Here is a 114,598-nt window from a genome sequence, read left to right as displayed (position 1 = left end):
ACAAAGACATTCGCGACAGACAAAATTACCGAAAACCACTGGTAAACATGTTTGTGACTTGGGTTAGGCACATAGAAACTCGCAAGATTCTATAACTAGAGGCTCTAAATCGCTCAACTTGGTCTATGTGCATATTAAACGAAGGACACATATAGATTCATGGCAAAGTTGTGTTTTGGTGATGGTGATGTGTTTGTAGATCTTATTTTACTGAACATTCTTGCTGCATACAATTATCTCTATCTATAATGAACTTGGCCCAGTAGTTACAGTGGAAAATATTTTGTAAAAGTTTACAAAATGTATGAAAATTGTTAAAAATTGACTATAAAAGGCAATAGCTATTTAAGGATTCAGCTGACCATTTTGGTTATGTTGACTTATTTGTAGATCTTACTTTGCTGAACATTATTACTGTTTACAGTTTATCTTCATCTATAATAATATTCAAGATAATAACCAAAAACGGCAAAATTTCCATAAATTTACCAATTCAGGGGCAGCAACCTAACAACGGGTTGTTCGATTCATCTGAAAATTTCAGAGCAGATAGATCTTGACCTGACAATCAAGTTTACACCTGTCAGATTTGCTCTAAATGCTTTGGTTTCAAAGATATAAGTCAAAATCTACATTTTACCCCTATGTTCTATTTTAAGATATGGCGGCCATCTTGGTTGGTTGGCCGGGTCATCGAACACATTTTTTAAACTAGATACCCCAATAATGATTGTGGCCAAGTTTGGTTAAATTTGGCCCAGTAGTTCCAGAGGAGTAGATTTTTGTAAAAGTTAACGAGGGACAACGGACGCCAAGTGATGAGAAAAGCTCACTTGGCCTTTTGGGCCAGGTGAGCTAAAATTGAAGAGATGTGGTACATGAATGTATGATTGCCGATAGGATTTCTATCCACTAAAATCAACATAACGTTGATGTAAGCAACCGTAGAGTTTCGATCCGTTCTGACCTCTACACTGTCACAGTTTAGAACAGTTCCTACTATACATTTCTTCTGACAACAGTTTCTGGCGGATTCTTTCCTTGACAGTTTTTTTTTACTGTTCTTACCGAGAGTTTTTGACAGTACTACCTTAAAACCGATTCCGACTTTGGTACACTTTACGCGGACAGCTCTGTCTATTCATAAAATTATGGTTTGGATAATTATTTCATCTTTACTGTCTCGAATAAAATATTCCAGAATATAGGTGTAATTTATTAAGTTTTCATTCATTGAATTCATATTTTGTTTTTACTTATTTGTTTCTTGGTTTTATCAGAGACATATCCTTATACATGTGCAGTATTGTTTATATGTCTCTGGTTTTATGTACATTGTACGTTTGTTGTGAGCTTATTATATCTTTATAACTATTTAACCACATATGAATTATTATACACAAGTTAAATTATATATTTTCACTATAGTGTTTAATAAGGTCAGTATAACTAGGGCATAGAAATAGAAAGTGACATTCACGGTCACTGTGCAATACAAATATTTAACCTATAATAACACCTCAAATTGCTCTTCTTAAGGCTGTTTAATTGTCATTCCGAATGAACTATTTTATTTTTGATCATAGATTCTGTAAAACTTCAAGCTTATTTTCTTTAATGACTTTTCATAATATATAAGAGATATTTGTAATAAAAATTATATTTTAACATGGATGAATAACAGAACTAACATACACACAAGACAGCATTTTTTTTCTCTATCTAATGTTTTTATTTAAATCATGCGGCAAAATGCAATTTTCAGTAGTAATATACAAATTATAATCCAAACTGTGAATACCGAATTAACTGTTAATCTATTACCTGATCGATGTTTCATTGTTTACAATTTTGCATTGCTTACTTAAAGTTAGTCACGGGGATTCTTCCATATCATATGGTTTTAATGATTTTTCAGGATCCCTTGGTCAGCGAATTTGAAAACTGAATGGGTCTATGAATACACATGCTATATCAATCTTTGATCTGTACCAAATAAGGAATATAGTAGTTGTTATCTAATAGTTCGTTTCTGTGTATTTTGCACTGTCGTTTGTTTTTGTTGCACTTCATAAAGTTGATAGATGCTGATAGATAGTTTGTGACCCGGATTTGTTTTCTCTCAATCGATTTGTGACTTTTGAGCAGCGGTTTACTACTGTTGTCTTTATTTATAGACTTTTTGCACTGACAATACAGTTTGAGACCCAACGACACTCACCAAGGAAGTTATTTTGAATAACCATAGGTGTGTTCTATGTTCCTTTGGAATTTTAAACAAGGATGAAGAAATGGAACTTTCTTCACTGTATACGATACATACATCACATACATGTCATTACAAAGAACGTTATATTGGCCTTCCAAGTTCTCGACGTAACCTTTTCTAAATTATTAATATCAATGTTATCAGCAATCAAAGCTGGATTTCAAGACGCGAAATTTGCATACTCTAGGATCAGAGTGAATCAGATGTGGATACTAAACAATTCAAACGATCTGTTAGAGTAAATACAATCTAAATCTCTTTCGGGATTATTTCCTCTAGAAATAGTACTAGTATTAAAAGTTTAGTGTCCTTCCCTTCACACAAGTTTTCTACAAAATAAAAGACAATTTGAAGAAAAAAAAATGATGGGGAACGTAGATACAAATTTGTTGTCCATGGGTGGGATAAATCGTACTTAGTCAAAATCACTTTGATTCATACAACAATTCTCTTTAACAAGCATTAACAAAATGCTTGTTTTCTTGATAGACAACATAATTCTTACCTTATAAGGACGTGTTTTGCAACAAACTATTGGCATTACCAAATAAGTTTGGTAACTATGTTGAACTCTTATATCTCTGTGCTATCTAAACATAAAACATACAATGCGGTCATTTTGTTTTTAATCACAGGGTAAATTTAAAGTAGATATTTTTTGTCAAGACTTTAGAGCCAAGTTCGAAGTACAGAATGCAATTTCTGTAAGGTATATGGTTTGCTGCTGAACCCCTGCAGATCTGTAGAGGGTTAGTAAAATCCAAAGGGGGTGAATCCGAAGTTTGAATCCTCTATGAATTTTACTAACCTTCTATGGATCAGTAGGGGGCAGTAGTGAACCGTAAAACGATTTTATCGCACACAGGACTTTTCCTGTAAAGTTTTGTATAAAAATTCACCACTGCCCCCATATGTATCAATAGGGGGCAGATCGTGCTGTTGATAAAACAATCATAACGTACTTATTTAACCGAGGTGCGATAAAAGCGTATATATATGCCAACATTAATTTTTTGTTTTTCTCCCTTCCAGATCATATATAACACTCCAAGTTAAGGTTGATCACTCCCTGCATTAATGAATGTTGGTATCTACAAAGTTTATTATCTTGTAACCTGCCTGTTGTTTATATGTATAGTTGTACTTTTTTTTAAGTGGGATTGATCTGACAGCACTTTGGCATATTTATCGGGATATTGATATGTCACTGCGTCAATTGGAAAACTATAAAAGCCATGGACATGCAGTACATTGTTGACTGATACAAGCTTTAAAACTGTGGAACAAACAAAAAATAATACCTATGGTTTATTATAAGTATTAGTTCTAATGTTTATTTTACCAGAAACAAAATCTTTCGGTTTATTTTTGTCGAAGGCTCATGAAAAATATTCGCGGCGAATGACGAAATAATCAAGTTCTGAAATCGAGTAAATTTTGTTTTACACTGTATTTACAACCAACATTAATTTTGCTGACAATGTTAGACTGATTAAGCCTTTTCTACAGTAATGTTCTATTTATTGTAAATCGTTCAATAGCCTCAGTCTAATATTGTCCATTGTGTCCCAAGCAAACAACAATTAAAGTATCAAATATGAAAATAAACATTAGTTGGATACATGCATCAAAGTTCTTTTACGATACATTGTATTCCAAATATAGATTGCTGATTTTAATCGCAATACCTCGTTATATAAATGTCTTTAAACAATTGAAATGACCGTATCTGCCTATCAATAAAATCAATGAGGAACGTACTGATAATTAACCTTAATTATAGACAATAAGTCAGTCTGTACCATGCCTTGGTTAACCTATGTCATAAAGTGCTTCTTTATAATTTGTGTAAAAGGTTCACTGTACTTAGAACATGCCTTCCTGATTGATGGATCATGTAGATATCTCAGAAATAGTAATCTACATTCATAAAATATATCTTCAAACAGCATTTCACAATTTTTGAACCGCCTTGGATATAAAAGGTTTGGGTGTCATATGGGTTCCTGAACTTAATAACGCTAAAGTATGAATACTCATATTAGAGCTTTCTTACAAATTGACGAAAGGTACGTATGCTTGACGAATCATACGTAAGACTCGTTTAAGGGATCCTTTCTTTTGACATATTTAAATAATTATAGTCGTGGAACTTCGAACAATTATCCTACATGCAACGACACTTATTAAATTGGATTTTTCTTGGGATATATTTAGGATTTCGGGACGTGCGATAGGTTAAAATATGATACCACCAGGTCGGAGGAGATAACACTTCAAAATATCCTAAATATAGAGTAGTCAGACGAAAACATTTTCCCTAATAGACTAAAAACCGGCCCTCTTCAATATTACAATGTTTCACTGTTTAACCTAAAAAAAAAGTCAAAGCAAATACATTGTCTTCTTCCCTTACAGAAAAATGAAAAAAATCAAAGCACAAATACTTCCTTGATTCAAAATTTACAACGCTCAAATAAATAAAATGAAAATGAAGAAAACAAGAGGATCTTCAAACTATGCCATATGCTGGTGCTCGTTTAATAACTTTTGAATCATCGCCTCTCCCCTGGTAATATTCATTGCTCCCCCCTTAATGTGTATATATGATACACCGGAGCAATTGAAGGGTTATAATTACGTTTTGCCTATTGTCCTAAACCTTCATGAAATATTAGCCACTGGACGATAAGTGACAACTTTGCGTCTATCTCCCAAACATGTGTACTGTTAAATCGTCATCATAAAATCCACAAAATTGTAGATTTATTTTCTTGATATACAAAATCTGTTTTTCTAGATTTATTTTACATTTCTTTTTAAAAACATTGTAGCATATTTTTTTAGCAAATCTCGATATTCCACTTTTACAATTTGCTGAAAGTTTACTATAAAAAATAAAAATAAATGTGAATCTTGTCGTTAAATTTAGACTAACGTACTTCAATAATGCCATTGAAATGTTAATCGTGAAACTCGTGCTTAAAAAATCCCGCGGAAATGTGTGTATTCGTGGTTTACGTCAGTAACGTATCGGACGTAAGTGTATTTGACACTATTTTTCTCTGTTTGATTATATAAAAATGGTGTATTATTTACGATATCATTATTTTTGAAAAATAAACTTGATTTAGAAAAGAATGCTGTTTTACTGGATAAAACAAAGACTCTTTTAACTCTTATTGTGGAAATGAAATACGTGCTCCCTTTACGTTCGTTCGTACCTTTCGTTAATTTGTAAGAAAGCTCTATTGTACGTAGAGTATCTCAGGTGGTATATTTATGATATGTATAGTGTTTTGAAAAACAACCTAACAAAGAAAATAAGTATGCTTGCTCCAATACCAAAACTCGAACCTGTGTCTTTCACTTATCACTCCTTGACAATTCGCTTAGCATTGCACAGTTGCTGTACCCCTTCTCTATCCGATTAAAATTAGCTTTCGTTTCGGCCGGGAGTTGTTACTTTCTATATATATATATTCTTTCTTTATTTCTTATGTATTTACACACAATTCAATAAGCATGTTTCTACTCTTATATAATTTAACGTTATTTGATACCAAGTGATTTATATGTATTTATACAGCTCGGTAGCTATCGGTGTGGTTTAAATATAATGCAGTCAAATTTTGAATCATACATCAAACGTATTTTGTACGTACATTTACTGTTAATTTGTATTGCAACATCATTCAAAATATATTTAATATCTTATACATGTGTACAATAAAACAAGTGGCAGTAGATACCAGGGAGAGAATCAAACAACATAAGAAAAACAGATAATTATACCATGGTGACTAATGACAATGACAAAAAGAAAAACAACAAAACACTTTACAGAAAGACTGCGCAACACGAACCCCTAAAAAAACAGAGCGATCTCAGGATCTCCGGAGGAGTGAGCAGACCCTGTTCCACGTGTTACTTGTAGCAATATACAACAAGTACAAAATTGTTGATTCGTCGCATTCAGCGATGTCGGAACCAAAGAAAAGAGGACAGAATTTTGACTAACGTCACAAGTGTCTACGCAGAAAGTTGATGTTGGCAGCTTTACCCCAATTTTTGCTTTTACATTTTTGCTTATTAAACATGTTTGTTTTACTCACACATTGTTGTTAATACAATGGAATTTTACGCGACTGTCATGCAAGTGAAACGTTTAGCTAGCTATATATAAATCAATCAACAATTATCATAGGCTTTTTTTTCCAAAAAGGCCTTCCTGGGTTGCTGTTTCCTTTGTTTCATATATTGGATTTCACTATCACATGAGCTAAAGCGGGCATGAATAAGATTATTATTTAACACTGGCCGAAAAAGATTAAGCACAAGCAACTTTTCTCAAAAATTACAAACTGTATGTGATCGTTTAAAGACGGTACTGACAAAATAACTAATGATATAAAAATAAAATAGACGACTATTCGGCCTTCAGCAATGACACAAAATCATACCGCATAGTAAGCTATAAAAGTCCCAGATATATCAAATGTAACACAATTCAAACTAGAAAATAAACGACATGACAATGCACAAAGCAAAAATTAAATATAAAATACAGCAACATACGGCAACAACTGAATTACCATCTCCTTGTGACAGTACACACATAATGAGACAAGGTTAACGTTAAATATATGTTTGTTAGTGCCCATCTAAACCAGCATCGGACTGTGGATTAATACCACAACATAAGATCAGAAAATAAAAATCAGCTGAGCAGGTTTGCCTTATCAGATCGAAACAAAGCTCACTCTCAAAACTCACAAAAGACTTCAGAAAACAAAATTATGATCAGAGAATAATTGCAGTTACTGCATGAAAGCTAGTTGAAATCCAATATAAAACTATTTAAAAAATCATGAATCAAAGACAAAAATACCAATCAGTACACATTTAATAAGTTTAGTGTCCAAATGTAATTGTCAGAAAAAAAAACAGAATCTCTTTTTTTAATTTTACTTCAATTATGTCAAAAATACGTGCATTATAAAAAGTACTAGGTGCACAAGGCCGTAACTACCCTTGAGGCAAGTGAGGCAATTGCCTCACTAAAATTTCGACACTAATTTTTTTTTTAAACATATATATAAATATAATAATCGTTTGTTGTTCTGTCTCAACCTTAATTTCTATAACTTGTCATCACTCCTTTTAAACTATTCTTCCTGGATATAACTCAGCATCTCAACGGGTGATGTTTCTCGATTACATTAACCTAGTAACGATTATCATCATGGATCTCTAGTTAAAAACAGGCTCTTGCAGAAAAAAAGGAAAAGTGACACTGAAGGTAAAGAAGGAATAATTCTAGTAAACTAGTTTTTTTTTGTGAACAGAATCTGAGTATTGCATATAACTTCATTAGAACAATCCAAAAACGATAAGTAGACTGACAAATCAAGTACTTGTCTTCGGAAAGGGGCAGTCCTGTCTGCGTATTCATTTCTCCGTTTCACCAACTTTTGACAAATCAAGTACTGGGCATCGCAAGGGGACAGTCCTGTCTGCGTATTGATTTCATGAACTTTAATCTTTCTCTTTACAGATAAATAAAATATAAATAATATGAAACATGCATGGATTAGTTTTCATCCATGTTTCTTTAACCTTAAAAATTGAAAGAATATCCCATATTCCAGTTTGATATTATTGAGGAATGGTAGAACCTTTAACACAGGATTTTGTCTTTACTTATTCGGGACTACGGAATTTCGTTTCTTTATATTCGGGGTTTCGGAATCGAACACCCCAACCCCCAACCCTAAATTTATAGATTCTGGAACTAAAATACCACCAACTATTTCCAGAAATAATTTGAAATTACGGACCTACATGTAAACGTCAAAAACTCCATTCCAATTCCCCTGTACCCATATCATATATACTTACTCTAGATAGAATCATATACATATATCTTATCTCATTATATCCCTAGTTTGTCTACTCTTTGTCAGCGTAAAAGCGAGTTTAATATGTTGTAACTGCGACTGTATGGTGGTGCTTACAGGAAAGCTTAATTTCCTTTTGCAAACAAAACTGTTACTACCGATGCTGCTACCGAATTGTTGATGGAGAAGGAATTGGAAGAAGACATTGATCATTGTGTTGATGATGGTGATGATAATGTGCTACCTTTAGAAACACTGACTACCCTGAAACGACTGAAAACTTGGAAAAGAGCATGCATGAGTGGCGAGAGATTGTGCGGTCTTGCCATGCTCCCTTCATCGCGATAAGGATATCAGCAGACCAAATTATGATTCTGAAACGATTTGACTGAACCGGCCATAGCAAACTCTGACTGAATCGATGTTTGTTCTATGTTCTGGCAGCAGACTCAAATCAGTGATATTTGGATGATTATCTAACACATTAATTATAAAATAAAGTTGTTAAAAATTTGGTGTAAGTAAAAGTCTTAAAATATGAAAAATTTATATAAAAAGTGTCCAAATTCAAATCATTATGAAACTCTCTAAAAATGCCTAGAATGCAGGATTTTGCACCATTCATTTCATACCCTCCAAAAAAAATTTTCGCCTCGCTTCGCTCGGCTCAATTATTTTGCCTCACTAAAATAAGATGCCTAGTTACGGCCTTGGTGCAGTTGATCATGTTGATAGTCAGAAGAAGAAAATGCAGTGAAATGTTTCTGATGAACTATGTTGTTAGAATGGTTTGATTTGTTAATCAGGATTTTCATGTCAGTAAATAAAAGAATCTGTTTGTTTGGTTAAATTTTAAACAGACATGATAACACGCGGAGTATTACTAAAGAAACGAAGAGATAAAAGTCTTACACCCCACTCCGTCAGACATATGTTTTAAATGAACCCTCACCTGAGTGATATTACATAAAATTGTTTACAAAGGTAGAAACGTGTGAATATTCATTTTAAATCATGTGTACCAGCTACACAAAATAACGGAAGTTAGCACTAATAAATACTATCATGTGTAAACATGGGCAAAGTTTGGAAGACAATATATTAAGTAAGGTACGTACTTTTAGTTTTGTGGTTACGAAGCACACATGTTATTAAATTGTTTAAATGTCTATGTTTTCAAGTTAAATTTAATATTTAATTACAAAATTTAAACCCAGATTCCGGTCACGCTTCTGTTAAGTTTGATATTTATGCTTTTGATGAACAGAAATTTGATGTACAAAACACACGAGACTGATTTGTAATAATAAAACCGAAGTGTGAATATTACAATTGAAAATGGTAACTGATTGCTACAGTTTCTTCAACCCCTTTACCATCCACAAATTATGATAAAATAAACAAATACAATTGTAGTACTTGTTACGTAGTATGAATCATATCAGTAATGAATTGGAAATTTCATTTTAGAATTCCCCAATTTTGTATTGTTATTGCTCCTTTGATGAACAGTTGTCAACATGACGTATTGGCTAGTTTAGTATTATAATAAAGTTTTATTGCAATTAATCATGTAGTAGGTATTGTAACTTATATCAACTCCTTCCATATGAAATATACATAGATATAATAAGACGTGGTATGAGTGCCAATGAGACAACTCTCCATCCAAGTCACAATTTGATAAAGAAAACCATTGTAGTTCAAATTACTGTCTTCAACACGGAGCCTTGGCTTACATCGAACAGCTAGCTATAAAGCCCCCCCCCCCCCCCCCCAAAAAAAAATGACTAGTGTAAAACCATTCAAACGAGAAAACCATCCATCTAATCAATATAAAAAACGTGAAACACTCATGAACCACAACAAACAAACGACAACAACTGAACATCAGGTTCGTGACTCAAGATAGGGGCAAACAAATGCAGCGATTTTAAACGTTTTAATAGTTACCAACCTTCACCCTTACTTGAAACAAAAGTGTAACATCACAACATAAAAAGACACACTATAAAATATCAATTGAAATGGCTTAAGTCAATCAAAAGACATTAACACAAACCAATGCTTATATTGGTTTATTGTCAGTAAAACACATACAAGTAAACATTAGAATTTATATAAGCAAGGAATATGGGTACAAATAGCAAACACCATAAAGACTAGCTTTTAACCAACTAGAAACATACAATTTTAGAATAACTTTTCATATAAAAAATAAGGAGATGGGATATCATTACCAATGAGTCAACTATCAACCATAGTTCAAATGAAGTGCTTGGATATAGCAATCATAGGCAATCGTGTTGCCTTTTTATTGAGACGATAAATTTTACCATACATTCTTAAGTTCGTCCTTGAGATTGCACATGTATGCTTGATTTTTAACATTAAATTTTCAGTATCAAACTCATCGTTCATGTCAATAAAAATGTCTTCAATTGTCATAGTGTCGACAACGTGAAAACCGCAGGTACATTAAGGATTAGCAGTAACTGATGAAACTGCATATTTAGACCTATACCTCGAATTTGACATACACGGTCATCTTATTTCTAGAATATATGACAAACGAGACGATTTTATTTTGAAATTATCAATTTCCCCCACCTTAGTAGCAATATACCAACTGCACCTGCATATGTGATGCTAGTATACATTTCCCAACTTATTCGGTATTCAAGAGCTTGCAGCTCCTAATCAGACTTTGTTAAACATCACCAGTGTCTGAGCAGAAAGTTGATGAACCACAGATATGTCAAAAAACGTCTCGTCATTTTTGTCGAGCCTGCAACTTTTGTTGCAGAAAGCTCGACATAGGGATAGTGATTCGGCGGCCACGGCTACGGCGGCGGCGTTAGCTAACTTATTAAAAGCCTTATATTTTAGAAGGTAGAAGACCTGGATGCTTCATACTTTGTATATAGATGCCTCATGTTACGAACTTTCCGTCAGTCACATGTCCAATGTCCTTGACCTCATTTTCATGGTTCAGTGACTACTTGAAAAAAAAGTTAAGATTTTTTGTAATGTTAAATTCTCTCTTATTATAAGTAATTGGATAACTATATTTGGTATGTGCGTACCTTGCAAGGTCCTCATGCCCGTCAGACAGTTTTCACTTGACCTCGACCTCATTTCATGGATCAGTGAACAAGGTTAAGTTTTGGTGGTCAAGTCAATATATCAGATACTATAAGCAATAGGTTTAGTATATTGAGTGTATGGAAGGACTGTAAGGTGTACATGTCCAACGGGCAGGTGTCATCTGACCTTGACCTCATTTTCATGGTTCAGTGGTTATAGTTAAGTTTTTGTGTTTTGGTCTGTTTTTCTTATACTATATGCAATAGGTCTACTATATTTGGTGTATGGAATGATTGTAAGGTGTACATGTCTAGCTGACAGGTGTCATCTGACCTTGACCTCATTTTCATGGTTCAGTGGTCAAAGTTAAGTTTTTGAGTTTTGGTCTATTTTTCTAATACTTTATGCATTAGTCAACTATATTTGGTGTATGGAAATATTTTATGATTTATATGTCTGTTACGCAGGTTTTATTTGACCTTGACCTCATTTTCACGGTCCATTGCTAAGTGTTAAGTGTTTGTGTTTTGGTCTGTTTTTCTTAATTTATAAGCAATAAGTCAACTGTATTTGTTGTATTGAAGAATTGTTAGCTGTACATGTCTGCCTGGCATGGTTCATCTGACCTTGACCTCATTTCATGGTTCATTGATCAATGTTTCGTTTTCTTTGGTTAATGTTGAGTTTATGTGACAATTGTAATAAAGCTTTATATTTAGGTCTATCAACATAATATCAATGATTAGTAAAGAAGGCGAGACATTTCAGCGTGTGCACTCTTGTTTTTTTTAAAAGTTCATCGGAAGGTACATGTACCAATACCTTGTTGATATTCCATATCAACTTCACGAATAATACACGATGCTCTTGAAGTATAGATTCAGGGTACTTTGTTTATCATCTTATTAACGTTTTACATATTACTATTTTGATCTGAGCGTCACTGATGAGTTTTATGTAGACGAAACGCGAGTCTGGCGTATTAAATTATAATCCTGGTATATACTTTTGATAACTATTTACACCACTGAGTCGATGCCACTGTTGGTGGACATTTCGTCCCCGAGGGTATCTCCAGCCCAGTAGTCAGCACTTCGGTGTTGACATGAATATCAATTATACGGTCATTTTAATAAATTTCCAGTTGACAAACTTTAATTTTTTCGAAAAACTAATGATTTTTTTATCCCAGGAATAGATTACCTTAGCCGTATTTGGGCACAACTTTTTGGAATTTTGTGTCCTTAATGCTCTTCAATTTTGTACTTGTTTGTTTATAACTATTTTGATCTGAGCGTCACTGGTGAGTCTTATGTAGACGAAACGTGTCTGGCATATTACATTATAATCTTGGTACCTTTGATATTCTTTTATTTGTCTTTATGAATATATTACTAGTCTGTTTTGTTGATATTAAATTGACGTGGCTCGGTACTTGTACATCCCGTCATTGTTCTATGATCATTCTCGTATTCTTGTCTTTCATTTTTGCTTTGTCTATATGCTTTTTTGTGTTTCTTTTATACAATTGACGTGGCTCCGTACTTATACATCCCGTTATTGTGCTATTGTAAAACATTTTTGTATTCATGTCTTTCATTTTTGCGTATGTGCTTTGTCTTACTGCCTTTTTATGTTTCTTTGATACATATATATGACGTGGCTCTGTATACTTATACAACCCGTCAATGTGTTATTGTACTATGGTAAATATGTGTGTTGTAGTCTTTAATTTTTGCTAATATGTGCTTGGTCTATATGCCATTTTGTGCTACTAATATTTGTGATTTTACTTTTTATACTTTGGTATCTGAATATTCTTTGCAATATTTTTAATATTTTCGAATAACCGTAACATTTCTGAATTAAAATGGCTTATATAATTTTTAGTTTGCATTAAGAAATCAAGTGTGTATTTTTTTTTTTCGTTTTAAGTTATTAAATCCTGGTACTAGATGAACAATTTATCAATTATATACATCTAGGGAGTCTCAGAGCATAAGTTAACATTACTTTTAATGCTATATCGTCTATTAACATCTGATTATACACTTATGTAATTTAGGACAATAATGTCAGTGTCCGGGGAAAAGGGGTATGTTGTATCAATTTATGACAAAAAGAAATCCACCTGTAGCAAGGCAAATGCGCTTCTATTACTGTTCTTAGTAAAGTTCCGGTGATGACACGGCGCGAAACTCTTACCTCACTGCAAGTTTGATAGGTCCCTATAGCATATATAGGTTTGAGCGGATGTTTTTTTTGCAAGAGAAAAGCTCACACCTTACCCAAACTTTGACCTAAATGTTACGGTTCGTTGCCTTAAATTAGGGTTTTACGATAAAGGTCAGATATTGAGTTGTAAATCAATTATATAACTTTATTCAAGGATGACGTATATCAGCTTCCTATATATAAAAAAAAGTAGATAACTGTGTGACGTTTATTTACACCTCATTGATGTGAAGTAAGTTTGTGACGTTTATTTACACCTCATTGATGTGAAGTAAGTTTGTGACCTACATTTTTTGTTGTTTGCTCACTTTAATGACACACGCAACTAATATAACCCTTCCTAATATCACCTATAAAATAAAAACCTGGGTTTTTTGTTTTTACCCTTGCACTAGCAAATGAATCTATAAAACGGTTACCTTTTTCGAAAAATACTTTATTTATCAATCTTGATAAATGATAAAATAAATCAGGTTTATTCTCCAAAGTAAACACATTTCTGTTTACTGTCTAAAACTGTTATTTATGATGGACAATATAGGCGAAAATAAACAAATCATATAGACGAGAATTCAATCGGGTAATTTTCTGTATGCTTTAGAAATGGTTCCGTGTTGATCAAATGAAATAAAGCACCTGCTACTGTTATAGTCAAGTTCTTTACATCCGAATACAGTTCAGATTCATAATGAGGTTGTTGTTCAAGAGCAAATCATCAGTCGCTACTTTAATATATTTCCATACTATGAATTGCTGATTCCAACATTATATGGAGGTCACAAATATAAGCCGCAATACTCAGCTACCTGACTACACCATATTTTTTATAAACATATTATCACCTGAATAAAGAAGGAAAAGGGAAACATCAATTAAGACGTCCACGTTTACCAATATAATGTCTTGATGGCCAACTCTACATCGTCTCGAGTTAAAATAAATACTAGTTTTGGATGAAACCAAACCGACAAATGAATAAACCTACGCTATTTGAACGGCCTTTTTCGATTGGTCCAACTCGGGTTGACTCAGTTAAAAGATCGGTGCTTATGCGCATGTGTACAACCTTTCCGAATCGAAGTAAAAACTCTACCATCGAGTTGACTATCATAAGGGAAGTGAACAAAATTATATTTACTTAGCAATAATTACATTAGATGTATGTTTCATTATAATATTTTATTCTGATTGGCTAACTGCACATCACGTGTTATTCCGTAAGCAGTTGCATTGCTCAATACAACTTTTCACTCGTGATAACACGTGCTCCAACAATAAAGTGCACAGGTGAATTAAATAATAAAATATATAAAATTCGTGTTTTCATGATCATAGCTAAAAAATGTAATTAAAAGTATTGAATGCTTCTTTTTGTAACTTTATAGGGTTGTAAAAGCGTTGACCGTGCGCACATTTTTAGAATGAAGCGCTTCCGCGCTTCATACAAAATGTACTTCGATCAACGCTTTTACACCCCAATAAATTTACAAAAAGAAGCATTCAATTCTTAATTATTAGCATTAAAATTAACAAAAAAAGCATTATGTTTCAGAATGGAAAGTCCTTATCCTATATGCTTTTGAAAAAATAGTTTTTAAGTGAAAAAACCGAGAGAAAAAAATTCGTCCGGATAGAAAAAAATTATTTCTGTTTTATTTATAAACGTCACCGACAGTTGATACACACATGAACAATATTTGTTGATTCCGAAATACAATAAAAAATAAATTCCCCTTGTCAGCCACTTTCTTCGGCTGTATTTTGTCAAATACCAGACATTTTGTATTAATTTTTGTTGTTGCATTTATTTGACGCCATCTTGAAACTCGACTATATATAAACATGCCTTGACCCAGGGTTGATGTCGAGTTAACTCTGGTAGGTTCAAAAGGTCAAACTCGGGGGGAAAAGGGGGGTCGGTTGTCAGTCGAGTAAACTCGGCAGACTCTACTAACCCGAGTTGAACGAATCGAAGTAGGACATGTATACTGGTTATATACGAAAATCTCCTCAATTTTTGATATCAAAAGGACCTCTTTCTGACGCTACATGTAGAATGATTAAGTGATTGTTGATATTCATACTTTTGTTCCATGACGTCACTGATTCAAGTATCCATTTCTAACTAGCAATGTATAAGAAAATATACGAAGAGCTCCCATACATATCTTTCGTTGTACCATCATAAAAACCTCCCCTGCATGCTTGTGCATCTTTGTTGATAATTCAATTGTCTTAGAAGGCATTTGAAAAATTAAGATGCTAATGGGAGTGGTATTGAAAAACTGTTGTAATCATATCATGGTGACTTCTTTCACGACCCATTCTGTCGGACAGGTAGCATGTTTCAGAATCGGTCAGGTAGCATGTTTCAATGTAAAATTTCTGTCACCAATCAAACCACAAATGGAAGTTTTTAACGACCTTGACTGGCTATATACAGCCATTGCACGGTCGGTACATCAAACATGCCCTCATTTCCAGTTTAAGTAAGAATTTCCCGCTCTTATTCACGGTCGACGAACCATTTAGTAATTATATGATCTATTGCTTTATTTTAAAATGTTTATCGTCCTGAATATGAATGAAATATTTGCCACAGGACGTTAGTCAATAATCCGACTGGACGATGCTGAGTATTTGTACATTCCACTCAGTCGAAGTTAGACGGAGAAACTGGGACCAACTTGCATATCTCGGGGCACATCAGGGTCTGCATTAAAAAAATAACCATTCCCACGAAAATAATAGGCCTATATAATCCCGAATGAAGAATAAGGTTTGTTAGAAAACTTGTATTAGAGAGATGTAACTTATATTTGAATATCTCTTGTATTTAAAGAATTATACTCTGATAAATTAGGTTTGTGTTCATATCCAATGAATATAAAGTATGTAACTGCATTGTTCAATGTTGAGTTTTATCATCAGTCGAAAGTTATCCACATGGTAAACAATCTCCATTCCTTTGTGTAATACGAGATAATCAAACGATTTACAATGTTATTATACATACATAGCAAACATGCAATACGTTTAAATTTTCCTTGAAATTTGTATTTTTTAAGAGACTGTGGTTGTCTTACGTTAATCAAAATATTTAGAATATGATTTAAAGAATGTTAACATTATGTTAGGCAACAGTGAAAAAAAATGTATAACCCATTTGTATTATTTGTGTTGGCAAACACAGATGGTTTATTGTATTTCTTAAGAACATAACGTCTTTTATTCAAGCTGAAGATTTCTGAAAATTTTAAAAGCTATCATGTCATGCATGATATAGATGTGGTACATGGCCTGACGTTTCAATCTTGTCTCTTTCAGTTATAAGGAGCTGTGTCTGTTATGTCGCTTTACATGTGAGTTAATCAATCAGTTGCCTTTCTCACATCAAATTTGATATCATTTGTTCAGGTCAAAGCAATCGTTGTTTGTAGAATGTGCGATCTTTATTTGTAATTACGACAATACAGTATTATTTTGTGAAGTGAGATGAGGTTTTTTAATTCAAAATCTTAAAAAAAGAAATAAATGTGACAGTTGCACAAAGTAAACTTTTTCTTGGAAAATGAAATATGATTTCAGATTAAACATCAAATCGAGAAATAAACGAAATAAACGAAATAAGACATACATGCACTGAGTGCAACACAAATTCCAAATCAATGTTTCCGCCTCTTTGGTCTCGTGTTATCGTCTTGAGTGCAAGAGTTCATGGATTCGTAGCACGACTAAATCAAAGACTTTAAAATTGGTATTTGCTGCTTCTACTCTATGCGCGCTGCTAGAGCAAAGAATGGTTGCCTCGGAGTCGTCAGAATAATGTATCCGGGTAGAATGAAACATCGTCTAGCGGACTAGCATATTAAACTCCGGCTCAGCGTGTCGGTATAGTCCAAAACAGGGAAACCGCTGGACGTTACGTTACATACCCATTCACCTATTACAATTTCTTCGTCGATTTGATTTGTCGCAATAGTTCGTTAGTTAACTAAATTTTTTTTTTCGATATTTGTTTCCCTCTTTGGTGCCGTATGTTCGGTATTTGTTCTTCAAATCAAAGTATTCGTACACATAACATGCAAGTGTTTGGCACGTTAGCACCTTCCAAATGAATGATGATTTTGATCATAGAAGATATGTTTTCTTGTTCAAACATTGTGTAAATAAGTTGAAAACATGTCTTTCTTCTAACAATGTTTATATTGTCTGCTATAAACCTGCAGATGGCCTCACAGATTTCACGCTGTCTCATTTCTCACTGCAGATGTTAGAACAGTTTATGTAATTGTTTATCATATAATAGTAAATGAGGCAGGAACCGAGATGCTGTGTAAATCATATTTAAAATTTCATCTCAGTATTTATTTATATTCACGCCAATTAAATACAAAATCCTATAAATTCCCCAAGGATATGTTTCAGTTTGTTATATAGAACAAGTTGTTATCTTTAGAAATTCTTGCCAAAAAACTTTCTTTCTTGAGATTTTCACATTGAGGCTTTGAAGGTTAATTTCTGAAATATTTTGTTACAGGTGCAAGGCCTGTGTTCTACGGCTGCATAACTATTTGGAATTTAGGAGTAAAAGGAAAAGGTAAGAGATGTTTTCTATACTTAGAATTAAATCTTTGTTGGGATGTCCTGTATTGAATTCCAAGGGTATATTGACGTGACCAAACGTCTGAATTAACTTTAAACACGTCACACGAACAGTACATATATTTTAAGAGTATTTAAAACGCTAATAGCAAGTTCATTTAATTTTAAAGATCGATAAAATCATATAAAAACGCAAAAAAAAACCGATGAAATTTGGTCAACTAATAACAAAGAGGCTATTCACACCAACCTCTAAACACAACTTCATGGAAATATGAGAAAAATGAATTTGAGAGAAAACAAAGAGATGCATAGGGCAAACAGTGGGTTGAACCATAAATGCGTGGTCATGGACGACCCTTATTGTGATCTGTATTTTCAATAATTTAGGAGGGGTTCTTTCACCGATTTGACCAATGTTATTGAAAACCATGATAAATGTAGGGTATGGGGGCTATCTAATAATCTAAAATGACTATCGCGCTATTATAACATAGATATAAAAAAATAAGATGTCGCAGGATTGCCAATGAGACAACTTTCCACCACAGACCAAAATGACACATACATTAACAACTAAAGGCCACCGTACGGCCTTTATATACCGTATATATATAGTCAGCTATATGAGGCCACGAAATGACAATGCATAACAATTCAAACGAGAAAAACTTACGGCCTAATTTATGTACAATAAATGAACGAAAAACAAATATGTAACAGATAAACAAACGACAACCACTGAATTCCCCCTAACCTGGGAGTGTAATGTAATGTAATGAAAACCAAAGGATATGGGATATCTATGATTCCATGACACAAAATCAGTACATGCACAACAACAACAAAAATAAACACACATACGGAAAGCAAAAGAACAGCGCTTATATTGCTATTCTTCATCTCAAAGTGACAGTGAGGCCTTCAACACGGAGTATATAAAACTCTGTTAAATTCTATTAGAACTGTATATATGCTGTATTCTGATAACCGTTCTTGAAACAATGTATTTCAGACAGACAAAAACATAATAAATACAATAAGACAAAGGTGCACGCGATATTGAATGTAAACAAACAATTATAGTAAAAGAAGGAGGTAGTATACAATACAAATCCCAACTAACATTACACTAATCTATAAACAATACCATAAAAAAATATGTCTAATATACAGCATTCTAATATACAACAACAAACGACATCCACTCAAATACAGGCTTCAACTTTGGTTGGGTACATACAAAAGGGGCGGGATAAAACATGTCAGTGGTCACTCAACCCTCCCCTTACCTGGGACAGTGGTGCAACATCACAACACAAGAACGAATTATACAAAACAATAATCAGAAAACAAATATGGTAAACGAATACCAGTAAATAACAGGGACAGGCACTTATAGAATGAGGTGGTGTTAAGCATGTTAGCCGGAACCAATCCTCATACCTTTGACAGGGGCATAACATAAGAACAAATTAAATATAAAATTAATTTATACAAAGCACAAAAAAAAACTACTAACAAGGCACAAACTACAGATCGCGGCTGCTCAAAGTTAATAAAAGCCTTTACAACTAATAAAAATCATGTATTTATAGAACTGCTTTCTTCTGGAATGTAGAAGACAATCTTCAAAGTTCAATTGGAAGCTTATGATTGACCATTCCAAACTTACAGACGGTGAACATATCTGTGTCTTCCATACTATTGAAATATTTTTCAAAGTAAACATTTTCTTTATAAATTCTATAATTTAATGTTTCAAACCAGTTCTTTACATAGCGATTGACCATGATATGATATGCAACACGGCATGTTGCAGAAGTTGGTGATGCCAACGATATACCGTTATGTCTTAAGCCTAGTGACTTACCTGAAAACTCTCGCTTTTACTCCGCTGATAGAATAAGACGCGAGCCATTTGCAGTAATATGATTTCAGGATATAATACATGTAATTTTATATATTGGCAGCTTTTGTCAGTACGGCTGCCTGACTTTCAATGAAATAAGCACTTCAAAAAGCATGATAATTTAGAACTTCAAAAGAACATATTAATTTAAATTTTGGCTAAGTTACAATCTCATAAGAGAACGAGGCCATCGAATGACAATTAGATATTACAATTACACTTAAAGTATTAAAAAAAGAAGACAACACAAATACGTCGCTTGAGTTTCAGGCTGAAGAAGCGCTTATTGAATTGACTATATGAACAATTATTCTTTACGTAAGGACACATTAGAAATATGTTAAGCTGTGACTTTATCTATTATTCATCAAAAGAACTATCTTATAGCAAATTTTCTTATTTGTAAAAATATACTGACACTCACTTGTTACTTATTACATCATTAAAAGCTTTATAAAGAAAAATGTTAATAAAATTACTTTGACGTACAAATTTTGCAAATCAAATGATGTCGATAGTTTGGATCAGGATGCCAGGCTAGCTTAGCACGACAACGCCCGGAATTTCTCGTTGTTAAGGTCAAGGTCAGGTCAAAGATTTCGATGAAAATCCCCTGTCAACCCAATTGAACTTTTAGTGCTACCGTCTGGCCTAATGTAACAGCAAATATAAAAATATATATATATATAATTTACCACTATCTACAAGTCAAAAAATGGCCCATCAAGATTGTCTAAGTAAGAGGTCAGTCATCATGTGGATATTTACCATTGTGAAGTTCTCGACTTCGCAAAATAACTCCTCTTTCCTCGGTGTCTTCCCGATTGTCCCACTTTTTGAAATAACAGGTAAAAAAATAATGAAATTGTGTGAGACAATCGGGAAAATGTTTGTGGGACAATTGGGAAGTTTAAATGTGGGACAGTCGGGAATTGTTTTGATAGTAATTAATTTGTTTTTATAGTTTGTAGCAATTAATTATAGGCTACCTATCAATGTAACTTAAAAATATGAAATATACATAAGCAAATGATAATATTTACATATTTTATTTTGCAAATTGTCATAGTAAGTACAATTGGAGTATCATCAAACAGAATATAATATGAAGTCTTAAAATAGCCCATAGGCAGTGAGACAAAAGCACGATCAAATAATTAATATTGATATTTTTTTTATGAATAAATGTAACGGTTATAAATATATTTCGGTAAGCAGAAATATTAAATTGTTTAATAACAAGTGCAACCTGTCCCAGGTTTAAAAGGAGAGTTAAGCGTTCTCAAACTTGTTTGCATTTTTGCTAGCTAGCACTTGCTTAATGTGGATGATTGGTTGAAAATCATAGAAGAATAATGTTTTTAAATACTTTCTTAAGCATCTAGTATTCCATGTTATTAATCAGATTGCGTGTATAAAAGGAAACCAATAATTCATTGACATACGTTGAATAAAATAGTCATGATAGCATAATTTGGCTCATATATTGAACATATAACTCAATTCAGTATCAAACACAATGGAAAACATAACCAGAAATCAATGTGTTTTTGAAAGACCAATAAATGCATTAAAACAAACAATCACAGGAAATGACTCGTGTGTCTTGGGAAACTGTTTTCATTATTTTCAGAAAATAATTATAATGAACAATAAAGCGGAAATATCGGCCGTAAATGACTTATAACAGTGCTGTCACAAAGTTGCTCTATAAAAGACATTTGTAAAGCAATAACGTTAAAAGTAAAAACACAAAAATACTGAACTCCGAGGAAAATTCAAAAAGGAAAGTCCAAAATCAAAAGGCAAAATCAAATGTCCAAACACATCAAACGAATGGATAACAACTGTCATATTCCTGACTTGGTACAGGCATTTTCTAATGTAGAAAATGGTGGATTGAACCTGGTTAACATGCTGGTTTTTGAATTATTGTCTCATTAACTTGTAAAACAAGTCCATTATCACTGAACTAGTATACAGATTTTTAAGGGGCCAGCTGAAGGACGCCTCCGGGTGCGGGATTTTCTCGCTACATTGAAGACCCATTGGTGGCCTTCGGTTGTTGTCTGCTCTATGGTCGGGTTGTTGTCGCTTTAACACATTCCCCATTTCCTTTCTCAATTTTAATAGTTACCTTGTTTATTTAAGAACATTTTACTTCATAAATAATGTGGGACAATCATAACTTTCAGTCATGTGGGACAATCAGAACTCTTAAATTTTAAAAAGTGGGACAATCGGGAATAAACCCTTAATTCATATATAGCGTATATCACTGTGAGGAAAAAAGAATAATAATTTACAGTTATTTATGACTTCAATTATCAAGGCCCCTGATGAATTCAACAGGACTTATAATATGGACATCACGAGCCTTTTAATATACATACTTTCAATATTGAAGTATATTGTCGGGTAAAAAAATGACAATGTTCAACGCAGGAAAACACAATTTAAACTATGAGAGCTTGCAAGGGCATGCGGTGCTCTTTGTGACGGAGTATTTGTATTGTTATCAATCAATTGAAACAGTCTATCCGTTTACATTTTTGCTTTTATAGTACAGATTATTCAAGTGGACACTTAAGTTATTAAGGAAATTCATTGATTACTAATATATACAATCATTTGTTTCAATATATCAAAAATACATTTACATCCGATTTTTGGAAATTAGGATTAACTTTTGTATAGATAAGCTGTGTCAGTAAAGATGGCCAAGCAGTGAATGGAATGAATGGTCACCATACCTCATGTTGATTTCATGTGTGTTAAATAAACGTTAAGTACAAAGGAAAACACTTTGTAAATATTTATCTATTATTTACAATACTAATATACTTAAGTTACCTGGATAGGATATGTTGTCACCTTACATGTACATGTATTCAGGTAAGATTTTAAATGTTTTCCAACTCGTTTCAGACGAGCAAAATTTTCAAATAGCACTGCAAAATAAAATAAAACATGAGACAATAGTAACTACCATTCTTTTTTATTTTATAAGACTTAAGGAATTTTACATGCGAGCTATCTATGATCGTTCGGTGTTTAAAAGAAGTACATTATTCTTGTAAACCCTTCATAATCAATAAAAATATATTCATGCATTTAGACGTGAATCGGTGCGTGTCTATGCTGTTCTTTCGCCTTCCTTCTCTACGAGAACGGCATTTTCAAACTCCAGTTAATCGGTTTGTTCTTAAACCAGAGTTTTTGTACGGTTTTACGCTTTACTTCCATGCTAGCTTATCCGACCAAAGACAGGCCTTGGCGAGTTATTGTCATCCCTCTGTGTTTGTCGTTGTCAGCCTTTTTGTTATGCAACCTATAAACTCCAACCACTTAGCAATTCCGACTAGCCTGAATGATCCTCAAGATATCAAGTACATGTATCAGGTGGTGATCTTAGTATCTGTCAACAAGCTTCAGCTGCCGCTATCTTTAAAAATGGGTAACATGTAAATAAGTGACCAACATAGACAGAGAATATCGTTCAGCGTATACATGCTTCAACGACTAGTTCTACCAATCTGTGACATTGCTAGAACTTACAGACGAAACATTTACGAAGCTTATACCCTCAAACGACTATTTCTGGATAATGATAGCAATTTTGTTCATAACCTTACTAATAACGTGGTCACATATCAAAATCTATCAATTGACTACCACCTCAAGGGACAATGTTAAATTTGCAAATTTTGTTACACGCAAAATATAATTATGTACTTTCTGAAACTATCTTCCAATGTTTACTAAAATGGGGACAATGTTAAATTTGCAAATTTTGTTACACGCAAAATATAATTATGTACTTTCTGAAACTATCTTCCAATGTTTACTAAAATGGGCACAAGGGTCTTTAATTTTGACCGTTTAATTTTGTGATTCTATTCCGGTGGTTTGAAATCCAACATGACCGCCATCACTGAAACAAATGCCGGTAATTGTTTCACATCCTGAAAACTCAGTGCATGTAAAGTGCGGATCCTAAAATACCATTTTCACTGTATATGCCACGCATTTCTGATGTAGAATGGTAAATAAACAGACGAAAAAATTATGATATTTGAAGAAAATGAAGAAATAGTTCACATGTAAATGTTTAGTAATAAATGATACAAGTTAGACAAAATAAGAGATGGGAACGGGTTTTTATCGCGACGAGAGCCATCTATACGTGAAATATATACCGAAATAGGTGAATATTTAGGACGTTTTACGAACAAATCGTGCAGGTGATTAAAAACTAGCAGGAAAGATGTAGTTGAAGAAAAATATTCATTTCAACACAATTATTAATGTTGTATAACGTAGAATAAAAATAAAATTGAGAATGGAAATGGGGAATGTGTCAAAGAGACAACAACCCGACCAAATAAAAAACAGCAGCAGAGGGTCACCAACAGGTCTTCAATGTAGCGAGAAATTCCCGCACCCGGAGGCGTCCTTCAGCTGGCCCCTAAACAAATATATACTAGTCCAGTGATAATGAACGCCATACTAATATTCTGTTGTTATTCGGTTTGTCCATATTGTATTAAATTCCACCATAATGCTATCTTTATGCGAGTCATGTTTACTGTTGAATAATGATACTTTACTTTCATTTTCACTGTAGAGCGATTCATTAGTATTGTATAAGCGGTGCATTTTCACTGTATGAGTTTTATTCATTTAATGCAATAAATTCCTAATTCAGCCGACTTGCTCAAACAATGATTAAAGTAAGAAAAGGGTTTGATAGTACTGACTTTGAGATGGAAAGTTTGATTGAACAATCCATTTAATTCAATAGAATTATTAAATATGAATATTGAAGCATTTGGGGTTCTACAATACGGGAAGCAAGTGAAGATGAACCACAGAACTAAAGTTAAGAAGGAGGGGTCTTCATACCAATTTTATTGGTAGATAGTTTTCACAAGCATAAGAAGATCCACACTAATGAGTTACACAAATGTGACCAGTGTGAATTAAAATGTTTAGACTTCTCCATGAGCATGAAAACTGATAGCATGGAGAAGGCCTGATGTGTACTCATTGTTCCAAACACTTCAAAAGCAGAACTGGGCAGTTGCGGATCCAGAACTTTTTGTAAGGCGGACCCGATGGATGACCTAAAAAAGGGGGCCGGGGGGAGGGGGGGGGGGGGCTCAAGATACGCTTCAGTGATTCCCTATATATATAATCAATTTTTGCAGGCACCCCTTCATACGCCTATGCTGGCCTGGCTCATCATATGAAAGCAACAGGAACTTTTAATCACATCAGCTCGTTTTGTAGTAAGACATTTAAAATGCTTCGCTGACCGCAGAGGTTGAACCCTGGACAGTTGGAGCAAATTTGGACACAATATTAAGGGCATACGATACAGTTACAAGGGAGGTAATGACATATCGGGAAAAGATGCATTTTTCGACTGATTTTTATATATATTTATTTTATATATAATACATTGTAGTCATGATATAATAACATGTGGATCATTTAAGAGTTGAAAGTGTAACTGTTTTAGATAAAAGAAATATATTTTAAAATGCATAAAATTGAGAATGGAAATTAGTCCAGTCGAAATGTGAAACAATTGCTCAGATTGTGGTAAAAGCATCAAACTTTGCAAAGTGTTAGTTGAGGTCATAACTTAATTTTATAGCTATGGACCCAATTCAGAAAATCAAAATGGCGGCTCTGGGCGGCCATTTTGAAATCATGTCCGAAAAGTCAATGAAAATTATTAGAAAAAATATGAAAAATATGTTACTTAACTAATTTTGATAAACTTTCGTATTTCTTATGACAAAGATTATAAACTGAGGACTATTGACGTATTCAGTGGCCATCTTGAATGGTGGACATTTTGGAAACGTAAATTTGCAATATATTATTATTCGCAATCCTAAATTGTTTTTTGAATTAATGCTAAGTTTTAAATGCATTTACAACTAGTTTTGCTAATCATTTATTTATGAATGTTGCTTTTAATATAAGATATATTCACCAAGTGCTCAAATAAGATATGCATATGTTAACAAATAAATGTATTTAAAGAAATACGTTAATTCTTTTAAGGCAGTGGCTATTTGACCGGCACCGGCTAAATAGCAAATTTGCTATTTGACCGGCACCGGCAAAATAGCAAATTTGCTATTTAGCCGGCACTGAATAAAACTGTTCATTGATGTGATTAATAGAGAATAAAAAAGATTAATAATAATTTAAAATCATTTTATCATAATATCAAGCATTAAAAATATAGTACAATAAAAAAAATTATTGAAGATGTTCATAAATAAATAATTTATAACTTTATAATATTAATTAAAAGCATGAAAACACATTTGTATATGTAACATTACTAAATATATTTTTTACTAAAAAATATTTATAAAAAATCTGTACTACATCACTACTCCACATTACCAGATTTTGCTGAACACTTTCTGATCGCCTTAAATTCTTTACGAACAGAACGAGACCTCAAGACAAGTGGTATATTTCAAAAGAGGACTGTTTCAGCATTCTCCGGAATGATTCACCTGAATATAGATATCAAGAGTTGGTGACACCATATGCTTGGGCATATATCCTGAAACAGTTTTCACTCAGGTCTGAAGTAAAACTGGAGCAGAAAGAGAGATTATATGGACAGCTACAACAAGCCAAGGCCAAATGAGGGTCAATTCAAAAAGTTACTCTTGTATCTTTCCAATCTAATTGAAATTAAATCTCTCACTCGCTATTTTTTTTATTCTTGGTCGCTGCGTGGGAGATCTAACAACATCCCATTTGACAGGGCGTCAGAGCTCAAAATTTGAATAAATTTGCCACGCAGCGACCAAGAATAAAAAAAATAGCGAGTGAGAGATTTAATTTCAATTAGATTGGTATCTTTCATCAAAGTGTGCTTCTCCCGTGTAGGCATATACTCAAACTAAGAGAAGTTAATTACGAAAATTTGTTTGTTGAAGCAGTGTCAGATCGTTGGAAGATTAACACAGTCAGGACATCACATAGATTATTTGATGATACCAGTCAGAGGCAGATTTAGGGGGGGGGGGGGGCATAAGAAAAGTTCCAAAGAAATCAGGGCATTTTATGAAAAAATGGTGGGTTGAACCTGGTTTTGTGGCATGCCAAACCTCCCGCTTTAATGGCAGTGTTAATTACGTGGTTAATTATAACATTAATATGACAACATTACACGACAGGGTTACAATAAATAAACAGATAAATAGGAGAAAATATAGGACAGAGAAACAAACAAACAAAAGTCTTAAAAAGTGTGTCATAATAGAATCAAATCGGTAATTGGCAAATGGGCTATTGTAAACATTGATTTAATTATTGTCGAAAAGATGCATGAGAAGCTATTAAGAGCGTTTATAAAGAGAAGAAAAAGAACCCTACCTACATATGCAACATATGCACACATGATGCAGATTCAAAGGAAGCCAGTGTAATGTGAAGTTCCTGTTTGGAGTGGCAACATTTATCTTGTGCTAGATTAAAACAACTTCCAAAGGCAAAGAATTGGTTTTGTAACAATTGCAAATGTTAAATCATGTGTCCTTTTGAAATTCGTAGCAAACAACTTTTAATATTGTCTTTTTTAAGATGTACGGTGTAGTTTTACATAACACTATTTTTATAGCATGGCAGGATATTTAAACCATAGATTTTACACATCTTCAATATTATTATTTTTTATTGTACTGTATTTTTAATGCTTGATATTGTGATAAAATGATTTTAAATTATTATTAAGCTTTTTTATTTTCTACTTATTACATCAATGAAGTTTTATTCAGTGCCGGCTAAATAGCAAATTTGCTATTTTGCCGGTGCCGGTCAAATAGCAAATTTGCTATTTAGCCGGTGCCGGTCAAATAGCCACTGCCTTCTTTTAATTGCAGTTTAGCATGTAGGGATTAGGTACCATACAAAAAACCGCGTATGTACAATATGATCACTGTATTTTGAACAGGAAAAATACGTAGGTACCAAAATCACAAGAGCTGAAAAAATCTAATAAATAAATATACTGGAAAGATTTCCGTAACGGGAAGAGAGGACACGTGATGATTTACAATGCCAAGCACATACAAAAAGAGCAGACATAGACATTTGAGCTGGTAATAAGTCGTTTTTTGAAGCATACAAATGTTCCACGTTGATGAAGGCTATGTAATGGGAGAATCACAAGACAAAAGGTACTAATCCTGTCAAAGCAAATCTGAATATATATATAGTCAGGAAAAACAAAATGAGTCACGGATTGAAAAAAAAACCCAGAAGAATAACCAGTCACAGTTTGTGAACGATGATTGCAGATATGTCTTTCTTTCTTTGTGATGAGGTATCTGACTATCATTATAAAGCATCAACAATTGTGATCGACAAAAGAGTATGTGACTGTCACTTGAACTACTAACCATGGTTCTTTTAGCTAGACTCAGTGCTGAAGATTAATATTTGAGGAGCCGATCTCATGCTAAATGTTTGTTAAAACTGTACGACAAGGCAATTAGACAGAATTCGAGGCACAGAAAGAAAGTCAAGAATCTGTTATCCATTGCAATGGGGCTTGCCAAAATAATAGAAAACAGTGACGGTTCACAGTCTGGAACAGATATTGTTTTAATATTTGAAATTGATGATATGGAAAAATGGAACAGTAAACGTCCTTAGTAAATATTAGTTGTCATGGAAGGAATGATTAATACATAGTTTTGAAAAATTGCATACTAGCTACCATAGATGATATGCAAGCACACATGAAAGGTTGCGTCTTTCTCTGGATTCTCAATGAATATGTTGGGGAAGTTCTGAAACAGGCCATGTCTTTTACAAAATGTTTAAGTCGTGATGGGGAAGGCCTCTTCATAGTCATAGCTACTAGAATAGTTTGAAGAGTTAGGCTTGCTACTATAGAAAAGTTTACAGGGATATTCGTTGTAGGCTTTCAAAATGAATCCGTTCCACAATCTTTAAAACATCTTACTCTCTCTATCGGAGATATATAAGTTATCTGATAAGTTGCAGTTGTATCCTTCCGATGACGAGTTGCACAATTGAACTATTATAGCTGAGAAATGGTGTTGTCTTCCACCTATCGATATTACTGGATTGTGTTTCGATGTTTGGCCATCCTGTACCATTCATACTAAGGAAACTTATGAACTGATTCGTGTTAAAAGCTGTTGTTGAGTATCCCTGCAGTAAAGCTTTTCTAAGTATCAAGCATATATAGTTTGCCTGCTATTGCTATGGTGATACCCTTTAATTATGAGGTCTGTTTCAGAGCTTATAGAATACCTTTGTTGAAAATCAAAAGAACTAATTTATCTTGCTTGTATGCTTGCAGATATCCTTTGTTAGCTACATTCCTATTTACTAGTAGTTAGATGCGTTGTATCAGTCCGTCCTTCCATGATAACTACAAGTTGTTCCAGGCGTTTATTGTACAATTTAGCGTGATCTGCAAGCTTGGAGATTGGTACAATACCTCTGCCAGACCGTGTGCCGTCAATCTATTTTATTATTTTGGAAAGATCAACTCCAAGGATAAAAGATTCTTGGCTTTCTTCAGTCTGTGTCTTTTATTCTGCCTATTTGCTATGTTGTCAAGTTTTATCAATCATCAAGCAGGATACTGGTGATTTGACATCTCCAGCTCTTACTTTGGCTAAGGAAATATGTCTTGTAGTACAGGTGCACAGTCATGTCCCATTTTTGTCCATTTTTAAATTTCGAAGTATCATAGTGATCTTCAGGTACATCACAATAGAAAAAATACATTGCAGTCATTGTTTGTGTTGATTCAATATCACTTAATAGTGTCTATTTACTTCTTGTTTTCTTTCAACTGGCAATTTATCTTCAACATCTGAAGTATGTTTTCTCTTTTACTGATGAAATATTTTGAGGTCTGCAAATTTGTTTGACAAGATTTGCGCCGTCTGGAGTGCTTCTGCAGTTCCCTCATTCAACTGTTTCCAATTGAGCGAAAGGAAAACCAATTCAAGACCCAACATCGTTGTATGCCTGCATCAAAAAGAGTGATTGCCAGCTCAAATGTCTATGTCTGTTCTGTTTGGATCTGCTTGACATTGAATGCAATCCCTCACATGTCCTCTCTTGCCGTTTCACACATTCCTTCTAGTCTAAACGCCCATTTTGTTCTTCTGATATCTAGCTCCAGTGTTTTAGAAATCTACAATTTTGATCTTTTCCAACAACAACGTTCGGTCATAAATTGTATCATATATACGTAATTTCTGTTTTAAAAAGTTACTTAGGCAAACGTGTAAGTAACAGTTAGAAATTTTTATACTGATATCTTTATTTTGTAAACATGCGCATGCCTTATCTGACCATTTTATAAATATCCAATGCATATTAGTAAAAAAGAGTGTGAATGCAAACAGTGAATAAATAAGATAAGCGAAATAATGTTATATTGGAAATTCATGTTTTCAAAATGGCCATCATTCAAAATGGCTACCAAAAAATCAATACATAAGAAGTTCTTGTCATCTGTGATGATTATACTATATGACTTTATAATAACTTCCTGCAGCAAGCGCTTAACTGATAAGTAAAAGTGAACACGGTTACTAAGGAAATGCAAATGTGTAAAGGCAGTATTAAGTTGTACTACTCTATGTAAATATGGAAGACAATGTGATAAAACATGGTAGACAGAGTGAGTTTTGACAAATCATGTACATTTCATTTTTGTTAGTAGATGTTTTTTACGTCAATTGAGAACATTTGAGCATTTGATGTTCCTATAACATTAATTACTTGTATAATATGAAATTCATTAGTCTGCAATCAAGGTTTTTGAAAGTTGTTTGAAATGAACAATATCAACAAATCGAATTATCCTGTAATCAGCCAACTATTATAAATGATAGGTATACAATTATTTTCTTGCTTTATTCATACTTGTAAAATAAAATTCTCCTGTTATTCTATGTTGAACAAGCGGCGGCACGAATATTGCTTTTAGAGTAATAGTTCATTTTTATGATCTTCTTCGTGGTCGCGTTGTAACTATGTCGATTACTTTTGAACGTAAGAGACATTTGCATTGTCGGAAAATATAAAGTAATTTGTACCCTCTACAAATCAGAAGAATAACTCAGGGGGGGGGGGGGGGGGGGGTTCATATGCCCGCTTTTCGTCCTGTTTACATAGCTCAAACAAATACATTTGTATATCTTCGACATTGGTTTTTTTCTAAATTTTCATCGAATAATGACTACCATTTTTGGCTTAAACAACCAAAGATTTTTCAAGATGGCCGCCATGAAATATTCAATATGGGTATCATTTCCAAAAACTTTGTTCAACAAGACAATTGGAATCAGCACTGTTATTTTATTACCCAGGTTTCATGTCAATATCTTCTCGAATATTTTTTTCATAATTTTTTTTATTAATCTATAGAGATCAAACGGCCTCCATTTTAAAATGGCCGCCACTTCCGCAAATTTCGACTTTCAGAGTGGGTCCATAGCTTAAAATGTTGTCTATGACATATACTACCACTAGTCCAAATTTCATGCTTTTACCACATTCTGAGCAATTTTGTCAAAAATCTGCACAAATCGACTGGACTAAATGGGGAATGTGCCAAAGAGACAACAACCCGACCATAGAGCAGACAACGGCATAAGGTCACCAACAGGTCTTCAATGCAACGAGAAATTCTCGCACCCGGAGGCGTCCTTCAGTTGGCTCCTAAACAAATATATACTGGTTCAGTGATAATGAACACCATACTAAACTCCAAATTGTACACAAGAAACTAAAAGTTAAAATGATACAAGACTAACAAAGGCCAGAGGCTCCTGACTTGGGACAGGCGCAAAAATGCGGCGGGGTTAAACATGTTTGTGAGATCTTAACCCTCCTCCTGTACCTCTAGCCAATGCAGAAAAGTAAACGCATAACAATACGCACATTAAAATTCAGTTCAAGTTAAGTCCGAGTCTGATGTCAGAAGATGTAACCAAAGAAAATAAACAAAATGACAATAATACATAAATAACATCAGACTACTAGCAGTTAACTGACATGCCAGCTCCAGACTTCAATTATAAACTGATTGAAAAGTTATGTCTTCATCATATGAATATCAGGCACAATCCTCCCCGTGAGGGGTTTAGTATCATACCATCATAACATATATGAGAAGAACATAACCCGTGTCATGCCAACAACTGGTTTATTAAGAATAAATGTGTTTAGTTCCGATGCAAAGACCCTATAAGTGAATCAATATTAACGCCAAAATATGCAATCTTTAATGACCTGACAACAGTATCGTAACTATATCCCTTCTTAATAAGTCTATTTAAAGGTTGTGTTAGCTTCTAAGGTGAATACTGACATTTTTGTGCTTTATAAAGAATATTTCCATAAAATATTGGATGTGAAATACCTGAACGTATAAGAAGTCTGCATGTTGAGCTATATTTACGAATGATGTCCTTATACCGATGATAAAATTTAGTAAATGTTTTGACTAGTTTGTGATATCGAAAACCCTGGTGTAATAATTTTTTCAGTAATACATAAATTTCTCTCGTTAAAATCTAAAACATTGGTACATACACGAGCGAATCGTACAAGTTGAGATATATAAACTCCGTAAGATGGTGACAAGAGAACGTCACCATTTAAAAATGGATAATTATCGATAGGAAATGAGAAATCATCTCTTTTATCATAAATTTTAGTATTAAGCTTTCCGTTTATGATATAGATATCAAGATCGAGGAAAAAATTTGAAATTTAAAAAAAAAAAAGCGATATGAACCCCTTTAAAAAATTAGAACCCAACCACATACACATACACGAGCGAATCGTACAAGTTGAGATATATAAACTCCGTAAGATGGTGACAAGAGAACGTCACCATTTAAAAATGGATAATTATCGATAGGAAATGAGAAATCATCTCTTTTATCATAAATTTTAGTATTAAGCTTTCCGTTTATGATATAGATATCAAGATCGAGGAAAAAATTTGAAATTTAAAAAAAAAAAAGCGATATGAACCCCTTTAAAAAATTAGAACCCAACCATTACATTTTGTTTTCCGTCTAGGACCAATAACCATCAAACCCAATACCAGTCTTTCCTTTGTGGTAATGAACCTTGTAGTACAATTTTAGAGAGATCCATACACTTAAACACAAGATATTGTCTGGAAATTAGAAAAAAAATTGCCATTTCTTTTGCCCCTTATTTCTGCATGTTTGGGACAATTATCCCCGAACCTAACCCCAGTCTTCCCTTTATTTGTGATATTGTTCCTTGTGGCACAATGCCAGAAAGATCCAAAAACTTACACACAAGTAATTGTCCGGAAACTACAAAGTTAACAGGATTGTTTTTCGTCCCTTTTTTTGTTCCTTCATTCCTAAACTATTAGTACCATAACCCCCAAAATGAATCATAGCCTTCTACTTGTGGTATTGAACGCTGGATTACAATTTCAGAGCAATCGAAATTCTTATACACAAGAAATTATCCTGAAACTAAAAAGAATGCTTCTTTTATGCCCCTTTTTCGTAAAAAGTTGGAACCATCATCCCCAAAATAATCCCAACTTTCATTTTTATGGTATTGAACCTTCTTTAAAATTTATATAGATCCATTCACTTAAATTGTAGTTGCCTGGAAACCAAATGGGTCTTCGGACGACGCAGACGATGACGACATCATAGCAAATACGAGCCGAAAAAAAAATTGCCCTCGTATAAAAACAACTCTTTGATGGCCAAGTCAACAAGCACCTAAACAACAAGCCCTATAAATTTAAGAAAGTATTTTCTTTTTTACAAACATAATTTGAAACAACATGCACCAAGAAAACAACAAAAAGTATCAGTGTGATTTGTGTAATCAGGAATTTGCAACTTCTAAAGACCTAACGAATCACAAAGCAGGGAAACATGACAATACAGTTCACACATGTCAATACTGTGGGAAAAGATATAAATGGCCATCCAGTTTTTATAGACATAAACAAGTTATAAATAGATATAAATATTAAAGCAATCTAATAAGTTTTTTATTTGTTGCAAGTCTAATTATCACATTAATCTACAATAAAAATTTATCGCATCTTCGAAAATTCTACATCAAAAATGAATGCCATACAGTGATAATTCATCGCATTTATAGTGAAAATGGATCGCCTTTAATAATTGATATTCTATATTATGTTGCTTTTATAACACATATTTGAACTTTAATACATTTATTTTACATTAAAAAGACACATCATAATGAAAATATGTTAAAATTTAGTTTCAAATCAATTATTTTGGTAATTTCTAAACGTAAACAAATAATGTTTTCCCATGATCCTTTATTCTACAATGAACATACTCGCATACAACAGTGAAAATCAACTGACTGGATTCGCACTTTATATACACTGAAAACTGTAGTAGATACATATGTACAAAGAAATATGACTGGTTAAACGCTTGGATCTTAAGAAGCTAACGAAATACCTATCATGTATCCACAAATCGGCATACGATTTATTGTCATTTTATTTGGAATTTTTATATCTTCTTGTGAATAATAATTGATATATATTCTTAAAATCTAAACATTAAAATTTAGATCTACATATCATTTCATTGGTTGTTGATATTTTAATGGATATCTTTTCTAATACAGCAATATTTGTGATATTAATTTTGATTTGATAACGCAAAAAGAAAACCATGGCGAGCCATGATTGATTATCCGAAATTGCTTTCATGTAACTGATTTTAAATTATGATTTTGCGGTGTATTTGTTCAGTTGCAATATGATGAAGATAACAGTATTGTATTTTTACATAAACAAATAATGTGACCCTTGCACTGAAGAAAAAAATAAAGTTTATTGGTCTTTCCTCATATTTCGCTTTAATGGATTAGAAACTCCGGCTGTAAATAAACTAAATTAATTAATTTCCAGTAAACAATAATGTTATTTTCATAGGTTACCTGTCCTGGTTCATGGGAGCTTCTTGTTTCATTTACTTTCTACATGAATGCAATTCTCGTCAATTCAGTCATACAATATGACATGATATATGTCAATGCGTCCGAAGCAGTTTTCTTGGTTAATCTTTACAAAACCGGATATTTAAAAGCCAAGGATTAAAAGAAAACCCTAACAAGTTGAAGGGTTTTATGACAAAAATGACCTAAAATAATGGCTTTAACCATTCAAGGTCAACTTCGCCATAGGGAGTTGAAACATTAGTCTCTTAGTAGTTTTTTAACTTTATAAAGTTAACAGGCAGTTTATGAAAGGTTTGTCATAAATCTTGTCAGTATCGAAGTATTGACTAGCTACTGCGGTGATGATACCCTTGGGGACCTATAAAGGAATATCAGAGCTTAAACCTTTACAGTCAGAGTGTACATGCTGTAATGGATAGTTAATCGTACATCGATGTTACATGTATGTTAGGAAGGACCCTTATATCTATGATCAATTACCAAATAAACCATATGCCGATTAATACACAGGTCTTTGTTTTCAGCAAACAATTTAACCCTAATGGCAATCGATTAATTCCCCTTTAATTGCAGAACCATATATTGATATAGTAAATACAACACTGATATGGATGCCAAGAGAATATGTATTTAATTGGGAGTCTCCGGAGATCATATTCGGTTTAATCAAAATTATGAAAATATCTCATCGATAAAAGATACACTGAATCTAGCTAGTAATAGTTATTTGTGAACTTTCGTTTAGAACTAGAACTGTAAAGTTTCATTGAAATGATACCACTTTTACGTCTGTTGTTTATTTGCTTTTTCTTTTATGTAATTATAAAGTTAATGAATATATCTAATAGAAAAGTTCAGGGTTATTTGCTTGTTCAGGTTTATAAATATTATTTTTTCTCTTTCAGCAACTACACAAAGAACGGCATAATTAAAACACGCAGTTAATACAGTTCGTTCAGTCAGTATAGGTCGGTATAGCAAACACGATGAAGCTATCACCGTTTCTATAAAATATGAGAAATCATTAATGAGTGTAAATCCTATCATAGATTCGATTATTTTAAGCATAAGTTTACAAACACAGAATGTTGGAAATATAGATACAAGTGTAAACGTGGAGCCAATATACTTCATCATGACGGAGTGATTAGCAGCGAATGGTTGAGTGGGAAAATAATTACTGAAAGAAGTAAGACATTTTATTAGAATTTTACAAATTTTAAAAGAATAATGCACTAGTGTTTTTAAAAATCAAACAGTTTTAAATTTTTAAGTCGACGGCATATACACACTTTTAGCATTATCGATGGCAAATATGTGGAATAAAACAACCGCAAGTAAAATTCTTGCACCGATTTTTCCATACGAAGACGACGGAAATTCAACAGCATTAGGGAATGTATCACGGGAGCATTTTTCCCTTGTGGAAACAGCAATTTTCGGAACATGGATATCCATTTCAATGGTGTTTGCTATTTTTGGCAATTTGATGGTCATAGCAGTTGTTATACGACATAGAGGCATGCGGACTAGAACTAATATGTTTTTAGTGAATTTAGCAATTGCAGATTTTTTAGTTGGAGTTTTATTAGCACCGTTTTCTTTGACAACATTAATTGCGAAGGATTGGATTTTTGGTGATATTCTATGCTTTATAAATAGTTTTTGCAACGCAGCATTTCTTATAACATCCATACAGACTTTAATGTATATAAGTATACACAAGTATTTATCTATCACTCGCCCGCTTACTCAAATAACAAAATGTAAAATCTTAATTATGATTGGTGCTGCATGGGGATGGGCTATTGTATGTGCATCCCTCACAACATTCATTCTGAGTACATCAAAATATAAAGAAGGAACGATGCAATGTGGACCTAAATACCCTACATATTCTACAAAATCGCTTACTTTCCATTTCATAATCCAAGCATCTAACATATTTCTTCCGCTTTTTCTGATGATTGGGTGCTATGTCCGCATGTTTGCAGAGATAAAGCAGCACATGCAGAGATTAGATGAGAATACAGCACTAGACCGCAATATGATTTTTAGTCAACAGAGGAGAGTAACTATCACATTATTAATTGTCCTATCTTGCTTTGTATTATGTTGGATACCGTACTGTGTTTACTCTAACTACGCAGCATTTGTACGAGACAAGTCAACAATACCAAGATATGCCAATGCTATTGTAAGTAAAGTTATTCTATATTCATAGCTATAAATGAAACTCTCTAATTCTTGTGAAATGGAAGTATCTGTATTTATTCTTTATTACTTTATGTATGTATTGTTTTAACATGCATTATCTATAGAAAACAATAAGTTACATTTGTTTGTAATGTTGTTCCCTTTTATTTTCATTCATTGTCTTGTCAGTACACCAACTAGCTGTCATTTTATTTTTCTTGCACCGTAATTTTTTTTAGTGTTTTGGTGTGTGTTTTTAGGACATTTGTATTTCTGATTGAATGGGATATTTTTAGGACATTTGTATTTCTGATTGAATGGAATGTGCACCGTATCTTTCCATATATAATGTCATTTCTAGAACCGAACTGTCCTTTGTGATTGACTGAAATATGGCAACAGCCTTGCTTGCGAAATCACAGACAGATACATAATCAACCACAAAGGCAATCAAATTCTTCTTAATTTTCGAACACAGCCAGCAAAAAAAAATATATTGGAAAAGTGCCACGTTTTAAGATTTTTTACATTAAAAAAATATATATCGTCAGCAGTTTAAGAATATAACAATGTACAATTCAAAACCAGCAATACATGAATCATTTCTAAAGACACAGAACTCAGTTGATTGATAACTTTTTTCGTCAAAATGTCTGTATTCAACTGATAATAAACTGGCTCGTTTTCAATTATTTGTTGTTTGAAATTTATTTTTTACAACACACATTATGTCATGATATTACATTTGAATCATATTTGCGTCAGTCACTGGTGAAACAGCAAGAAAAACAAAACAACACAAAACCGGAATTTATGTCTATCAGCAGAAAAAAAGTCGAAGTTCGGCATCAAGTAATTATAAAAAAAACATGAAAAATAGATATTACTACTGCATCACACAAAAAAGACGAATAGGCCTGGAGGTCACCATACATTCTTCAACAATAGTCTGTTTACTCACCAATATATCAAGAGTTGTAAAAAATAACAAATATCTGCAATTAACACGAAGAACCGATGGTTCATACAAGAACTAACTAGAAAAATCAGTACAAAAAAAATAGTTAACGATATAACAGATAACAAAATCACAGGCGTTTTGTTACATCTCAACAGAACACTACACTGGCTGTACAATTCTAAACATACTACAGTTAAAAGGTTTCCCTTAGTAAATTTTCAACATGCATAGGATGTATATTTCTCCACGTTAATACGATAATCCAGTGCAACGAGTTGTGCCCTTCCAGTAATATCAAACAAATGTGAATACTTATGAATTTAAAAAGTTTTTGTTACTAAAATTAATATATTAATTCATTTTTTCTATATGCTCCACTGCTTGTCGCTATTCAAAATTGGAAGGACATTACAATGGTGCTGTCTGTGTTTTTTCTTCACTTGTTGCAAAGTATTTAAGCAATGGTGTTGTATGTGTTTCTTCTACACTTGTTGTTATTGATTTTAGCAATGGTGTTGTAAGTGTTTTTTCTTCACTTGTTGTTACTGATTTTAGCAATGGTGTTGTATGTGTTTCTTCTTCATTTGTTGTTATTGATTTAAGCAATGGTGTTGTATGTGTTTCTTCTTCACTTGTTGTTATTGATTTTAGCAATGGTGTTGTATGTGTTTCTTCTTCACTTGTTGTTACTGATTTTAGCAATGGTATTGTATGTGTTTCTTCTTCTCTTGTTGTTATTGATTTAAGCAATGGTGTTGTATGTGTTTCTTCTTCACTTGTTGTTATTGATATAAGCCATGGTGTTGTATGTGTTTCTTCTTCACTTGTTGTTACTGATTTAAGCAATGGTGTTGTATGTGTTTCTTCTTCATTTGTTGTTACTGATTTTAGCAATGGTGTTGTATATGTTTCTTCTTCACTTGTTGTTATTGATTTAAGCAATGGTGTTGTATGTGTTTTTTCTTCACTTGTTGTTACTGATTTTAGCAATGGTGTTGTATGTGTTTCTTCTTCATTTGTTGTTATTGATTTAAGCAATGGTGTTGTATGTGTTTTTTCTTCACTTGTTGTTATTGATTTAAGCAATGGTGTTGTATGTGTTTTTTCTTCACTTGTTGTTACTGATTTTAGCAATGGTATTGTATGTGTTTTTTCTTCACTTGTTGTTACTGATTTTAGCAATGGTGTTGTATGTGTTTTTTCTTCACTTGTTGTTACTGATTTTAGCAATGGTGTTGTATGTGTTTCTTCTTCATTTGTTGTTATTGATTTAAGCAATGGTGTTGTATGTGTTTTTTCTTCACTTGTTGTTATTGATTTAAGCAATGGTGTTGTATGTGTTTTTTCTTCACTTGTTGTTATTGATTTAAGCAATGGTGTTGTATGTGTTTTTTCTTCACTTGTTGTTATTGATTTAAGCAATGGTGTTGTATGTGTTTTTTCTTCACTTGTTGTTACTGATTTTAGCAATGGTGTTGTATGTGTTTTTTCTTCACTTGTTGTTACTGATTTTAGCAATGGTGTTGTATGTGTTTCTTCTTCATTTGTTGTTATTGATTTAAGCAATGGTGTTGTATGTGTTTTTTCTTCACTTGTTGTTACTGATTTTAGCAATGGTGTTGTATGTGTTTCTTCTTCACTTGTTGTTACTGATTTAAGCAATGGTGTTGTATGTGTTTCTTCTTCATTTGTTGTTATTGATTTAAGCAATGGTGTTGTATGTGTTTTTTCTTCACTTGTTGTTACTGATTTTAGCAATGGTGTTGTATGTGTTTCTTCCTCATTTGTTGTTATTGATTTTAGCAATGGTGTTGTATGTGTTTTTTCTTCACTTGTTGTTACTGATTTTAGCAATGGTGTTGTATGTGTTTCTTCTACACTTGTTGTTATTGATTTAAGCAATGGTGTTGTATGTGTTTCTTCTTCACTTGTTGTTACTGATTTAAGCAATGGTGTTGTATGTGTTTCTTCTTCATTTGTTGTTATTGATTTAAGCAATGGTGTTGTATGTGTTTCTTCTTCACTTGTTGTTATTGATTTTAGCAATGGTGTTGTATGTGTTTCGTCTTCACTTGTTGTTATTGATTTTAGCAATGGAATTGTATGTGTTTCTTCTTCATTTGTTGTTATTGATTTTAGCAATGGTGTTGTATGTGTTTCTTCTTCATTTGCTGTTATTGATTTTACCAATGGTGTTGTATGTGTTTCTTCTTCATTTGCTGTTATTGATTTTACCAATGGTGTTGTATGTGTTTCTTCTTCACTTGTTGTTATTGATTTTAGCAATGGTGTTGTATGTGTTTCTTCTTCGTTTGCTGTTATTGATTTTAGCAATGGTGTTGTATATGTTTTTTCTTCACTTGTTGTTATTGATTTTAGCAATGGTGTTGTATGTGTTTCTTCTTCACTTGTTGTTATTGATTTTAGCAATGGTGTTGTATGTGTTTTTTCTTCACTTGTTGTTATTGATTTTAGCAATGGTGTTGTATGTGTTTCTTCTTCACTTGTTGTTATTGATTTTAGCAATGTTGTTGTATGTGTTTCTTTTTCATTTACTGTTATTGATTTTAGCAATGGTGTTGTATGTGTTACTTCTTCACTTGCTGTTAATGATTTTTTGCAATGTAGGTGTATGTGTTTCTTCTTCACTTGTTGTTATTGATTTTAGCAACGGTGTTGTATGTGTTTCTTCTTCACTTGTTGTTATTGATTTAAGCAATGGTGTTGTATGTGTTTCGTCTTCACTTGTTGTTATTGATTATACCAATGGTGTTGTATGTGTTTCTTCTTCACTTGTTGTTTTTGATTTTAGCAATGGTGTTGTATGTGATTTTTCTTCACTTGTTGTTACTGATTTTAGCAATGGTGTTGTATGTGTTTCTTCTTCACTTGTTGTTATTGATTTTAGCAATGGTGTTGTATGTGTTTCTTCTTCACTTGTTGTTATTGATTTAAGCAATGGTGTTGTATGTGTTTTTTCTTCACTTGTTGTTACTGATTTTAGCAATGGTGTTGTATGTGTTTCTTCTTCACTTGTTGTTATTGATTTTAGCAATGGTGTTGTATGTGTTTTTTCTTCACTTGTTGTTATTGATTTAAGCAATGGTGTTGTATGTGTTTTTTCTTCACTTGTTGTTACTGATTTTAGCAATGGTGTTGTATGTGTTTCTTCTTCATTTGTTGTTATTGATTTTAGCAATGGTGTTGCATGTGTTTCTTCTTCACTTGTTGTTATTGATTTTAGCAATGGGGTTGCATGTGTTTCTTCTTCACTTGTTGTTATTGATTTTAGCAATGGTGTTGTATGTGTTTTTTCTTCACTTGTTGTTATTGATTTTAGCAATGGTGTTGTGTGTGTTTCTTCTTCTCTTGTTGTTATTAATTTAAGCAATGGTGTTGTATGTGTTTTTTCTTCACTTGTTGTTATTGATTTAAGCAATGGTGTTGTATGTGTTTTTTCTTCACTTGTTGTTATTGATTTTAGCAATGGTGTTGTATGTGTTTCTTCTTCACTTGTTGTTATTGATTTAAGCAATGGTGTTGTATGTGTTTTTTCTTCACTTGTTATTATTGATTTTAGCAATGGTGTTGTATGTGTTTCTTCTTCACTTGTTGTTATTGATTTTAGCAATGGTGTTGTATGTGTTTCTTCTTCACTTGTTGTTATTGATTTTAGCAATGGTGTTGTATGTGTTTTTTCTTCACTTGTTATTATTGATTTTAGCAATGGTGTTGTATGTGTTTCTTCTTCACTTGTTGTTATTGATTTTAGCAATGGTGTTGTATGTGTTTTTTCTTCACTTGTTGTTACTGATTTTAGCCATGGTGTTGTCTGTGTTTCTACACTTGTTGGTTTTGATTTCAGCAATGTTGTTGTCTGTGTTTCTTCACTTGTTGTTTTTGATTTTAGCAATGGTTTTGTATGTGTTTCTACACTTTTTGTTTTTGATTTTAGCAAAGGTGTTGTCTGTGTTTCTTCACTTGTTTTTTTTTATTTATGCAATGGTGTTGACTGCGTTTCTTCACTTGTTGTTTTTAATTTTAGCAATGGTGTTGTCTGCGTGTTTTCACTTGTTGTTGTTTTATTTTAGCAATAGTGTTGATGTGTGCCTTCACTTGTTGTTTTTGATTTTAGCAATGGTGTTTGTGTTTCTTCACTTTTTGTTATTGATTGTACTGTTAGTGTCTTCAAAATTATGTCTTATTACACGCTGTAGAAACAAAATGTTTGCTAAACAATGAAAAAAAAACCTCCCAAATGGATACATAATATAATTCTAGTTTTGTACTTGTTCCAAATAAAATTTACTAACAGTAATTTGTGAAAGGATAATTTCAAGTCTATTAAACATAACTCAGATGCTAGTTCACTTTAATTGGTTTCATGTTCTAGTGTTTGTAAAGTATTATATGTAATTTCATTTATAAATATTACATTGTAAAATAATTTAAATGTTCCAGACAACACTAAATATCGACGTAGCATTTAATGGTTTGCATAATAGATTGGTTTAAAATCAACTAAGGGCTGTGGTACACAATTATTGGAATTATTTATTTATGTGTTCGTTCTTTTCTAAAAGCATCTCTATTTGTGTGGTTATGTTTTTTGTTTTTATATTGTTTTTTTTTGTTTTGGGTTTCAAAATTTTGGGAGGGGAGAGGGGGGTTATTTTGTGCTCTTACTGTCGCATGTTCTTGTGCGATCCAAAAAGTCCAAAATATGATTCTTGTGTCAAGTATTTTAAAGTCGGAATTTTGAAATATTATTTCGTTAAAAGAAGTCAGTTTGGCTTGAATTTGTTGAAATAAGCTATTTTTAAACATGATAGTTTTTGGGGCCTTTTAAAAAAGATTACCAAACAGTATGGATTTTGCTCATTGTTGAAGGCCATATACAACGACCTATTATTATATTTGTTAAAATCATAGTCCTTTGGTTTTGAAAGTTTTTCATTACATATAATTATGTATATAAATGCTATATATTGTAATAAATAATTTGTTTTCTTATCTTTTTCAACAGGCCTACTGTTTTGGTTATATGAATTCCGCCTGTAATCCTATTATATATGCTTGGCGTAGTCCGTCCTTTCGAGAGGGTTACAAAGAGATATTGTGTCAGGAACCATCCTATGTCGTATCTGATGGTAAGTCACTTATATATTGTTGATCACTTTACATTTGTTAAGTATCTCAATTTAAAAAAAACACGGGAATGCACTTACAGCGATCTTGAGTTAATTGTTTATTTGTTACAGATGTATTGCAATTCATCAATAAATTTTCCTGTATTAAATTAAGAAGCTAACAATTTTCAAATTGTAAAGATTAATTTAGACAAATGTAAATAAACTTTATTAGAAAAAACCCTTTGATTTCGTCTACTTAGTTCATATAGCTTCCAGTTATCTGTTGCTTATACCATGTATATATTCATCTCTTAAACTTTCTTTTTATTTAGTGGCTTTAAGTATTAACTTTTATACAAATCAAGAACATGTATTTTAAATTATAAAAACACAAAGACATCTATTACAGGGTGCATCAGTGAGTTTTTGGCACCACTTTGGTCGTCTGTTATTGACTTTGTAAAATATATATTCTCAGTAATTATTATTCTGCAAATTGGTTCAAAATCCGAAAAGATGGTAGTGGCAATAAAAATCCAATGTAGGAGTCGAACTTTGTTATTTTTACGTTTCTAAACCAGAGCACTGAAAATTTGAAATACGTATAGTAAACTTGTATTGCTATTCTTTTAACATTTGAAAGTCCTGCCAACGGTATTTAGGGGACTTTATTTTTTTTGTGGTTTAGGTGTCATATCATGAAGTAAGGGATCACATCCAATTGAAAGATTTCGCTGGTTCTGAACGTAGAAATGGGAAAAGCTCTAGTGCGAGTGGCGTCTGATCTTATAAGGACACACATTTATATATATATGTATATTTTTTATAAATCTCATTTATTTTTATTAGTTTCATTTGAATCGACCTTCTTGACGCCTTTTTAATTTTTGAATTATTTTCATTTTGCTTTGCAGAAAATGCCGTTAATATATCTTTTAGGAGGTTTTAATGTTTCACTGTATAATTAGATGAGGGTTTCCATACAAGTACTAGTCTGGTAAGGCTGAGTACGTTAAAATTATTCTGTATGGATTCTAAAAGTTATAGCATTATATATATATTGCAAAGTTTGCATTCAAATGTTTGGGCATACATATATTATATAATTGTAACAGGAAAACAGTTATGCTTTATAATTAAAAAAAATGTAATGATGTTTTGTGGTTCATAGAGCATATGTGTAAGAAGCTTCCTAATCTTAGCAGGTCAATTTTAAAATACTCTTAAAAGGGGTATAATGAATTGTTGAGACTCAAATTATTGCAAGGGAAATACTGATGCGTATACATTAGGTTCCTTTTTAGCTCACCTGGCCCGAAGGGCCAAGTGAGCTATTCCCATCACTTTGCGTCCGGCGTCCGTCGTCGTCCGTCGTCGTCCGTCGTCCGTCGTCGTCCGTCGTCCGTCGTCGTTAACTTTTACAAAAATCTTCTCCTCTGAAACTACTGGGCCAAATCAAACCAAACTTGGCCACAATCATCATTGGGGTATCTAGTTTAAAAAATGTGTGGCGTGACCCGGTCAACCAACCAAGATGGCCGCCACAGCTAAAAATAGAACATAGGGGTAAAATGCAGTTTTGGGCTTATAACTCAAAAACCAAAGCATTTAGAGCAAATCTGACAGGGGTAAAAATGTTTATCAGGTCAAGATCTATCTGCCCTGAAATTTTCAGATGAATCGGTCAATCGGTTGTTGGGTTGCTGCCCCTGAATTGGTAATTTTGAGGAAATTTTGCTGTTTTTGGTTATTATCTTGAATATTATTATAGATAGAGGTAAACTGTAAACAGCAATAATGTTCAGCAAAGTAAGATCTACAAATAAGTCAACATGACCAAAATGGTCAGTTGACCCGTTTAGGAGTTATTGCCCTTTATAGTCAATTTTTAACCATTTTTCGTTAATTAAAGTAATCTTTTACAAAAATCTTCTCCTCTGAAACTACTGGGCCAAATTAATCCAAACTTGGCCACAATCATCTTTGGGGTATCTAGTTTAAAAAATGTGTGGCATGAATTGGTCAACCAACCAAGATGGCCGCCACGGCTAAAAGTAGAACAAAGGGGTAAAATGCAGTTTTTGGCTTATAACTCAAAAACCAAAGCATTTTGAGGAAATCTGACATGGAATAAAAATGTTTATCAGGTCAAGATCTATCTGCCCTGAAATTTTCAGATCAATCGGTCAATCGGTTGTTGGGTTGCTGCCCCTGAGTTGGTAATTTTGAGGAAATTTTGCTGTTTTTGGTTATTATCTTGAATATTATTATAGATAGAGATAAATTGTAAACAGCAATAATGTTCAGCAAAGTAAGATCTACAAATAAGTCAACATGACCAAAATGGTCAGTTGACCCCTTAAGGAGTTATTGCCCTTTATAGTCAATTTTTAACAATTTTCATTAATTTGGTAAATTTATGTAAATTTTTACCAAATATAGTTCTCTGTTACTAATGGGCAAAGTTCATTATAGATATAATTGTAAGAAGCAAAATCGTTCAGTAAAGAAAGAACTTCAAACACATCACCATCACCAAAATACAATTTTGTCATGAATCCATTTGTGTCCTTTGTTTAATATGCACATAGACCAAGGTGAGCGACACAGGCTCTTTAGAGCCTCTAGTTATAGTTGTTTTATATGCTTTAATTTTTATTTATAAAAGATAAGATCTGCTGTTTATTGACATACTTCATCAATTTAGAAGGTTATCATTGTGTAAGCAGTCATTTCCCGAGTAGTCCTTATTCTAAGTAGTTTTAAGCAAATTATTAGGTTCTTTTCAACACCTACTTTATACGATAATAGATTTGATTCATTAAATGAAGTATCTTGCTTGGTCATATCTCACCTGAACCTCATGCATTCATTGTTTCGTAGAACGTTCCTATTCTTAATATATAAAATAATACAAAGATTAGCCTGAAGCCAAATGTCAATAGCCTATTTTCATATTTTGAAAGCATTCGCTTGCATTAATTGATTGTGACCATTGCTTGTGTATTATTATATATTAGGTCATGAAAGAAGTTTGGGTCATGAAAGAAGTTTGCATGTTACACGAAAAGAAAGATAGTAAATAAAACACACAATAGAATTAAGAGATATATAAGTTCTTAAAGTTCTAATAAAGAATTATTAATGAAAATTAATTGTCAGATAAAAAAAACTGCGTCACGTCCACGTTGCCCTGTTACTGCTTTACCGCCTTTGTTTTCACTACTCCATGTTTGAATGATAAATATAAGGACCAGGTCATTCATTAATATTTGCACTTTCTGCTACATTCTTGTTCAAATATTTGACGTTTTTTGAAAATTAATAGAAAATTAAATTGACTATGCAGAGAACAAACACACGCAGCTTTCAAAAACTATAATATGGTTTGCAGGCATAAAAAAGTGTACGTTCAATTGTCTGTGTGAAAAAATAGAAAATTATCATGTTCGAAGGTAATGGTTTTCCTGCTTTTATTTTAATAGTACATGCCAATTAAGCAAGACTGAAACAAATGAAAATTCGAATGTACATTGTACTCTTGTTTTATGCGTATGGTCTGTTTTTCTTGTTTTATCCTCATCATATTTAGAAGTGCTTTGAATTCATTACTTTTGGAAATACTAAACTGGGGTCATTATGTTATATGGTTTTGAGAAAATAATGCACATAGTCATGATTATTTACAACGACCCCTCTTCAAAATACAAACAGGACCATTTATAATTTGTCAAATTGACAGAAAAGAACAATTGGTTTAGATAATCGGATATTCGAAAAAAATAAAATGCGATAATGATAAATAAATGCGAACAATAGGTTATTTAGTATATATTTTCTATGATCTGATCAGTAAAAAGCAAATAAGTTCATATTAGGGTAAATATATACTCAACTTCTTAGTACATGTGTAGGTTACCCATGGCACAGCATGTACTGAAAATGTCTATGTTTGTTTACTTACAATTGCTTTCTGTTCAGCCAATCTATCTCAAGCCCCTGTTACAAGACATTACATCAGAAGACCAGATAAATCTCATATTAATGGAGAGTATGAGGTATTTACGTTGTATGTTCAGAGTATGTGCTCATAGTCTTGTTACCATTTTAGTTTGCCGGAATTGTGATAGAATTGGTTTAAGTTATGCTTTAATAGATATGTGTGTAGTATTATTATGATTTTATTGAGTGTAAAAATGTTTTGTGGCCTTCCCTATGCATATTGATGTTATTTCTGTTCTTGTCTTGAATTTTGTTGATATATGCAGAAAGAAAGAAAAACATGTATTTTATGTAAAATAATTTTGAAATAGTGAATAATTTTCAAAACGCTATGTATTCCAGAGAAAGCCCGCTTCAAGTTTGTATGATTAAGAAGAGATATGGGTATACATTAATGCGACAGCAATCGAAATACATACAAAAAGCAACCGAAAACACACGAATGAGTCAACTTACAGACTTTAACAATAGAAAGTGTTCATACAGGAAGTAGGTGGTGCCCCCCTGTCGCTTAAAGTTAACATTAAAAAAAATCCCCTTTGAAGGTTTGTTTGTCTCTTAAATTTAACTCTTTTTCATCACGGGGGTGTTTACTCTGTCTAAAATTTACAACTCGGGGGGGGGACCTTTTTATGCCTTATAAAGGGTCATTATGTCTTTTTGGTCTGTGCATCTGTGCGTCTGTTCGTCCGTCTATACCGCTTTAGGTTAAAGATTTTTGTCAAGGTAGATTTTTATGAAGTTTAAGTCTAATCAACTAAAAACAGTACACATATTTTCCAATCTGAATGCCAATTTAGAGTTTTTATCCCAATTTCACGGTCCGCTTAACCTAGAAAATGATAGTACGAATGGGGCATTCTGTGTACTATGGACAAATTCTGGTTTTAATTTTATTACTGGTTAGGTCTATTACATTCAACTTTTCTAATTTGATCACTTATTGTGTTTCAGTAGTAGGCTCTAATATAACCTCCTTGGTTCTGGGCTTATTTGGAATGATGTTTATGAAAATAGTAAAACAGATATAATCAGACGAGTTTTAGTGAAATACAAAACATTATCATGATTAAACTTACATGTCTGTAGCTTTGCAAAACTTTTGCAAGCTACAGACATTTTAGTTTTTTTTAACATGTATGTAACTTACATTGTAGCTAAACATGTATAGTTTTCAATTAAGTTTAACTTCGTAGAAAGACGAGATGCTGATCTATAGCCCTTTTCACAAAAAATCTTAAGTGTAAAATTTATCGTAAGTCTAAAATATTCCATGACAGTTCAACTAAATATTTTCATCGTAAGATTAATTTTACACTTAATTTTTTTTTAAGGGCTCCTGAATAGATATGACCGAGTAGTCCTTAAGTAGTTCATATACATTTGTCATTAGCCTGTCAACGCTGAGGTTGTGAGATCGAGTCCGATATTTATGTACTACATTTGCCAGTTTTAACGTAGTAGGTAGGTTGTTCTTCTCGGATACTCTGGTTTTCTCCACCAATTAAATCTGACCGTTATGGTATAGCTAAGTATGCTGAAGGTGGCGTTAAACACCAATAGTCAATCAGTAAAATTTGAATAGATATGTGTGCTATCTGTTCCAAGTAAATGCTATATACAATTACTGGTCAGTAGTTCGAAAATAAATCAAGGATAATTTCTTTAAGTTATTCATAGGGAAATACAGATCAAGATATCATTTGGCTGTAATTAGGAAATTTCTTCGTCTAATTTGTATAACATTATTCCGTTCACGTTGATGAAGCTTGGAATGAAGAAATCGTGCTTTGAATCACGAAAATCCTTTATGGAATAGATAATGAACGGTGGTGGTCTGGATGGTAATATTCCATTTCATAATCAACCCATTGCTAACCATATCGGAAATCTGACAACAATTACTATGGACTGATGAATTTGCAATCAATTTTCTGATATAATGGAAATTATATTTAGAGACATGGCCTCAACGATTAATGCAATAAATCACAACAGGAAAGGAACGATGAAATAATTAAGATAAAGCCCTAACAAAGAACTATAACTGTTAGATAATAACATTGATTGATTGATTGTTACTTGCTTTACGCCCAGTGGCAATTATTTCATTCATATTCAGGAACAGTACTAATAAATGATTAATACAATAGAAGGGTCTGCACGGTAGGTCGACTGGGACGAAGGGCGGGCGGGAAGCTTAATTTTAACAATTATTTTATTGCCAAATATTTTCAAAAGGGCGGGAAATGTGGACTGCATTTTGAAAATAAGGCTATGTTGGATATGACAGAAGCACTCCACCTACACACGTATATGGACGGTTCTCATCTATTTGGACTTTAATTTTTTTACTGTCGGGCGGGAGGTCAATACTTGGAAGACTTTACAATAAGATGTAGTTTATATTTGTATGCCAAGTCAGTGTAACTAGGTATTTTATGGGATTTATTACAAACTCCATATGTCACTTCAAAGATAATTTTTTACTTTTCATTGTCAAACATCAACTGTATGCATGAACTTTCAAATTATCACAGTTAAAACATGAGTATTAATAATGGTTCAAATTAAGTAAATTTAGCGTTTTCGTAATTGTCAAAGCTATGGCCTGTCATTGTATCTTCTCTCCTACAAATACTAAACGCAACATTAGCAATACATGCCTTGGTACTGTGTTGTTCTTCGGTAATATGGCATAAAACAGTTTGTTTAATATTTTAAGATTTAGAAATTCAAACTTGGGTTTATTTCTGGAATATTAATGCAATGCGTCCCAAAACAAAACATGCTATGAGATGTATATGGTTATAAAAATACCTGCGAGAAAAGTGACCGATTTTCTGTGCTTGAAGTTATCATTACGGGTGGTGTTTTTTCTTTATCATTGATATGTTTCATGCTTATTTCCAGAAAGGTTAACGTTTGCGCTTCATTTAATGTTAAACATGTATTATGGGTAGTAACAAGTACAAGTAAATGTACATCACTGACAAGAATAACCGAAGATTTATTAAATTATACGTCAATGAGACGATATCAGAAGACATCCAAAAAGACTTTTGGCATAGTAGAATTAAACTTCAATTTTGTCTTTTTATACAAAAAATCTTCATTTTTTATCGCAAGGAGAATTTATTCAAAATGCATGCGTTGCCTTCAATTAGTATTAAACGAATGTTCTCTAATTGCGAACTATGAGTCGGCTAAAGAGATACGAAATGACAACCAACATAAAACAGGGGTTCCATCGTTTATGCAACACATTCAGACTGATAAAGATGGTTTGTAATTTTATCTCAGTAGAATATCTGCTTTGGAAAAAGACTTATAAATTATGTAGTTTCTTATAAATTGTCTGGTAGATTAAATTATCTCCAACATCATTCTTCGAAAGTTCTATGTAGCTATGCTACAGGGAATTCTATTTTATACATGTTTTGTTATCCATCGTGCGACTTTGCAGTTTTTAATTAGTTTTCAACAAAGCCATGCTCGTATATTGGAAATTTTCCGTTGATGAATAGAAAGAAGTACATAATAGTCCCAATTGTCCGTATTCTAGTTATATTATATGTACATTGAAGTTTTGCCATTTGAACAATACAAGTATAAAACCTCCAGAAAGATGTTCTAGATGGGTTTGTTATTGATTAAAATAGTCACTGAGCATACATGCTGATGACAAATGCATTTTTATTACACAACAGCTCTGAATATTGGACTTCGCAATAAATAAGCTAGCGATATTTCACATTATGGCTGAATGGGGTGTCATTAATAGGTTGAACAATAAAGTTGTGTATCTTTTGAAGGTCCATTAGGTACAATTAATATCAGAACAAGAAGACCAACACCAGAGATAAGTAAAGAAATACGGAATCGAAAAAATTCTGGACCTTGACTAGGGTAAATACTGGCATGACAATCTTTGGATCTTTTGACTTGTCCTTGGATAGTATTTAACAATCATAGCTAAGTAGAAGCATGTTTAAATCAAATGGTTACCCAGTGAACGTGTGGAAACCATCAGTGTTAATAATCGGTAAGATGTGTTTGAGTAGAAATCTAGTGGTACGGGAAAATGAATAGGAAGCATGTATAGCATCAAAAATAGATTCTACACGATACATTGTGTGTAATTAAAATAGTCAAAAAGTTGTAAGACTATTCAATGTTTTGCAAGATAGTTGTAGTAAATAAAATTAGGAATGCATAAAACCTAAATACAGCTATCTTTTAGATTCGAGTGTGGTGAACACGTTATCTTTTACATATAAATCACTGAATTGATATAAGAAATATAACTTGACAATCCATTGATCTTGAATATATTATTTGTTTTCATAGTGGTATATAGTTAGTATATTATTTAAATGTTACACGTTGCTCCTTTGAGAGTCATTTTGGTTTGTTCTGTGACGATTTCTTCTCTGTATACAACATTACAAAATAACGGCATGCTCATATAGAAAATGTCTTACTCAATAAGATAGTCTATTGTCTCATCTGAGAGTAGCAATATTTCTTATAGTCATTGAATTCCATTTGGTAACAGAACTTGCAAAAATACAGTATTTGGACAAAACTACCAGACACCAGTTGTGACTTTATATTGAACTCTAGATGTCCTTTGTTTTTTTGTTTGTTTTATAGGATTGCTGTCACATTGACGTAAATGTAAATGCCAATTATTTATATCATATATCTGGTCATGAAATATTTTGCATTTTGAAGATCATTAGAGAAATGTTCATTACAGTTGGAATAAGAATCGTGACTAATAAGTTCATTCTACTTTGATAAGTTTTCTACAAAATCAAACTAAATTGACTTATTTTATGCATGCTATATACCTGTTGTAGGAAACACACATTAATTAGAGAATTAAAGTCAATAATTCAGGATAATTGGTATTGCAGATCTGTCATTATTTACTTTGATGTCAATTAAATAAAACAATTTACGTAATTGTAGATTTGCGTGGAATTGCAATTGAATATGGTTAATTTCATTAATCCATCAGTATTGTAAATAAATGGCGGAAAGAGGAAAGAACGAAAATTGATTTCCGTTAGCATTAACTACATTTCCACCATCGTAGCATATATCTAAATACCAAGCATAATGATAGAAACAAGCCAGTTCAATTTGGGACAACAGAAGTGTGGTTGTGTCCTCAGTAAAAGAAAAAACTAATTTGTCCCTGCATTTATTTTAGGTTCGAAAGTCCATCATTTTCATTTTCTTTCTGGTCATTATTATTCTAAAAGTATGCATATATATAGATAGATATGCATGCAAAGTAAAAGCAAGTAAGTCTTTCTGGCTTGCTTATTCTTACGTTTTATTTAGCGATGAAGTATACAGTCAGTTTACAAGTATTATAACTTAAAACAAACAGGGTATTTCATATGATGGCAATATTCCGTTTCTATCGATCATGCATTAGTTAGTTCCCCATCCACTAAAATTAGAAGAGTAGACAGTCGCTGCAGTTTTATGTCGATCCATTTGTCGGTCTACCTGGTGATGCCAATGTAACATAAGCTTATGTCGATTATATATATCTTTGTTATTTTGGAAAACCTCAATTTACCTTAAAATGCAGGTCAAGTTCGATTGTAACACATATGTATTATCTATTAAAATACACATTGATTGATTGGATATTGTTTGCTTAACGTATCTATGGTTTGTCAGAATATGACAAACACGTTGGTTTAGCTTAAAGTATCATACATAGGTAATATGTCTTTGAAAATTCCATATAATGATAAAAGGACAAGACATGGCAAAATGCAAAACAATTCAATCAAAAATAGCAACGGCATTATTTATGTTAAATCAATAAACGACAGAGAGCAAATACCGACAACTACTGAACTACAGGCTCCTTACTTAATAGTACGCCGTATATGGCACGTATAAAAAGGGGGGAGGTTGAAAATGTTTTTAGTACTCAATTTAACCCTAACCTAGTACAGTGGTGTAACAGCACAACATATATACAATGTATAAAAATCCGTTGGAAAAAGCTTGACTGATCTTAGAGTTCTACTACTCGCAGTTACTAGAAGTTATTTCAAAGCCAACAACATCAAGCAATAAATCAAATTCTCTAAGACTAACTTATGACTTAAATTTATTTTTTTAAGCAAAAGAATTCTTATAATTTTGAGTTTTTTTCTAAGCACAATCATCCTTATTGAGATCATCTCCGTTAGTTAAGTGATTTTCAGTAGTTAAAAACCTTAGCCATGATGTATTCTATGTCATGTATTTTAGGGTATGTGATATTTACTTTGCCAAATCTTAACTGGTAAATTGTTTTATCAGTTGATCACACGTTATCATTATAATGAAGTTATTTTATATAATCTTTCAACAATATTGCATAACTTTGCGATTATCAGACATAATAAGCAAACTAAAAAGTGGAGATATATACTTTATTGAAATTTTCTGATAGTGATAGGGCCAATTATATCAAGTGCTTTATAATGAATGGGAATTAGCTGTGTGAATCATTAATGTATCTAATTTTAGATAAAGCTAACTATATATTAATAGTCAAGTTAGTATTGGAAGTTTTTTTTATGACCATTCCGATTAAACTTGAAAACGCACCATTTACGCGAGGGATGTTAAGTTTATTAAAATCTAAATAAAATTTGATTTCTGAATCTATTTTTAGTGTTGATATAACATGCAATACATGTATAAATATTATTTTTGGAAGTTGGACTAAAGCTAAAAACAAATAATTTCTGAATTATTTTTTAATGAATGATATTAAATGAATTATAAATGTGTGATTGCAAAAGAGACAAATATGCACGAAATATAAACTTTACACAGTGATAAATAATGTAGGATATATGGGTGTGTTGTGTGTCGGAATGTCAGATTCATGTTCATATTTGAATACAGGGGTACAGAAATAACATTATACTGAAATCGGCACTCTTATAATTTTACACTGGCTTTGATGATTATGTAACAAAAAGCAATGTTTCTTGCAGATGCTTTCTGAAGTTGCGAAAGCTGTAATTCTGAGCTGTAATTAATCTTTCGTTGCTTTTCTAAAAGCAATAAACACAGTTTTTCTTGTACTAACTTAAAGGATATATATTTGTACTGATAATAAATATACACCTTTTCTGCCGATGTATCATTACCAAGCTTGCCTTACTGTATTAAAATAGAAGTATAACATACGTTTGAGCTGACGTTGTATTTATTGTCATTGGGGATGTTTTTAAAGATCAAAACACAGTCGCAGGGGTTGGGTCAATTTCTGTAACTCACAAGGTCATAAGACGAAAATTGTCAAAACCTTCAGGAATTTGAATATTAACGTACATAAAGTTAACATTTTTCCTCCCTTAAATTGAAATGTTACTCCAATACACCTTGGTGCTTCTATAAATGGTTTGTAAAGTTTTCGTCAAAGAACACCAATACGAATCTAGGTATGTGTGTTTGAAAAAAACAACACATAGCTTCAAATTACTGATTATTGTTTTGCTTTTCGTTTAGAAAGTCTTTCGCATTCATTTTTGGGATAATTATTCAGAATAAGTCAAGTTTTATCTTCAGTAACTAATGAAAAATACGCCACGATGTTTTGAGGACCCCAATGTCCACACATAAAGTAGTTATACTGTGAATATCGAGCTTTTTTATATGACGCTTGTATGAAATAAATTCAGGATAAATTAAGAAAAATTGAGAAAAAGGAAATGGGGAATGTGTCAAAGCTACAACAACCCGACCATAGAGCAGACAACAGCCGAAGGCCACTTATGGGTCTTAAATGTAGCGAGAAACTCCCGCATCCGGAGGCGTCCTTCAGCTGGTCCCTTAAAAAATGTATACTAGTACAATGACAATGGACGTCATACTAAACTCCGAATTATACACAAGAAACTAAAATTAAAAATCATACAAGACTAACAAAGGCCAGAGGCTCCTGACTTGGGACAGGCGCAAAATTGCGGCGGGGTTAAACATGTTTATGAGATCTCAACCCTCCCCCTATACCTCTAGCCAATGTAGAAAAGTAAACGCATAACAACACGCACATTAAAATTCAGTTAAAGATAAGTCCGAGTCTGATGTCAGAAGATGTAACAAAAGAAAATAAATAAAATTACCCTTTACCTCTTTGAAGGATAAACTGAAAGTATTAATATTAAACAGATTGAAAGTAAGTGAAAACAAATAAGAATAATTTACAATATAAATAATGGAACTAAAATATGCTGCTCACTTATCAAAATAACTCAAGAAAACCAAAACGTGTAATGTCATTTTGTCATATCGGTGCCTTTTATAATATATAATATATATAAGGTTTGGGTTTGGCTAGTGTAAGGCCATACGATGACATAACGGTGCCAAAATCTACTCTGTTGGTTTGTGGTCTCATTAGCAATCATACCATATCTCCTTATTTCATATTGTAAAACAATTTGACACTTATAATATAATATAATAATAAAAAAAAAAATAGATTGAATACCTATCAGTTTCAAAATAAAAACCATTGTCGGTTGTATTTCTTTTTATTGTCGTTTTCTTTCATCATTCTGTATTTGATTGCTTTCATTGACTTTTTCATATGATTGAAAATGCAATTGTTTTGTTTAAATTGAAATCACTGCGAAACACTGCGAAATCGAAAGATATGATTGCTACAGCAGAATAATACCACCTTGGGAAATACGCCTCGTTTGTTAACTTGAGATATATTTTATCATTTCCACGAGAACTAAGTATAAAATTCAAGACATAAGTATTCGAAAATGGCCTAACACATTTGTTTGTTTACGTAAACTTTACATAAATTTATCTATGAAATATTCAAACATTGTCCCTCATTAAATTATATAAAATTTAATCGATTATAAGTCCTGCACAATTTTCATTTGGTTTATTGTGTTTCCTGGATTAGACATTTACAAGAATATTGAAAGCGCAAAACTACTTGAAGATCACAAGGTGTAACACATATACGGGACAGATGACAAAATATGATATTCATTCAAAACATACATGTATGTTCTTTATAACATCAATAATTTTGTACATATATTATAGAGAGTTGTATATATTTGTACATGCAATCTTTTCGTCATGTTCCAAAAATTGAAGCCAACAATTTTTGTGTGTCGTGTCGATCATTTAAATAAACTTTTTGCAACTGATTTTTCAGTTTGTTCTTTTGTTAATTTAAACATATTTTATTGTTCAAAATGACAAATGGACGAGACAGAAGTTTTACTACTTAGTAACGTTTTGTTGTGCTGTTAGACCACTGTCTCGGTTTATGGGAGGGTTGTGCCATTATAAAACTGTCTAACCCCCACATATTGTATGTGCCTGTTCCAAGTCAAGAGCCTAGTATTCAGTGATTCTCTGTCAAATTGTTTTTTCGTAAGTTGCGTTGTTGTCGAGCCTGCAACTTTTGTTGCAGAAAGCTCGACATAGGGATAGTGATCCGGCGGCGGCTACGGCGGCGGCGGCGGTGTTAGCTCACTTCTTAAAAGCTATATATTTTAGAAGGTGGAAGACCTGGATGCTTTATATTTTGTATATAGATGCCTCATGTTACGAAGTTTCCGTCAGTCACATGTCCATTGTCCTTGACCTCATTTTCATGGTTCAGTGACCACTTGAAAAAAAAGTTCAGATTTTTTGTAATGTTAAATTCTCTCTTACTGTAAGTAATAGGATAACTATATTTAGTATGTGCGTACCTTGCAAGGTCCTCATGCCCGTCAGACAGTTTTCAGTTGACCTCGACCTCATTTCATGGATCAGTGAACAAGGTTAAGTTTTTGGTGGTCAAGTCCATATCTCAGATACTATAAGCAATAGGTCTAGTATATTCCGTGTATGGAAGGACTGTAAGGTGTACATGTCCAACTGGCAGGTGTCATCTGACCTTGACCTCATTTTCATGGTTCAGTGGTTATAGTTAAGTTTTTGTGTTTTGGTCTGTTTTTCTTATACTTTATGCAATAGGTTTACTATATTTGTTGTATAGAATGATTGTAAGGTGTACATGTCTAGCGGGCAGATGTCATCTGACCTTGACCTCATTTTCATGGTTCAGTGGTTATAGTTAAGTTTTTGTGTTTTGGTCTGTTTTTCTCATACTTTATGCAATAGGTTTACTATATTTGTTGTATGGAATGATTGTAAGGTGTACATGTCTAGCGGGCAGATGTCATCTGACCTTGACCTCATTTTCATGGTTCAGTGGTCAAAGTTAAGTTTTTGAGTTTTGGTCTTTTTATCTAATACTATATGTCATAGGTCAACTATATTTGGTGTAGGGAAATATTTAATGATCTATATGTCAGTCATGCAGGTTTTTTTTACCTTGACCTGGTTTTCAAGGTTCATTGCTCAGTGTTAAGTTTTTGTGTTTTGGTCTATTTTCTTAAACTATAAGCAATAGATCAACTATATTTGTTGTATGGAAGCATTGTTAGCTGTACATGTCTGCCTGGCATATTGTTCAACTGACTTTGACCTCATTTTCATGGTTCATGTTAAGTTTATGTGCCAGTCGTAATAAAGCTGTATATTTAGGAGTATCAACATAATATCAATGACTTGTAAAGAAGGCGAGACATTTCAGTGTCTGCACTCTTGTTTTGAATTAAGCCGTTAGTTTCGTGGTTTAAAATTGTTCCTATTATTCAAGTAGTTAACTGTACGGTATGAGTGAATTCACACTGCCACCTAAAAATTTTGTTGTTGGAGGTGGCGCTGTTGTCAGATTGTGCCGAAATTCTCGCATTCAAAAGGTCATATGCTACCTTATTTGTGAACAAAATAATGCATCAAATTTTAAACAAGAAAACTTATGATTCAATATTGAAAACTATAACCAAGAAAATGTTAGTATGATGACAAATATTAGTTCTAAAAAGTAATATATAAAATGTTATCAAATAACGGGACCTTCCTCTAACTTTCTCTTTAGAAGATGCTCCTGTAATGTTATTGATCATTCGCAACAGTAATAAAACACAGATTTATACGTTGTATAATATATTTAGTGTGCTGTGGACTGTAATGAACATGTTTTATTGGAATATGCCAGTTTGTCTTATATTGTCTAAAGTTATCGCTGTCTGATTTATCACTCCATTAAGGGTTTTTCCGACGTAGTCGGTATAGTTTCGGTTTGTGCCCTTTGAACTTAAGGACGCTTAACTATGACAACAGAATACGCATGCTCGAAAATCCTTTCTGTGATTGGACAAAATGCTGTCATGGTGGGTGATTTGGTTGTGTTTGAAAAAACGTCTCGTTAATTATATCGCGATGGAAAGCAAGTGAAAAACTATAAATATTTGAACTAGATCTTACAAAGATTTATATTTTTATTAAAACAATTGTTTCTCCAATAGCTCTTTGCATTCGTGACAGCTGTTTATTTGGGACAATTATATAATTTTTAATGTAAACTTTCTTGTACGAACATACATGACTTTTAGAACGCACCTACTCATGTGAGATTTCCACGGGGTTTTGGTGAATGTAAACAGAAAGATACGAGGACCGAGAATACTGAACACAAAAAGAGAACACGTTATTTAAATGGCATCTTTGTGCTTCTGAAGGTTATCGAAATGATAGTTTTAAACATATACTCAAATTTAAATACGTCGGATATCTTTTTTAAAGATAGTTCTTGTTTTCAATACAACCAACACAACAAGTAATTATACACAAATACGTCATTGACATCCGACGGATTCTTTAGCTTGTATTGTACTTCCGTTTTCAAAGCCCTGAAAGCTTTTTAAGGGAAACCAAAAGTTTAGTCTATAGTTAAGCTCTTAGTTATGAATATTTTCAAAATACTATTTAATTTAAGAGTTTACATAAGGCCATTTTGGTGTGAAATAGTACATCTGCCTTCAAACCTTCCCTTAGAAGGCTTTGATATGTTATCATTTTCAAAATCCTAGCAGCCCTATATCCTATACACAGGGAAATGATTATTACATTGGACAATGTAATTCAATCTTCATGTATCTTCATCAACCTAAACGGTTGCGTGTTTAATTATTTCTAAATTGTGTCAATATAGGACAATATAAAGAGGACATGCAGCACTATAATATAAATAGTTGTAAATAAATTAATACGACACATGGAATTATATACATTTATTGTTTATAATAAATCCTAATAATGATAAAATTATGGCTAAAGTGCTCTATTCACCAATTACGCATAATACATCTAGGCATATTTCGTTCATGTTGATGGGCGACTTGTTTTTCATAAGTTTGGAATGCACTTGAACATTTATCCTGCATCCGTTCGACAACAATTTATAATGGAATCTAACTATTTAATGCAAGTGAACTGCACTCCTCAATACATGTACTGCTTAAACACAGGCGCATTACTAACTTATTTATATCTAGCCTACATTATATCATTACTGTAACACGGGACTTGATATAGAAATGATTAAAGAAGAAAGTAGATCAAAGCTTTTCTCCATCTTGAAAAGATTTTGCTGGCAACAGTTTACAATAAAAACAACTATTGCACAAACTGAAGGCGTAAATGACAGTAAAATGATTTTCACCGACTAGAAGTACAACGTTGTGACATATAAGACGATAGATGATTATTTCAAAGGATTGCATGCAAAACTTTACCAGAATCGAATTTCATAATTTATCATAATTGATTAGGAACTGTATCTTTCATCGAGCTTCTATGTAGGACATTTATTCATATCTCTACGCTCATTTTGTTAAACAATGTTATGTAGCGGAAAAACGATCATCGTCTATAATAAGAAACAAGACACCCTTGAGAAGTTTTTAGAAGAAGAAAATAGCTTAATTTATAACCCATTAGCCCCTATGTAAAGACTGTTCCACAGTCTGCTCACATAAGATGTAAGTTTGAAAATCAATTATCCAAGAAATATGCTTGCCAAGTCACTAAAATGATTCAATCAAATCAACATTTTTACGAAATGTCTAGCAACTTCCATTTATTTTATGTATTTTAAAAATAATTTTGAAACAATTTCAATCTCTATAACCTATATAAATGCAGATACAAATGTCAAACATGTTTTCTATCTATAGTAACACCTCAAGGGAGTAAATTTACTTTTTTATGTCTGACAGTAAACATTTGCTGAGAGCCGGATATGGCTTTGAAAATATTCTTTTTAAAATGCCAATCATGCATGTCCGATTGAGAATACTAGTATATCATTTTACATGTGTATGCTTTTTGTACCTATCTTGAAGCGTGTCACGTATTAGAGAACCTTAGCAAGAAATTCTTTGCATATTTCTCCGTTATAGAGCTAAATAGACGACTCTTCCCAAACTTTCTTCGTTTTACCAGTGACAGTAAAAATGTACTCACTACTCTCCATATATTTATCCTTCTGAACCTTTCTCGTTGTTTTATTTTATGAATGTTTAATGCTACGAGATCACCAAACATACATACACACGTCATTGCTCATCGACTCGGCGATACCACTGTAACGCTGACAGCATTCACACTGCTATTTTGTACATAATTACACCTTATGTAAGAATGCTGCATTTTGATTGGTTAAGAACCAGTGTATTTTTTGCATATTCTAAACTTTTTTCTTCATTTCAAAAGAATTTGTCTTTTTTTTACCACTGCCGGTGAATTTGACGCAAATACCATGGTATTTGCCATTTTGGATATTCCTTTTTTACCCTCGCGAGCCTCTTCCCGCCAAATTATTCGGAACGTTTCTCTTCTTATCCCAATTATTAAGGCAACGTGATTAATCAATATTGATTGATAGAGATATTCCGAATACTGTAAACAAAAATGTCAGCTCACACGGCTGCAGGCGGTCGTGGATTAGATAGATTTGGTACTGCTGAAGATGAAGATATCGATGATTTGATGAATGATGTGTTGGCAAATAACACTAAAAAGTCAACCAAGTTTGCAATAAAACTAGTTTATGACTATTGTGTGTCTAAAGGAATAGATGCAAATATAGAGGACAGAAGCCCAGCCAGTTTAAATAATTTGTTAAAAGAATTTTATGTTAACATTCGCCAAGCAAATGGAGATTACTATTCTAGAAGCAGCTTTTGTGTAATTCGTCAATCTATTAATAGGCACCTAAAGCAGCCGCCGCACAACAAGCCCTTTGATGTAATAACTGATACTGCATTTACTACTGCAAACAACATCTTCAAAGCAATGTGCAAGAAACTTAGAAAGGAAGGAAAGGGACAAATTAAACATAAAAAATCTGTTGACAAAGGTGATATTAAGAAACTGTATGAACATCCACGTACATTCAATGTTAATTCTCCTTCTGGACTATTGAACAAAGTGTGGTTCGAGGTTTTATTATATTTTTGCCGCCGGGGGCAAGAAAATCTCCGTGAAATGAAGCCACAAGACTTTAAAATTTCTAAAGATGATGAAGGGAAAGAATATGTACACAAAATTTCATCTGAAATGACAAAGAACCACCAGGGAGTGGATGAAGAAGACTTTGAGCCGGAAGGGGGCAGAATGTATGCCACCGGAACCCCAATGTGTCCAGTTTTGTCTTTCAAAAAGTATCTAGATAAACTAAACCCAAACCAAACTGCGTTTTGGCAGAGACCAAGAGATTCTTTTGATGAAGAGGATGAAATATGGTATGAAAATAAACCCCTTGGGAAGAACACTTTGGGAAGTATGATGAAAAACATTTCAGAATCTGCAAATTTATGCAAATCATACACTAATCACTGTGTGCGAGCAACGTGTATAACTGTTCTTAGTGATTCTGGATTTGAAGCCAGACATATTGTCACTATTTCAGGCCATAGGAATGAACAGAGTGTACAGAACTATGTTCGTGACACATGCACAGCGCAGAAGCGTGACATGTCTGCTTCAATTTCGTCGTATACCACTGCGAATTCAACTGCAAATTTAGATCAAAACAATAACAATGAAAATATAAATAATTCTGTTTTTGATGTCAATGAATCAGATTTAACTGAAGATCAGTGTGATGACATTTTTGAAAGTATTCAACAGGGAGAAGCTGAATTGCACCCTCTTTCGGACTTAACAAACATAAATCCACCAGCACAAACTACAAAATGTACTGGGATGAATAAGCACCCTATCGTGTTTAATAACTGTAATGTTACCATTCACAATATTTCATAAAATTCATGTTTTGAACATTTATAGTTGACACTGTTATTTTTCATGTTTCTGTTTGTATTACACATGGTATATTTATTTTATAAATATTTTACATAGTGTTTTAGTGAACAAAATTAAAAGTTTATCAATCTTGCACACTCAATTTATTCACATAAAATAGTTGTGGTATAATTCATGTAATTATTCCAAATGCAAATTATGCATAAACTTGTTTACAGATTACAGCTTACTACTAGTGGTAACAAAAGATTTCCTTTGACCTGTACAAACAGTTATAATCAAAATAGATTCGGTGTAATTAAACAGATATATCATGTTATGGAGGGGTATTTGCGAAAAATACCAGTCTTGGGACCAAATTTCCCTCGCCTAGCGGCTCGGGAAATTTTACAGTCCCTTGACTGGTATTTTTCGCAAATACCCCTCCATAACATGATATATCTGTTCAATATATATGTTACAGTGAATTTGTATAATCAGTTATTATGTAGAATCCCTGGAATTTTCAGGGATTATGTAGAATCACTGGCTAGTTTAGGGATTATATATAATCACTAAAATTTTCAGGGATTATGTATAATCACTAGGAAAAACGTCAGGGATTCTACATAATAACTGAAATGAAGAAATAGTTTTATTTATAAAGAAAATGAATAAAATTGAAATTATTTATTCTATAAAATCACATAAAAACATCATCATAAAGTAACATAAATTGTAAAATGTTAAGGAGGCTCGAGGGTATAAAAATTTCAGAAAAAAATCAAACATTTGTTTTTCATTACAAATTTTATTTATTTCCTTTTGTAGTTGTTACTTTATCATATGGTACAAAAATCATTCAAAACAATTAATTCGTGTTGGCCCTTGATGACTTTCAAAATGTATACATCATTGAAAAAGTTCCAAATTATCTCCCTTTGGTGGAAAAATGCCATTTTTTGGCTCTAAAATTGAAATATCTTTTTCAACTCATCGGTGACCTATCTTTTTTAATATAATTTCCATATAAGCTGTACTTGAACTAAATCATTGTAAAATTTTAGCGATTTCTGTAATAAATTTCTTTTTTTTATTTCGATATTACCTTTATTTCTCCTATTACTTCAACAGAAAAAAAAAACACCTTTACAAAAATGTATGCTTCTTTCGAAGGCAGATTGTGAGCGCAAATGAACGGTGACCCCACTTTTTTATTTTATTTTTCTATTAACTATAAGATAAAGTTCATTTATAAAAAAATATAGAGAAATCCTATATAAATGATTTAGACCCGCGAACCCCCTTAAGCACAATATATCAAAATGATAACCCAATTTTTTTTTAAATGTTAGGCACACTACATGAAAATGTGAAAAACAATATATCAAAAGAATATGCTTCACATCTGTTATTACCACAATATCCACATTTTAGAAAACCTTTTCCTGCACATATCGAATCAGATTTTAACGACACGCTTAAGTGAAATAAAGTGTTCAGTAAAACATCTGACAAAAGATGGGAATTTGCAACCTTGAACCGGTTCGAGCAAGAAAGATACCATGTTTTGTAGTCAGGTGATATCGTTTTTAAGACTTTTTTTAAACAATTGTCATTATGTTTTTCGGGTTTCCTTTTCCTTTTTTGCCATGTGGAATTGCTATGAGAATATTACACCAAATGCAAGCTTCCTATAAAATTTGTTTCTATGTGTCAATCCTAAGTTCTGCCTGTTTTTCCTACATTTAGATGCCTAAGTTCTCACAGTTTGAATGTCTTGTTTATTGAAACAAACAAAAACCCCACACAAACAGATGTCCCATAATCTTCTTTACCATTTGCTTTACATGTATCACAAATAACATGCTTTGTGGTTTAAAAATAGAGCATAAATAAGGCCGTTAGTTTTCTCGTTTGAATTGTTTTACATTGTCATTTCGGGGCCTTTTATAGCTGACTATGCGGTATGGGCTTTGCTCATTGTAGAATCCGTACGGTGACCTATAGATGTTAATTTCTGTGTCATGTTGGTCTCTTGTTGACAGTTGTCTCATTGTCAATAACACCAGGTAAACGGGCAGAAAGTCACAGGACAAAAAGTCACAGGACATAAAGTCAAAAATTTGGTAGGACAAAAAGTCACAAATAATCTGTTGACAATTATTTGAATATATAAGAAAAAAATCTTGAAATATTTACTTTTTAATACATATATTCAAGTGAAGGAAATGTGTCATTATACTTGAAAAATGAAGATTTGTTTAATTTTAACCATGCAAAGGGTATATTTCTTGGCACCATGAAGCCATTTAAGTGCAAAGCCACGTTGTCATTTTGGTTTTTTTTAACAATTAATTGATCATCTTTGATTTTTTTTTTTGGATACATTTTGTTTACAATGTTGGTTTATATACAATAGTTAAAAAAAACACAAAAATATTCTTGTAGAAATAAGTGTTTTTTATTCAAAGAAAATATTCAGAAATTTTTTTGTCTGTGACGTTTTGTCCTGTGACTTTCTGTCCTACATTCTAACACCACATCTTCTTTTTTTACCTGAATATTCATTTGACGCTGGCTTTTAATAAACAGACAATACATGTAAAGCTATTGCCATAAAGGGAATAATGATATTATTAATTTTGAAGTCTTCAACTTTATCTCGAAACCCTGTGTTGGTTATATCTTTTAGATCATCCTCTGTGCTTAAAAGCAAAATTATTTCATCTGGCAAGGTCTATATTATTTTTTTATCAAACAAAGGATCATTAAATTATTCATAATCCCTGAAATCATATTAGGGAATTTGTAGAATAATTATTAAAAAGTTCAGTGATTATGTAAAATCACTGGTCATTTTCCGGGATTATATATAATTACTAATGGTTTTAGTGATTCTACATATTCCCTGAAAAAACAGGGATTCTACATAATCCCTGATTATACAAATTCACTGTAACATATATACTAGCAAGGAAGCAAATACACTGTTTTGTGTTATATATGTTAGTTTTTATTGAGTTTGAATAATTGACTTTGAACTTGATGTTTTTCCTTCAGATGACCCACAAGAGAAATTACCTAAAATGCTTGTGTGTATGTATAAGTCGCATGAGTTTTTTCTCCAAAATTGACGGTGTACAAAGAATGTGTTCGCTATATGAATCTGTAAGCTTTAAAATTGTTCGTCAGTCTATGTCGTGAAGTACAAATTGTATTATCAGACGTTTCTATGCGTCCCGTCGACTATTCTATTTACAATACACGAGCAGGTAAATCGTACCATAACTCCTTGGTGTATTTATTTTAGAAGAAGATTGTATAGTGAACACAACATATAACTTTAACCTCCCCAAACCTAAACGTACATGTATATGACTAAAATCTGAAATCTAATGTGATCTGTTGGCTACTATACATTCAAACCTTTTTTTTAAACTTGCATGATATAGTTTCCCTCATACCTTTCGATCACCATGGTTGTATGTAAATAACTTGTGCAATGGATCCCGTGTGATAATTGCTTCATTGCAATTAGAATTTCAAAAAACCCAATTCAAATCAAATTGGTGTCCTTACCAGTTACTGTAGCTCACACAAATATGTTATTTATATTAACTTATATATTGTCAATAACCAAAGTATATCATTTATAATCACTTTTAGATCGTGTCTTTTGGGATAGTAAGTTTTTGTTTTAAATAAAAGTGGGTAGGAAAGTTTCCAGTAATATTTGTTTGCATGCTATAATAGTTAACAGTGTGTTCCTGGTGCAATTAAATTTCATAATATCATGGCGTTTACACATGGTGGTTGCTGTTAGCTACACGGTGCCAATTCAGTACCAATCATTTGATAAGAACATATGAACTCTTAAAATTAAGACACCGTTTAGATTGGTAAAAAGAAATATTATGCACTGTATCAACATTGTGCGAGTTCATATGTTACTTGGAACATTTTAACATGATAAAATGCATACCAGTAATACACCTGACGGGTTGTTTTTATTTAATGAATAGTTTATGATGCATTAGAGTTCTGCGTACACATTTCATTTGATGTATTAAACCGAAATATATGCCTTTAATAGCGATCGCGATGTCTGATATGTTTTGATGTGTATTGACTTGTGTTCAATGAAACTAAAATTATACTCAAATCATTCTGCCATGATGCTCCATGTACATACATGCATTTAAATGGGTATAGTCCAGTGATAATTTATTTCATGCTTATACACCAATGCAGGTACATTAAAATTGGACAGCTGTATTTTTTTTTTCTACTTTAGCAGTAAATGCCACTTGGGGGTCAGAAAACTATTTACTTGCTGGGGTGCATACTAGGTTCACACAGTTTTTGTGTTTGGTATATGTTTGCTTCATTCTTGAGAATCTTATTTATTGAATATTTGGTGACTATTTGTTTGTTTTTTCGTCATTTGCTGTTTTGCAGTAGTGTCCAAAATACTTAACATATTTATTATTGTCGATCCCAAACTCCCTGAAAATATTTTTATATCGTCAAAATTTTGTATAAATTTTGTTTATATCTTTAATTATGTTGTATACTTACTTAACACTATTTCTAAATTAAATTATTTCCAATGCAGATAACATTGAAGTATTATATGACGAAATAAACGGATACCGTTTTATGTTCAAAGGTATACCAGTAACATCCTCAACCTCCTCCTTTTTCTCCTCGATACAATTGTTAGGCTAGCTATATATATATATATATATATTAAATATTAATATAATGCTCAAACTATAGAAACTTATTCTTAAACTGATTCAATTTCTGTCAGTGAATTGTTTGACTACAGTATAGGCAGTTGCATGCATGTTAGGTAGTCTCTTCTTCTAGAATTATCAGCATCCAATTTCACATATTATATTGTATTGTCTGGAACATACCGATTCTCACAATGACAGTTGTTTTGCTTCTTATTATTCTTAGATAAATCTTGTATCTATATATATATATATATTATATATAAAATGTCTAGATATTAGTCAAATATTAGATATTTAATAAATGTATTGAATGAGAAGTTGTAATAAAATGAATTCTAAAATGTTATTTTGAAAACTATTGCATCTTGTCCATGTTTAACTAATACCTTTTTATTTCTGAATTATTGCTTTGTTGTTTTGTAATGCATTAATGTTCAAACTGATTAATTCAATTAACCAGCCATTCTATGCATGTCTTTGTTGTTATGATTATTGTATTATGATTTTTCTGTTTCTGATTGTAGTTAAATCTTGGTAGATTTTAATAACTAACTTTTCCTACATGTTGAACTTTCTGAATTTCTAAAATATTCAATATTTTTATTTTACGATTTTGCTTGAAAGTTAAACTGTACTCTATATATATATATATATGCTTTATCGTTAATACTGCATATGTTTTTCAATTTTAAAAGGTGGTAGCAATTTCAATTGCTTGAACAATAAAACACTGTCTATATTGTATTCAATTTGTGTGTCTGTTCTACATTTATCGTATTTTTTTCTCACAACTTGCCACTTCTATTTCAGATACACTTCATGACAGCTCCCCGGGGCCCCTCAGAAGACTGTCTACGATGATCCATGCCTCATTCCGGGGGTCGCGTCATGGTTCCAGACGAAACTCAGACGAATCTATTCATTCGTTACGGTTAGGCAGAAATAGTGTAGCATCACCAACAACTCTTTCTTCTCATAAATTAATTCGTCAACTTACTTCAAAAACAGCAAAAGGTAGTTCTCTCATTAGGAGAGACGGTTCTATCATCATGATTAAAAATGGAAAAATTATATCAATGAGACGAGATCCCTCTTTTTCTAGAATGTCAGACGATGTATTTCTTCCTTCGCCTTCTGAAACGACTCTTCATTCAATGGAAATGTCTCATTCTAATCATTCTGCTCTGAACAAAGTTAAAGAGGAGAGCTTTGAAACTGAACCTCTATTAAACGACGATAAATCTAGTCAACAAATTACAACTGGAAATGGACATGTCAGTCTTATTGAAACATCACCTGACAAAAATCATAACTTGAAAAACAATTCGAGTATTCCTGAATCTAACAAAGCTAATTCTCCACGGAAGCGATTGACAAGAATGGCGCGAGTGACATCTAGTTCAGACGATAACATTGCTGTAAACACATCAGATTGTGGTATTCAAATTTCTATTTTTGATCATGATTCCAGTCCGGAAAATACAAATAGCTTCAAATTTCCTTCTAGTCATCAAGACTATATAAATAAAATCCATGACAGAATTTATACAAATAACATGAAAAGGGCAAGCAGTGAAACAAATATGAAACTACACAATGCAGCAGCGACATCAACTTTTAACACTACGTCTAAAAGCTCAAATATTATATATAATGTTCCATATTTAGAATCATCTCTTAGAAGCTCTAGTGACCTTAATGAACAATCAAGTTCTAGTGACCCAAATATGACAAAACAGGCGATACCCCAGTATCGCCATAGGTATACTGTAAGTAAAGAAAATATCAGATGTAGTCCAAAGAAATAATAACAGGATTTTATAGTATTATATGTGAATTTTTATAATTAAATGGCATAAAATGTATAAAAGGACATCTGTCTTAAGTTTCAGTTTAGAAATACAGGTTAAATAGTAAATGACATTTACACAAATTTCACGCATAAGGAAACCTGAGCCATTAAAGCACTTAGTGATTTTGTTTATAGAAGTAAATAATATTTAAGGATACAACGATACATAAGACAGTCATGACCACAGAGTCATTGCAATGACAGTCAGTTGATTCAATTCAATTAAAAAGTTATTGATACATTGAACATATACCAGTAAAAAAAATGCTGAAATAAAGACAATATAGAAAAAAACAATAGACGTGTTAAATATAACTAGATATTGTATAGCACATACCCTTCAACCAAGGAAACAATTGAGATGCTACGAAAGGTAAGCCGTTTCATCATTTTATCAATGCGTCACTCTAAAAAAAGTATCGAAGATAAAAAGTAACGTGTGTCTTTTAGGAAAATGGAAGGTTTTCGAAACAATATCTTTAGTTTTATTACTGGCAGTAAAATCAAGCAATGAATATGCAAGTCAGTTAAATTAGCAACACGGAAGACGATATTCATGTTTTTTTTCCATAAACAACAACCGTTTATAAAGACAACAACTAATTGTCCACTCTCTGAACTCTTGACATACTATTCAATGTAAAGAATGGAATAACAAAAGTAGAAATATCTTGTTTTAGAAAGGGACAAATTATTCTTAAAAAAAAACCATAATTTATCGCAAATGTTTATCGCAAAATTTGATCTAAGCGTCACTGATGAGTCTTGTGTAGACGAAACGCGCGTTTGGCGTATTAAATTATAATTATGGTACCTTTGATAACTATCTATACTAGTAGTAGTATCATTTTTTCTCCACCCGCAACGCAAATGCCAAACAGAATATAAAAACAAAATTTGCCAAAATTCAACTTTCATATAAGTTCATGAAAGAGAGGCGAAAAAAAATATCAAAGGAACAGAAAAACTTATCAGTAAAAAATAAACTAACTGCGACATGGTTACAACAGAAAAGACCAACAGACATATATCAATGCATAACACACAACATGGCAAACCAAAGACTCAGCAACACAATCCCCTCTAATACTTGGGGTGCCTGAAGGTTACGTAATCCTGTTCTGCATGTGGCACTCGCCGTGATGTGGGAAAGTAGAAGGGGATAGTAGTTACGACAATTGGAACATATCCGTTGTCATCGGTGAAACGGATTCCATAACAGTCAACAAACTTATGATGGAGTCCTAAAAATATAAGCAAGGGTAATTTCAAATTCGCCACCCGGAACTCTTGTGCGAAATTGTTATGTTATAAGAATGAGCTACAATGCTTTTGGTATTTCTCTATTTTTTTTAAATCGCTGTACACACGTCTAAGATCAATTTAAAGAATCAGAATATTGTCAGTACAACTACTAATGGGACATTAAGAACTCTTAGTCGAGAGAAAAAAACAACGCGATTACAAAACACGGAAGACGATGAAAGACACAGAAGTTCATTAAACACTAACTAGAAATGACTGAGCAGGACTTGCCCCATACAAAACTTAGGGTTATCTCATGTGATTCTTAAGGGTAAGCAGATCCTGCTCCCAAACTGGTATGGCATCTGTCATGTTGCATGGTAAGTTTATTTGGCAACTAGTCTCTTTCGGTGAAATCAACATTGAGGGTAAAAAGGACTACCTTGAGGTTACAAATTAAACACAGTATCCTTAAACGGTCAACCAAATCGTGATTGCGTCAATCAGAATTTCGAAGGGTTGACTACTTCTACACACGGAACCGTTGGTTCCAAAGCTTTCTTATTAACATTAACCTTCTATCAAGTAAGTAATGATAGAAGGTCTAAAATATCGTTTAACTGAAAGATAAATATCCATATACAGACGCTGATGCAATGTTGCAATATAGAAATAAATGGGGAATTCACTATATGAAAGCTGAAACCCATTTTTTGTGGTAATTAAAAGATAGCATTCTTGTGAAAATATAAAATGTCGTATTATCTCTTAAACTGGTGTAATAAAAGTTCAACATTTTTCATGCTCCATTTTGACTTTATAGGAAACTAATACAGGCCATTTTTGATATTTGATTGTATGATTTACGCCTAAATATACTTTTTTATTGACATTAATGTGTCGTTAGATACCAGTGTTATTTATCCTCTGTTAAATGTATAACTACAAGACTATGATAAAGCACATCTTTATTGAATGTCAAACTCATAATCAATGAATAAAGTCCGAAATGTTTCAGGAAAACTATTGGATGCCAATAAAAAGTAAAATCACAAAAAAACTGAACTCAGAGGAAAATCCAATCGGAAAGTCCATAATCACATGGCAAAATCAAATGACAAAACACATAAAAAAACGAATGGACAATAACAGGATGGATATAGTCAAGGTTGCAAAGATTTACTCTACTATAAATATTGTTACAGACATCACTGTTTTATATCATAAACATGACTAATGGTTCTATCTATCATTTTTTTTAGATACAATATCTTTGACATTTCCCCATTTTTCATATTTTTTGCATTTAAGCATTACACGTGTAGTTTATCAATACAAATAGATTATACGTTACATTTTTGTATACAATTTCTGAAAACATCCACGTTGAAGTTTAATTGAAAATAATATACATACTAGAACACACCCGCGAAATCGCAGGCAAAAACAGCTTGTAAACTGTTGTAGGATGAGTTTTTGTAAAAGACTGGAGAATTTCATATAAGGTATCAAAAGCCCTCTCCCTTGTTTCCAAAGTCCGTTATGTGTTTCCTTTCTGTTAAATTCAATTATTTTTCGTGTTTCTGGTTTTTATACCACAATTATTCTTCCCCTTGCTACAATGCATTTTTTGGTAAAAGTCAAATTAAATTAAAAATGTACACCGCTTTAAACATGAAATAAATGAAACTGCTTATAGACCATTAATATTCTAATAAAATGTGCTTCTAAGACAATCCATCAATTCTTTTCCTTTAGAGAGCCCTATTAACATGCCGATGGTAGGATTTGAATCTCGTATAAATGACTAAGGCTCATTTGAGGGGTGGTCTGAGGGGCCCTGATCCCGAAATCCCGGGCTTAAAAACATGAAATCCCGAGGTGCGTATTTTAACGAGATTCATATCCCGACATCCCGAAATTAAAAAAAAAATATTCCCGCATCCCGTAAAGATCAATCCCGTAATCCCGAGCTTAAAAACACCCGATCCCGACGTCCCGAATAAGTCCTGCCTCCCTCTAATCTCTACCCTACTTCATTGGTCTTCATTTTGGCCAAATCACTACTTTCACTTTCAACAATAAATTTTTATGCCCCATTTATGGGAATTATGTTTTCTAGTCTGTTCGTCCGTCCTTCTCATTGTCCGGCTTCAAGTTAAAGATTTCACTTTCAACAATAAATTTTTATGCCCCATTTATGGGAACTATGTTTTCTAGTCTGTTCGTCCGTCCTTCTCACGGTCCGGCTTCAGGTTAAAGATTTCACTTTCAACAATAAATTTGTATGCCCTATTTATGGGAATTATGTTTTCTAGTCTGTTTGTCCGTTCGTTCGTTCGTCCGTCCGTCTGTCCCGATTCAGGTTAAAGTTTTCGTCGAGGTAGTTGTTGATGAAGTTGAAGTCCAACCAACTCGAAACTTAGTAAATATGTTCCCTATGATATGATCTTTCTAATTTTAATGCCAAATTAGAGATTTTACCCCATTTCACGGTCCACTCAACATAGTAAATGAAAGTGCCGATATGGCACCCGTATACTATGGACACATTCTTTTTTACATATGTTTTACTTATTTCAATATATATGCAACTGGTATGACCCCTTAGATAGTAAATATTTCAGAAAAAAAAGTAGACAGAATACAGAGTCTCTGCATATTATAGTAGTATAATCGTAGTTTACAGGTGGATAAACGCGAAAACATAATTGTCTCTAAGGAGTTATAAAAGTTGTGGTTCTTGCGATCTAAAAACCATGATAGGCGAACGCTCTGATTGGCTTATTAATTTTTCATTTTTGTAATCTATCATCCGATTGGTTGTTCTTGTGCATGTTTAAAACCGGAAGTCTTATCTATGACTAAAAGTCAGTCTGATAACGGAAACAATATCCGGACACCTATTTTGTCGTTTTCTCCCAAAATAACTCAATCTGGATAATCATAAGAATGGATGACAAATGCGACTATACATGTTACCTAAAGAACAAAGAGGCATGATGATTAATTTATTGTGGAAGGAAGAGAAGCGACACACAAAATGAGGTCTACTCGTTTAATAGTATAGATTATTGTGGAAGGAAGAGAAGCGACACACAAAATGAGGTCTTCTCGTTTAATAGTATAGATATATATGTTTGTAAAATACACCCAACAGTGTAAGAATTATATTTTTATGCTGACAAATTTTTGTACGTCCCTCAGTGAGATTCCGCGAACTAACACCTTTGATACACTACATCACCAATCGCTTTGCCTCATGTCCAGCGCTCTAGACCACTTCACCACATCCGCTATATAATAATATAACTTCAATAGTCGTAGTGTTACCTTGTCACGGAAGGCGAGTCTAGAGATAAGACATAAGACCTGTGGTTTTGTTCAGCGTGCGAAGATGTTATTTTATTATTTTATACACAACGTGTTTTTATTTGTCAGCAATCTAACTCAACAATTTTATATACCGTATGGGATAATGACTCACTTCATTATACAGTCACTAGAAATATATCATTTTATTCTGGAATCATCTAAGTTGAAAAAAGGTATACGGAAAAATATTTTAATTTACATAACATTGCGTTGTACATTAGAAGACCCAAATGTCGGGAATACAATTTAAAACTTTTTTCTCTTATATAATCCATAAAATTTACGAAGGGATGATTTTAACTTAACCTCTTTGAACTTTTGGTTTAATAGCTTCCTTGTAAGGATCAATGCGCTATCAAGGAAATCATGATACTAGTACGAAAATCAAGCCTTGGAATTTCGTATCAACTTTGAGATATTTACTTCATATGCTGGCGTCAGTGGAATGTTGCTACATAGAAATGGAAAGTTTACACTAGGGAAGCTGTAATCATCTTTTTATCGTTGATTTTTTTTTAACCGACGCTCATCGCCAACGTCTTTTAAATATGTAAGGCCGATTTAACTGTATCCATTGTATCCTTTATCTCAAGTACGATGGTATAATTGCGTTCAACATATAGTCACCAAATTTTGAATCATCTAGTGAGAGACCATCATCTATATATCGGAAGCTAAGTTAAAGCATACTGCTTACTTCTTTTATTTCTTCCTTCATGTAAGAATTCAGCCTCATATGAACAAAAGAACAAGCCAGCAATAAGAGGGACACAGTTACCAAAAGAATGCCGATTGTTTGTCGAAAAACACGTCCTCCAAACGTAACAAAGATCTTGTCAATCAAGAAATCAATCATCTTGATATTGTCAGTTTCAGAGAACTTTTTGTTTGAAGCAGAGATTGGTTTACAAAGATGAAATATCCCTCCCCAGGACAAGTTGCTACGTTGGCCATTCGTCTTTTTTTATGAAACAAAGCTGAACCAACTTTTTCAATATGTCTTTAAGTTAAGGTCATCACTCAAGAAATTTTACGGTCGCCATCATGAGCTCATTTGCCATTATGACAAAAGTGTGTCAGAAATCATATCTGATATTCTTCCTCAGTCATAATAACCTTCCACCACTACTGAACTGTACAAAGAAATAACACGACGGGTGCCATATACGGTGCAGGAAATGCTTACCCTTCCGGAACACCTGATTTCACTCCCGGTTTTTAGTGGAGTTCGTGTTGTTTCTTATTTATTATTTATAACTGTTGATGTAAATGTCCTTTGGTTTTGGAATGTGGAATACTTGTGTAAAGTGACAAAGGTCAAATGTTTAATAATATAGCAAGACGAAAGAGTCTTAGGTTGTCTTTGGATTTTTTTGTATGTACACCTGATTCACGCCACCTCTAGACTAGGAAGTTTCACAATAACTTTGAAGCTCGGCTTTTATTGCTGATAACATTGATATTGATAACTTAGAAAGTGATTTTGTGGAGAACTTGGGAAACCCAGCAATATAACGTTCTCTGTAAGAACACTTATGTAGTTTAGGTATCCTATAAAGTGACGGAAGATCCAGTTTTTTTTGTTTTTTTTTTTTGTTTTTTTTATCTTTGATTGAAAATCCAAAGGAACATAGAACAGACTTAAGATTATTCATGATTTCCTCTTTGGTAAGTGTTTTGGAGTGTCCGAGTGAATTTTCAATATCTAGTTCATTTTTACAGCAGTTTATCTGCGGGGACAACAACATATGTGGCATGGTGGTAGGACAAGAGTTTTGCGACATTCAGTTCTAAGATTGATGCAGCATGGGTTTTGATAGACTCATTCAGTTTCTTAATTCTGATTGTTATCAACGACCTCACAACCTTATTCTGTTTTGAATTGTAATATTATCTACGTCGTCTTTCTGGCATATAACCAATTTCTTGGCATAATCCTTAACGGAATCCATCAGTATTTTGAACTTGTTTCCCATTGATGGATTAAGGATCATGACATTTAGGGCCTTAGATACCATATTTCGCAATCACGTGTTATTAAAAATGTTTAGGTCACCATGGCCAGTAAAAGCGTGAACAAACTGTATATGATTGGGAACTAGCACATGTACAATCAGCATCTTTGGACACGAAGTCGTCAATATTTAGATCCTGCAATTAAAAAAATTAGTTGAAATTGATTTTGTATAGATATGAAAAATGATAGGTACAGACTGATCTTTGAATAAATGGTACCTTTAAAATTGATATTATCGACATCGATAGCTTTGTTGGCAAAGGAAAGTTTAAGAAAGAATCTTTTCTCCTTTTCATCTCTTCCAATGTGAACTGGTTTGAAAGGTCGTTGACTTGCAATATCCGAAACGATAGCTATACATTTGTTTTGTTTTGAATGAGGGTTTGTATTATAATGGTTTCTAACCATAAGTTGTACAGAGCATGCAGTTTTGAAATGGTGAACAATTAAGCTTTGTGCGATTGTGATGAATACCTTACGGCTCTTGTATAAATGGCACCAGCTCATCAGCATGTACATCATGAGGAGTAGGTGATGTAAATGACGATGACCGCCTATGTCGAGGAGTAGAGTTGAAAATGTGAATTGCATTCACTAAAAGATAGCAGGTGATATAGACAATAACTGTTTAGTGTCTTTAAACATCAGCTGTATTTGTACGAGGCTAGAAAACAAGGTGTATGCGAGCTTTTAGCGAGCTATTACACCAGTTTCGAGCCTGCGACTTTTGTAGCAGAAATCTCGACATAGGGATAGTGATCCGGCGGTGGCGTTAGTTAACTTCTTCAAAGATTTATATTTTAGAAGGTTAAAGACCTGGATGCTTCATACTTTAATTGTATATAGATGTCTCGTATTACGAAGTTTCCGTCTGTCACATGTCCATTGTCCTTGACCTCATTTTCATGGTTCAGTGACTTCTTGAGAAAAAAAGTTATGAACTTTTGTAATGTTTATTTCTCTCTTATTTTCAGTCAGACAGTTTTCACTTGACTTTGACCTCATTTCATGGATCAGTGAACAAGGTTAAGTTTTGGTGTCGAGTCCATATCTCAGATACTATAAGTTATAGTTATAGGTCTAGTATATTCGGTGTATGGAAGGACTGTAAGGTGTACATGTCCAACTGGCAGGTGTCATCTGACCTTGACCTTATTTTCATGGTTCAGTGGTTATAGTTAATTTTTTGTTTTTCTTATACTGTATGCAATATGTCTTCTATATTTGTTGTATTGAAAAATTGTAAGCTGTATATGTCTGCCTGTCATGGTTTATCTAACCTTGACCTCATTGTAATGGTTCATTGGTCAATGTTTAATTTTCTTGGTTAAGTCTGTTTCTTAGAAACTATAAGCAATAGATCAACTATTTTTAGGGTATTGAATGATTGTAAGGTTTGGTTTATATGAACGTGACCTTATTTTCTTGGATCATGTTAATTTTATGTGTTATTTGTTGTAAAGCTTTATACTTACGACTTTCAGCATAATATCAATGATCAGATAAAAAGTAAAATCACAAATCTAAATTAATCGGAAAGTCCATAATCACATGACAAAATCAAATAATAGATAAGAAGGCGAGACATTTCAGCGTGCGCACTCTTGTCTTTTTAATTTACTGACAATTCACGAGGTCTGATCCTAATTTAACAATGTAATAATACCAAAAATATACTTCTTAAATGATCATTTGATGAAGATATGATTTTGGATTTGCGTGATGAATTTTTATTAGGGTGTTATGGTGATTATAAAATGATTCATTAATCGTGAGAAGGCACGATTGTTATGTTCTTCGTACATCTGATAACAATAGTTCACAATATAACCGGTAAAATGTGAAAACGGAAAGGTTAAAATGTTCATCAAGGAATATAATTATTACATGCTTTCTGTTTGTTTGAAATAATACCGACTATCCAGAAGATGATCTCTTAGTCTTTTCCACGTCGAAAAAATGGAAAAGCTTTATTTATAATGGAATTCTAGAATATTTTTCATCGAACTTGCTTTTACATATCGAACTGTTTGCAGAGGTTTAAGTGTTGGTTTAATGATGAAATGAAATGCTTAAGGTTTTCATTAAAAGGTAGAAAAAATTAACCAAAGTACAACAGAAAATTTTAAATGTTTAAAACCATTTTATTTCACACCATCCAATAGAACTGCAACTAAGCATTTTATAAATTTCAAAGGCATTTTCCCAAATTATTAAAGATTTTCGTAATTTGCAGTTTACTAAATTTGCCGAAATAAATATTTATACATGATCAACTAAATGATGAAGGCATTCGTCAATTCCAATTTTGAAATATTTCCTCTAGAATTTTCACCTAGTTGAATAGTACTGTACTTGACATAATTTCTGCTGATTCATAAAACAGCTGCATTTTACATACCTGCTAACATTGTTTTTTAAAGCGTCCTTTATACTCCTGTTTTTTTCTCTCAAGATATTTACAAATGTTAATTGTCTATATATCTGGTGGCCAATTATTAGCATTTTAAGCACTCCTGTTTAATAGTTTTCGTCACTCTTTTTTTCTTTTATCTAAGAAAACCTATTTTTTACTTCAGCTTTTCAATTAATTGGCAATACAGATTTTTCAGAAAGTTGCTTCTCAGTTTTAAGAGGTATAATATTTTAAAAAAAATATTCGTTGACTGTAAAAAGTTAACAATTAATGAGTGAAGAATTTTGTTTACTTTTTTTCTGGTTGACATAAATATTACTATGATTTGTTAAAAGGCACTAGCTACGAGATATAAAAACAGAAACAATGTGATTTTTGTTTGTTAACTTTCTTAATTTTCGGAACATGTTTTAGAAATTCAAAATTATGTGACGTCACTTTGGGCGATGCAATGGCTTTGGCTAACACGGCTGTGATTTTGTAATGTATTCGTTTTTATTCTATAGCTAGTCAAAACTTCAGTTTAATCATGTATATCTATTATATAGTCATTTTAAAAAAATTACTGTTTGCAAAACTATGTATTATTCTTGATAGTAATGATGTTTTTGTCCCAGGCGGATAACCCTGATCACAACTTTTTGGAATTTCGGTCCTCGGCGATTTTCAACTTAGTACTTGTTCCGGCTTTCAAACTTTTTTTTTATCTAAGCATAGTTTTGTGCGGACGTAACGCACGTCTGGCGTATAATTTTTTTAACCTGGTACCTTTTGATGGCTTTTATTCGTTTGTTTCTCTGTCCTATATTTTCTCCCATTTATTTATTTTAGCCCTGTCGTGTTATGTTGTAATTTTAATGTTAAAATTAACATTGCCATTAAAGCGGGAGGTTTGGTATGCCACAAATCCAGATTCAACCCACCATTTTCATAAAATGCCCTGTACCAAGTCAGGAAAATGACCATTGTTACATTACAGTTCGTTTCTGTGTGTGTTACCTTTCTGTTGTATCGTAGTTCTCTAATATTTGAAACGTTTCCTTCAGTTTTAGTTTTTAACCCTGATTTGTTTTTTTCTCTACCGATTTATGAATTTAATAATGAAATAATAATGCGCTTATAGAAGAAATTGTGTCAAATCAGCTAAGAAACATTTCTGATGAATTATTCACTTGCAATTCGACCTCATTGAATCCGTATTCATTAGAACTTCAGTTAAATTTTTTGCTAGGAATGGGTTACGGATGAATTAGGCATATTCAAGTTTAAATGAAAAAGATCGTCAACAATGGAAGTGAAACAAGGGTAAGCCATTTGATTGACTGATTCGATCCAAAAGCTACATTTTACACAGATAAAAACGATTATTAAGTTATGATCTTTAACCTAAAACATGAAATCAAACAGACCTATAAAAATCAAATTGGACGAGTTTGCTATGTATTCATATCTATGTTTATGCTTGACCATCGGGCCGTCGACAGTCTCCAGAAATTAACACGGTGGTTAATTAAATGGCATCTAGACGAAAATACGCTCGAAATGATGATACTTGTTATCGAGCCTAAGTATGCATAATGATTGTTAATTGGTGTTTTTTTTAGACTTTCTATACATTGGATATACATTTTAGTTCGTTTGTTATAAATCAAATTTGGTGAACATGAACTTGACAGCTTATGCCCCTTACTTTAGGTACAACGTATAATCGAAGCGCATTTAAGGATTTATGTAGACATTTTTGTCCCATTATTTCACATATATATGTAGGTATGTTGTGATGGGCTATTTCATGTATTATAGCAAATATTTATATTACTTTGACTCATTTTCTTTTAGGTTTTGTAGACCTATTTGATTTTATTCCAGTACGTAGAGGAGCATTTGGTTAAACCTTTTTGACTGTATAAAACAAATCTGTTTTCCATTACATGTATTTGATGATGGGAGCGTTTGACGACATTGACTGACTATACAGCCCTCGGTCGAAAATATATTATTTTTAACTTATGTTTTGACTTATATTTTGAAATTTATTCAGGAACGCTGAAATGCGTTGTTATTTATATATTTTTTTGTTATGTACATGAAATATATTTTTCTCTTGAAGATTCCGGGTGGTTATTGTTCTTTGGGCCTCTGACATGATTAATAATTCGAAAAGGAACTGGGAAATATAACTTAAAGGAAGCCAAACAACATGATTGAAAGAGAAAAGAAAAGCATAATTAGGTTTATGTCAGAAAGATATCTTTTTTCTTCGTATGAGGCTTTATAGATAGAAACTAGGGAAAGGTGAGGTTTGTCGAGCCCTTCGACGTTTCATGCTGAAAACAAAACAAAGTTAATATTTTTCTGACATTGACATCTTATTATTTTTTTACTGCAGCTATAAATGGCTGCAATTATATCTATGAAAATGTTAACACTAAAATATAACTTGTTTTTCAATCCTTTAATAAACCCGCAAGAAATTGACTTTGAACGAAATATCCCTTCGTTATAATATTTGATAGATATAATATTGATAGATAAAGAGAACATAGAATTTCTAGCTGAACTATAAAGGGGAGTATATAAGAAGATACTATTACTAGGTGCAGTATAAGGGGTTGCAAATGAGGTATTCTAGCTGTGATACAAATGGGAGTACAGGATCAAACGTATTATAACTAAAAAGACTAAGATAGCATCGCACTAAATTCATGCAAGATGATGTAACCTTTGGTACCATGTATAATGCTACTAGTGATAAAAACGTTTAAAAAAAATCATAAATAGATATCATTATAAAATTTCAATCTAAAAAAAGGCAAAATATTTCCACTTGTTTATATTTCAGACTGTTAAATGTTAGATAACGAGTGACTATGGTTTCATACCAGGACACATTGCATCCTGTGTTATCTTCTTTATGATAACAAAACACCTACACATAATGTCATTCTGGCTTATCTACTTTGTGATTACATAACACCTACCATTCTGGCCTATCTGCTTAATGATTACCAAGCACATACACATCCTGGTTTATCTATTTTATGATAACAAAACACCTATACATACTAGCTTATCTGCTCTAGGATTACAAAACACCTACACATACTAGCTTATCTGCTCTAGGATTACAAAACACCTATACATACTAGCTTATCTGCTCTAGGATAACAAAACATCTACACATCCTGGTTTATCTATTTTATGATAACAAAACACCTATACATACTAGCTTATCTGCTCTAGGATTACAAAACACCTACACATACTAGCTTATCTGCTCTAGGATTACAAAACACCTATACAAACTAGCTTATCTGCTCTAGGATTACAAAACACCTATACATACTAGCTTATCTGCTCTAGGATTACAAAACATCTACACATCCTGGTTTATCTATTTTATGGTAATAAAACACCTATACATACTAGCTTATCTGCTCTAGGATTACAAAACACCTATATATGCATGCTAGCTTATCTGCTATAGGATTACAAAACACCTATACATACTAGCTTATCTGCTCTACGATTACAAAACATCTACACATCCTGGTTTATCTATTTTATGATAACAAAACACCTATACATACTAGCTTATCTGCTCTAGGATTACAAAACACCTACACATACTAGCTTATCTGCTCTAAGATTACAAAACACCTATACACACTAGCTTATCTGCTCTAGGATTACAAAACACCTATACATACTAGCTTATCTGCTCTAGGATTACAAAACATCTACACATCCTGGTTTATCTATTTTATGGTAACAAAACACCTATACATACTAGCTTATCTGCTCTAGGATTACAAAACACCTATATATGCATGCTAGCTTATCTGCTATAGGATTACAAAACACCTATACATACTAGCTTATCTGCTCTACGATTACAAAACATCTACACATCCTGGTTTATCTATTTTATGATAACAAAACACTTATACATACTAGCTTATCTGCTCTAGGATTACAAAACACCTACACATACTAGCTTATCTGCTCTAGGATTACAAAACACCTATACACACTAGCTTATCTGCTCTAGGATTACAAAACACATATACATACTAGCTTATCTGCTCTAGGATTACAAAACACCTATAGATACAAACTAGCTTATCTGCTCTAGGATTACAAAACACCTATAAATACTAGCTTATCTGCTCTAGGATTACAAAACATCTACACATCCTGGTTTATCTATTTTATGGTAATAAAACACCTATACATACTAGCTTATCTGCTCTAGGATTACAAAACATCTACACATCCTGGTTTATCTATTTTATGGTAACAAAACACCTATACATACTAGCTTATCTGCTCTAGGATTACAAAACACCTATGTATGCATGCTAGCTTATCTGCTATAGGATTACAAAACACCTATACATACTAGCTTATCTGATCTACGATTACAAAACATCTACACATCCTGGTTTATCTATTTTATGATAACAAAACACCTATTCATACTAGCTTATCTGCTCTAGAATTACAAAACACCTATACATATTAGCTTTAGCTTATTTGCTCTAGGATTACAAAACACCTATACATACTAGCTTATCTGCTCTAGGATTACAAAACATCTACACGTCCTGGTTTATCTATTTTATGATAACAAAACACCTATTCATACTAGCTTATCTGCTCTAGGATTACAAAACACCTATACATACTAGCTTATCTGCTCTAGGATAACAAAACATCTACACATCCTGGTTTATCTATTTTATGATAACAAAACACCTATACATACTAGCTTATCTGCTCTAGGATTACAAAACACCTACACATACTAGCTTATCTGCTCTAGGATTACAAAACACCTATACAAACTAGCTTATCTGCTCTAGGATTACAAAACACCTATACATACTAGCTTATCTGCTCTAGGATTACAAAACATCTACACATCCTGGTTTATCTATTTTATGGTAATAAAACACCTATACATACTAGCTTATCTGCTCTAGGATTACAAAACACCTATATATGCATGCTAGCTTATCTGCTATAGGATTACAAAACACCTATACATACTAGCTTATCTGCTCTACGATTACAAAACATCTACATATCCTGGTTTATCTATTTTATGATAACAAAACACCTATACATACTAGCTTATCTGCTCTAGGATTACAAAACACCTACACATACTAGCTTATCTGCTCTAAGATTACAAAACACCTATACACACTAGCTTATCTGCTCTAGGATTACAAAACACCTATACATACTAGCTTATCTGCTCTAGGATTACAAAACATCTACACATCCTGGTTTATCTATTTTATGGTAACAAATCACCTATACATACTAGCTTATCTGCTCTAGGATTACAAAACACCTATATATGCATGCTAGCTTATCTGCTATAGGATTACAAAACACCTATACATACTAGCTTATCTGCTCTACGATTACAAAACATTTACACATCCTGGTTTATCTATTTTATGATAACAAAACACTTATACATACTAGCTTATCTGCTCTAGGATTACAAAACACCTACACATACTAGCTTATCTGCTCTAGGATTACAAAACACCTATACACACTAGCTTATCTGCTCTAGGATTACAAAACACATATACATACTAGCTTATCTGCTCTAGGATTACAAAACACCTATAGATACAAACTAGCTTATCTGCTCTAGAATTACAAAACACCTATAAATACTAGCTTATCTGCTCTAGGATTACAAAACATCTACACATCCTGGTTTATCTATTTTATGGTAATAAAACACCTATACATACTAGCTTATCTGCTCTAGGATTACAAAACATCTACACATCCTGGTTTATCTATTTTATGGTAACAAAACACCTATACATACTAGCTTATCTGCTCTAGGATTACAAAACACCTATATATGCATGCTAGCTTATCTGCTATAGGATTACAAAACACCTATACATACTAGCTTATCTGATCTACGATTACAAAACATCTACACATCCTGGTTTATCTATTTTATGATAACAAAACACCTATTCATACTAGCTTATCTGCTCTAGAATTACAAAACACCTATACATATTAGCTTTAGCTTATTTGCTCTAGGATTACAAAACACCTATACATACTAGCTTATCTGCTCTAGGATTACAAAACATCTACACATCCTGGTTTATCTATTTTATGATAACAAAACACCTATGCATACCAGCTTATCTGTTCTAGGATTACAAAACACCTATATATGCATGCTAGCTTATCTGCTATAGGATTACAAAACACCTATACATACTAGCTTATCTGCTCTAGGATTACAAAACATCTACACATCCTGGTTTATCTATTTTATGATAACAAAACACCTATTCATACTAGCTTATCTGCTCTAGGATTACAAAACACCTATATATGCATGCTAGCTTATCTGCTATAGGATTACAAAACACCTATACATACTAGCTTATCTGCTCTAGGATTACAAAACATCTACACGTCCTGGTTTATCTATTTTATGATAACAAAACACCTATTCATACTAGCTTATTTGCTCTAGGATTACAAAACACCTATACATACTAGCTTATCTGCTCTAGGATTACAAAACACCTATACATACTAGCTTATCTGCTCTAGGATTACAAAACACCTACACGTGTTTGCTTATCTACTTTAGGAAGATAAAACAAAGTTTAGACAACAGTATTGGCTAAATTGATACATTGCTTCTATTATTAACATGAACATATCTATAACGATATTTAGATTAATAGTCAGTTCTTTCATGTGTAAATAGTGTGGGATGTTGACCAGAAGGTATAGGAATTATTTCTTTTAGAAATGTATTGTTGAATTTTTATCGATATCAATATCTGATGAACACATTTCATCAGCTATATTCTGTGAAAGGACAAACCAAATGTATGATGAACAATGATCGGATGTTCCAATTAATGATCAATGTCATAGATAGTCCCTTATGGTCAATCAAGTCATGACGAAATGATATTTGCCATGCTATTTCATAGCAGTTATCGTAAATCACTGAAATCATGTTCACTGTGTTACTGTAAACAAATACAAATGTAGCACTAGCTTAATATCAAACCTGTCATTGGGTTGGTACAACTGCTTGTAGACTTCAGTCCCATAAGGTGAAATCCATCTATCAGTCAGTCATTTGGTATTCGGGTCAATTATAAGAAGCATAGTTATGATGAATTATCTGTTCGTAAATTGTGATAACTGTACTTAAAGGAAGATAAATGTTTAATCAAGTAGTTCTATAGCCGAAATATCATTTCATTTGTTATGGATTTTTAAAAGAAAAAGAAATGGAAGTCTTTTGATTACAAATTCAAAAGTTTTTTTGGACTTAATGTAACCATATCAGTTTGAAATGAGATTGAAAAAAGTAAGACGTTAATAGAATGCTCTGTATACAAAACGCAGGATGTTGATAATCGAACTGTGGTTATGTCATGGTTATCATAGGGTCTGGATGAATATGAAAAAGATGTGGTATGATTACCATTGAGACAACTCTTCACACAGAAATTTACAACTATATAAGTCGTCGTGTGGCCTTCAACAATGAGCAAAGCCCATACAGAATAGTCTGCTATAGACAATAACCATGATAACGGGTAAAAAATATAAAGAATTAGTTAAAAAAAAAAGAAGAATTCAGAAATGAGGGACCCCCATATATAAATGTGGGCATGCTGCCGTGAAAAAAATATATCATTACGTTCGTCATGTCGTCTGTGTTTAAACCACTTTCAAAAAAAGTCCGTATGTATGAAATAGTCCCAGTTCTGAACACAGTACGTTATGTCCTTAATGGATTAATTGTCTGAAGGATGTTATGTTTTAACTAAAAACCACAAAAAGAAAGTAAAACTTGATCTACATCACTGTTGCGTATGGTGTCACGCGAGAGGATTGATGTGCTTGTGATTTGGTCTGGACTAGTGCTAGTGTGCATTGATTCTAGTATGCTAATTGGTTTGTTAACATTGTTTAAGAATTTCGTCAATAAAACAATCATAATGATATTGCGCAGATTGATTTTCAGCAAATTCTCTTACGTTTTTCACTTAATATCTACCATCTTTTTTTTTACTGCAAAAATCATCAAATTGGCAAAACGATATAGACTAGACCTGATAATGATTGTCCGTCTGTTTGTTTGTCCCTCATTATCCAAAACTGATCCAGAACCTCTTGATAAAATTTTGCGACACTCTTATAAAGTCCGGCTTAGTCAAACGATGTATTATTGAACAGGATGAATAAGTACCTAGCCACGTCAAACGGCAATAACCAAATTACCACTCAACAGTAAAAGTAATAAATCATAAGGACAAATAAAGAACACTATAACACGTAATTAAAAATCGGTTAAAATGATAAACAACGTCAATACCTAAAATCTATACTTGAAGACCATAGTGTATTGTTTGTGAGTGTATACTGAATATTTATCAACAAGGAACTTTGTGTGTGTCCTTTTTATTGCCGATGTGCATCAGACGATTTTTTTTATTATGAATTCAGAGACTCTGTTATGAATTATTGTTTTATTGTTTCAGACATCTACTCTATAAACTAATGGACCAATCTGTCCATCCAATGAAAATTAAACTCGAGCAATACTATATGAAAATCCCTTTATCAAGTTTGTGGTTGTGAACCACTGTTTAGAATTTACATCTAAAGGAATGAACACATACTAATGCAGATTAAAATGTTGGACAAATAATTGAAGGGTTATGTATACCGCCACGTGTACAATTAAAGCCTCTAGCTCTATAATCATTATTTCAATTTATTGGGTTTTTATTGTAATTATTTCGCTTTAAAGAGATTTTGATATATCAAAACAATAGATGATGGTGACAGATTGTGATAATCAGAATGATCTAATTCTGGCTATCATGAATATAGTTCTATCAATATCAGGATCATAGTCTATCAATTTCATCGGTCTGAATGAATACGTTGTAAAATAAGGTCTTTCAACCTTTACTTGTCAATTAAGCTGGAATTAATTTTTGAAATCTTTGCTGTCAATAAAGGTCAACTATCAACTTTATGTTCTAACTTTTTACCTTTGCTTTTATTACTATATTCGTATTATTAAAACCCGATTTCACACAAAATATGGGAGCGATGCAGGATCGGGTTTTAATTAGATTGTCAGAAACAATAATGTATATTGACAAAACCCTCTAAATTACAAGAGGCTACTGCAATAACTTTGGATTAAATTAATACGATGGCCTTTTAGTCATATATTAGAAAGTGGAAACGGGAAATTTGTCAGTGAGGCAACAACCCGACTAAAAAGCAGTGTGATAGGATAAGGCCACAAATGGGTCTTATACACAGCGAGAACATTTCGCATCGGATGCGGCCCTAGCTGGTACCTAATAGTTCAGAGAAATGGACGCACTAAACTCCGAAGCAAACAAATAAACCAAAATTAAAAAATAAAATAATAAAGCTTATACCTACAATGAACACTGCCTTTTCCTGAATCTTGATATATGTGTCTTTATCGGAAAGCTTAATACAAAACTTTTATGAAAGAGATGATTTTTCATTTCCTATTTTCAATTATACATTTTTAGATGGTGACGTTTCCTTGTCACCATCTTATGGTGTTTATATATTTCAACTTGTTCGATTCGCTCGTTTATGTAACAACGTATTTGATTTTAACGAAAGAAATCTATGTATTAATGAACAATTATTATACACCAGGGTATCACAAACTAGTCAAAACATGTACTATTTTTTTCATTGGTACAAGCACATCATTCGTTATTATAAATCAATATGCAGACATCTTATCGGTCAGGTATTTCACATCAATATTCTTAACAAAGCACAAATATGTCGGCATTCACCTGATACGGGTTATGTTCTTTTCGTTTATTATACAATGGTATGATACCAAACCTCTTACGAAATGGATTGTGCTTAATTTTCATATGATGATGATGATCTTTCAATCAGTTTATTTAAGTCTGGGGCTGGCATGTTAATTTATGTATTATTGTCATTTTACTTAGTTTATTTTGTGACCTCTTCTGACATCGGACTCGGTCTTCTTTTAAATAGAGTTTTACTTTACGCATTGATGTGTGTTTGTTTTTTCTACATTGGCTAGAGGTATAGGGGGAGGGTTGAGATCTTACACAAATGTGTTTAACTCCGCCTCATTTTTATCACTGAATTGGTAAATATTTTTGTTTAGGGCCCAGCTGAAGCACGCATTCGAATGCGCGATTTTCTCGCGATGTTGAAGACCTATTGGTGTCCTTTTGCTCTTTGTTGTCTCTTTTATACACTACCCATTTACCATTCTCATTTTTAACACGAGACTAGACAAGCTAGAGGTTTAAGTCTCGTCGCAAATGATATAATAATAAATTTCTCTCTCCCTTTTTATTTCTCTGTATAAAAAAGGTAACAAAGGAAACTAAGCAAAATGACAATAATACATAAATTACCAAACTTAGGACTACTAGCAGTTATTGACATGCCAGCTCCAGACCTCAAATATATATATATAACTCAAAGTGAGACGTAATAGGGTCGTAAAGCTACGGAGCCCCTTAAGTGCTAAAAATTAAATGTATGATATTTTGTGTGATCGACCCTAAATCTTCTGCACACAACTTATATCTCGTTCCGCTAAAATTTAAATCTTGTATACGCATAATTTTTAATATTTTGCCCACAATTTGAAAAAAATTCGCATTACTTTTTACAAGTTCTGCGCTCAGAATTTAATCTTGTGCACACATATTAAAAGTTGTGCCAACAAGATTAAAAGGTGTGTGCACAACACCAAAAGGTGTGTGTGCACCATTAGAATGTTGAACACACAACTTGTTCTTTTTACAAGTGCGAAAAAGATTGAAAAATGTGCGCACAAATATTATTCATTTCATATTTTGCACTAAAGGGTCTGTGTGTATGAAGCAAATCTGTTTAATGGGAATACTTCAAATGAAAAATTAAGATTGTATAAAAATTCATTGTTCAAAATAATAATCATATGTATTGGAACAAATTCTTTGATAAAGCATGTCTCATCTGTATTTTAATTGCGTGTTTCATCATGATATAAAAAAAAAATGGTTCATTTTAGTGAAGTAGTAAAATTATGTAGAAAGTAACTGTAAACATTAAAATAATCATGCGTGACATTAGCGGTAACGTTTAAATATGCAAATATCAGAAATTATCAGTAAGTTGACAATTAGAAATATAGGCAAAACAAAGAAACCAGTACAATCAGTACAATTATTTATGAGTCACTACATCATAAATTACTACAACATATGATAGAAATTTAAAATAATTCGTATAATAACCAATACAGATGGCTATATAGATATAAATATTTGTTATTCATAATTTGTAGTATATATACTAAATTCAGTTTCATTTTATATCATCATAGTTGCAGAGATCTGTGTAATTGAAGGTATGATTCTATTAAATTTTTTTTATTATTTATATACAATAATAATGCCCAAAAAAAATACACATATATACAACTTTCGTTCAGAAATTGTGCACATATAAAATTTCTTCTTGCATAATCTTCATTGTGAACATTTAAAATCACATCTGAGCGCTCTTATGAATAGGTCATGAATTGAGATCATATTAGTCTAGGACACATCTACATTTTTTGTATGTGTCCTTAGTGCGTGTTTATTAAACATTTCCTAAACTTAGGAAACGTCAAAGAATCTTCATATGATTAGGACACCGTCTTATGGTTATAACTGAAAGATATATTCTATGGGGGAAAAAACGCAGACTCAAATTTATATATATATATAGTGCAAATCTGCATATACCATCTTAAGAAGAACCAGTGCAAGTTTCTTGGATTTCATATCAGTTCGTTTTCATAGATTCGACGCAAACTTTAACTATGTATCACATCTTTGTTGGCTTTAAATAAAGTCGACTTATCGACTTATAAGAAACTTCTGTAGTTGAAAAATCCACCTGAGCTAAAGGACATTGTAGTATCTCCCTCTATAAACTTTTTTTTTATATATAAATAATATTTATGTTTAGTTGTAATATCTTTTTTTTTTTTTAATTTGAAGTTTTCGTATTCAACCTTTATATTCTTATTCATCACAATTCATTTTATTTGAATTTTCTCTGATAAGTCCAATTTATTTTGGAACAATTGAACTTAGTTTTATCCAATGAATGTTCAAAGGTTCAAGACAAAACCCCCGTAACAGATGCAAATGACAGAAATTTACGTTGTAGGTGCCATTTTGAATCGCATACATATGTATATAGCTCACAGCATTGATAGTAACTTTGATATTGTTTAATTAAACACAAAAACACGTCCCCTAGCTATGTACATATAATTGGTCAGACAACATATGCTTTGAACAGATGTTCTTTACACTAATATACCCGGTATATAAATTGTAACTTTATCACATAACTCCATTCATTTGATTTTTTAATAAAAACAAAAGATATATCGGCATTAATAATACAGCAATACAAACCACAGTAAGTTTTTTTTATATTATTTCCAAGAAATATGCCAACTGTTGATGTGTGAGCTAGCACATGAAATACACGATTCAATTTGTATGCCTAGACATATAGAGTCTATTTGTTTAACTTTTCCATGCCATCGTTCGGAATATAATGTTATATTTGACGTTTGACGTTAATCAATCATCAATCAATATTTTTACTAAATGTATAGAAATATAATCTACAGTGTACCAATTAATTTTTACTTAAACTTGTGAGACTGCGAAATCAATCAAATACAATTCAACTTTAAAATCTGATTAAAAATCCAGAATATTAGCAAAAAGTAGAACATAGTCTGTCACAATGGTAACATTTTAATCAGGTATTTTTTTTAGAGTATTCATCGCTCTTACAAAAGTAAGATTGCTCAGAATTATTCTGATAGATACAAACCATGTGAAACAGTTACTACTCTATGAATAATGTATATTACTGTTTCAAACGGCTCTTAAAATTATTTTGAAAACGCTAAATCTCAAAGCTTGAAAAGATTAGAAATTCTATATGAATTATCTAAATGTTTTATTATCATATATCGATTATCGTATTTTGATGGTCGTGAAAAGGACTCTGAAAGATGCCGCTTATTTGCTTTTGTCAAAATAGTTAAAAACATTCATATTATTCGAATGAATGTAAACATATGATGATAGGCAATTGTAAGTTCGTATGAGACACAGTGCCCGGTCATATTATTATCACTGAATATTACTATAAATGTTTACGGTTACTATTTGGTATCTTTCGCCTCCCTTCCTGTTAAAGTAAATGCATAAAACGCTAAATGACTTCTAAAATTTATAACGTGCACTTAAACTTATCAAGTAAAACCAGGCTTCAACTACACAAATTAAAGTACATTGTACATGTATATATCCATTGGAAAAGAAATCTAATCTTAGTGATTAAGTCTGGTCACGCCTTGATATTTCATGACCAATTTTGATTAACAAAATCGCACGTGTAAAAAATAATCTGAACCTTTTCAAGGAAAAACCATGTACATTTCACTGTATCATCTGACACACTAAAGATAAAAGTTTCAAATATACCATGACAACATATACAATGGGATGTGACCATTATTATATTCAAAATGTATTTTTCTTGATAAGCATTGGATAATGTGTCGCCTTTCGAATTTTCTATAAAAAAAACCATGTTTTCTCTACCTAGTGAATAATGTAATTGAGGGGGGACCAGTGGCGGATCCAGGGGGGGGGGGGGTTCCGGGGGTGCGCACCCCCTTTATTTTGGCCGATCAATGCATTTGAATCGGGACATATGTTTTGCACCTTTGCACCCCCCCCCCCTTTTGCCCTGGGCTAGCACCCCCCCCTTTCGAAAATTCCTGCATCCGCCACTGGGGACTATTAATTGAACAGACTTATTTCCAACTTTTATAATTCAAATAATTTTTTCGTGACGTTGAATTGAATTGCTTGAACACGATCTGGTCGAAATAGTTGATTACCGTTAATTTAAGACAACGTTTCCAGATATACCACCTGCTTTACACAATTATAGTATAAGTCAGTGGCGGATCCAGGGGGTGGTCCCACGGCGCACCGGACCACCCCCATGACGAACCTCAATTTTTTTTTAAAGTGTCTATTTTTTCAATAACTAGCTAATTAACAAATTAACACTTAAGATTAATCCTTTCATCGCACTAATTGGTTATGGATTACCTAGATACCTGGAGGTGTCACAATGATAGAATACGGATCAATGCGTTTCACCAGTATACATGTAAAATTAAATTGTCAAAACACAATGCGTTTGAGGTTTTTTTATTCCGCTATTGAAGCATCTTTAACCGAAATGAAGTCGTCGCGCAACAATTGATGAAATTAAACATTTTGTAGACTTTTACCATACTGATTTGACGAGTCCATCTACAATGCTGTCCGAACTGCGTTTGTGGCAACAGACTTGCGAGTCAATGCTTTCAAAACCAGAAACTGTAGCCGGTGCTCTAGCAGTATTTTGCAAAACAGACTTTCCAAATATTTCTGTTATCTTAAAAATCATAGCTACCATGGGACGACGAGTTGCGATTGTGAGCGATCCAACAGCGAGTTATCACTTTTAAAAACCTACCTGAGAACAACTATGGGACAATCGCGCTTAAACGGACTTGCGTTGGTGCATGTGCACTACAGTTTGGAACTAAACATAAAACAAATTATAGATAACTTTGCAAGGAAATACCCGCGATGCATGCTGTTGAATGATCTGATAAACGACTCTTTGTTAAATAAGTAAATTTTGAACAATTTTACGTAGAACTGTTTTTACCGATTCGAAACATTTTAGCTCAACTTTTTTACAGCTTGCCTAATTCAGATGACAATTGTGCTATTTTATATTGCAAGATATCGTATAGAGTCTTAAATAAAAATCAGTTTTACATGTCTTAAAATTCCTTTATCTTTATCATTTATCTAGGAATATGTGCATTGCATGGTGTTGTCCAAATTCATGATCTTCCATAATGTCGAAGGTATTTTTTAACCTTTTTCATACAATTCAATATCCATTTGGGACCACCCCCAAATTTTTTTCTGGATCCGCCACTGTAAGTTACATATTTTATGCTGCGAACAAAAAAATCATGTTCTTTAAGCCATAAGTATCCAGTATGAGAGGATATATAAAGATTCTGACTCATAAATTGCCTACATTTCCAGGTCTTCCAAAGATTCCACGACTGAAATGTTTACATCTTCCATGTCTGTCAATTTACATACGACTAAAACATTCACATCTCAGGTCGATCGAAGAATCCACGACTGAAACTATATATACCTTTCAGATCCATCAAATGCTCTTCATCTTCCAACCGAGGGTTTTTGCTCGAAACTATCAAAGTCTTTCAGTTCTATCAAAATATCAATAGAAACCTTGGAAAAGTAAATACTGTTTGTTAGTATACGTATTGAATACTGGGTTATAAGACCTAATACTATTCTATCATTATTTTGTTTTTGTTTTTCAGAAATGGCTATGAAGATTATTTTGTTTACCCTTGCTCTAACTTTCACTTACTTGAATCTTGTAAGTTCCGAAGAAGCAACATGCTCAACGAAATTCGAAGGTAAAGAAGTTGAGATTAAATATGGTGATACAGTTTGGCTGAACCCCTGTCTCTTTTGTTGGTGCTATGAAGACACTAAGGAAGCCGGATGTAACACTGTAGACTGTCCGACATGGAGTTGTGATGACGGCCTCCAACTGACATATCTGGACGGACAATGTTGTCCATCTTGTCTTCCAACTGATCAGTGATTTTATTTATATTATAATTGACAAGACATTATGACTGCATGAATTTGCATTAAAATGTTTCACCTTTTTTCACTTTCAATAAAATACTATATGAATGAATGCTTGTTCAAGATTTATTTATAAGCATCACATGAAAAAGAAAACGGAATATCAATTTAATAGAAGAAAATGAGATCATTATTTGTTTTAGGGTGAAGGGATAAAAGAAAGAAGAAATAGATTTTCTTATTTATTTTTTTCATTTGGATACTCGAAACACTAGTATTTTTGGACTTTGTTTTAACTTCTTTAAATTCTCCGTTGCGATTATTCATTACTGGTCCTCCGTCATCCGTTGACTTTTATAAAAATGTCGACTGATGATTATGGCCGAGTCACGTATTGATCAATAAAAAAGGAATAAAAAAATGTACAGATCTAATTTTGCTGATTATTTTTGCTATTTAGAGTTTATCTGTTTTTACTTTAATTTAATTAGTTTCCGTAAAATACAAATTTTACTTTAGTGACCATGTTGGTAACATGTGTGCTAATCTGACACAAAGGCAATTTTGCTTTTTTGAAGACACCCCAAAACAGCAAAACAGATATACAAATAAGCCAGATAGACGCCATTGAATGTCAAGTTCAAGCCTTTTATTTTTTTGCTGAACGTATAGTAGAGATAACATTTTAAAATATCATACATGAACAGCAAAATGCAATCTAGAAATAAGAAAATATATCCCGATGTGACTCCAGGAATGAGTTTTATCGCCTTGAATGATGATTGTTATCCACATGTTTCTTGTTGCTAGACAATATAGAAAATGAGATAGCATTATATCAATTTTGTACAAAAATGTTAGGCGAGAAATATGGGTTCCTTTGAACATCTACTTATACTCTACTTTTTAAGAATAGATTATCGACCATTACTAGACCAACATGTTCTGTCAAGGAAGTTAAACTCCCTTCCCCATTGTCAGTTATTAAGAGTACATGTTCAGATATGAAAAACATGAAGCAAGCCACTGTCTCATAGCTTTAGCATTCAAAATTTAAAAAAAAAAGTTTTTCCATAGCATAGTCTTTTACAATCAAGCTTGTTAATGTTTTCACTGTAAACAGAGGTCAATTTTGAATTCGATCATTTTCCTATATGAGGAAGAAGTGAAAAACACATGTATGAGACTCAATTCCAAAGAAAACAATAAATATACGTGACTTCCATTTTGTTAGCTGTTGGTTATGTATTTGTTTTATCTGATTTTTCATTCAATCAATGTTGCATGTGTGAGTTTTCTATTTGCCATAACTTGGTTGTTTTGTCCAGTGATTTTATGATTCGATAACATCTTGGTATTTTTCATTGATTTTCATAGATTCACTTTAAGCATAAATCCAAATGATAACTGTAGATGTGTCACTAGCTTACAGGTACGGATCAAGCGTTCCTAATGAAGGTAAATCCAGAAAAGCGCTTCGGACGCAATAAATTATTAAACGTGTTGTTTTTCATTTTTTTTATTTATTAAAACCTAGTTCAAAGCATAACCCAACTAATAAATATCACGTATCCATGACTAACCTATCAATCAGTGCACATCAAATATAAAGCGTAAAGACGTCACAAACCGTCTAGGAAAGCATAATTTTTGCTATGCCAAAATATAAGTATAGAAAAAAATGTAACATCGTAAGCTTTTAAATAGTCAAGTATCTTTTGATTTATTGATAATAAGATCAATGTCTATACAGATAAAATAATACTCCGATACTCTTATTAAAGATATAATAGATATTTTTTTTAAATATTTTTTTTTAAAAGGAATGATACGTTTACATGGATTGCATCTAAGCTTACGGACTCTTTTAACAACATCAACGTAGTTACTATGATCAAATAATTTAGTAAAGGTTTTACGTCATTTATGGTGATACAGCTATTACTTTAATAGAAACCTATAATATTACTACAGAGAATATGGTTGCGCCTGTCTGGAGCATCTGGTCTTTGTTGCATGTCTTGTGTGGTTTTTAATTTTAGTTTCTTTTATATATTTCGGAGTTTTAATGACGTCCATTATCACTGAACTAGTGTATGTTTTTGTTTAGAAGCCAGCTGAAGCACACCTCCGGGCTGCAATGAAGACCTATTGGTGGCCTTCGGCTGTTATCTGCTCTTTGGTCGGGTTGTTGTCTTGAGTTTTTTCATACATTCCATTTTCAATTCATGTTGGTAAGTGTTTTGATATAGTTAATGATCTTACACGCTATTTAAAGCGTGATGATTGCATATGTGTTGTTAGTGTGTAATTCTGTTACTCGACGGATTGCAGAGGTTATAATGCAGTATTATAGGTAGGTAAAAGTGCAATGGTCTTGCAGATCGGCTAACGAGTAGGCTTATGTATTCGTATTGTCTCTTAGCCGTTTCACAATATTAAGACTTTAGTGTCAGTATTTACCTAAAATAAAAACGAAAGAACTATGGATGATATGTCAAAATAACACTAGAAGACGAGGTTCATAACAAGGCGAAGAATTCAATAAGAACCCCATTTTTAAGTTTTTGTGTGAGGCAAAGACTCAAATTGTTTAAAATACTGATGCAAATAAAACAATGCTTTGAAGTATTTTTTTTGTTTATTGTTGTTCGTCTTTTAGCCGTTATTTATCCCCTTGCCGTTGTTAGTATCTTTTTGACGTCTGAACATTGAAAGTCCATATGGTATCTTCCACCTCTTTTATACTGAAACAAGGAATTATTTCAGGGTAAGTTTAAATTTTGAAGATATTCCGAAAGTGCAGTATAGCGATGGATAAGTTTTGGCACTAGGAATCAATTTAGAATAGCACATTTGAACGATATATACAAAAAAAAATGTCTACATCAAAAGTACAAAAGGATATTTCATTTTTAGGTCACTTTTTCACAGTCATTTGACACCAGGAAAAAATTTCTGCATAAATATATATTATGAAATCGGTTGAGCAATACTGACTAACGGTACAATAAAAAAAAGTGACAACGGACAGTCAAACAAAATCATAGACCGAGAGTCTATAAAAATACCCTTTTCAACATGTGAAATCAGTGATGAAACTTCTACATATATCGAACCATTATTCAAATGCCTGCCTATAGTTGAAGACTTTTTGTTGCCTCTAGAAAGAAACTTGCTCCATGAAGAAACCTGGAGTTTGACAATTGATGAATAATCGTGTTGCGCATTTCCCCTTTATCACTTACTTCAATTAAATTTTAAAGTAATTTAATCCTTGCTCTCCAAATATCAATACAGGAAAACATTTGTTCTGACAATCCAAAACAACACAGAAACAAAGCCCCCAATAGAAAACTTAATCAAACTCTAAAGTAAAGCAACAAATAATAAAATAAATGTAACACGATTTTTAAATATTATTGTATTCAGATTTAATTTCTCTTTGCCTTCTTGATGACGCATCTAAATAATTCATTCACAACTAGAATGATGTTACCAATATATTATTACATAAAGGCGCCAAGGGATCGCCAGTGTCAATTCTGTGACGGGCGTCGGAATTTTCTTTTTGTTATTTTTTGAATGGTTAAGGTGGGTTGTTTTACTACAAAAGTTACATACAACAATTTTTATGATTCTGTACACTGACAGATAAACCAAGTACTTCCGTTGGACGGAAGAGGTTCAAGCAAACTTAACTTATAACACTTTTGTATAATACTATTTGTATAATACTATTTGTGCCGGTTACGTGTTTACAATCAATGATTTCTGTCTGGTAAGTTTTCTATATTGTATGCAAATTATTTACTGTTTTTCTTTTTAGTTGCTATTATAAATAAGAAATATGATTTGAAGATCAATATGTTCGTTTAATTTTTTCAAGAATTATTTAATATTGTTTTTTATTCCTCTGACGATTACTCTGTTTTTGTGTTGTAGAATTGGCTGAGATGATTATTTCATACTTTTTTAAATGAATGCCTCTTAGGATTATATTGTTTTGTGTTTTAATTTTTTTCTAAAGATTATTTTGATTTTGTATTTCAAGGAAGAGTATTGTTGATGTTATGTTTTCAGAATTGGAGACTAATTTGACCTTTTTTAATGTTAGCTCTGAAGATTATTCGGCTTTTGATTTTTTATAAATTGCTCAGAAGAAAAATTTTTAAAAAATATTATGAATTGCTCTGATGACTATTTTGCTTGTTTTTGGTTGTTTTTTTTTTAAATTATTTTAGAGATTTTTTTTTGTATTTTGGGCGAATTTCTTTGAAGAAGATTGTTGCTTTTTTTTTTTGGAATGGATCTGAAGATTATTTTGCTTTTTTTTTTTGAAAATTCTTTTTTTTGTCTCGCCGGTAGTGCGAGACATAAGTGTTATTATTCGGTGGCAGCAGCTAAACTATGTGTGTAAAGCTTAATAATTCAGATAGTAAAAAGACCTGGATGCTTTATACTTGTAAACCAATACCTCATAATGTTACGAAGTTTCGGTCTGTCATATATTCATTGTCTTTGACCTCATTTTCATGGGTCAGCGAGTGTTTAAAAAAATGTTCATTTTTTCATGCGAATATCTCACTTTTTATGAGTAGTTGGATAAAATATATTTGGCATATGGGACGTCTACATGTTCGTGAATCGGATCCAGGTTAAAGTTATATAGAAGTGAGAGGTTTGACTAGCTTTAAAACAAGGTTTTATCCAACATTTTCTACATAAAAAATGCCTGTACCAAGTCAGAAATATGGAAGTTGTTATCCATTCGTTTGATGTGTTTGAGCTTTTGATTTTGCCATTTGATTAGGGACCTTCCATTTTAAATTCTCCTCGGAGTTCAGTATTTTTCTCAAGTACTATGAGCAGTAAGACAACTATATATGCAGTATGGAATTATTGTTAGGGTACATGTCAGTCTAGCAGGTTTCATCTGACCTTGACCTCAATTTCATGGTTCATTAGTCAATGTTATGTTTTTTGTGTTTGGTCTGTTATAAGTAGTACTATAAGCAAAATATGTCAACTATATTTGGTGTATGGAATTATCGTAAGGTGTACATGTTGGTCTTATCATCTGTCCCTGACCTCATTTGCATGGTTCTTAGGTCAATGTTCTTTTTTGTGTTGTGGTTGGTTTTCGAATACTAATAGCAAAAGGTCAGCTTCTTTTTGGTGTACGGGACAATTACATTTTGCACATGTCTATTTGACAGGTATTATCTGACCTTGGTCAATGATAAGTTTTCCTAATTTTTTTCTTCAGTCTGTTAGATACTTTAAGCAACAGTTCAACTATAATAATTGGTGTATTGTATGGTTGTAAGGTGTACGTCTGTCTGGCCTGGTTCATTTGAACATGACCTCATTATCACAAAACATTGATAATGTTAAGTTAAGCGATTCTTTTAGTAAACGTCTCATGTTACAAACGTTAAACATATATTCAACGATAAATAAGACAGGAGAGTCACTTCAACGTGTGCACTCTTGTTATGAATTGCTATAAATCTTTTTTTTTTTTTAGTTTTTCAATGAATTATTTTGAAGATTATTTGCTTACTTTTGATTTTTTGGAAAAGCTCAGAAGATTATTTGGTCTTTTGGATTTTTTGTTAAGGAACTACTGTACATTTTGTTTTTATTTTTTGAAAGGATTTGATACGAATATTATTTACTAATTCTTTTTGGGAATGTTTTTTATATATATATATTTCCCAAGGAGCACCCACAAGATACTGCTTCATAGGGGCCTTAGGTTTTTTACAAGGTGCTTTCTTATAAGCACAAATATCACATTTGGTACACCAAAATTTAACATCCTGTCTCATTTTATACCAAAAATATCTCTGTTTAATTTTTGATAGAGTCTTTCTAACACCAAGATGACCACCGGTCACTGTGTTATGTACTTGGTTCAACACGAACCTTTTAAAATTAGCTGGAAGAACAATATGTAGATCATAATGTTTTCCATTATAGCTTTCCCACTTTCTATATAAGATTCCATTGACAAGAATTAAAGAATTTAATCTTGACCAATAAAATTTAACTTCAGGACTCATATGGGATACATCTGCCCATATGGGTTTCACTTCATCTATTTTCCGCTGGATAATTATACTGATTACATCATCAGATAATTGAGATTCTGAAACATTTTCAAAATTTATCTCCTTCTCTGGGTCGTCCTTCTTATTTTGACTGCAACCATAATCCTTAGATCTGGTACAAACTCTTACTATTTTAGACTGAACAGGGAGTACATCAGGGTTTTCATCTGGACCCTTACTTCTAAATTCATTATGAATTACATGACTTTTTACTTTGTGGCACGTCTCGTCACTTGTCATGTTTGGCCAATCTTCATTTTTACCGCTAATACTAGTTGTTGTAATTGATTGTTTGACACTAAAATCTTGAACATTTCTGCAAGATTCACGAATAGTGACATGATCATTACATTTTTCAACCGTTAAAACGTTTTTATGAGTTGGAACCAATTCATAATTTATTTCTGCTCTAGCACAGTGAGGACACTCTTTATTATAGCAAGGACGTCTACTTAGGGCGTCTGCATTATTATGGGACCTTCCAGCTCTGTGCTCAATTTTAAAATCGTATGATGCCAGGACCTCGAACCAACGAGCTAACTGACCTTCTGGATTCTTAAAATTGAACAACCAACTTAATGCACCATGGTCACTTCTAACCTTGAAGTATTTACCATATAAATAATGGTGAAAATGTTTAATAGAGGCTACTACAGCTAGTAGTTCTCTTCTGGTAACACAATATTTTTTCTCAGATCTACTGAAAGTTTTACTAAAGTAACAAATTACTTTTTCTACTCCATCCTGGAGTTGGGATAGCACTGCTCCCATACCAACATTACTCGCGTCGGTATCCAAAATAAATAAATCCTCCCTGGTAGGGTAAGCTAAAATAGGTGCACTAATTAAAGTAGTCTTTAATTCCTCAAAAGATTGTTGACATTCTTCTGTCCAGACAAACTTTTGGTTTTTCTCAGTAACCTTATACAAAGGTTTAGCTTTATCAGCATATTTCAAAATAAATTTTCTATAATAGGATGTTAATCCTAGAAAACTTCTCACATCTTTTATACTCTTGGGCACTGGCCAGTCCTTAACTGACTGAATTTTATTTGGGTCAGTAGCTACTCCACTTTCGCTAACAATGTGACCTAAGAATTTAACTTCTTTCTTAAGAAAGTTTCATTTCTTTGGATTCAGCTTTACATTAGCTGCTTTTAATCTTTGAAAAACTTCTTTCAAGTTCTTCATATGTTCCTCAAATGATTTTGAGAAAACAATTATATCATCTAAATAAACTAAACAAATTTTCCAGGTCAAACCTGATAAAACTATTTCCATTAATTGTTCAAATACAGGGGCACTATTACATAGACCCATTGGCATCCTCTTGAACTGCCAGAGACCACCCCCTGGAAAGGAAAAGGCTGTTTTTGGTCTATCCTCCTTGGCTACTAGAATCTGATAATATCCTGACTTTAAATCGACGGTTGAGAAGAACTTGGAGCCTGACAAGGAGTCTATAGTGTCATCTATTCGGGGCAAGGGGTAGGATGGGCGTAAAACCAATAAATTTACGGCTCGAAAATCAATACAGAATCGCCAACTACCATCTGACTTCTTCACGAGAACTATATTGGAGTTCCAGGGACTTGTAGAAGGTTCTATAATATCTTGCTTAACCATTTTCTGAATCTCAGCTTCAGCATCCTTCATTCTAGCTAGGGGTATTCGTCTGGGTCGCTGACGTACTGGAGGGTTATATCCAGTATTTATGGTATGTTCAACTAAATCAGTTAAACCAATGTCCTCAGAGGACTTTGAGAATATGTCACTATATTCTATTAAAAGGTCTCTAAATTTCTCCTTTTGATCTTTATCAAGATTAGCTTGATTAGACTCAAATACTTCATGTAAATAATTAGGTAATTGTCTCCCCTTATTTACTATAGCTTGGCCACCAGCCACACTATTAACAAACTCAGAAGTTTGAATATCTTCTTCGTCTACTTTATTGCAGGTTGCAATAATTGTACCCTTATATAAAGTGCAGGGCTCTTTATTTAAATTTATTATCCTCAAAGGAATATTATACATCTCTGGATGTACAATAGATCTTGCCACCAATAAACCATTCTTCTCCATAAACTTCTCATTAGGTTCTATCAAACCAGCTAAACTTCTAAAAATAGGTCCATCTGCCTCCCCAGGAACAATCATTTCTGAGTTAGCAGGCACATCTACTGTCTCTTGTATAGCAACTCTATAACAAGATTTAGCACTGCTTGCATAATGATAACATTGAATTATCTCCCCTTTAATCTTCAACTTATTTTGACTTAACAAGACATCACAGTCATGAGTCACAAGAAAATCCATTCCAATGATACCTTCATTGGAAATATCAGCCACTAAAACATTGTGGTGATAAATATGATCTCCAAGACAAATCTCAACATCAATTTGTCCTATAAATGGTGAACTATCACCAGTAGCAGTAATTAAATTAATATTTACAGGATTCATTTTTGGAAGTAATGAGGGATTTATTTCATCAATAAATTTCTTACTTAAAATAGTAACATTTGCTCCAGTATCCACAAGAAAAGCTAAACATTTATCATTAATTTTAGCTCTTATGAATAGTCCCTCATTATTTGCCAAAGATTCATTAATCTTTATCGACTTGGGCCATTCTGTCCCGGCCTGGCTCCGACCCCTGAGTCCGACCTCAACTGGTTTCCCTGTTGATAATTATTCTGATTCTGACCAAAATTATTATTTCTCTGGTTAAAATTTCTATTCCCCTGACCAAAATTCTTATTCTGGTTATTATATCCTCTCTGACCATTTTGATAGTTCCTCTGTTGGTTACCTCCCCCTTGGCTCCTATTTTGGTTTTGGGACATACCCTTTATATTTCTGGACAATGAGATCATTTCTCTTTTAAAATCACTCAATTCATTTTTTAAGGATCTTAAATCTTCCCCCTTGTCATCATTCAACTCTGTATTAAATTTAGCATTAGTCTGAACTGACTCTGCCTGTCTAACCATCCTCCCTTTTTGTCTCTCTGCTAACTTTAACGTCTCTAGCCTAACAGCTAGTGTTTCTGCTTCATGTATGGATTTAGGGTTAGATTCCCTAATTCTTAGTCTTAAATCAGCATCTTGTAAAGCATCTATAAAATGTTCTAGTGCTAATACACTAGTTATTGTGGATTGGGCACTTGGATAAGCTTGTCTAGTCAATTTCTTAATTGACTGAGCTAACTCAGGTAAACTTTCTTCTTTACCTCTCATACGGGTCTGAAGTTTTGCCCTAAAAAGTTCTGATTTCTCAGCTGAACCATATCTATTGTCCAAAACTTTTACTAAGCTATTATAATCTTTCCTAGATTCCTTATCTAGTTCATTTAAAAGAGCTCTTGCTCCCCCTTTTAAACTACCAGCCAAATATAATGATTTGGTTGCATAATTCCAACCGTTTATTTCAGCTAAAATTTCAAATTGAGCTAAATATTCATCTAAATCTTCATCTCCCTCATACAACTGTGGCTTCATGGGTACATTACTAGACTTGGGTAAATGGGTATGTGTGACAATATGATGGCTTAAAATGTATATATAAATATATATTATATATATTTATATTTATATTTAGGATTATATATTCTCAAAAATGTTTATTAAATTAAATAAAATTCAGGGGAATATCTATTAAGAAAAACATGACCTTGTAAAAGGTTGTTCAATTGACCTCTATGTTATATATATATATATATATATAACATGTTTACATTCAGACCAAGTAGTGACATGTAGCAATTAGTTAAAACAATGGACATACGTGCATTCTTTGACCATCAATCTCCAGGTTAATAGATATTCATCCCTGTATCTTTTGATTTAAGACTATAATGGTCAAATTAATAGAAACCTTGACACCTTATATTCTGTATATAAACTTGTGGATTTTATTGTATGAGGAGACCGTCCGTTATGGACACTGGTCCAGACGGGCTTGAATAAACTACTATTCCAAATAACCATGTGTTGTGTTACATGTGGTTATTTTTGGTTAACCGTGACCAAAGGATATTAAGGTAAAGTGACTTTTTATTTGATACTCTTTATTTAATTTCTCAAAATGGCTAAACAAGAATTTACTGCAAGGTCTGTTTTTCAAAATTTAGAAACACAAGTTCAAAGTCTCACTCAAAAGAAATTTAAAAATGGCATCATTTCGATTGAAAGCTTTGATAGTTCAAAATCAGACAAATTAGGAATAGGTGTATCAGATGTGAGCACAATTGTTCATGATCAAGATGCGATTAACTCATTAATAAAATGTTTTAATAGATAATTATTTTTTTAAGCGAAAATGTAGATATTTAAATTTTTATAAATCAATGGTGAAGGTTTAATTTTTTTATTGATATTTTTTTTATGTAATTATTATCATAAGGGTGAAGGTACTTATAATAGGTATTTGATTGTTTTAGTCAATATAAAAGACTGGCAACTTTATTAGTATTTGGTAGTATAAGTCAATATAAAAGATTTGCGTACATATTGTAATGATATAATGAGAAGTTTTTATATGCTGTTTTTTAAAAGACAGAATAGATATTTAAATGAAAAAAGACAACACTTGAATATTAATATTTAAGAATTAAATAACAATAGGTAAAATATTTTAAAGATGTTGGTTATATTTTAAAGTATTTAACTGCATGAATAATGATAATATTAAAACATTTAATATATCTTGATTTTGAATATAATAATTGAATTTTTTATTCATATTTTGAGCTGTTTTCTGAAGAGACAATCTGTAATTCTAGAATATACGCGCCTATATACATTGGTATAAGAAAGTTTCATAAGAACACTTTTGGCGACGGATTTAAGGGTATTTCTGCGATGTTATAATCATATGGTTGTTTAAATATGGTTGACGCAGTTTGGTACGTGTGTAAGCACATTTGTTTAGAGAAACAAAATATTCTATGGTATTTAGAATCCAAACCTTTATTTTCGCACAGTTATTGTGGTATTTTTAAAGAATGGCAGACATATCTTCAGAAAATAGCACATGAATGATAAAAATTGATATAAAATATTGATTGAAATATAGGATCATTTATAGAGTACATAAATCTATACTAAGGGTTAAAAATGAAAATGTTTTCATAAGAAAACAATTTAGGATTTAAAATATGGAAATAAGTATCATATGATTAATCGTTGTAAACAATGACGCGATACATCTTCCGCAAATATTTTAATGTGATGCTGATTGAATTAAAAGCAAATTAGCAAACCAAGAAAAAAACGAGATAAAGGGTCATAAGGTCATCTATAACTTCCGGTTAAAGTGATATGACAAATGATAATAGTTCTAATAGATATAATTTAGAAAGTAGCCAAGACATGCCTGTTGACGAAATCAAAATACCGAAAGAAATATAAACGAAAATTCATAAGTCTGAAAGAAAGATCAATTAATGTTAAACTTTTTCTCAATCATTTCTTGTTATCTTAATAAAATGAACGACTAACATGTCGTTAAAGTAGGCTTCGTGATGATTGTTTTTAAATTAATATATGTGTATATAAAATAATTTTGTTTTGATTAATCATTTTAATTCTCGCTTCAGATGGACCGCTGAAAAATTGTTGATTGTTTAGAAATCCTATAAATATCAGTAATCTCTGAATCACAGCTTTGTTTATGAAAAAGGAAGGAAAGTGTTGGTTGAATGTCAAACCTTAATTAAATAATTTTTCAATCCTAATACTAGAGACAAGTTTATTATATCAGTTTATTTTTTTATTTGGGTTTAATTTTTTTGTTCTAAATAGATAACATATCGATAATTTATTTTTTTAAATTTAATACGTTAGAATTGAGTATGACTTTGAACTGTCGAATTTAGTAAATGCATTAATTCATTTTGTTGCTATATTTATAGGTATTTTGTTATTAATATATTCTTAAGTTTAATAATAGATGATTAGCCAAGAGAATTTAGTAATAGAGAGGTTCAAATAGTCACACGATACCTTGGTGGCGATCAAATGGTGTCAACTAATGTTGAGGGCGATGGTACTGCCTCCAGAGATGTTAAAATAGCTTCTGCACCATTACAAGAACCAGCCACTAAAAACCATTATCCAGTATTGGATATTGGCTTTGATTTTGGACACAACGCAGACGATTAGATGTACATAAAACTATACGATCACATAACTTATATTGGTAGAGGGAATTGTTCTACAGCATCACAGGTAGATTTGCCTGTAATGTTTCAGCCGGTGATAACTGAGCAACCTAGTCAGGGACTCTGAATTAACAGAGTAGGTAAGCTAGGTCAGTTAGGAGTAAATCAACGACAGATGGTGGATCATATGCAGGTTGGATTTTCGCCGATGGATGGTGGATCATATGCAGGTTGGATTTTCGCCGATGGATGGTGGATCACATGCAGGTTGGATTTTCGCCGATGGATGGTGGATCACATGCAAGTTGGATCTTCGACGATGAATGGTGGATCACATGCAAGTTGGATTTTCAACGATGGATGGTGGATCACATGCAGGTCGGAGTAATTGCAGTACTTCTAAATGATGGGAATTGGCGTTGCAGATAAACAAAGGGATTGTTGGAGTTGACAACGACGATCAGAGGAGCAGTTCACTGGAGTCGGGGTTATGAAGACGGTCCGCAGTTAATGGTTGCGCCTTTTTCTGGAAATAAGAAGTTCCGATATTTGATGTTACGAACTTAGTTATTCACACAAGAATTGTATGAACTATACATTGCTGAACATTTAGATGTTGTTGAACTTTTGAAATGATTTTGTTTATGAATACTTTTTGTTGTTTTTAGGGAAATTGCGAGCATTCATATTGTCACCGATTTTAACTAAAATATAAAATTATATTTCTTAAGAAAGGGAGGAATGTGACAATATGATGGCTTAAAATGTATATATAAATATATATTATATATATTTATATTTATATTTAGGATTATATATTCTCAAAAATGTTTATTAAATTAAATAAAATATGGGAATTGGTCAATCTTGGAACCTTGGGTCTATCCAGTACAGCATAGTTTTGATTTATATTATACATTTTATCTTTATTAAATGAATAAATATCATCTGTGTTTTGTTGTTGTTTTTTTGTATTTTGACTTGTCTGATTAGCTTCATCAGGAACTGCTTGCCCATCACCTTTAGATTTGTTTTCAGTGTTTACAATGTCACTCATGTGATTATTGTAATTTACTAAATCTTTATTTTGTTCAATCATTTTATAATTGGTAGAAATATTTCTCTTGTTTTCATATACAGTATCTTCAATTTTGCTTATGCGGTCTTTAATACAAGAAATTTCCTCTTGAAAATCTCTTTTTATCTGATTTACAGCAATGATAACTTCTTTTTGACAATTAGAAAACTCATGGGTTATCTCCCCAAATTGGTTATGAAATAAACTTTTAATGTTTCTTAATTCATTCATAAATAAGTTTTGCTCTTTGTCATGGCTTATTGTCTGCTCTGCATAGTCAACACTATCAACCTTCTGTTCATTTAAAGGAATGGTAATTTCCCCATCATTTTCCTCTTGGAAAGAATGATTTACATCTATAATTACTTCTCTAGAATCATCCATATTGTACTAAAATTTTAATAATTCTTACTAAAAAAATTTAGTGAAATCAGGTAAATATACTAAAGCTTCTTTAGTATAATTTATAAATTATTTATTTCAACCACCAAATTCAAAGTTAATATGATCCCACCGCAGCCACCAGTGTAACGATTTCGCCCCTTAAACCGAGTGGTAAGTTAAATTGAATAAGGAGGCTCGATCGTACATAATTTGCATGGATCCTTTGAGTTGGTATATGGTTGAAATAATAACTAAGTCAGGTAACATTTCATAGGTATTTTATATAATATCTATATATAATCAAATATTTACAATTGATCATAAAAACATTCATTTATATTTATAAACAATTTGCCGTAATCATCTCATAAAGGTTTCTCTCTGCTAAAGTGAAAGTAGATTTCCAGAAAACCTCTCTCATCGTATTTATAGAAAGTTGACTAAGTGGAACGACAGCTGACGGGACTTTCCCGTAGGTCGAAGGTCGTCTTCTTCTTCTTCAAAACAAACAATTGCCATGTGTAAGAAGGTTTAGTTTTCTTAAAACATTCAAAACCTTCACACTAAATTATAAGGACATCAAGACAGCATAAATTCCGACTGCTCTTGCAGGCGGTGAGATTAAATCTAAAGTTCGTTTCGTCAACCTTCTATTTATAATTTTCCGGTCAATGGATCGACCAATCAAAACGTTTGTTATGTTCACAGGCAATCTCGTGTTGCAGACCGCCAATACACAAATAAATATGGCTTCTCTTGTAAATAAATTATGGCACTGCTGGTATTTAGACGATTACGGCTAAAACACAAGTTATTACATTAAGAAAATAAATAAGCAAATAAGGTAAACACATTATCGCATCATGTATCATTGAAATACATGCCAACCAACCGTGAATATTCTGTACGAGGTGACATTCCATCGTAAAAAATAGCGTAGCGAAAACGTAAACAAAAACAGCTGATTCATAAAATTACTACTGTCAACTATGGATAACACGAGATCCATTAATTTAATAATACGATCACTAAATCGTAACAATACGAGTTGTATATACATTATGTACACAGCCATGTATCACCATCATTGATGGCGATCCGATGGATACATCTGTTGTAGGGTTGTCACTGACTCAGACGTACTTATAAATATAATTATTTTCTGTGACTGTATCTTACATTAATTTGTAGGATCCTTTACTATAGATAATTTAGCTGATCTGTAACAATAACATCTTCATGCCTTATATATCATGTACTGCAGTACGCCGCTAGATTAAAACTAACGTGGAAAGGTAACACACGGCCAGCGAAAGCTCTTTTTTTAAGAGCCCAGGTGGTCGTGTTGTCTAGCGGGACGGCTGCAGTGCAGGCGATTTGGTGTCACGATATCACAGTAGCATGGGTTCGAATCCCGGCGAGGGAAGAACCAAAAATTTGCGAAAGCAAATTTACAGATCTAACATTGTTGGGTTGATGTTTAGACGAGTTGTATATACATTATGTACACAGCCATGTATCACCATCATTGATGGCGATCCGATGGATACATCTGTTGTAGGGTTGTCACTGACTCAGACGTACTTATAAATATAATTATTTTCTGTGACTGTATCTTACATTAATTTGTAGGATCCTTTACTATAGATAATTTAGCTGATCTGTAACAATAACATCTTCATGCCTTATATATCATGTACTGCAGTACGCCGCTAGATTAAAACTGACGTGGAAAGGTAACACACGGCCAGCGAAAGCTCTTTTTTTAAGAGCCCAGGTGGTCGTGTTGTCTAGCGGGACGGCTGCAGTGCAGGCGATTTGGTGTCACGATATCACAGTAGCATGGGTTCGAATACCGGCGAGGGAAGAACCAAAAATTTGCGAAAGCAAATTTACAGATCTAACATTGTTGGGTTGATGTTTAGACGAGTTGTATATATATATATTCTCATACATAGGTACAGAGAAGACATGCATGTATAATACAATATATTAACTACATAAACATAAATATACAATATATACAACAACTACAACAAAGACAAAAAGAACTTATTCAGGAGGACACACTCGCTTGTTTATAATTCGTATAAACTTACATAAATTAATGAGATCTGTCCTACTTGTAGACGACATAATTTCAATAAATACTATAATATTTGGCCTTATACTAAAATTTCGATTTATAAATTTATTTCTCTCTTCTGTAAAATGTGAACAATTAATAATGTAATGAAATTCATCTCCAATATCTAGCTTACATAAATTACACTTTCGTTTTTCCCTTTCTATATTGTACCATCTTCCAAGTTCGACTGGAAGTTTATGGCTACATATTCTAAATTTACATAATGTCAAAAAATCTTTTTCGTCTAAAATATTAAAATATTCTTCAAAACACAATAAATTCTTAAAAATACGAGAATTCAAGGCTTTGGAACAGTTTTGAATAGTCTCGTTCCATGTTTGTTTGAATTGATCACACAATCTTACTTTGATATTATATTTCAACCATACATCATTTAAAAAGAGCTGTGTGTTCCAGATATAAGAAAATCCACATTCATCGAATATATTTTTAACACGTATTAACCATTTAAAATCTATTTGTTTAGTACAATACAAGTGGTACAGTAGCTTATAAATAATTCATGAATACTTTGACTGCTTTCCCATGATTAATTTAGACCAGTAGGATATCATCCTTAATTTTTTCAGATCATTTTGTGTTGGTTACTTAATGATTGGCTTTAAGGTTTTTATATATTTATTTTTAAGGAAAGACTATGAAGGTATGTTTTTATTTTACAGAAATGGCTTTGATGAATATTATGTTTGATCTTGTTGTTATCTCAACTTATTTTAATCTTGTAAGTTCAGACGGAGGTACATGTAAAACTACATTTGAGAACAAAGAGGTCATTATGGCGATACAGTTTGGCTGAACCCATGCCGTTTTTGTTGTTGCTATGAACATACCAAAGAAGCCGGTTGTAATACTGTAGACTGTCATTCATGGAGTTGTGATTACGGCCTCCACCTGACATATCTGGACAAACACTGTTGTCCTTTTTGTCTTCCAACTGATCAGTGATTTTATAGCGTTTATATCACATAACAGTTAGCCTCTATAACTATACACATGGAAAAAAGTATTGCAACACGGAATTGAATTTCAAATTAAAAAAACTTTAGTTTTTTTTGGGATATAATTTGTTGAAATAGAACTAGTTAAACATTTTTTTAAATCTCACCTGAGTTTAACCAATAAATATCAACTCGATAAGTTCGTATCTGCACATGCAGCTACTATACCCTTAAACAATAAAACAGATGTTTTTATCGTCATTGTTTTCAACAATATAGATAACCAAGTTTATAAAGTTATATGATTGACACCTTGTTATGGGTCCTCCACAACTCTTAAAGATGGCAAGATTGCAGATTATTAGCATGAGAGAAGCAGGTATGTCGCTGTGACACTTGCACCTATCGTTGGTCATCACCATTCCACTATAAGTCGTTTTGAGAATAAAAATCAGGCAACAAACGACGTTAAAGACCTTCCGAGATCAAGAAGAACCCCCATAACATCTGCTAGGGAAAATCAAGCATACTGAAGGTTGGTCAGAAGGAAACCCATTACAAACAATACAATTCCAAAAAGAGAGCGGTTGCCATACAGGAGACTTTAAACAAAAACAGTTCGAGATCGCTTCTGGTCATCGTGCCATAAGACCATTTCGGAGACCTTTGCCTACGAACAGACATACAGTGGCTCGTATCCAATGTAGTACAGAGCTCGACAAAGTTGGAAATTAGCATCTTGGTGAAGATCCATTGTTCCAATGGATTTTGGTTTATCTTCCTTGGCCCGATTGTAGCCCGGATTTAAACCATATCGAGCATATATGGGACACTATTTGGCGTAAAGAGCGCGAAAGGACATTCCCAGTTCAAACACGTCATGAAATAAACATCTGGAATGGTTGCGGTTGCCTCAGCAACAAATTAGCCGACAGGTGGCAGAAATCAGAAGACGTTAAGAGGCGGTTAGCCGTTTGAATGGAGGCTGCACGAAGTACTTATTCTTTGGCGTATAACGATCAACCATGATGTCAACAATCATCTTAAGATTAATTTTGGAATGACTGACATTGTAAAGATCGACCACAGTAAAAGTTGTAAAATGCATTTTTTTTTGTACCAACAAATTCTTCATTTTGTTATCAAAATTCTGGTTAGATAAATCATTTTTTTTCATACATTTTTTTATTCGTTTTAATGCCAATGTTATCATTAAGTATGTTTCAATATTATTTTACAAATATTTTATCACAGCCTATCCAAAATAAGAGGCTGATTTTTTTTAAAAAGCAAGGTGTTGCAATACTTTTTTTCATGTGTATATATAAGTTGGCAATTAAAATGTTTCACTTTCTTTCGTTCTGTTTTACTTGTAATATGAAAGAGTACACATTCAAGATTTACAAATACATAGATTACTTGGTTAAAAAACATAGTCTCTCTTTACGAAGACAAAAAAAAAGAGGGACTAAAGATACCATAGGGACATTAAAACTCATGTGTCGAAATTAAACAGACAACACCATGTCTATTAAAAAATAAGACCACTAGACAAACAATATAGAACACTAAAGACGGAGCAACACCACAAAAACTGGGTATGATCTCAGGTACAAAGGAAGGGTAAGTACATTCTGCTTCATGTGTATGCCGTCTTGTTGTTCATGTTATTACGAACCCGGTAATAAGTTTAATTCGGTAGGTCACAATTGGGAAAATGGTATGTGATTGTAGTTACGACATTAGGAACATATTCGTTATTATCTGTGACACTGATATTCCATAACGATCAACCAACTGATGATAACTTCATCACTTAGATTTTTTTTAAAGCATACAATTTCTTCGTTTATTTGTAAATCGAAATACTGCCCCATAAGAAATCGGTAAAATGTATACATTATCCTTTCATTTATGCCCGTGTCACACTGTCCCGATTTTTATATACGATGGACACCCGAATGCGAAAATTGTAAGTTCGTACGAAGTTGGTCCCGATCTCGTTAAAATACCAAAAAGTGACCGATGCAAGTACGATGAATAACGAAGTCTGTACGATGGTGCCGAAATTATATACGATAGCAAAAGATGGACATACGAAGGTTAACCGAAGAAGGGTATTTAAGCTTCATATCTCAGCCGAAGCCTACACGATGGATCACGAAGGTTACACGATGGATTACGAAGGCTACACGATGGATTACGATGATGGCGCGATAGCCATACGATGTCTAAAAGACGTCGTGTACAGCTTACGATGCATTTGTCCATATGTGTCCCCAATATGTTACATACGAGGGGATGCCACGCTCGGCATTGCCTTGTTTGAACTGTAAAATGTGTGCACTAGTCTGAATAATCACCCATAATTATGCCCATGTTTACTGATCTATCTTAAAGGTAAGGTAATGGGTTCGTTGGTCCCTTTTATTCAAAAAGAGCTCTATCATAATAATATAGACAAAAGGAAGGATGTGGGGAAAGCAACAAATACGGCAAAATATGACATATAGAAAACAAAATGGTTTTGGAGTAAACATTCGTGTGACAACAACTCAGACGATACATAAAAAATCAGAATAATGAAGAAAAAGTTGGTTTCCCGTTATACGTGTACTTGCAGTGTTGGTGTACGAGGCGCGTTTATGATTTTCATTATGTTACTTGATATGAAAAATTGACAAAAAATAATATTTTACTTGTAAAAGTAAATCCTGAGCCTGTAATAGCTGCTCTTCTTGTTCCATATGAATTAATAGAAACAACGCTGTCGCCTTTCTTGTTCTCAAAGAATCATATGATAAGAGCTCCATGTTTTGTGAACGTCTTTCTTAACTGTCGTATTAGACTGACCAGTGCATATCGCGCACGGCACTTTATTTTAGCGCGAAAATTAACTTGTTTGCATATTTTGGCGTTAATACTGAGTCACTGATAAGGTCTTTGCATCGGAACTAAACACATTTATTCTAAAAACAGTTATTGGCATGACACGGGTTATGTTCTTCTCATATATGTTATGATGGTATGATACTAAACCCCTAACGGGAAGGATTGTGCCTGATGTTCATATGATGAAATCATAATCTTTCAGTCAGTTTAATTGAAGTCTGGAGCTGGCATGTCAGTTAACTGCTAGTAGTCTGTTGTTATTTATGTATTATTGTCATTTTGTTTATTTTCTTTGGTTACATCTTCTGACATCAGACTCGGACTTCTCTTGAACTGAATTTTAATGTGCGTATTGTTATGCGTTTACTTTTCTACATTGGTTAGAGGTATAGGGGGAGGGTTGAGATCTCACAAACATGTTTAACCCCGCCGCATTTTTGCGCCTGTCCCAAGTCAGGAGCCTCTGGCCTTTGTTAGTCTTGTATTATTTTAATTTTAGTTTCTTGTGTACAATTTGGAAATTAGTATGGCGTTAATTATCACTGGACTAGTATATATTTGTTTAGGGGCCAGCTGAAGGACGCCTCCGGGTGCGGGAATTTCTCGCTACATTGAAGACCTGTTGGTGACCCTCTGCTGTTGGTTTTTATTTGGTCGGGTTGTTGTCTCTTTGACACATTCCCCATTTCCATTCTCAATTTTATTACATTTAGCTGGATTTATTGCCGTCGTAGTTCCATCTTGTCGCCTTCGTACTTTTATTCGATGGCAACACGACGGGATTACGAGGTCTTTA

The 114,598-nt window shown here is 32.7% G+C and overlaps 1 protein-coding gene and 2 long non-coding RNA genes across 12 annotated transcripts; all 3 read left to right on the top strand.

Annotated features, from left to right (window-relative positions):
• Nucleotides 1-9,051: 9,051 nt before the first annotated feature.
• On the top strand, nt 9,052-69,184 carry LOC139513264 (melanopsin-B-like). 10 transcript variants are annotated; one of them, XM_071301597.1, is made up of 7 exons: nt 9,052-9,279; nt 18,032-18,091; nt 35,968-37,259; nt 43,246-43,369; nt 65,630-65,665; nt 66,236-66,253; nt 68,122-69,184. In XM_071301597.1, the coding sequence occupies exons 3-7, from the start codon at nt 36,369-36,371 to the stop codon at nt 69,117-69,119; spliced, it is 2,067 nt and encodes a 688-aa protein (XP_071157698.1). In that variant the 5' UTR covers nt 9,052-9,279; nt 18,032-18,091; nt 35,968-36,368; the 3' UTR covers nt 69,120-69,184. The 10 variants fall into 10 exon arrangements, with proteins under 10 accessions (XP_071157698.1, XP_071157697.1, XP_071157702.1 ...); XM_071301596.1 differs by lacking the exons at nt 65,630-65,665; nt 66,236-66,253 and adding an exon at nt 67,185-67,238; XM_071301601.1 differs by lacking the exon at nt 65,630-65,665.
• Nucleotides 69,185-89,577: 20,393 nt separating this feature from the next.
• Nucleotides 89,578-94,191, top strand: LOC139513263 (uncharacterized). The gene is made up of 2 exons (XR_011662416.1): nt 89,578-89,698; nt 93,803-94,191. It is a non-coding gene; the product is annotated as an uncharacterized lncRNA (long non-coding RNA).
• Nucleotides 94,192-97,769: 3,578 nt separating this feature from the next.
• On the top strand, nt 97,770-112,264 carry LOC139513252 (uncharacterized). The gene is made up of 2 exons (XR_011662414.1): nt 97,770-97,860; nt 110,635-112,264. It is a non-coding gene; the product is annotated as an uncharacterized lncRNA (long non-coding RNA).
• The last annotated feature ends 2,334 nt before the right edge of the window (nt 112,265-114,598 follow it).

The sequence above is a fragment of the Mytilus edulis genome, chromosome 2 (genome assembly GCF_963676685.1).
Source record: "Mytilus edulis chromosome 2, xbMytEdul2.2, whole genome shotgun sequence".
NCBI lineage: Eukaryota > Metazoa > Mollusca > Bivalvia > Mytilida > Mytilidae > Mytilus > Mytilus edulis.
This window is presented reverse-complemented; position numbering and strand designations above follow the sequence as displayed.

Bases quoted from the DNA above. Each gene is read 5' to 3' on its own strand.
- LOC139513264 (XM_071301596.1), top strand. From the start codon at position 36,369: ATGGCAAATATGTGGAATAAAACAACCGCAAGTAAAATTCTTGCACCG. The intron at 37,260-43,245 runs GTAAGTAAAGTT...CTTTTTCAACAG, and splicing joins CAAGATATGCCAATGCTATT to GCCTACTGTTTTGGTTATAT. The intron at 43,370-67,184 runs GTAAGTCACTTA...TTTCCAATGCAG, and splicing joins ATCCTATGTCGTATCTGATG to ATAACATTGAAGTATTATAT.